This window comes from Paramisgurnus dabryanus, chromosome 4 (genome assembly GCF_030506205.2).
Source record: "Paramisgurnus dabryanus chromosome 4, PD_genome_1.1, whole genome shotgun sequence".
Taxonomy (NCBI): domain Eukaryota; kingdom Metazoa; phylum Chordata; class Actinopteri; order Cypriniformes; family Cobitidae; genus Paramisgurnus; species Paramisgurnus dabryanus.
The window spans coordinates 22,222,678-22,366,856 of record NC_133340.1 but is presented as its reverse complement, the minus strand read 5'-3'; the positions used below and the strand labels follow the sequence as shown (position 1 = coordinate 22,366,856).

The following is a 144,179-nucleotide window of genomic DNA, read 5'->3' as shown; positions in this document are numbered from 1 at the left end:
TTAAAAAAAACTCCATTGGAAACAATTGAAAACATACGCCAACGACCAGCGTATAAGCTTTGGTGTGCATGCCCCTTATGGCGCTTTTCCATTGCCTAGTACTGTCGACGCACGCCGCTGAGCCAAGTTGAAATAATGCCGTGCATGCGGACGTTCGCTTCACGAATGTGCCACCACAAACACTGGTATGGTGTTCCTGATTCTGAACCTGTGGATGTTTTTCATCGCTAAAAGGTAGTTTGGGAACTTACAACAAAGCACAGATGACAACAGGTTTGCTCGAGACAGCGCAAGCACGAAGGTAAAGCTAATCTTGCGTTTAGCATGACGCTGGTAGTGACGATTCTCTCAGACCAAATAGTAATCTACAATGTTTTCACGACACGTTTTAGTATCAGCTCAGCTCGCTTAGAACCTCAACCAAGGTGGTACTAAATAAAGTACAGGGTACTCCCCAGTGGAAAACCCCCCAAAAGTAAGCTGAGCTGACCTAACCTGTTGTGTACTGTGCAATGAAAAAACGCCATAAGTTTACTTTTAGGGTAGATTTAATGTCAGTAATGATACTGATGAAGCACTTACATTTGTTCAATTGTAATATATTTGGTCACACTTCAAAATCAAAATCAGACTTGTTCAATGGCAAAACACATCACCAAATCTGAATCTGCAAATCGAATCTGCAAATCTCTATCAAATCTAAAAACCTATTTTAATTTACCAGACCACCCACAGTTTTTTGTTAATATGAGCATCTTGATTAAATAGACCATGCGTTGCTCCTTCAGAATATTAATATGTGTCTTGCATCGTGCAAATAAATGATGTTGACTGGCAGGAGAAACCAGACCAAAGCAATTTTCACATTTGATTTGATTTAAAACTACTTTTGTGAACTAAATTTGTCTGCTAATCTTCTTCAGAATTGCTTATGCACGTGTTTGCTGTTTATCTCTGAGCTCCGTCTGTCAGTCTGTACTTGCATGGCAAACAATCAAGCCATCAAAGAAGCCTGTTACCATGACGATGGGTGATGATCAGAGATATCGTCGAGGTACCAAAGAACGCAAACATGATGCCTGAACACTTAAGACCTTTTAAAAGGACAGGTCACTGAAAATTAAAACTCTCATTATTTACTCTACTTGAATCTTGTGTATGACTTCAGAAAACTTGAAATATACAACAGTTTTAGAGTTTGACAGTCGCTGGGCATGGTTTTCTTACACGTGTGGTGAACAGCTATATTAAGAATCATCAAAATACTGTGTTATACATTTTGTGCTTCTAGTTTTTGGGTGAACAACTTGTTTAAAGTCTCTGTCGACATGTGCAATTACAAGAACAGCAAAAAAGCAGGCAGAAAGGCAGCAGGTAACCGTGAGACAGAAATACACAGACAAATCAAAACTTCATGTTATGGTTGAGGGAACATTTGGGTATACTGGACCCAATTTTAATCATCTGGAGATTTTTAATAAGAAAACTGATGGGATGTGAGATAAATTTCCCACAGTCTCAAGATCCATAACTGGTGTTATTAATAATCTCCATACTTACATCCTTTCATTGACCTTCATAATATCTAAGCCACAAACACACAGATTGTATTATGTTGAGTTATCCCACATAAATCTATCTCTTTTTTCCTTTCTGTTGGAGAGAATGCTCCTCTTCTCTGTGTTTAATCGATCGCTCTCTCATTCTTCTATCTATGGTCATGTTGTTATCTATCAACAGGATGCCGCAGAGGACTACGGGTAACGGCTCAGAAGGGAAAGCGGTCACGCACTTGAAAGCCACCTCACGGTCTCTATCTCTTCGTGTTGTTATCCAAGTCAACAGAGCATTCTTCTGCTCTGTTTTGAGCTATTCCTGGACATTCTCCAGAATAATAACACTTTAAACTAAGCAACGTGTCTGTTGTGAATCCCTCTGTTTGTGTGTTACCTGGCAGCAGGGGGCGTGATGTGAATCTGTGGCACTGCGGTCGATACACCTGAAAGCGCAGCTGTGTATGTGAGGTCAGAGTCTGAGTGATCATCTCTAAAGACGACAGCCGACCACCATAGACGAAACTCAGGCCGGGGAACAGCAACAGCTATAACAAACACACACACGGGTAAATGGGTAATCGCTATTAAACCATCACTGAGTACAGTCTGTTTATATATTAATCAGTATATTTGCACAAAGTTTGTTCAGAGTTTCTGTTTGTTTCTATGTGTAGGCACACATATAAAACTATAATGGAAAGAGATGCACCGATATTACATTTTTTTATATTGATACCGATTATTCAGACTGATATCTGCCGATACCAATGCGGATAGTTTAGTGGTTATATTAACTTGCATTCATTTAATTCTGAAGATGAAATGTTATTCATTAATATAATGACTAATAATATTGAACATTAAACTAGTGATGTTTCTTTACATTTTCATATACACAAGCTCAAATTCATAGCATTTTGCTTTTCTCTTTTTATTGACAGGATATATCGGCAATTACTATCTGCTGTTTTTTCTCTCATTTGTAATTTAAATTTTTCCCAACATTTTATCGGCTGTTTTTAAACTATTTGTCGATAGATATAATGCCGATAGTGTGAAAAAATGCATTTACTGTATCGATACCGATTATTGGTCGATATATCGGTGCATCTCTAAGCAATACTACACTGTATACCTTTGCTACACTGCAAAAAATGTTTTAAGAAAAAAATCTTAGTATTTGTGTCTTGTTTTCAGTAAAAATATGCTTTTTCTTGATGAGAAAGAAAATAAGTCTAGTTTTTAGACCAAAAATATAAATGGTTTTGTGCAAAAACAAGCAAAAAAAATCTTGAATTTAGTGTTTAAGAAAAAAAATTCAAGATCTTTTTGCTTACCCCATTGGCAGATTTTTTTTGCTTGTTTTATGCACAAAATCACTTAAATTTTTGGTCTAAAAACTAGACTTATTTTCTTGGGTCGTTTTGCTCATCAAGAAAAAAGCATCTTAATTTCAGAATGTTTAGATATTTTTACTGAAAACAAGACAAAAACACAAATTTTTTTTTTTTCTTGAAAATCATTTTTTGCAGTGTATATGTCACTGAATTGTCTAGCAATTATTTTAATGTATTTTTTATCTATATTGCTGTAAATGTGTATATTTTGTGTTCTGAGCATAGCTTTTGTATTGTATTTTGTGTTGTTTATAATCTGTTTTCTGTAATGTTTACAAATACAATGGTGCTTGTGGATATGACAATAAATGACTTTGAAAAACACCAGAACTACAGCATATTTGTTAAAAATAAACTGCAATGTATCATACAATACATTAAAGTACAATAACAAAAACTTTTTTTTATTTCTTATTAAACATTGATACATTAAAAGCATTGATACATCTGTGTTTCTATTCATTTTACCCATTAAATGTCTAGCTTTAGTGTGTGTGTGTGTGTTTACCTCGACCCTCCTGGCTGGTGCGTTGGGTACAGATGTGTGTAATGCAGTAGGGCTGCTCAAAGGATTCTGGGTATTAAACGCAGCTGTGCCCACCATATAAACACCTGCGTCAGGGATTCGCACTGCAGATAGAATAAGACGTGCGTTATCTTTGACTCTCATCAGCTTCAGGTGCATGCACACTATTTAAATGAGTGCGTTTGTATGCATGATATGTGTGCGTGTGCACGTCTAGCCTAAATTCAGAGTCTAAACACGGCCTTCATATCGGCAAAGTCCATTACCAATCTTATCAAGCAAATCAGTTTTCTCAATAAGGCAAAGCTAAGGACGTGCTCAGACCCACACATTACTAAGTATATCAGTTTAAATAATATGATTTGTGTGTAGCTTGGATTTGTGAAGGACAAATTTTGTGAAGTGCAAATAAAGTGAAATGTCAAAAGCTTACTTGTGAAGATTTTAGATGGTGTTTAGTAGCAAAAAGGCTCAAAAATTAGATAATTTTTTTTACTATAAATCTTAGAATGTCTACAGGTTTGTGTTGGAGTTGGTTAAATAATTAAAAACATCATTAACCTGGTATGAAACCAATCCACCAAATACCATGCCGGCAACTTTAGCACCATATTTTACAGCAAACAAATCTTAGTTTGACAAACACATATTACGCAAATACAGATGCTGTGTGTATACCTTGGCGGGTAAACTGGCAGATGAAAGCTCTTTGGGCGGTGCAGGAGTGAGTGCTGGGCTGGCCGGCACTGTCCAGTGACACACAAACGTTTCCGGGCAGAAGACTGGCCCTGTCTTTCGCCCCCTCGTCACCCGACTGGACCTCCGAATTGTCCACCCAGCGCAGAACACGAGGGGAGTTTTTATCACTCAAACCCAACCACACGCCACGCTCCCTTCAAAAAACAATATCATCAAAAATGAAAAGATGACGCCAACCTGCATGGTTTACCAACAACAGCTGAGTTTCCTCTGTCACATTAATGCCCACAAAATGATCAAATGTATACAGTACCTAGTAATGCACTTTGGATTAAATAATTTGGCAAATGCATTGTTGTAAATGCAATTATGGCCAACTTCAGAGTGAAGTCAGTCTATAGTTTGTCAAGTGAGTAACATGAGCTTTAAGTTTTCAGATTGCACATGCTCGGTTAATAAAGCCACACATTTTTGTGCCTGTGCCCGTATTAATAGATTGCAGTCTTTGTTTACTCATTTTCATGTCATTCCAAACCCATATGCTGTTATTTTTCTGTGGATCACTTGTTTTTTTTTTTTTAAAGGGCACATATTACGCAAAATCCACTTTTACAAGATGTTTGGACATAAATGTGTGTTGGCAGTGTGTGAACACAACAACCCTAAAATGAAAAAAATCTCTTTTTTAAACCCCATTAAGCCTCATTAGATTATGCTGTTTTGATTCTCTTGTTAATGTGACATCACACTGATAAAGCCCTGCCCACAGCCACTGACTGACTGGTTAATTTGACCCAAAAGTTTTTCTAAATGTGTTTATTAGCACATTGTAATGCTGATGCGGCTAAAGACAAATAATATAAATTATTTTTCTTCTGCATTTGTACTTTATGGTCCAATGAATAGCTCAAAATCTGAATCCCGAATTCCAATTTTCCTAAATTTAGAGTTTCTACTGACTTTCCACTTTATTATTTCAATTGTATCTACTTGATGGCAATACCAAACACCTTCTTTTCCAAAATATTTCGACTTGGAATGAAACACAAAATTGCATCAAACAGGCTGTAAATCAATGAAATGACTTCAATACAATGTCCCAATGGAACTGAAGCCAAGCCGATGGAAGCATATCTTAATGTTGTGTTATTGAATCTGACAGGACTCTGATCAGCCATAGTTTCATTTGCTTTCAGACGAAACTGAAAACACACCAAACATAAACAGCTCTAATGTGGTGGAGCCAAAATCTCACATCTGCGACAGCTACAAACGAAAAAAAAAGGAAAGGAAAGCAAGGGAAGAAACAAATCCTTCTGCCACAAAAGAAACAATAAAAAGTATTAGTTTTTTTGTGTGTTCTTACATAAGAAAAAGTGGGTGGGACGTGGGTGTATTCGGGGTATGCGGCCCATCTGTTGCAGGTTAAAGAGCTAAAAAACACACACGTACTCAACACTCATCCAGTCTGTCTGCCGACCCGTCGTCCTCACGCTCGCTCTGGTCAGTGGAAGTTCTACCCTTAAATTAATGATGGGTGTGGAATGAAGTACAGGAAACACACCCTCACATACACACTTATACTCCTATAGCTAAACACACATATCTGGTGTCTCCGCCCTCTTGGAGTGTTACATATTTCCACAGCTGTGCTTCAGCAGATGTATAACACCAGACTGAATGTGTGTGTGTGACGAACGCAAAGTGTGTGTTCCACCTGTAAACATTACTTTATATCACTGAAGTGCATTGCCGTGGTGCACATATAGACCAGCAGTCAAAAGTTTGGACACACCTGCTCATTCTTTATTATTTTACTATTTACAATAAGCATCATTTTAAACCCTAAAGTAACACAACGGTCTGTATGTGAAGTTAAAGGGTATCTCGACTATGAATACTTGTATGCTTTTTAATACTGAATTTTACCCTATGGAGGTCGCAACTATCTTTCGCACATAGTGCACTGTGGTTCTCACGAGAATTTGTATGTATTCGTACAGCTAATTCGTATGAATTGGTACAAAGTGAATCATACAAAAAAAAACATACAATTATCATAATAAACAATATTAAAACCCAGACCCTAACACCACCATCACAGGGACAAAATCCTAAAATATGTACAAATTGCCATGAGATAGCGATGTTCACAGATGGTTTTATCAGAGGCACATGTAGTGACGCGAATACACGTCTGAGTGGAACTTAAAGGAATAGTCAATCCATTTTCCATATTAAACTATGTTATTACCTTAACTAAGAATTGTTGATACATCCCTCTATCATCTGTGTGCGTGCACGTAAAGCTGGAGCGCGCTGCGACACTTCAATAGCATTTAGCTTAGCCCCATTCATTCAATGGTACCACTCAGAGATAAAGTTAGAAGTGACCAAACACATCAACGTTTTTCCTATTTAAGACGAGTAGTTATACAAGCAAGTTTGGTGGTACAAAATAAAACGTAGCGCTTTTCTAAGCGGATTTAAAAGAGGAACTATATTTTATGGGGGAATAGCACTTTTGGGAGTACTTCGACTCACCTGAAAAATCCGCTCCCCTTCTACCTCTCATAATGGGAGGGTGTTACTCCGCCGAGTCGAAGTACTCCCAAAAGTGCTGTTCCGCCATACAATATAGTTCCTCTATTAAATCCGCTTAGAAAAGGGCTACGTTTTATTGTGTACCACCAAACTTGCTTGTATAACTACTCGTCTTAAATAGGAAAAACATTGATGTGTTTGGTCACTTCTAACTTTATCTCTGTTTGGTACCATTGAATGAATGGGGCTAAGCTAAATGCTATCGAAGTGTCGCAGCGCGACCCAGCGCTTACGTGCACGCACTAAGATGATAGAGGGATGTATCAACTCTTCTTAGTTAAGGTAATAACATAGTTTAATATGGAAAATGGGTAGAATATTCCTTTACCTTGTGGTCTCTGTTTGTTTAATGGTCTGACTAGTTGCTTAATGAACTCTTGAACAAATACCTTGCCAAAAATAATAAATGTTTTGGTTTCTTAAAGACGAGGGAAAATGGCGATCATGGATTACCGCTTTTTGACAAGAGGTTTGGCAGCCGATCTGTAGTTAAGATTGCATATATTATAAAGTACACATTTTACACAGTAACGTTAGCTAAGTGTAGTTTTTGATACGCTTTAGTTATGATTTTAAGGTAATCTACATGCTGTTTATTTTGCTTGTTATCAGAAATAAACTACTATAAAAAGGACTTCTTTTTATTGATTCTTAGCGGAGTTTACCGGAAATTACTTGTGTTTTTAATTTTTTATTATTTGTTTATGTTGCTACTGCTAAAACATCTATAACGTGTAAAGGTTGTCGCGAAATATTAATAAAAACTATAGGAAATATAAGAGCCGCACCGATATATCGGCAAATAATTAGTATCGGTCGATATTTTTCACACTATGGGGGTTATTTGCCAATAGTTTTAAAACAGCCAATAGTCAATAACATTCACAAAATGTAATCTTAAGAATTTAATTAATATAACAACAAAACTATCAGTATCTGTATCAATATCGGTAACTGCAGATATTAGTCTGAATAATCGGCTATCGGTAATAAAATGTAATATCAGTGCATCTCTAATAAATACTATGGTATCTACTATAGTTTTTCATGCAAGAATGTTTTCCTCGCCACTCCCACCTTCTTACCCCTCAGATCATCTTTATTTTGATTGTCTTTCATTTGTAAGTGTATATATCATTTATATTAATCTCTGATTTGTATTGTTATGGCTGAACAGAAAATGTTAATGTTCTTGTATTTTTTTAAAGTCATGCAGGTTTCAAGACCACATGCCGCCACCTACTGTGTGCATTTATAACTCTCATCTTCGTTTCAAATAATTTTACAATCTTCTGATTGAAGACTTGTTTACCTCGCTGTAGCGGGTTGATTGCATCCATTTGACGTCATGTATTGTGATGTAAACAAAATGGCGGCCTCCAAGTGAAAGTTTAGTAAAACGATGACATCTGTACCATTTTAAATTTCACATTCTTATAGCAAATCCCAGTCTTGATCTATTAGACCATACATGTGTTTATAGTCGAGGTACCCTTTAAACCTTTGACTGAAAGTCTGGGGAATCAAAAACTGTTCAATTGCATCACTGAGAAAAATCTCATAGGTGCTTTATTTAGTGTAGGCAAGAAATTGCTATCTGGTGGATTGACAAAAACGTGCACTCCTTGACAATGACATTAAATAATGGAAGCCAATCAGATCGAACCTTGCTGTTTCTTACAAATATGTTATGTACGGTGAAAAGTATGTTGCAGTATGTTAATGGTCCAGTGTTTCTGTAGCTCAATGGCAGAGTATTGCATTAGGAGTGCAAAGGTCATGGGTTCGATTCCCGGGGAACACTGTATGCTGATAAATAAAAGTACAGTATGAACTGATGGCACTGTAAGTCAAAAGTATCAACCAAATGCACACAGATGAATCGATACATAGAATTCCATCTACGCCAAGACTGGTTCATCCATAACTGTGCTTTTTCTTCATTTGGCAATCAGGTCATAAAATCTCCAGAGAGGTTACACACTCTTTATCTCATGTCTGAATAATCGCACACAGGTTGGATGAACATCACACCTCTCTTTCTCTCTCTCTCTCTATCATATTCTCAGCCTCCCTCGCTACATTATTCCAAGATCGGTTTCTGAATAGATTACAGAAAACAAAAGCAGCCAAAAGCACAGAGCACTTTCCAGCTCCTGGTGGCGAGATGTGCGATCAGAAGCCAAAGCAAAACACAGATGTAAACAAAATAAAAAAGACGAAAGAGTTTTTATGATGTGCTTAAATGATCTAAAAGCTGGTTGTGAGAGCTGAAAGCCCACCTGCTACAGAGCAAATATTATATGAAATGTGAATAAGCGGCTGCTAACCAGGGATGCAGATTGGTTTGGTGTTAGAAACCGGGTGCCCACATTTTGGTTAACTTCAAATTCAAGGACCTTTCAAAGACTTTCCAGGTCCAATACCCTCAAATTCAAGGACTTAATGTGGGGACACATTTCAAGTGAGAGCAAGGTTACATTGTGTTACATTGTAAGATACATTGTTACAGTTCCCATGTGCCAAACACAACTTTGCAGAAAAGCAATTTATACAGAAGATATAAGGATTAAAAACTACAAGTTGAGCATGTGTGCAAAAAAAAACCATTTTTTTTCCAGATTCACAAATTTTCAAGGATTTCAAAGACCCGTGGGAAGAAAACTGATACTTTTATCTATAATCAACCTCTTTTATTTATATTAAGCAATTGGCAGGTATGTGTGTATACCCATGAACCTGATATACTGCCCTGATAAGTACAGACGATTTAAGAGCGTGTGGGGCAGGTACACGTTGTAACCACTTTGTGCGCCAGGTTCACGTTGTGACACTTCACACTATCAAAGTCTTTAGTCTGCTTGTGAACTTTTGAGAGTCTGTGTTTTATATTTGGTTCTGAATGTTCCGGCTTTTGAATATTTTTAACTCTTTTGTTTATAGTCTATTCCTGTGACTCACCGAGACTCAGTTTAATCTATTTATCGCAATTATTCAACAGGACAGAACTGACAGTGACTTTTTTCCAAACTGCCTTTGTGAAACTCTGGAGACCACTGTGAAGCAGCACAAATCTCACAATGGAAATCGTTTATTGTAGTCTAGCAACAAGAATGCTTTACTTTAGTGCCTTTAATGGCACAAACTGATTTTGATGTAACAAACAGATGTTTCTAAAGATTTGAGACAACAAAAGCAGTCATCCAATAGCCAACAATAGATCCTATAGATTTTCTTTTGTGCCAAAAATCATTAGGATATTAAGCACAGATAATATTCCAAGAAGATATTTTGTATTTCCTACCATAAATATAAAAAAATGTATTCATCATTAGTAAACTCGTCAATGGCGGGGAAAGAGTTAAGGTTGTATAAATGTCCTTAGCAACACATATTAACTCGTTAACTCGTCAATTAAGAGAAAACGCTTCCTGCCAATGACGAGTATTTCCGGCAATTCGAAATATCGCTATTATCTACAAGGTGGTGCTTTTCCGCAACTTATACGGGAAAGAGATCAGATTCAGAGCGATCCTCAAAACATACACAGAGTTCTTAGTCTATCAAAAGTCCTTCACAAAAATTGTATTATCTCAGCTTTTTGCTCAAAATTTTATGTTTTTAAAGAAACCTACCCATATTTGAGAGGTCATAAGAAGAGAACTAATCAAAGTAGGATGAAAGTTTTTTTTTTTTGAAGCAGAGAGTCTGATCTTTCATTTATTATATATATCTAAAGAGAAACATCTTCTGGGAGGCATTAAACTTTTGTGAAAATCATGAAAAATGCTACCGCTGGCTGGCAACTTTTATGATTTTATTAAAAGTTGCTGACAGGGAAAGAGTTGAAGGCGATTTTCTCACTATTTACAGTTTTTGCACATTTAAACAAATATTGACCTATCCTTACAAAACATAGATCAATAGAAAGTTGAAATTCCAAAATTCTGGAAAAGGGTGGCTGTAGAAAAGGACATTTCAAGAAACTGTCGACTCACTGTGTGATTCGAGGGGCCAAAAGGTCTCGGACGGTTTGGGAATGCACCACGGCGAGTTCTCCCCCGCGAGCTGAACAATTTCGACGTGCCTCCGACCAGCTGACTTCTTCCGACACCAACAGGAAACAGCGGGATGAATCAGCATGACGTATCGCATCTGGTACACAAAGAGGCTCGGCTGTAGAAAGAAAGATATTGATCATTTACAGTATATCTGTTTCTCCCTCCATATCACTAAGCTTTCTCTATACAATTTTATGTACAACTGTGATTCTCCTCTGGCCAACAATACAGTCCTCAAAATCCATTGCTGGGTTAAATATAACACATTTTCAACCATTATGCTGTGTACACACCAAATATGAAGCATCGTGCTTCTCGTTCTAGATTACTAGATTACTTCATTCGCGTTTTTCGCACCGTTCAATATCCAGTCTATTTGCATCTTTGCATTTTTTGCACCATGCAATATACAGTCCATTCGCATCTCTGCATTGACATTGTATGTAATCTATTCGTGCAAATCGTTTATTTTGCCTCTGGTGTGTATGCCCCATTACTCGCAGGATTTAACTTTGCATCATGCAAATTTTTCGCTTGAGTTGAGAAGTGGGGTGTACATACCAAACGCGAATGAAACAGTTTGTGTGAGTAAATTACATACAAAGTCAATTCAAAGATGATAATAGACGCAAATTTGCGTGGGGAGATGCGAATTACGCACATTGGGCGCCGCGATTGCAGCAAACATGTGAAAAAAATCAACTTGACTGAAAAATTCACCTGATCCAACGTTAAATCCAGTGAGCAATGGGGCATACACACAAAACGCGAATTTAACGCTTTGCACCACTAGATTACATACAAAGTCAATGCAAAGATGCGAATAGACTGGACCTTGCATGGTGCAAAAAAAACGCAAATTGAGTGGCATGATTGCCACAAAAACACATGCTTTTCAACCCAAACACGGATTGTGCAATGTATGGTTAGTTGCATTTGAGATCCCGGACCACAATATCAGCCATAAGAGTTAATTTTTTAATTTTGGGATTTATACATCATCCGAATGTTTAAAAAAATGAGCTTTCCATTGATGTATGGTTTGTTAAGGACAATATTTGAAAATCTGAGGATGATAAAAATAAAAAAAAAATCCAAAAAAGTTGTCCAAATGAAGTCCTTAGCAACACATATTACTCCTGATAAATAATTTTTTATATATGGTAGGAAATTTTAAAATAATCGTAATATCCTAATGATTTTTGGCATAAATCTATAATGTTGACACATAAAATCTATCGCTGGCTATTGCTATCCATGCGACTTATGACTGGTTTGTGGTCCAGGGGCACATTTTATTATTTTTAGCATTGTTTTTTATCAGAAAAGTCCTGCGACCCAATTTTGGGTCACGACCAAGCATTTGCAAAAGTCTAAAGCAAGTGCACGAAACAGTGCACGAATCCATCAAGATTTCCTTTTCTAGGTCCCTACACTCTCCGTTTTTTGTTGTTCTCCTCTTGGGAGTAGTGTCGTGTCCTCTTATCTGTTCTCTCAAATCAAAACAATGATGGACAGTTCTCTGCGGGGCACAAAAATAAACCACACAATCTTCACATACCATCGTTTCAAAGGGACATAAATGCGAACTCAGCCTTTGTTATAAAAGATGAGATGTTTATGGTTTGATAGATCATAAAAGGAATAAAAAATCTAAGGGAGCCACATGGTTATGTCGTAGTCAGATTAGGAACTTGGTACAGAAGAGTGTTCTAACAGAGCCTGTCCTGATATCACAGCAAGATCAAATGATAAATTATATGAATTAAAAAGTAAGTATCAGTATCTCATAAAGCATCCCAGAATGCATTACAGCAGGGTTCCCCAAATCTTACCCTGGAGGGCCGGAGCACTGCATAGTTTAGCTCCAACCCTGATCAAACACACCTGAGCAAGCTAATCAATGATCACTAGAAAATCACAGGTGGGTAAGCTTGATTAGGGTTGGACCTAAACTCTGTAGTGCTCCGGCCCTCCAGGGTAAGATTTGGGGAACCCTGCATTACAGTATAGGGAAACGTTGATTGTAAAAACATTTTTTAAGTCTCACCTCTTGCAATTTCTCTCTCATCCTTTGTGATTCTCCAGTCCACAGTTATGCCAACTCCGCCCCAGTTCACCACAGAGACCGCCTCCTCTAAGCTCTGATTGGCTACTATCAGTGATGGGCAATGGAGCTCCAATCGAGGGGGAAGTTCCACGCTGACGTTTCCATGCGCGACGATCTCTTGATGTCCAGCCGCTAAACTCACCTGGGCCAGGTATCTTCCTGGGAGGCCGTACTTATGCCTCATGGTCGTATTTGGTGTGGAACTGTTGACTCGGGGTGAAAAGTCACCAAAGTCCCAGGAGATAGAGACAGGGTGGACGGAGGAGGTGACGGACAAGACTGCCTCCGAGTGGATGGATACGCGACGAGATGGAAGCAATGCAGAGAAGTTTACCTGCAGGAGGAAAGTTGGAAATATTTCACGCTTCCCAAGCGTTTACCCATATCTTTGCGTTTTTGCAAAGTATTGCATATAGATGACAACGTTGTCCAAACAATCGCATTTAACGAAGATACACTAAAAGACCAAAAACGGGGTAATACCCGTGTAATATCTAAACACGTAATATACATGCATGATAAGTTTATTGTAGTTTATACCGAGATGATAATGGTTTTAATTTCAAAAACATTGCACCTGAAAGACGTCATGCGCCACAGTCCAGCCACACTCCTTCATGACCAGCGGGTTAGAGCATGCCGCTGAACACTGAGACTCGCTGATGTGGTTGGGTTCAGAGTTGGTGCTACAAAGACACTCGTTCTGTTGACCCAGACCACCGTAACGCTGGCTCTCATGAAAGCATTTGGAATTGCATTCTTCACGAGAGAAATAGCCTGGATTGGATGAGGAGAAGATGACCAACTCAACACCTCCGGCGTGCTCCTTATCCTGCAGACAGCCGGCGTATGTCAGGGCTGACAGGGAGACCAATTAAAAGCTCTGAATTAACAAGGTTCTGAAGGATCTGTCAAACCATATGCCAGTCTTTCTTTTGATAACTTTGTAGGAACATGCATGAACTTTTAATATATATATTCAGATTCTTGGAAAGTGGGGTCCAAAAGTTTGAGACCACACAATGAAAATATGAAATTAAAAAACTATAAGATTTTGAGTAATTAAGACATAAACCGAAAACATTGCTGTAATTGGATTGGCCATGTGACACTCTAGGTTAATAGTTATTGGCCAGCCGTCCCGTCACTTACCACAGGTGTGTTCACTGACGTTGAGCAGTGGTTGGTTCTTCACCTCTGGTGGGTGGTCACAGAGCATGGAGTTGGGTCGCTTCACCTTTACACCCTGTTCCTGCAACCAGCTAACCAACCGTACTAATTTACAGTCACAGACGAATGGATTAGAACTCAGATCTCTGAGAGACAGAAAGATAGAGAAAGACAGATAGATAGATAGATAGAGAGAGAGAGAGAGAGAGAGAGAGAGAGAGAGAGAGAGAGAGAGAGAAGGAAAAAGAGAGACAGAGAGGGAAAGAGAGGTGGGAAGTTAAGGGTAAATAAGGATGTGGAGTGACGCAAGGGTTTATCTTAAGCCCGGTTTTGTTTTACATGTACCAATGAAACAGCAAATCACTTTATCCATATAAGACTTTTTCTCTATGCACAAAATCCTAATCTAGAATTGTCATATGTGGCATATGTACAGTAACTATTAGCTGACTGTCTAACTGTATATTTATATTTTCAGTTTTACAGGAATATGTGTGAGAATTAACCTGTGATTTCTGGGTAATAGACGTGTTTCTCATGTCTACTGACATCAGGATTCAACAGGATATACATATATAAATTAATGTTGCATGGGTATGCATTAATTTTGATAACTCGCACCTAAAATGTCTTAAAATAACCACCAGAGCAATGTCTGTGGTAACCGTGGTATAAGTGCAATTCGGATGCTTTGAATTATTTGAAAGTAATGCACACGCAAAGTGGTAACAAGTGAAGCGGAGTGCCGGTACACCATGAAAGTGAATTATTTAACAGTATTTTTACAGGGTCCTGTATGTGAGTGTTTGTGCGCTAGTGTGTTTATGTGTGAGTCAGAAGGTTATGCTCCGGATGCTGGACTCCAGCCTAAGGGTGTGTCAGTTACTAGATCTCATACACACTGATGCCAACAGAACATTTGATGCAACATCTTCAAAACAGATGTCTTAAATCCCAATGCAACACCTTCATTAGCACAAATTTACATAAAACAAAATTAAGTTGGATGCACTCCACAGTTCACAACCTCAAATATGCTAATACTGCTAAACCCTAACAGATGATCAGATCTCCACACATGATCACAGATGATGATCTCTACAGATGAGCAAATCCTTTAATGATTTAGAAACACCTCTGGTTTTAACGATTCAATATTTGAATTGAATAATTGAAAAATACTCAACTCTTGATTAATCTTGCAATTTACATTAATCTAGATTAGTTCCCTAGACTGCTGTTAAGGTTTAAAATAGCTTCACAGAATAGATGAGTATTAAAATCTAGATATGTTTTAAGGTTTACTATTGGTATTCAGCCAAGACTATGACACATTAGGATCTGGATTAAAATTAAATTTAGAGGAGCACCAAAATCTGGATTGCAGATTTGGTTTTAAGCTACCATTACATTATAAATGGGTATCATTTATTTAAGAAATAATTGATAACCGTTAAATTATTTGAAATAATGCACACCCAAAGTGCCAAGCTGTTAATGCGGCACGACGAAGTGCCAGTAAATACGGAGTGTGCATTACTTTAAATTATACCATGGGTCTGTTGAATGCTGTATTCTGATTGGTTGAGAAATGTTCCAGGGGTATGCTTTATTTTTCTATAACCACACACCTAACTTGTCAAACGTCTTAAAAATAGGCATCAGAGCAATGTTTGTGGTAAACATTGTTTATAAGCGGAATATTTGACTCTGGTCCTTTGAATTATTTGAAAATAATGCACACCTACGTTGTACGTGAGCATTACTTTCTTATAATACAATGGCCCGTCGTCAATTGTTATGTAATGTATTTAAAACACATGATTTAACAATACCATTGTAAATAATTTGCTGTGTGTGTGTGTGTGTGTGTGTGTGTACTTACATTGTAGTTAAATTAAATAAACGATCACATATTCTTTTATCAATGGTGGTGATCTGATTGTTGCTCAAATCTCTGCAACACAGAAAAGAAAAACATTTTGGGGAAATATTTATTTCTCTTCTTTCTTTCATGTCAGCCTCTCATTCTCTCCTCCAATATTTCTTTCATTTATCCAGTTAAACGAGTCACATCTCTTTACTATGCATTTTTTCTTCACTTCTGTCAATCGTTCCCTTGTTCAAGCGTTTTGGAGCAGCATATGGGAATGTTCTGGAGTGATTTTGGTCAAGCAGACAGCGATGTGTGTGTGTGCAGGAAATGGTTTAGTCGAGGCCTGAAGCGATGACGTTTAATTGGTCGTAATGGGTATGTGATTGCACTTACAGTGTGTGTGAGTGTGTGTGGGTGTGTGTTTATACACCCTGTACGTCTGTTACTGTTCAGAAACGTTCAGAATACTAAACAACAAAAGATTCAACAAATATTGAGACACATCTCTTTTAAACTGACTTTTTAAATTACTATTTGCTAAAATACTAACTTTCACTGGTTTGGTTTGAGCCGAAAGAGTCGCTTTCGGTGGATTTGTGTTCAGCGTTTGACTGTGTGCTTCAACAAAGACTGCAAAAAAGATCCGCCTACAGTTTCTCACCATATGAGCTCGAAAAAGTCTGGGAACTAAACCATACACACACACACACACACACACACACACACACACTTACAGCACAGCTAATGAGCCACAGCCATATATCCCATAAGGAACAGCGACAAGACGATTATTCTGGAGATACCTGTGAAAACAAATGAAGATTGCAGGTTACAAAGAGAAAGTTATTTCCTTATAAACAAAGAAACAAAACAACATTTATACAAGACACATCATTACAGACACATGCAAATGACCATGCACTTACAGCTCCTTAAGGGTGGTGAGGTGATCAAACAGACTTTTATCCACAGAGAGAATGAGGTTTCTGGACAGATCTCTACAAGAGAAGTCAGACAGACACAGTTAGAGCTCTCATGCTGATTTATATACCATCTGAAATACAAGAGCTGAGTAATATCTCTATTTTTTACATTTTGCTGAGATACAATACAGCTGAGATACAATACAGCTGAGATACAATACATACACAATCAGCTCCATATTTATGAATTTGCTCTGGAGCGTCTTAACAGATCATGGGCCAGATTTACTACCATCTTGCGCCAGCACAAACCATCATTTTGGCATTACATAACGACTGTTAGAATTGGCAAAAGACGCGCAGTTGATAATTAGCGCTGAAAAGGTGCGGCCTAGTTATTTTTGCGACTGACCTTTTTGCATATGCATTTCTAAGATTCCCTATCAGAGGATAAATTTATAGGAAATTATTAAATAATTCACCCAACGCAATTTAGTAATGTTTGCGCGTGTGATATGACTGGTATTTGCACCAGTATTTAACATAGAAAAAATGTTGCGCTTAAAATGGCTGCAATTGTTGCTGATAGGAAAAGGCATCAAAGAGATCATAGAGCGCGTGGTACATGGCAGAGGATTTTTTAACTCGTAACAGTTTATTTGGAATGCCAGAAGAAACATATTATTCAAAAATATTTGTGAAAAGGTTGCCAAGCCGCGTTTTTTTATTTGCTGGAGGAAATAAAAGGGGAGTCCCTTGAAGTCACACAATACCAGTTGTTTCAAAACTTCTTGTAAAAATTTTGCCAGCGTACTATGGCTTCATTAGCTGGGATTTTACACAGCAGATTTTCAGATGGGATGTCCGTGGTGCTTCAGGCGTTCGTAGAACACCCACACCCGCAAATGCATCAGCTCTGCTTATTTGCGACCCTGAACTAATTTGCGCTGCTCTTAGTAGATTGTTGGTCATTATGGAAATCAGCTGTTGCACCTGTGTTATTTCATTTGTGCATTTTTAGTAAATAACACATAGGTATTACCACTCCTATATGTGGTTTTTCTGAATTGCACTCTCACGCTAATTTGCCCCCTTTAATAAATCTGTCCCCATATTTGTTTAGTCAAAGAACCTTTATTTTGAGCGGCCAGACATATGTGCTAGATTAAAAGTAAATTTAAAATATTAAAAATAAAATAAATATTTAGCTTTAAACAACCAAGGGATATCCACCCTTTTAAGAAAGGCAGAACATTTTAAGTGACCAAATAAAAAATATTTACTTTTTCAATGTTTTTGTTCTCTCCATTCATGTTTTATAAGTGAATAAAAAAAATCTAAACAAAATCTTTACTTAAACTTTTATGAAAACATATACTTCACCAAATATAAATGCACTTTTGTCAATGCAATAATGACCAGCTAACTTTACATCACCTATATTATCTACATACCTACTTTCCAAATGAATACATAAATCCATACAACATATTATTGTGAGAGGAGCTATTATCTGCAAGAGATTGCAGACCGACTATAACACACGTAACCTAGTTGCTCTTATAGACGGTTTCATCGGACGCAGGTGCGGTGACGCGATATGCGTCTGGTCCGAACTGTACTTCCGGTTTCAGTTTTTTTAATTGTCTTACTATTTGCTAAACTGAACTCTTAAACAAATACCTCGTCGTTTTTGTTTCCTATGTAATCTATGTGTTGTTTATTTTGTTTGCTATATAAATAAACTACATTTAAAGTACTTTGTTGTTATTTATTCTTAGCGGCATAAGTTTGTCATACAATGAAAAAATGCATTATAAACACCCAGCCAAATTTGAATGATGAAAAAACGGCAAGTAAATAAATAAGTTCAAAAGATAAAAAGATAAAATAAAATCAAAATCTTGGATATGCTGGAAGTTTGTCCGCTGTCGGCGCTGAAACCATACCTACTCGCAGGAAAGCTGCTATCTCTCTTAACTTTCAAATGCTACAACCTGAATGGATGCTCATGTCGTGATCTGTTAGGGGTGGGGCCATGCTCGGTGGCTCCAGTACATCATCGAGTCATGATTTTAGTCCCGCCCCCCAAAAAATCCTGAACTCAGAAACTGTAAAAACGGTTAAGATTAACTCCACAATTCAGTACTACATAGTCTTTGTGGTGTGTTTAAGCAATACATTTATAATGTTTAGAAATTATTTACAAAGACTTTAATCATTTTCCTGCTTTCTGTGTTAAAGCTGCTTTGAAACAATTCAACAATGTAAAAAAGTACTGTAGAAATAAATCTGGATTGAATTGATTAGACATGACACTAGCATATAGCTATGTATGAAATTATACAGATTAGCAGTCATTATTCAAATAGCAGTGATTGACAAATTACATTCAAGGAGTTCAGACACCCATGTATAACATGTGTGTAGATACATTATCTGTTGCATACACTGTAAAACATTTGCTGTAATTATGCAGCTGGTTGCCAGTAACTTACTGTAGAAGATGAAGACTGAAAATATTTCATGTTCATTTAACTTTGAATAAACTGTTGCCAGTAAGTAACATAAATGTAAAATCTTAAGTAAGTTACTGGCAGCTAGTTGCCAGTAATGCCCAGTTATACTGTAATTTCTACAGATTTTTTTTACAGTGTACAAATGAAGGCATGATCGAAATCTCAACATTCACATAAACAAGCACACATTTTGAGAGATAATTACTCCTCTTTAAAGCTTTTCCTTAAGAAACACTTTGAATAATTGTCCTATTTCTAAATGCAAATATAATTCTGTACAAATCGGAAAAATGTGCACCTGTCCCTGATTTACACACCAATCAATAACGCCCGTAACGTAACCTGCATTAGCATCCCATTCAGAACCAACCACTGCAATTCACATAATATCCGTGTGTGTGTGTGTGTGTGTGTGTGTGTGTGTGTGTGTGTGTAAGATCCCAAAAGAAAACATCTGTCCATTCCAGACAGACTGCATAAGAAAGAGGGCGGAGACTTGCGCAACTGTGTGTGTACTGCTGAAAAGCTTCTGCTAAACTCATTATTTGATCAGTTTCTCCTCAACTGTTCACAAAAAAGAGTCACACTTACACAACATCACGTGACATCAGTGTGCAACAAAGTTAGTCTGTGTTTTTATTTAGAATCAGATAAATTTGGCATCTTTAGAAGGTTTAGAAATCTTTGTCTAAGCAATCTCTAAGTAATATCCGCAGCTCATACAGTTCCATTCATGTATGAAGCAGGTTTGAAGATGGGTCGACAAGAGCAACCAGAGAACAGTCTTGAAACTTCACCTTCAGTTATTTTAAGTCCTGTGTTGGTTAAAAACATTTCCACCTGGATCAGAGCTGATGTTATTTTTTGCTACTGTACCTTTAAGATGTACTGTTATGATCGTCTAATCACTATGCAAGTGTATGCATATGTATATAAGGGCTGATATATGCTAATGAGCTGATGGTTGTGACATAATAACCACAACGATTTCTAAATCTGCATTTTTTTGTAGTTTAGTTTTATTAAATGTTACGAATAGCCATCAAGAATATTCTGTTTGAATTTTTTCCCCTGATTTTTTCTTTGAAAATCTTTGTTTTTCATACGACACCTTATCATTAATTCATTAATTTAACTATTTGGTTTATGTATTATTTATTGATTGCATAAGAAAGCAGCATTCTGAATCAGATGATTTCCATACTGGCTGACTGTGGATAAATGAGAAAGTTGAACTGACAGACGTGGACTTGCTGTAATACGAAGTAGGCTACAGCTCACGTGCGGCTCAAATTTTCCATGCAGCGCCTGCAAGGCTTGATTTAGCATCCAGATGTACTTCGACAAATAAGACTCCATTGTGTTTTTTTTTCTGAGACTGCCTACAAGTTTAATAACTACAGCTGGAATGAGATGGTTTCTGATGATCTTTCCTTAGAAGGCAGCGGCCTATGAAGACAGCAAACAGCAAGACAGCTCACTTAGTTTTGGAACAGAGCCGGAGATAAAAGAGCAGTTTGTGGGAAGCGAACATTCCTTCCTGTTTAAGGGAGTTCCCACAATGCAGTGAGTCAATGCAATACGAATCTTTGACATCATGTTTCTAAACTGAGGCTACCAATGATGTCACATAGAAGACCCTTACAGATGACATCACAGAGTACCCTGACTAATAGCTGGCATAGGGCTGAAAGTGAAAACTATATTAAATGAATAGGAAAATGTGAGCTAATGCTTTCAGATGATGATTTATTATGTTTTTTCAGTTGAACCAGCAAAACAACAAAACCAGTTTAGACCGGGTAAAGCTGGTTTTTGCCAGGGCAAGCACACACCTTCCACCGAGAATGCAGCTCTAGTTTCTCTCTAACATAAAGCGCCAGTGTGTGGTCATATAATGTGACCTCTTCAGTTTATATTAGCAGAAGTTAAGCTCCTGTGTGCAGCTCCGCGCCAGAGCCTGAGCCCCTCGGCAGAGCTGCGCGAGGAAGCCACAGTGGGACATATGGTTCTGTTTAACTCTACCAGACATGCGGATTTCACCTTATAAGGGCAGAGGGGCCGTCTGGTGCCACTTCTTGTAGAAAAGAGAGAGAGTGAAACAGATATGAAGAAAGATGGCAGCTTGTTTTATCTCTGCCTTTCAACCCTAGAGAAAGATTGGAATATAGAGGGAATACGAAAAAAGAGGCTGTCACTTTCTTATACAGTGTTATTATACACAGGAGGAACTTTTATACAATAGTAAAAAAGATAACAAAACTAGCTGATAAATAAATACAGGTTTATTTTTTAACAGTATGCAATCTGCATGAACATGCACGTCCAGTTCAATACAATTCCACACATATTGATGGAAGAAGATGATAGCGATGAAGATGATAGTGATGAAGATGACGACACGCATGGTCACCATGAAAAAGCAAAAGAGAGCTGTAATCGCCACGGCAAAACGGCCAAGCCACAATTGACTGTAACCACGGTTACACACAAACCCACTAAACAGCAGTCTGTCTGTTGTGGCTGTGTCGGAAAAAGAGAGAGAGAGAGAGAGAGGGGTAGAGGAAAGAAAACAAGGAAGAAAAAAGCAAAGGATTTTATGGCGTGCTCAGTTTTGTTTATATTTGAAACTTTGGGAGGAGGGGCCACACAATGTCGCCAGCGCATGTGTGTATAAAAGCGTGCGATTAAGTATCTCATTTATTTAAATGCGCGTATAAATAAAAACCAAATGTATGCGTGTTTGTGTAAATATTGAGTCTGAACAATCGTGTTTATGCGCTCAACACAACTGTACGCATATGTGTGTACTCTGCTCCTGATAAGTACCAGAGTAGTGTAGCACCTCAGGGGCTTTTTGCGAACAATTGCCCACTGTGAGCTGCTCCGCTCTGGGTTTATTCCTCAGCTGTGTTTTCTGGATGTGCCGAACCCAGGCAGGGTGCCTCATTTGGGGCCACGTGTGGCACAGTCGGCCCCCCCTTCCTACAGTAAGCCGGTCCCTGGAGTATGATTTACTTTCCAATTCCAGCTCTGTACTAAAACTAAGCGAGCTGTCTTGCTGTGTACCGCCTACATGGGCAGCTGCCTTGTAAAGCCTGGTTTGTACTTAATGCTTCTGTAAAATCGCCAAAAATGATGTCATTGTGGTCAATGCCTCCACTTCGATCTTACTAGATGATTCGGAGGAAGGCTGGAAGAGCAAATTAATTGAGATCTACATCAAATAAAGTTAAAGGGGTCATTTCACTAAACTTATTTAAGATGTAAAATAAAACTTTGATGTCCCCAGATTGCGAATGTGAAGTTTTAGCTCAAAATACCCCACAGATCATTTATAATAACATTGCCACTTTGTAGGTGTGAGCATAAATGTGCAGTTTCTGGGTCTGTCCCTTTAAATGCATATGAGCTGATTTTATGCAAACACTGATCGCCATAATGGTGGTTTGTTGAAATTAAAACTCAATTGTGCTGTCAATTATCTCTTTCTCTCTCCCCCACTCTCTCTCTCTATAACAAGATCCCCTTCTGAGGACCCAAATATTGCACGTAAACAGGGAAAAAATACATTTTCATGATATGTCCCCTTTAATGTTATGAAATAAATGTAATTGAAAAAAAAATAGGACAACAAGATATATTGAAAGCAGCAAGAAAACCCCCCCAAGTAAGTGTGTATAACGCAATACCTAAGTCGCCAATGATTTGCAATAACGAAATTATTTTAATACTTCAAAAAGTAATGCAGAGTCAAGAATTAAGGTCGATGAATACCGCAGAGAGACCGGTGACACAGAGAAAGTGATGATTACTTTGCCCAGAAACAATGTTGTTTTTAATTTTTTAGTTTTTAAATATATTGTATTATTATTCAAACTGATTTTAAAACTTAACGCATTTTGTAAAAGTTAGCAACATTGAAAAAAATCAGCATAAATTCAATTCAACCTACTATTTTAGGTTTTTGTCTGTGATAAGTTGACATAACTTATAAAAACAAGTTGAAATTGTTTAACTTAATTTGTTAAAGATACAATTTGTAGAATCCACCCCTAGAGGGTGCACAATCAAAACCATAACAATGATGTAGATTAATGACGCTCTAAAGCAGCACGAAATGATGGGATTTGTTATCTTTAACTCAACCGCTGATGGCCATCAATCAGACGCGAAGAAGATGTCATGTTAACGGATGAGGTAAAGTTATCAAGTTTTATAAATGTTGCATTTGATGACAATGTTTTATTTCATTATGTAAGGTTTCATGTAATGTTCAAAACTAAAATGTTACAGTATTAGTCCAATACGATGGTGTGTTAACACAGCACAGAATTAAGTGTTTAGACAACAAACTTACCATAAACAAGTAATAGCCTGACAGACGCTATACACTAACGCATACTTTCACATTTGTTCATGACACTGTTTTCATGTGGTTTCTATGTCAGTAAAGGCGGTAACAAAGGGTACCGTGGATATTATCGTCATTGACATATGACTGCACTCCCCCGTGTCACTGTTTAGTATGACAATTTTTTTTTTTTTACAAAAAAGCCTAGTGGTTTTTTGAATACTTTACTGCAAATATCTGACAAATTTTTCCTTTAAGTTAAAGTAACAAAAAAATTTATGTTGATTGACAATACCGCAGTTTTTTTTTTTTTTTTACAATAAAGTTATTGCATATTGCCTTTCCTCCTGGATATCATGCAGTCCTAGAATAAACTATTACAATAATAAGAATCACTATTGAAAATAACGAGGCAAATAATCAAAAAGTAAAATGTTCAAGCACGTCAAAATCATGATTTGTTTAAATGGCTCTATTAAAGTGAACAAACATCACTATAAACTGTACATTCCTGTACTGCTAGATGGTTCAATACAGAATGGGTTTTTAAATAATACAAAAAACAGCTTCTCCATCACTTACACTAGATCTGTATAAACACAGTAGGCAAAAATATTTTAGCATCAACTGTATTTATAAAGTGCGATTACATAACATGTTATCTGCTCTTGCACGACCCCTTTAAATACTCGCAGTAGGAGAAGACCAGCTGTCTTGAGAAAAAGCGAGAGAGAGGATAATGACGCTCAAGGACCTGACACATGGAGAAAGTCAGAGTGAAAGCAGAAAATTAGTTTGAGATTAGGCATGGGCCGATTACCGGTTTCAAGGTATACCGAGGTTTAAAACAGTCAAGGTTTCAAAACCACTAAAATGTTCTGTGATACCGTCTCCAAGGTATGAGCTGTGTTTATACAAAATTCATTAAATCATGAAGTCATGTGATTGATTTGATGTTAACATTTAATATATATTACGAAAATATTATATATGTTTTGAAAGCATATTATAATTTAAAGGCTTTATTGTACCTGGCATTTGAAAATAACACATTTTAGTGTTGCAATGGCAATACCGCAACACCGTGAAACCGTGGTATTTTTGCTAAAGGTTATCATACCGCCAGAATCTTATACCGGCCCATGCCTATTTGAGATAAAGAAATTTAGATGACTAGAGAAAGAATGAGTGTGTGTTTATTGCAGTTGTAAAAGGATGTTTAGATCTGCAGTAAGGAACGTAAATGCCCCATGACTGATCACTCTATATTAGCTCCATGCAGCACACAAGGAAAAATTCAATCTCAGTCCATTTCACACAAATAAGAGCCCTTCGGAAACATAAGACACCTTCATCTACTGCAGATAGAGGTGACCTGAAGAAGAAAAAACATGGGTGCAGGTTCGGATTGGCTAATTGGTCTGTTTTTTGGCCGCGAGGGCTGGTGTCGTTATGCCACTGGGTTGAAATATGGATGTTGTCTCTAGGCTGCCTGTACTCACAGAAGCCCCAATTTTTTTTCTCACAGAGTGCAGCCTGCAGGTTCATGTTGACGTAATTATATCTTTTGACCCCCCCCCCCCCCACATAGGCACCTTTCTAACAAAAGTCAGTTGTTGGAGATAAAAAATAGATAATAAAGTGCAAAGTTGGTGCTAAAGCCAGAATAAATCCAAGAAAGCCCTAGAAAACGACGCGGCCACATGTACTAAGCTTTTAAGTGCCTTTTCCTTAAAACCAGCAGGAGTACAACAAATTAAGACAAATGACTGTATAACCAAAGTTTGCCGGTCTAAGGCATAAACTCCAGGGCTGAAAATTAGTTCCACTCCGGCCCTGCATAGATGTCTGATTACACATGAGGCTTGTTCGACTTCATGCAGCACTGCAAGAACCGACATTCGCATGATGTCAAAGTACCGTGAGAACGATTCGAGAAATCATATGAAGTCAAATTTCGTCTCGCTCTCGCTGTACTTTGACGTCATACGCCTGTAAGTTCTAACGGCACTGCATGAAGTACAACAAGCCTACATTAAGGTCAGCCCAAAAATTATGAAAATATGGCCTTTACTGTTTAATGTCATTTCACTACACTGTAAAAAGTGTAAAGTTGGACCAACTTAAAACATTTCTTCAATTGGTAACACCTACAAAAATTAAGTTTATTAAACTTAAAATTTCACTTTAGGTGAAAAAATTATTTTAATTAGTTGAATAAACTTTAATTTTTTAGCTGTTACCAACTGAAGTAACTTTCTAAGTTGAACCAACTTTTCACTTTTTACAGTGGCACATTATTCACAATAAATACTTTTCTATTTTAAATATAAAAAATCATTATTGTAATTTTTTTCTCATCACAAGGTAAAAACAGGGTTAACAAATATCTAACAACTACATTTTTCATGTAAAACGATTGAGAAAAGAAACATGGAAATAAAAGTTATTTTTTCTTGCATGGGAATGAACAGATTATAGATAAATACAGAAGTGAAGTAGATGGAGGGACTAACACGATCACAAACCTTTAAAAATATAATCAACCAGACAAACACAGCACTTAGTCACAAGTTAATAATGAACCAGTGTTCTTCAAAATTAACTACAGCCCTGCTATGATTGTCTTACATAACTCCTGCTGTGGTCGGCTGAAACTTTCCAAAGGTTCTTGGTCAAAACTAAAGGTTTAACCTTGCTGTCTTAATCTGGTCGAGTATGATATTACCCAAAACACAACAAAAACACAGTGGCCACCACCGGACATAAACTCATAACAACACCATAGCATCATTACACTAAAAAATGTTGGGTAAATTATAATCCAGTATTGGGTCAAAACTGGATGGACCCTGTCATTGTGTTAAATTAATCCAGAAAAAGTTAAACTAGAGATGTACCAATGTAAACTTTTCTACCGATACCAATAGCCAAATATTCAGAATGATATCTGCAATGCTAATAGTTTGGTGGTTATATTAACTTGCATTAACTCAATTCTCAAGATTAGATTTTCTGAATGTTATTCATTCATATAATGACCATTAACATTGAACATCAAACTAGTGATGTTCTTTACATTTTCTATACATAGAGCTCAAATACAATGTATATTCCCGTTTACTGTTTCCTGTTTAGTTAAAACAACACATCATTTTTGATTGAATTAGCCCTGCATAGGTTAAATTACAACCCAATGGGTTGGGTTCGTCCCTATTTGACCCAAAGCTGGTTTAATTCTAGTCACTCCGACAACACTAATATAAACTCTTGAACTGTGTAATTAAAACATTCTTTTACTAATAAAGATATTCTGACATGTTATTTTTCTCAAATATCCATTTTTCATTTGATGACTTTCTGCTCCTGTGCTTCTGTGTATGGGTGATGTCATAATGTGTCGTCATGGCAACAAAATAAACCTCCCAGTGCATATGGTCAGCGAGTTTATCCAGGTTTGGAAAACAGACACACTCAAGACATTGCGGACCAGCACAGTCCCCAATAAGGACCTCTATACTCGCTTAAGACCACAAATGTACAGTAAAGCCCACCACAGACAAGTGAAGACCACTGTAGACCTCCCCAGACCAGTAAAGACCACTGCAAACCAACACAGAGAAGTGGAGACCAACCAAAAACAAACCAGTATAGTTTCAAAGCATAAAAGTGCTACACAATGCCACAGAAGAACCTTTCTTGGCTGTTTGGTTCCATAAAGAACCTTTAACATCTGGTGAACCAAACATGGTTCTTCTGCGACATCGCTGTGTAGGAGCAAAAGCAGAATGTTTTTTTTTTCATTACAGCAAAGTTCTGAAAGAAGCCAATGAGCCACCTGATCAACTTCACAAATCATATTACGTATGTTTGTTTTTTGTTTTGCGAGAAAAATTTCAGTGTGTTTATGTGAAAACCAAAGAGGTAGATCCACTCAAACTGGCTCACTCCATTGTGAAGTCAGCGTAGTGGGCTTCTGGTTCCTCTGTCATATCGATTAGCAAGAACCAGAAGTGCTGGGGAGAAGATCTATACGAAGTGAATGCAAATTTAAAAAAAAAATCTAGCAGCATAAAGCCAAAATCACAGACATTCGGAAGGTAAAAGCATAAATGACACAATAGCAAATGTCTATATATGAAGAGCTCAGATGCAAAACCACACATCTGAGTGCTGCTAGTTCAAAGCCAGACCCTATAATTTCAAATCAATTTTTTCTTTTTCGACACCCAAAGCACCGGCTCTGAACAAGGAAAGTGATTCTTAAGTAGCACCAAAGCATTGCTGGTCTAGATTTGTTTTGCATGTACAGTCATTTTTCGATTGCAACCTCCGTTTATATACATTACGTCGAGCTGCACATACACGTTAGATTTGCCGCGTTTGCATGCCAATGTGGGTATGCAAAGCCATTGACCATTAAAAATAATGCAACACCCGACATGTTTGTGTTTGGCACTGCCGCGCTTACATTGCTGGGAAAGATGAGACATATTTAGTGACGTAAAACTTGGCTCTGTGGTGGCTCTCTAGCCCATGAAAAGGCAAAGCGGTTCTTAAAAGGATCACCAGTCGAACCACCTTTGAACTAAGAAAAGGACTAGCTCTAAACTTGGAAAGCTCTGGTGGAAAGGGGGCATTTTGACATGTTTTTTGTAAATTAGTATTTATTTCAGGTTCTTAATAGATGTAGCAAACAAACCGGTACTTCTGAATGACCCGAGGCCAGGATTATGCGGATTTGAAGGGAAAGTATTTGATGTACATTCAATACGTGGCGAGAGCATTCAGTGAATATCATTCTCATTTTTGACAGAAGTGGCATTTAGCGGCTTTTGAATCGGAGTTCCTCACATACAGTAGATCCATTTCCGAAACAATATTTTAACTATTATTTTAAGACAGATGTGAGAACGGAAAATAGAATCGAAATTTTTCCATCACTTTAAAAAAAAAAAATTTAATTTCACAAGTTCCCTGTACAATTTCCAGATATTTTCTTTGTCTTTGAATGTTTCAAACATTATCAGTTCAGTGCTTAATTAAAATTTGTATTCCATAATGCAACAGCACGAGGGAAAATAGTGGAGTAAGAAAACTCCAGGAAATGGGAAGTACTAAAGCCCGAGCTGCCTTTTTCCATAAGGATGGAATGAAAGAGAGTTTGGAAGTACGAAAAGCAGTGATCCTGCGTGCAGCAGCTGTGAACTTGAGAGGCGAGGCGCACTGCCAAATAACGCTCCGTCTAAATATTCGGTGTTTGAGTGAAGTTTCTCAGAAGTGCATGTTTGTCACTGCTGTGCGGTTGCCATGGCAACTTTTTTTAAATGTTACATATTTTAGCAGGACACCATACAAATATACGCTTTAACAACAACAACACAGAAAAGGTTATCATCTACTCGTCTTAAAGAGAGATTTAAATATGCGAAATGGCTGCCCTATGTTGGCGCACCAACAGTGAAGGAAGTGAGGTCATGAAATTATAATTCAGTAAGCCTTAAAGCTCTTACATCTGTGTGAGTGTGTTTTGCTGGTTACTATGACTCTATGCTGACTATCTCTATAGATCTCCATCTTATCGGGTCGTCAGATATACTGTATGCAATTTCCACAACAAGTTTCCACAACCCAGTTTTCCTGGGTAATTAGTGATCAAAAACACTTTATCCTTACATTATAATAATAGATCACACAGGGTCTACAAGACACTAGTGGTGGACCACTTCAAAATATTACAAAACATTTCTGTACACTTTTAAAAATTAACGTCTTTGACGAGGAAACAAAAAATGGTTCCTCTTTCCTGGCATCACTGCAAAGAGCCCATTTCGAACTTAAGGAGAAGGAAAAAGGTGAATTTCTGTAAGGCTTTTTACTTACCACACAAAAAATTTTAATAAACTGTTAAGTTATGTAATTATTGAAAAGCTAACTTCATAAAAGGAAGATTTATGGCTTCATTTTTTTAAAGAATTTATGTAAAAAGTTCAATGTAAAGAAATGTTGTAGTTATGCAGCAGTTTGCCAGTAACTTACTGTATATTTAAATGTATATTATTTACTGGCAAAAGTTTGTTAAATGTTAAAAGAACATTAAACATTAACAAGTCTTTATATTTACAGAATAAAACTATAAAATAACAGCCTCATGCAAAGCATTGTGGCACCAGAAATCCTCATCAGCCTTTTTGGTTTCCAGAATGCTTTGCATGAGGCTGTTATTTTAGTTGTATTCTGTAAATATAAAGACTTGTCAATGTTTAATGTTCATTTAACTTTGAACAAACTGTTGCCAGTAAATAACATACATTTAAATCTACAGTAAGTTACTGGCAAATAGCTGCATAACTACAGCAAATTTTTTACATTGAACTTTTTACATAAATTCTTTAAAAAAATGAAGCCATAAATCTTCTTTTTATGAAGTTTTCTTTTCAGTAATTACAAATATTGCGTTATTTCATCACCGTTTTGCGTGTGTATGTCCAGAAAGCTGTTTTCGTAAATTCTTAAAGCGGTATTTTTTCTTATAACGCATTATATTTCTCATTTCATGTGTTACAATACTGATCAATCTACAGGTTATTTAGTGCTGTAACACATCCTGAAGTTTTAGTTTTTCAAAATAAAAGTAAATCGGGTTTAAATGTTCCTGTTGGGACGAAAGTAACACTTGTAACTTTTGTCCCGCTGCTAATACTGTTGCATTATGTTGAACATTTATATTATTCTAATTTGATTTAATTTTATTTTCATAGTGTTCATACTGCTAAAAAACATATTCTCAACAATTCAATTTTATACTGTCAAGTTGCTTTAGAAACATTTGAAGAAACTAAAATTTAAAATGAAAATGTATATACAAAAAAATATGTTTGCAGTTACTAATAAGGCCATAGTCATGCATATACTAAAAACAAGTGGAACACAAAAATCTATCTTGTTCTGTTGTGTTACTTTTGACCCACCTGTGTGTTACTTTCATCCCAGCTGACAGGGTCGAAACTAACAATGCGCCACTTATGTTCAAAGTGAAAGTATACTGAAGTCGTTTTAAAGTTGTTCAAAATTCCACCTGGTATCCACTTATGAGTTATTGACCAGAGAAAAGATATCTCTGTCTAAAACATTATCTTCTAAAATGACGTTTTTCTGCCGTACTTTCTTTTTTTTTTTTTTTTTTTTTTTTTTTTTTTTTTTTTTTTTTTTATTTTTTTTTTTTTTTTTTCTGCCGTACTTTCGCTCCTGCTCTGCAAGTGTGCAAGTTAATGCGGCCTCACTTCTGAGCTTGAGCCATAGAGAACACAGTGTTCTCAGCGCGAGGATGCTGGCGCGCGACGCGACTCTACCTGCGCGCATTATTACATGCAGAAACTATTATACTGTATTTCCCCTAAAACCAATACAATTCCCATTATACCCATTAAATCCCTCAGAATCTCTCTTATGGTTCTATCGTTTCTTTTCAACAGGGACTGACTGGTTTATTCTGGATGGGATGACAGATGGAGTAGCCCATATGTAACGGTAGGATTTCATAACACACAGTCAACTAATATAAACAGTGGTAGTCTGCTGTACCACACCAGTCATCATGAGAACCTCCACGCATGCATCCACTAGATCACAAAAGACACCCGCATATTAGAACCCGGGTGTTTTCGGGCGACTCAATGAAATGGTAACTTACAGTGTGTGTGTATAGCTGGGTAGATCGGACGCCGCTGGGGCCTGATCCAGTCCGATGTTTGAACAATTAACCACGCACAAGTTTTGGGGTCCCACCGCCGTGCATGAGCAGTTACCCGGACACGGGCTACACTCTCGCCCGTCCGCCGCGACGCCCGAGAGCGCCGCGATGCAGCCGAGCGCAAAGAACAGACTGGAAAATAATCCGAAGTTTGGCAGACAGACGCCATGTTTTCGCTTAAATACAGTCTGTCCATTTCCACAAGGCATAGCTCACTCGCATCTCATCGCCCCTGTTCTGTTGGTGAAGTTTTCCTCGGGACGCGCGAGAGGAAAGTTCACTCTTTATCCAGTTTTTCCATAAGAGAAACAATGCGGAATGTAGAAAACTCCGGAAAAGTCGCGTTTTGCCCCGTGTTTGATGACGTCCCCCCTCTATTCCTCTGCTAACGGAACTCGATTCACTTCTTCTCAAGAGGAGGAAAAAAACTCTGAAGTCCAAAAGTTCCTCAAGAACTTCCTCTCATGATCCCATCCTGTAGTACCTCTGCTCACCACTGGATGATGCTTTACATGCATACACAAACAATCAATCATTACAACTAAATGTTACATTATTTTGTGTTAAAGGGATAGTTTACCTTAAAATCAAAATTTCTGTCATCATTTTCTTATCCCTATGTTCTAAACCTGTGTGAATTAATTTTTTCTGATGAACACAAAGGTGGTATTTTGATAAACGATGGTTGAAAGTTCCCTAGCAATGTTCTACCAACATAAGTGTCCAGTTTTCTTGACGTTCTAAGAACGTTTCATGGTTGTCTGAACGTTAAATGAATGTTACATTCTAACATTTTCAAACGTTATGACAATGTCATGTTTTAATGTTCACACAATGTTTAAAACAACAACTGTTTTTATATTGACTTTTTTGCTTGTTATGTAAGTAATATAGAAACATTGCATTTTATTATTTTAAAACTGTTATAAAACATTATTTCTGAATATGAATATATCTGTATAAAACACAAATCACTTATTAAATTTAGAGGTTGATGTTTCGTTTCATTTTAGTTCACAATTATGGTGATCAGTGTTTGTTTTAGTTGGACTTTAATATTCAGAAATATTGTTTTATAACAGTTTTAAAATAATAAAATACTATGTTTCTTTATCATCTATGTAACAAGAAAAAAGTAAATATAGAAAACGGTTTATGGAAACATTGTGTGAACATTAAAACATGACATTGTCATAACGTTTGAAAATGGTAGAATGTAACATTCCTCTAACGTTCAGACATCCCAGAAATGTTCTTAGAAAGTAAAAGAAAGGAATTCAATGGGTAATGTGTGCTTTCCATCATTTATCAACATATCTTCTTCATCATTTATCACAATAATTTCATTATATTTGTTTTCCTACTATAAAAGTCAATGGTTATCATCAGCTGTGTGCTAACCATCATTTATCAAAATATCTTCTTTTGTGTTCATCAAAAAAAAAAAAAACATTCATACAGGTTTAAAACAACATGAGGATGAGAAAATGATGACAGAATTTTCATTTTTGGGTCAACTATCCCTTTAAATAGTTAGAAGTACAAACAGTGGCCACATCTGGACACATGACATGAATTATGAATTTATATGATTGCATCAGATGGATTCATTGGAATTCTTTTTTTAATAATATAAAATAAACATAAAACATTGGGATATAAATAATAGGATATATTTAAGTAATATGATGTATTTTTATATAAAGTACACTATGTTTTTGATAGCCACTTTTATTAAAAGTGACTTACAGTGCATTCATTCATTATGTTTCTTGGAAATCAAAACCACCAAGCTTGTGCACCTAACCCAATGGTCTACCATCTGAGCTACAACACTGTATTAAGACTCTCTGTAGTAACACAAAGTTGTGGACACTTGAAACATAATAAAAAAATGTTTGAATGTCATTGCATTGAATAACAAAATGGTAAAGCCTGTGCAAACAAAGCCAGAGCTCATACTGTAGCTATATAGTCGCTTCTCAAATGACACAGAAAAGTGAAGTCAGCTCTGAGAGAGGCTCAGACTTTTTGTGTATTTTAATTGTGTCATGTGGTTTTTAAATATTTAAATTCTTAGCATACTACTGTGCTATTTAGTTTGTACAATCACTCTTTAATTGACTTCATCCATTAATCTCTGTCTTCTGCACTATTTATTAATATAAACCTGCGCAACTTTTCAAAACTTTAGGGTCACTTGACTGAAATGTTTTTCATTCAAGACATTTATCAGAGAGCATATGTTTAAATATTTGAAATTAGTTTTTTCACACAAAAATATAATTGTGCCAAAAATACTGAGTAAAAAGCTGCCAAAAAGAGGCCAGAATAGATATTAACTCCTTAAATAAGCTACCCCAAAACCATCTAAAAAATTAGACCTCCAGAACATGCATGATAAAATGAAACGATTTTAATTTCTATGCAAAGTGTGAAAACATTGTGCCTAAAATGCTAATATCTATCAGTTTTTGTTTATTTTGTATGAGGATATAAATAAGATATTAATTTTGTTTACCTAAAATCTCGATATACATTGTTTTGCACTTACCAGAAAACAAAACTGATCTGTCACAGATCGTATATGAATTATTCAGAAACGAAGGGGTAAATTGTGTTTTTAAACTCCAGGGGGAGCTCTAAATATAAAGTTCAGAATTCAGTCCATTTGGAACCCTTTTTATGCCTGTTTAAGTGACATAACGCAATAATTTTGTCAAATTATTGAATGTTAAGCTTTAAGGTAAAAATGGAGTTAACATTAGGTTCCTGTAGCTCATTGTATTAGCAACACAAAGGTCATGGCTTCCTAATGTACAGACTGAATGCACTCTGTTGCTTTGAGTAAAATAATCTACCATATGTATAAGTGTAGTTTTGGAATTAAGATCAGATGTAGCTCTCAAGAAACAAGAAATTTACCACCCAGACAACCTGTTGCCAAGATTTTCGATTCCACAGCATGGGTTTCAGTCAGAAATCTGACCAACCAGCATGAGTGAGTCATACCCAGAGGATGCCATTAAAACAGCACAGATAGCTTTATCTTTCTGCCTCAAGATAAATTAACAGAAGAGGGAAGAGACAGGGAACCCATGTGGCAAAGATGCTCAGAACAGAGAGATCTAAGAAAGTGAAATAGGAAACATGCGAGGTGATATGAGGAGAAAGATTGCAGTTGAAACGAGTGTACTCATTGTAAATTACATTTTTCACTTCAGACGAAGACATACTGTAGTTCAGCTGAAGAACCCGACAAGTTGACCCAGATAAATACAATGTGTACAATTAAATCTTTACATTGTCTGCAGCAGGGCCGTGCACGAGGGGGGGGGGCAGTGGCTAGAGCCACTGCATTTCTGCCTTCATTGGCTGAGGTGCCCTTTTCATCAACCGCCAACCCCCCCTTAAAGTGTTCTGTTATTCCTCTGCTAAATATCCACTGATTCCAATAATCCACTTAGTTTTTTCCCGGCCGTTCCAGTGCATCTCTAACAATCTGTGTCCGGTCTTTGGAGAGTGGAGACGACAGTTCCCTAAGTTTGTTGCATTCACAGGTAGATTCATTCCATTACCTCAGTTGCTGATTAGATGAATTAGTTAATTGGTAAGTTTGTTTTTGTATTTCGGTCGGTAATGATTTGCTCTCTGTCTTCTAAAATTGCTAACACAAGTGGATGCAGCAATCTGACAACATACATTTTTTTTTTCCAGTATAAGCCTGTGGACATTTATTATGAAATAATAAAGATGCTGAGAGATTGCTGGGGGTTGCTACCTGGCCCACAGTCAATCTCTATAGCATTCTGGTTGACTGATGTTGTTTCCTTTCTTCTACGGGATCTGTTTATCTGTTTTTTTATTAACTTCCAAAACTGCAATTCCTATCACTTCTGCAAGTTTGCTCAGTTTACAAACCAAATTTAAGCAATAATAATGCTCCATAGAAACACCACTTTGTAACAATAACATATGTGCCAATATAATATACATATATAATAAGGATAGTATTGTCCAATGGAAATATACGAGGTTCAATGTTTGCTCATATTTGACTTCATCTTACCGGTGCCCAGCATTAAATCTGACAGAGGATTCATAATTGAAACAAAATGCTTCTATCCAATGATCTGTCTATTCATGCACCCATACTGTTTATTAGGTTTACCTTTAAGATCATACTGATTCATTTATTATAGCAACTGTATGCTTCAAGTCAACTTCAAGTCTATTTGAATATATTTGTTTATATACAGTGGATATAAAAAGTCTACACACCCCTGTTAAAATTGCAGGTTTTTGTGATTAAAAAAATGAAACCAAGATGAATAATTTTGGAACCTGTTCCAACTTAATTTTATACTTCCAACCTATATATTAAAGTAGATAACAATAAGAATAATTTTGTGGTGAAAAAATGGCAAGTAAAGTTGTACAATAACCAGGTTGCATAAGTGTGCACACCCTTAAAATACAATTTAGTTAAAGCACCTTTAGATTTTATCACAGCATTCAATCTTAATGGGTATGTGTTAATCAATTTCACACATCTTGAATTTGCAATATTTCTCCTTGCAAAAGCATTTTAACTCTGTCAAATTGGTTGGGTGTCTCCTGTGCACAGCCCTCTTCAGATAACCCCATAGATTTTGGATGGGATTAGATCCGGACTCTGGCTGGGTAATTCCAAAACCTTGATCTTGTTTTGGTGAAGTAATTCCTTTGTTGATTAGAGGTGTGCTTTGTGTCATTCTCATGCTGCAAGGTGAAATTTCTCTTTATTTTTAATGTGTTTTGGCAGAAGCCTTAAGGTTTTGGGCCAAAATGTATGGGTATTTGGAGCTATTCATTATTTCATCCACCCTTATTAAAAACCCCAGTTCCAGCTGAAGAAAAGCAGCCACAAAGTATGACGCTATCACCTTCATGCTTTACTGTGGGCATGGTGTTCATTTAGTTATGTGCTGTGGTTTTATTGCACCAAATATATCTTTTGGTATAACGGCCCAAGTTCAACTTTGGTCTCAATGGACTATAATACATTATTCCACATGGATTTGGGATATAGAAATATTTGTTTTTACAAACTTTAGATGGACTTGATGATATTTTTGGTTAAAACATGCTAATAGCCCAACCATGAAGAATTCAGGAGATTTTTGTCCCATGTAGGGAGCAACCAGTACTTGTCAGATATTGTTACAATTCTTTTAATGTTGCTGTGGGCCTCTTGGCAGCATCCCTTGCCATTTTTTTCCTGGTTTTCTCATCAATTTTATATTCAGTGTCTTGAAAAATGTTTTGTAACCCTCTGTTGATTGATATTTTTCAACAATGGGATCATGTACCTGCTGAGTAAGCTCTATACAGCCAATGGCTTTTTAAGTTGGATGATACTCAGAAAAAATCCTTTAGGACCAGGCACACTTTATTAATAGTTAAAAAGTCATTTAAATTGATGACAGGTAAGTACTACTTCATATTTAACTTAAGTCTAAATGTGATTGGTTGCTTCTGAACACAGCCACATTCACTATTGTAAAAGGGTGTGCACACTTATGCAACAATGATTTTTCATTTTATCATTTAAATTATTCCTATTGTTATTCACTTTAATAAATAGGTTACAATTTACAATTAAGATGGAACAGGTTCTGACATGATTCATCTTGGTTTTATTTAATAAATCACAAAAACTTGCAATTTTAACAGGGGTGTGTAGACTTTTTATATCCACTGTATGTATGAATTATATTTGCCTGTTTGTGAGTATGAACCGTATTAATGGGGATGCTTTCCAAAACCTAGTGCATTATCTACATGTGTCGTCTGTACAGGCAACACTTAAGGTTTTTGCAGCATTTGAAAATCTTTACACACAGGGCAATTTCAAAATTCATAGCAACAACGTTCAAAGGTTTAACTTCGGTCAGTGATGTTGTCGCAGATGGCCACACAAATCAATGACAGAAATCTATTATCTAATTTGATAGCATTACTATCTGATTGTTATTGATGTTGTAAATTGCATGACATTTCAGAAGAAGACCATGATAAGGTTGCATCTAAATTGCACAGGCATGCATGCACGAACACACAAATTGCTATACTGTGGACCTTTGAAAAGGAATAGTAACTATGGTACTGTGAGACAAATTAGTTTAGCATGTATCTCATGCTTGCATGCTTTTACTATTGCACTGCATGCTTTAAGTATTCTTACAAAAATATAAAACCATGATAAAAAAACACAAAAGACCTATCACTCATCTTTAATAACTCATGGCAATTTAGATACAAGTAAGTTTGGTAATGAGGCAGAAGTTAAAGTCAGTCAGAATGTCATATGTAATGTATATACAATTCACATTAACTTTGCACATCACGTTTACTGTTCAGTTTAAATAAAGAAGCACCAAACATAAACTTTTTCTGATATTCTACACACTGGACTTCAAAAATGAAAATATGACAAGCAAAATTTCTGATGTAACACGAGTGTTCCTGTCAGAGAGAGAGAGAGAGACTGCATGATGATGCAAAACAATGACGTGGTTTCTGCATTTACACAACAATACTGTCATTGGTAGATAAACGTCTATTTTATCTATTTTATCCCAAAACCATACAATAAAATAAACATGTGTAAGACAAGCCACATAAGTCCTTTAGATAAAGGTTTCTCTGTGAGGGTTATATAGTCTGATTTACACATATGTTTATTGTTTAGTATAAATTGTTGAGGTTATACGTGGGTTTCAACGTTTCTTCCTTATCTAATAAATATAACTTTTGGCTGCTCACTTGGACATTTGCTAGGTACTATTATTTTTTTATCTTGCTGCTTCTGAACAGCATGAATTGTAAACAGCATTATACAAATACAATTGAATTGAACTGAATTGATGCAGACTGCAATCATGACAAATGGATACAAGCCTGCCCTAACACAAGTAAACCGTATTAACCCTCTACAAACTCTAATCACATTGTGTAAATAAATCACTACAGCGAAAGTAACAAACCATAATGCGCCTGAAACGCAATGACACTTGGTCAATTTAAACATTTCAGCTGTGTCTCCCAAAGCCTGCCTGAATGTCAACTGAACAACTATTAATCACTATTAAAAATGCACTTTTATTTGAACAAAATAAAAATTATTTTCTCCCTAATTTCTAATATTTAGATCAAGTGGTATTATTGTTATATACTGTATACAATTTATCTTGTGAAATTGTGTTATTATTCATATACAATGTCTGAAAAAAGGTACAAAACTGTACATTTCTGTCACTGGGGTGGCACCCTCAAAGGTTCATTTTTGTACCCTAAGGACCTATTGTGTAACTAAGCGACATCTAGATTACGAATTGCACCCAACTCACCCCTCAATTTCAAAACGCATACGGTAGCAGCCACAGGACAACAATGTCGTTGCCTAAGTCAACGTAAGGATTAAACGCTCTCTATAGAACAGTTTGTCCGTTTAGGGCTACTGTAGAAACATGACGACAGCTTCCATGTAAGGGGACATGTGGTGTATATAGATAAAACAATACAGTTCAAGGTAAGGTCTTTCTACACCACTGATAATATAGTTATATATAATACATTGTATTTCTGTCAAGAGATTCTTATAAAAGTTACACAATGCACCTTTAAGGACCATTTTTTTACCAGTTAGGTGTACAAAACATTTAACTGTACCTTTAAAGGTACACAATAGGTCCTTACCCAGACAGCAAGCATCCATTGAAACAATGTAAAATTGATTTGAATTGATGTTAATCCCATTCAAGTGCTTAACTAAAGCAAACACTGACCACCATAATGGCGATTTATTGGAATTTTTTAATATTTTCTCAATATTATTGAAGCGTGCAAATGTGATATTTATTTAATGGGATTAACATTGACAAATCAATCATTTTTAACATTGTTTCAATGGTTGCTTGCTATCTGGGTATGGTAATGATGGATGGTTGTATGATGTGTCTTGTCATTTACTCAATTTGTACTAAATAGGCAACTAATAGTGAACATTTGACAAAATTAGTTTGGAAATAAAATTGTAAGATTATAAGATTATATTACATTATACTATATTGTATTATGTTTTGTTTATCTGGTCCCTGGTAAACCTGTTATTCTCCCTTCGTGTGCAGCTGGGTGAAATTTCCATGCTTGTAATTTTAACCAAATTACACTGGCAGAGAAGCGGAGAGAGATGGACACTAATGTTGTGGAAGACACCACCTGCCTTTTCTGTCACGCAATGAAGCCAATATAATTTTCTTCACAAAGGTCAATGTTCAGCCTGATTCACAACAACATGAAATGAGTTAAAACCCTGATTCTCTAAGAACTTATCACTAACAATTTCTCTACTGACACTCGGTCTTCAGAGCATAATTTCATTTTAAAACACAGCTTGAAGAACATTTTACATTATTTATAATTATGCACAGGAAGAAAAACTCTTTCAGACAACATGGGAGTGTGTAGTTTGTGTTGCAGCCAATAGAGGACGCTCTTAGCGGTTTAAATGGAGAGCACTGGTGATGCTGCAAAGTAATTATTGAAAACTTTCATAGTCATAAAAGTGAGCTGTTTAAAATATGGGAAAATGCAAATCATAGGCCTATACTTTACTATAGTAATCGTTTCAGTTTCAAATTTCCAAAAACATGACAAAACTGCTATCAACAGAATCGCAGGTCATGTGTTTAATGAGGTTAATCAATATCTGTTTCCAATCAATACTTAACCCACTGTGTGCCTGTCAGACCAAAACTGCTTTACAGATAAATGAACTTCACTTTTATTGATCTCTGTGTTCTTGTGGATCCTGTCTTCTCTCTGCTACCATCATGACCGCTGTCTTAACAGGGTGTGTGTTGACTAAGACAGATTGAATTGACCGTTTCTTTTCCCCTTTCGCCATAGGCAATACTTCTGCTGCTTATGACATATAAATTTTTTTAAATTCATTATTTTAAATTCATTATTTCATAGTGTTTCTGTTATTTTGGGGTATAGACATAAAAGGTTCCTATGACTCTTGTGGTTGTTTACAGAGTTTCGGGACATCACAGACCAGATCGGCATCTAAGAAGACACCTATGGTATGTCAGTGATATGTATCAGGTAATACAGATAAAAAATCTTAGCACCTTCAATTCCCCTCAGTTTATGATGTTGTAAAATAACCATCTGCTGTCGTGACATTAATTGGTTACAGCAGGAGACCATTTGCTATATCGGTTTGTCACATAATCACAATTATTCAACCAGACAGGTGAGATATGAGTACACGAACCCTGCTTCCCACTGAGAGGTAAATTGAAACGGCCCTTGTCGTAATATTAAAAATGCAATGTGCGCTTTTGCATATGAATTGAGCTCTGTCACGTGCTAAAGTATGTTTCATGGCTTAGGTCTTTGTAATTGTCACAACCCCATTCTCTGTGCCCTCATGTTTTTCCCCTTTATCACCATCTGGACTCCATTCCCCATGATTCCCCACTCGCCCTCACCTGATCTCCATTTGTTATCATCACACCTGCCAGCAATCCTCATCAGTCACCTTATTTATACTCTGTTTGTTCATCCTCACCTTGTTGGGTCATTACTTACTGTTTGTTGATTTTATCGTTATGTTCCTGTTTAAGTTCCAGTCGTTGTCAACAATAAAAGTATCATTTCATTTATTACCTCAGTCTTCATCTCGCCTTCATCCTCCACCACACCCTGACAGAATGACTAACCAAAACTGGATTACCAGCACCCATTCTCCAGAGGACCTCAAAATATTCACCATTTTCCAGGAGGGTCGGCCTCTGGAGGACTATGTGCTGGAATTTATGGACAATGCCCATCAGGTGAGCTGTAGGGATTCAGCCCTTAACAACTGCTTTCGTTTGGGACTGGATCAGGATCTTCAAATTATGGTTTCCTCCGATCTTTGTGAAATGTCCTTTTATTGATTTCTTAAATTATGTTATCTGATTATACGGCTCTTATTTTGAGATTGATATTGTTCCTGAGAACAAATTTAACGTTAATGATCCAGTCCCAAACCAGAATCACCCTCCAGTTCACCATAACCATCACCCAGTGCCTTCAACCTCCTCCTACCTTCACCAGTGCCTAGTTCTTACCTCTGAGATCTGCAAACCCCTTCACCAGTTGACCATCACCATTCCTACTTCTGTTGACTGCAAGCCGCAGACTCGCTTTTCTGTTCCCAGCAAGCTGGAGACTCGCTCCACTGATCCCCGAATGCCGACGACTCGATTTTCTGTTCCCCGCGAGCTGGAGACTTGCTCCTCTGATCCCCGCGAGATGAAGACTAGCTTATCTGTTCCCCGCGAGCTGGAGACTCTCCTGTTCCCAGCGTGCCAAAGATTCGTTTAGCTCTGCCCCGCGAGCTGATGACTCGCTCCTCTGTTCCCAACGAGCTGAAGACTTGCTCCTCTATTCCCCACGAGATGAAGAAGCAAGGAATGATGTCTAGTCTGGAGCATGCTCCGATGATGTCTGTGCGGATGGCCGGAGTCCCGAGTTCTGTGCTCCCTCTTGCTTCGGAGGTGTATCTTTTAGGTTCCATGTTTTCCGTGTTTGCCATACCCCTTTGGTGTACGTGGTCTACTTGCTGCTCTTCAGTTTCCTGTGGGTACACTCAAGCCAACGAAACCTGAATCGCCTGCCTTGCCTAATTCACCTAAATCACCTGACCTCCCTGGATCGCCTGGTTCACCTGACCTCTCTGGATCGCCTGGTTCACCTGACCTCCCTGGGTCGCCGGTTTCGCCTGATTCGCACAAACACCCTGAACTCTCTGCCCGGCCCAAGATTGCGGTTTTCGGGCTCCTTGAACTTTCTGCCCAGCCCAAGATGGCCATTCCCAAATACCCTGAACACTCGGTCTGACCCAAAGAATTTTTGGGGGAATGCCACCGCGGTCGCAGTGACCGTTAGCTCTTCATGCTCACCTGTCCTCAGAGTCATGGTCACTGTGACTGCGGTGCCCTGCCGGCACCTCCAGTGCCTCCTGTCCTGCTGGCGCCTCCGACGCCTCCCGTCATGCTGGCGCCTCCTGTCCTGCCCGCACCTCCGTGGCCATGGAGGCCTGGGCAGTTCGGGTGGCCACGGAGGCGCAAGCTATTGCAAGCTGCAATGGGCTAAACCCAGTCCACTTGTAACATTCTGGAGGTTTATATATCCTGTCCCAGCCTCCAGGATGACCACCCCCCCCCCTCCCAGGTAGTACTCTGTTCCTTTTGTAGGCGCGAGGATGCGCCTTTCGGGAGGGGGGAGTATTGTCACAACCCCATTTTATGTACCCTCATGTTTTCCCCTTTATCCCATCTGGATCTATTCCCCATTCTCCCTCACCTGATCTCCATTTGTTATCATCACACCTGCCAGCAATTCTCATCAGTCACCTTATTTATACTATGTTTGTTCATCCTTACCTTGTTGGTCATTATTCGCTGTTTGTTGATGTTATCGTTATGTTCCTGTTTAAGTTCCAGTAGTTGTTAAAATAATAAAAGTATCATTTCATTTATTACCTCAGTCTTCATCTCGCCTTCATCCTCCACCACACCCTGACAGTAATACGTTTATCATAATTTACAGGAGATGACAGTGTACACACAATTGTTTAGTAGGTGTTCAAATGTATTTTGTGACCCATGGCTTTGTTCATTTAGCTGGGTGCAAGGACCTCGACCACACTTCTCTAGACACTTGTGGTAAACAGCTATACTGTATGAATTTAAATAATGCAAACAGATCACATGTTGCAGTTATAAAATGTAGTGTCAAGTTAAAGAAGTTTAAATTGTACTATAATTTTCACAGTCCTGTCTTGTATTTTGAAGTTATGTCTTTTGTTTGCCATGTTTGTAGTTCTTTTGTTAGCGGATTCTTGACTGATTGTCTTCACAGGTGTTATCTTGTCAACCTGCGAGTAAGCCCCACTGTAAAAAAAAATGCAGCATTTTTGTCAAATCAACATACATTTTTATGTTACTTTAACTTAGAAAAACAAGTTGAAATTGTTTAACTATTTTTAAGATATGTCAACTGTATTCTTGCCTTGTTACTTGTGGTTTAGTTATTTTTATTGTTTTAAAAAATGTGTTGTGTTTGGATCCACTGCCCTTGTCTGCCGCCTTATCCTCCAAATGTTACAAATATTGTCTGCTGCATTGCAAAACCCTCCTGCTTGAGCGCCTCCTTGTTAGCAGGTTCAATCATCCGTGCTACCATTTGATAAAGTCAACTTTTTAAAATAACTTTCTCTGTCTGTGTTGCTTAATCCGCTCATGTAACTTGACACACTGCTGATTCTCGCCATACTTACATTGCCAAAATGCGCACGTATAAGTTGCTATGTCATCATTGTGTTCAAACATTAAAAGGGCCTATAGTACCGTCTTTAGGCATACACGAGGGTTCGCTGTATGTGCACCGCTGGGTTTTTGCAACTGTGCATACTTTGTATGTATAAAGTTGTGCATGCGCGTACAGGAGAATGTAGTATGTAGCCCAGGAGATGCACTACATTTTGGCGCAATGCGCATGCGTCGAACACCTGTGTAAACGTACAAATCAAATAAACTGTGGTGAAATGCACAGCCTTGCAAAGCATTCGTGTACGTTTGCATACACATAGAAAAACAGAATAAAAAACAGATAGCCACTGGACGCTGTAACGGAACAGGACCAAAACAGCAAAATGATAGAGCTGGACTCGTTCCTGAGTCCAAACGCACATCGGACCGAAGCCATTTCTGGTCTGTTTTTAGGAGTTTTTGCAGATATATGCCAGCGCCAATCCAGCACCGCCTGATCATCAGTATCGGCTCAGATTCATATTGCAGATCTGGACCAAATCAGTGTCAGACACAGCTAATGTCTTTCGGTTACCTATGGGAAAAGTGATCTGGGCCAGATCTGTAAAATGATATAAATACTCAACTTATGGCAGTTAGATGTTTAATCTGAAACCTCCATCTGGCACGGATCTGGTTCACAACCAGAAAACCTCTCTAAGACAGAAACGGAAGCAAGGGGCTTAAAACGGATCGGGGCCAAATGTAATTGGTACCTGGGGAGGCTTTAATTGTTGCCTGCATACGAATTCGCCTACTTAAACTATGTCCTAAACGTTTTTGTTATGGGAAAGTTTTGACATTTGAGTGCTTTTAAAGAGACATCCATTAAATCTAATTTTGAGTTTTTAGTACTGATAGCAAATTGGGATGCAGGGATAGTTCATTTGATGTCTGTGACGTCATCTTTCTGCGCACTAAGGTTAAAAATTCTCAAAAGATTTTTTCAAGACTTGAAAAAAATGTTATTAAAGGAAAAATGCAGTAACAATGTTTTTCCAGATAGATTACCATTTGTATTACCATAGATTAAATAAGATGGTTAAACAATAGCAACTGAAACAAACAAACAAAAAACTATATGGTTAATAGTTAATTTTCTCAAGTTTGTTATGAATAAAAAATGTAGTTTGCTAAGGCAAAGTTCACTTGTTCGATCCCATTGAACACACATACGGATAAATGCACCTACGTCACTTTTTGTAAACTGGCAAATGCAATAAATGTAAATGAAAAGACCACCACCCAGACAACTGCGCACTGAAGGTCGGACTTAACTTGTGTTAAAGTATTTTAGTCTTGAAAGCCTTAATCCGACGATAATTGTTTCTGTCTGGGTTAGTTTCTCTGTTCGTTATGTTATGGTTAAATATGATTCAAGGAGGAGGAACAGTTGTGACTGGTGCACGCTCTCTCTCTCTCTCTCTCTCTCTCTTTCTCTCTCTCGGTTTAACATGATTGTGTAGTGCGGGTATCAGACTGAATCAGTGAGCAGATGCCTTCACCTGCCGGGATGCTTAATAGGTGCCGTAGAGTGAGAGCGCGCGCGTAAAGAGGTTGGTGTATATTGTTGCATGCTTTTACAAACTCTTTCCATACAGTTAAGTGTTTTTCTGCTCATTTCTGTCAAGGGCTGTTTCACCCCTGCTTGCGCAATTTCATATATTCAGGTAAGCGCACAAGAATTTAAACTATCGTTTGACGTTTAGTACCTATATGAAAGCTTAACGGGGAAACTGTTTTGTCAGTATATTAAAGTTATTTTTTAGCACTGACAAATTAGCCAATATACAGTATATGCATTAGGATTGTTTTTTTTTTACGCGGTTTTTAAAGTCTGTATTTATTTTTCCAAAATGTACAAATATGCAGACGTATAAAAAAATCTACAGCACGATTTCCTAACGCTGTCTTTGACACCCTTTCATCGTGATTTTATGATGGTAAAAGCAACCTGATTTGAAGACACATTGGAGATTTTTTGACATCATTGCCGTTGCGGTATGTGGCATCGGGTACGTGCGCACGATTCTTGCGTTTGTTTGTTTTTTGCTTGTTCTGCCGGAAAATGAATTTATTATTATCAATAGTGTTATTAGGGAAAAGTCTAACCCTAAATAACACAGCGAAAGAGATCGACGAATCTTGAATGATTAAAAACATTTTTCAAAGCTTATGTGGTTGAGAAGGTAATAAGATGCGAACCATGCCCAATATAGAAATCTGATATTTATGTAACACACGTTTATATTTAACCGTGCTTTTTGTATGGGTGTTTTTGAAAAAGAAAACGAAAGAGTTTTAATGTCTTTATTGTTTCTCATAGACACTCTTGAGTTAAAGGTCAAATAGAGTCCACAACTAAAGTATCCTCTTGAGAAAAGACCCCATTGGTCTCAAACTGTCAATCAAACGTCAAACTTTTAAATATAAGCAAACATTTCTCATCAAAATCTATCAAGACCACATGAACCATACATTTTATAGCTCTGTTATCTTATTGTTTAAAAATTGTCTCATGTGTCTTTTAAATATTAGTTTTTTAAGGATCGCAGAAGTGTCAAAAACAAAAAGAAGTGCTGTCCAATTGGAGAGAGAGAGAGAGAGAGAGAGAGAGAGAGAGAGAGAGAGAGAGAGAGAGAGAGAGAGAGAGAGAGAGAGAGAGAGAGAGAGAGAGAGAGAGAGAGAGAGAGAGAGAGAGAGAGAGAGAGAGAGAGAGAGAGAGACATGCATGTATGCTTTGTGTCTTGTCATTCACAGACAGGTTTACAGTTTTGGCTCTGGTCTGTACAGTTAAGGTGATCTTCTTTTGGTCTTGTACAAATTTAGCATCTTTGATCTCATACTGTAAATGAAACAGACTCAAGGACATTAATGAAAACAAACCATATTTTGTAACAAACATGAACACATAAAAAGTAGCTATGCAGACCTTCACTGAGACATGACAAATACGGTCAAATCTGCAGAACAGCTTCATGCTTTCTTTATTTCTTCATCCATGTTTTCTTTCACACGAGTCACTCATCTCTTTCCCACCTCTAACTAGATTTGACCTTTTTTTTAATCTCTGTTGCAGATCCAGCATGGAGTCACTCAACCGTTCTGGGTGGACGGGGCCCATCTCAGGGGATTGCAACTCCACCACCGGATTGGGATTTTCAGGAATTTCATCCTCATTCGGGAATTACACTAGCAATGTGTCTGATCAAAGCATGCCGTTCCAAGGAAGCAGCACCATGGTGACCGCCGTGATATCATTTACCGTGTTTATTGTTGGACTTACCGGCAACACGTTAGCCATTTATGTGGTTTTACGTTATGCCAAGATGAAAACCGTTACTAACATCTACATCTTGAACTTGGCCGTCGCTGATGAGCTCTATATTTTGGGTTTACCCTTTCTTACGACTCAAAACGTACTTTCGTACTGGCCCTTCGGCTCCTTCCTGTGTCGCGTCGTCATGACGGCAGATTCGCTAAACCAGTTCACAAGCATCTTCTGTTTGACAGTCATGAGCATTGACCGCTATTTAGCAGTTGTGCATCCTATTCGCTCCACTAAATGGCGCAGACCAAAAGTAGCTAAAGTTGTTAGCGCTGCGGTGTGGGCATTTTCGTTCATTGTCGTTCTTCCTGTGGTGATATTCTCTGACGTCCAGGACACTTTTTACTCGTGTAACATGAGTTGGCCCGAGCCACAAAATGTTTGGTCCACGGCGTTTATCCTGTACACCGCAACGCTCGGGTTTTTCGGCCCACTGCTGGTCATCTGCATGTGTTACCTTCTCATTGTGGTCAAGGTGAAGTCATCCGGCGCTCGGGCCGGATTCACAAAGCGCAGACGTTCGGAACGGAAGGTGACGCGTATGGTGGTGGTGATCGTGGTGGTGTTTGTTTTCTGCTGGCTGCCATTCTACATCATCAACATCGTAAACCTGGTCTTCATCGTTCCGGAGAACAGTGTGATGGCGGGGGTGTATTTTTTCTCTGTGCTCATGTCGTACGCCAACAGCTGCGCCAATCCCCTTCTCTACGGGTTTTTGTCCGACAACTTCAAGCAGAGTTTCAGAAAGGTCCTGTGCTTTCGGAAAGCGAATGGCGTAGAGGACGGCGACCCCAGTGTTCCGCGGACTGAGAAAACCACAACTCACGACACCACGTTCCTGGCACCGCGGAACAATGACTTTAATGGACACGTACAGAGCAGCCAGGTAAATCCTCGCCGGCACTCACTTTTCACTTTTTATACAGTTAACACTTTTGTATGTTTTTCGTGAATGTGATGAGTGTTAAGCCTGGAGTATAGTCTTTTTTTACGTGTACACGAACGTATCTGCACGGCTGAACGCACAGCCTCGCAAATAAAATAAAAGTTTATTTGACTCATACATGCACACAGATGTTTGACACATGCGCATTGTGACAAAATGCTATTTATTGAGGGCCGTACAATGTACGCAGGGTTTAAAAAATCTGGCTGTGCCTGTAAAGTACACATGCACTCTTCTGCCTACATGTCAGAAATGGACCACATTTTGGCCTTTAAGCTTATTGCTCACTACCTGACATCGGCTTATTGCCAATGGCTATTCAATTGACACATTTTACAAAAAAATGTACACAGAAAATGTGCACTACTGCATATATTGAAAACGTTGACTGATGCTATGCACTTCTAGTTATTAGCAAAATAGGCACAGTGATTGACTATGCAATGCTAATAATCTCAAAATGGGCAAATATTGGTTATACGGGTAGAATGACATAATAATAGGAATAATTTGTTACATTTTATGTAGCGCTTTTCTGCAGCACTTAAAGCGCTTTTAATATGAAAGGTGGATTTTTCTCAACAACCACCAATGGCCACCACCGACATGAGGATGAGTAAATGGTGAACTATTCCTTTAAGATGTTTTCAGGATTGTCCACAATGTTTTGTAACCTAGTATTACTCAATTCAAAAAGCTCAATCACTCAAAAAGAAAGAAAGAAAGAAAGACATAAGGAAAGAAAGTTTTCATGATGCTGTTAGTTCACTGTTGTACTGAGTTAATTCCCTGTAGGTTACAAACATGTCAAGAATTTCACATTGGATACAGCTGCCAACATGTTAATCCTTACACACTCCCCACTGAAACTGATTTACAGAGTATAAAATAGACAGACATGTGTGTATGTGTGTGTGTGTGTGTGTCTTCCTGTCCATCAGTCAGACCCTCTTATATGCCCTTAGGGAAAAAAGCCCTCATATGTTCCCAATAAACATTCCCAATGTCCCCATATATGACCATCTGTGTGTGTGAAAGAGAGAGAAAGAGTTGTGCAATAGGTTTGACCAAATTCGTTTATCATGCTATGATGAATGTTATGTCATTGTATTGGTATATATCACAACATGTGTGTGTGTGTGTGTGTGTGTGTGTGTGTACAGTACATGTACAATGTTGAATGTATGATTATGAGCAGCAGCGTTGCTTTTGGAGTGATAGGCAGTACACATTCTAGGGGCCCTCAACCCCCAACAAAGATCACTTGCACGCTTTGCTCGGTCCGATGGAGACCAAACTAAATCACTCTCACATGCATGAATGGATTCCTACATGTTGTATTACTTATAGATTTGAACAACTTGTGTTGGACTAAACACATTTAGTTGAATGATCTGAGTCCATAGATTCTGTGTCCCAAAACAGCACCATTTCACTGGAATCTGTCTCTTTCTTTTAGAGGCTGTTTAAACCTTAATAAGATGCATTTTAGTTGAACAGATCACAAGTGGACGACACTAAATACAGGTGTATACGGGTTGTAAAACGTTTTGAGTTTGTCTACTTTAGACCACATTCAAAGGTAGTCAAAAACGCATTCGACCGGATTGCTTTTGTGGCTGCCTGTGATTTACAGAGCGCAATGTTTTTACATCGGTCCTGACTTCTAGCGCAAACCCATAATGTTCAGTGCGATCTTTATGCTTTCATTTATAAAACTGAAACGGCTCTCCACCTCTTACATTTTTGTTTCATTTTGCGAACGTGTGAAAGTTGTGCGACCTTTTTCATCAATTGCTCGGAAATATCTTAGAAAGCCATTACATATACATGTAGAAAATGTTGTGCACCATGTGTACTAAAAACCCAAGCCGCGGACATAATATTAGTGCGCGTCAATTTGAACCTGTCATTTCTCCAGCTCGCATTTTAGTAAAAGCAGAGGGACCCCTTCAAAATAATTAGTTTATTTAATAAAACACCTGGAGCGAACATAAATGTGTCTCTTTCGTCCACTTATTTATCCGATCGACCAAAGTGCATCTTAAAGCAACACTGTAGTTTCCATGTAAAAATGACTTACAGCTCCCCCATGTGGTTAAAAAGCGCAACAGTGCCTGGTATCAGACACTCTTCTGCAGGCAGGGGAAGGGGCGGGGCTGTGTGCTCTACCCTCCACCACCACTTTCAGAGTGTGCTTGTAGCAGCTAGGAGGCTGCTCAGGTTGCAGCAACAGTACAATTTGTCCAGTTAAAAGTTGTTCTATCACTGTAATATTTTTAGAGACATTATTTAAAGGTAAAAAAACTACATAGTGTTGCTTTAATACCAGATATACTTTAAACAGCCCTATTAGTTTTGTTGCAGTAACAGTGAGAACAAAATGTAAAAGAGAGAGAAAAGACATTTGAGAGGGAATTTGTAAAAAACACAGGTGTGAAAAAGGAAAGGTTGTGTGCGTGTGTGTCTATTTTTGTTCAGTTTTTCAACAAACAGCTCAACAAATCTGTCATTGTTACTCACCCTCATGTCGCTCCAAACTTGTGAACAGTTTTTATCTGAGGAAGCATTGTGAACAGTCATGCAGCTCTTTTATGTACAACAAAACATTTCACTTTCTAGAACAGTTTCAGATTATTTTTACAATGGCATATTAACTGTAACTCAATCAATTATTATACACTTCTTTGCACTTTCCATTGATTTCATGTTTTAATACCGAGCATAGATATATTTTATCCACTAACCGTAACCTAACCCCCTCAAACCTTTTTACAGTTTTACATTTTCATTTTGTATATTTAATAATTCATTTGAATTACAAAGGCGGTTTACAATGTAGCAAATGCCAGGTCATTATGAGTTCATACTGTGCAAATGTCTTAGGCCACCATTAGATTTATTGTTTTTGCCATGGCATAATGACCGATATGATATGATATAATTATTTCTCAGTCTCTTTGTTTAGAATACAACCAGAAAATACAGGACATTTGTATGCCTTCCTAAAAAAACTGAATAAAATTATACGCTTTTTAATGTGAGCTTCTCGAGCAATAGCAGGAAGCTGCAGGATCTCTTAAACCTAAATGAAATGAAATTATAATTTGAATGAAATAATTACTTCAGCTCTTTAGTCTCTTTAAAAGAGTTCAATATGTGTTTAGTGCCAAGAGAAGTACTGAATTTTGCATTAATAAGCCATTCTGTTCTGACAATTGTGGGCTTAATGGTTGTGGCTAGAAGGGATAGAGCAAATGCAGAAATCCTGTGAAATCTCGTTGGATTAGTGCTGTTTTTATCCTAATCCTACACCCAAACCTAACCCTACACCCAACATTTCACGGGATTTAGGCCATAGCTGTATCCCATCTAGCCCGAATTGCTGTTTTAGTCTTAATCCTCCCCCCAACCTAACCTTAAACCCAACATTTCGGCTGTAGCTGCATCCCATCTATCAAGAACCACTGTTTAATCCTAACCCTAAACCCAGTTTTTCATGAGATTTAGGTCGTAGCTGTTTCCGATTTTTTTTTTGTATTTTGTATACATATTTCCTGAGAGTAAAAAAATAAATATGGATGTCAGTAAAACCTTTCTAAAACAACAAAGCTGATGGTGGCTTAAGACTTATTGTACACATCTGTATGTCCCCAAAATGTGGGTAAAACATCCAACACACACACTCGCTGGTTTCCATGTTTTGTGGAGACGTAATGCATTATATAATGTACAAACTGTATATTCTATTCCTTCCCCAAACACTAACCCCAACCATCACAGAAAACATTCTTCTATCTTAGATTTTCAATAAACATCATTCTGTTTAATTTATAAGCTTGTTTCCTCATGGGGATCTCAAAATGTCCCCACAAGGTCACAAATTTACTGGTATTCCTATCTTTGTGGGGACAAATGGTCCCAGGTACACACAAACCAGGTACACACACACACACACATCAGTACAGAGGTGCCACTGTCTGTCCTGTTTTGTGTTTCTGCAGGAACTGCAGTTAGAATCTTGCATGAGCTCATCTGAGAAGCCACAGACCGCAAAACCACAGATCATTGGACAGTCCACTCTTTAAACTCACCTTCTCTCTCTCTCTCTCTCTCTCTCTCTCTCTCTCTCTGTCATCTTTATTTCTTCTACTTTTCTGTGGTCTGTTCTCTTTTTCTCAAACTGTCATCATTGGATTCCTGTGGAAGGTGTGGCCTGAGCCCCAAGCCTCGTACCAGAATGTGCCAGTGACCACGCCCTCCCGAACAGCAGAGCTCAGCCTCCACCCGGTGTCCACTGCAGTCACACCAAGTCCCAGCCATGACCTGTGACCCTGCCGGGCCGCGAGAGCCGATCTGAACAATACCAGGATACTCGGACACAATGTGTGAAATCCTAACAGCAAGTCAAACGATGAAAAAACAGAGAGAAGAAGGAAATATAAACACAGAATGATGAAGACACAAGGGGATTTAGAGATTTATATTGCTGTCATAACACACCTGCAAACCTTATGAAATATCCAGATCACATTTCACTCAACAAATCAGAATGAAAAAACTGGACATTTCTTTCAGTAATGCACATTTTATCAACATTTCAGGAGCCCAGAAGCAAAAGCAGCTGAACGCCACCTTCAATATTGATCGAAAGCACTTGGCATGTTCATTAAATACTTTGGCTTCAAATCTTCTTAATCCCGGCCTCCGGACAGTCGGCCACCACAAAGTCCATGGAATTGGATGAAAAATGACAAGTTTTTTACCCAATTAAAGGAGGTTTAACATATATATTAGGATATTAAAAATAATTTTTGAGCATTTTACTTTTAATCAGAAGAACAGCGAAGAGTGACTTTTTAAGAAGTGGAGATTTTTGCATGTACTTAAAGGATTTTGCTGTGAAAGACGGCATATTTGTCTTAAATACCAATGAAATGACTAAAGTGACTTTTGTAAAATAATTACTGACTAATAACCTTTAAATTGGCATTTAAGTGAAATTACTCAAACTAAAATAAGAGCCTGATAAGAGCACTTGGTTTGCAGGGTTTTGCATCTGAACTCTTCATTTATTTGTATTAGATTCTCAATATAAGACATATTTACATAAACATATCTATTTAGTGTTTTGAAATACATACATTCTTCTTTAACTCAGCTTTTATCAAAGAGAACAACAGCATATTTTAACTTTTAAATACTAAAGTTTAAATACTAAATCAATATTTTATGTAACAGTAGTGAGGATAAGAAACGGTGAAGGACGAGCTTTATGGTAAAATTCACAACGGTTCTTAACATCCGTCCATTTCTCTTGAATATGACCTGCACATATCTGTAAAAATGTTCCCAGGACTGTACTGTTTACACGATCGCCATGATCTCGCTCTTCTATGTGCAACCTTCTGTGATGTCAAGTGGAAAACAAATGCGCATGCATGCACGCACATACATACCCACAAAGAACTGAACTGCCAGATCTTACAGGACGATAACGGAAATCTCATGGAGCATTTCAGTCTCCTAGCATCCTATACGTACAATCACACACAAAATATGCCGTGGCATGCATCACGTGTCAGAATTTTAAATGTACTTGCAATGGAAAGACACCTAATGTTGGACATATACGGAAATCAACAATCCACTTCAGATTTGCTGGGCTGGTAAGCATTAGCTTTTAGACAAAAAAATATTAAATTAAGTACATTTGTGTATTAAGTACATTAGTAAACAAGCAAAAATAAAAATATGCCAAAGGGGTAAGATTTTATTTTTTCTTGAATTAAGTGTTTGAGATTTTTTTACTTGTTTTAACTCTTCCCCCCAGCATTTGTTTTAAATAGTTGCCAGCCAGCGCCAACATTTTTCAAGATTTTCACAAAAGTTTAATGCCTTCCAGAAAATGTTATTTTTAAAATATATAAACATACAATATATCAAATGAAAGAACAGACACTCTACTTTAAAACAAACAAACAAACAAACAAACAAATTTCATCTTACCTTCATTTGTTCTCTTTTTATTACCATATGGCTAGGTTTCTTCAAAAACACCCAATTTTGAGCAAAAACCTGAGATAATTCAATTTTTTTGAAGGATGTTTGATAGAGATCAGATGAGAGCGATCCTCAAAACTTACATGGACATATAGCTGTTTGCCGGGTTTTATAAGTTGCGGAAGAGCACGTCAATTAAGACGAGATAACTCGTCAATGGCGGGGAAAAAGGTGAACACAAATTCAGTTAAATTAAGTTTTTCTTTGTCTAAAAACTACAATTATTTTCTTTTATTCATCAATAAAAATTAAGCATTTCAATTATGCATTAAGATTTTTTTATGTTTGTACTGAAAACAAGACAAAAATACTAAGTAAGATCAATGATCTTATAATAATACTAGCTTTGTTTTGTGTCATTTATCCTATAATTTTGGATGTACAGTAGTATGGCAAGAAGCTTCTTTGTTGCGTCGCCTGGAATAGCAAACAGTAGCATTGCAGTTTTTCCTCTGCGGTCAGATGTTCAAGATGTCCACATTTGACTTTGAATGGAGTTGTCTTAAAAAAGAAAAATTTTGACCTATGACATACTGGTGTTGCTTTATTCTTCTGTGAATACTCAGCTCTTCTTACTTGGGGACTTTCATGTTAAACAAGATTGTGGAACTATGACATTGCTTCTGAATGGTCTGAGATTTCTGCATGGTATTGAGAATCTTGAAATTCTTGCCAGTGTGGTAAGGGTTTTCGTGTATAAGGGTCAAGAATCCATTTTCTGATCTGTATTGATGTGCCAAATGTAGCAAAGTGCCTTTTCATGTCTTGGATGACGCTATCAGCACACAAGACTGACCTAGAATTGTGCGTCTTTGCTTGCATTTGTTTTTTAGTTACTGTCTGGAACTTGTTGCGTAAGTGTGCTTCGTTGTTAAATGTTAATGATTACGTGTATGCAGTATATATATAACATTCTTTTTAAATATATTATTACACTAAATATATAAAAAACTTTGTGCTTTATAAGAATTTTGACACTGTCTTGAAATTTTTGTTATCACCACCAATTTTAACCACATCACCACATTTCTAAGCTCACATTTGTAGTGAGATTTGATGTGCAAAATGTCTTAAGACAAAAGAGGTTTGCGTTAAATATGTTAAGCACACAAACTTGGTTGACATCTCTGATTGGCTGCTTTTAGAAACAGCTTTAATATCTTATAGTTTGGTGACCCTGCTTGTGTGAGAACTACAGTGTTTGTTTGTTCTATGTGTGTATTTATAAAAGCTATTGAGAATGTGCATCCTGTTTTTAATACTAATTGTGCCTCAAAAATATACTTTAATGACACTTGTATTTCAGCAGTATCATCATGTTGTTCAGAAAGCTTTACAAACCACAGTAAAGTCTTGATTTTTTATTAATCATTATCCAAAAGATGAATTTGATTCTAGAACAGATGCTTAAAAAACTGTCTTTTTTTGCACAGTTATAATCAATATTATTTTGTTTACTCACTGTTTATCATATCTAGATCATTTTTGGGGAAACAGTGCCATTTGTGCTTGAGCTTTAAAGAGTTTATATTTTATTTTATTAATTTCAGAATGTATTTTCCCACCTTATGACCAAAATTACCTTGACTGCAACTGTAACACATTATAAAATAAAGTGATGAGGTCTATATAGTTCACAAACTGCAAAGTTTTTTTGAAAATGAGCCTTTTTATATATATGTATATTGCACAAAATATTAAAACTAGTACTATAGGTTGAAAGCATCTTGAATTGTTGAAATGTTTTAGGGAGTATGTGTAAAGAACAGACCCTCATGAGAAGCGTACAGATATAGCTGCTGTCATACATGTCACCAGTGAAATCAAGCGCCAGAACTTGTGAAAATTGCAAATGAAAATCAAATATTTGACTTGTATATAAACAATGCTGTTATCTGAATAAAATATGTATTCATTAGCCATCTGATTTCAACATCTGTTTTGTTGTCTGATTATTTTATTAAACCTCTTAAGGGTCTCCACTGTCACTTGTACACCAATTTACCTCCAATTTACAAAAAAGTAAAAAATATGATCCACTGCATTAGATTATTTTCATTTGGGAAAAATGTTCACTTTTATTAAAATGAAATACCTATAACTATTTATGTTATATAAGTATTATGCAGAATTGCATTTATAAGCATAATTATTAGGTTATTATTCCAGATGCATCTGTACAATGTGTTTTGCAGACATCAACTGAATTGAATATAATTTAGTAAAATGTCTTTCTTTCTTACATTTTTATCTTAATTTAAATGTTCAGAATATAATCTGTAGTAGTATTGATTTATGGTGTATACTCTCTCTCTGGTGTAATATGCTGGTGTTGGGTCAAATTGACACGGTAGTTTTCCATCTGTCTTTTCCTCTGTTTTACTCACTCCATCACACGCTTTCCTTTTCTATCTCAGTGAGGTTTCCACCCGGTGTTTCTAATACCTCCTCTCTATACTTTCAATTGTCAAATCCCACCATCGCTGTTATGAAACATTTCACCACCCTTCAGACCTACTTACTGAACAACATCTTCTTATCTCATTTTGTGTCGAGATCATCAATGCAGTTGAAAACAAAGGTCGAGGAAATTAAGCATTGTTCCTACCAGACAGTCCACCCACTTTCCAGCGTGATGGCACTAAATCTTCAATCTAAGCCAGAAAAGCAATAACAAACAAACACAGGAGGCCCGTTGTCAGATACAATTCATGAGAAATAGTTCAGCCTAATGACCAAACAGAATTCAGATCCATGTCTCAGACAAAACATTCATTCTAAAAAAAAGTTTAGTGGTTTTAACCCATTGTTGGGTAAATATTGAACAGAAACAATTGTTGGGTGATAAATAAACCTATCATGGGCTGTTTCAGCCCAAATGCCCAAAACCCAGAGGTTTATTTATAACCCAGCAGTTGGTTCTGTCCAATATTTATCAAAACAACTCAACATTTTAAGTAAAGCGTGATGAGCAGGTGTTCTAGCACTCCAATCACTTAAGGAACAGAAATAAACATTAATACAATTTTACGGTCATACCAGCCTGATCTCGCGAGAAATCGTACATATTTTACGAGTTGGCTATTCGCATCAATTCATACGAAGTTAATGGTATGATTCTCATGAAAAAAAACGAACCCCTAACCCCGTACCTAACCCCAACGTCACAGGAGGCAAGGCAAATCATACCAAAACTTACGTATGTGGTCGTATGAATTAATACGAATTCTCGTGAGATAGCACACTAAAGAAATTCAGGATGAGGAACATTTTAATTTTTAATAAGATTTCTAATGTGGCCTTTGTTGAGTTTCTAGCCACTTTGTGAACTCTCATGTTCTGTATCATTGGTTCCAGTGAGTATGGGTTTCGATGCTGTGACCTTCACAACGGCCACAAAGTGAAAGGTGTAAATAATATCTTCCAAAAGTGCTTCTTCTGGGGTGTAAGAGGTGAATCAGGGAGAATGTCCACTATCAATGACAGCAAGATAGTTGCCGAAAGGAGTCCAAACAGAAGCAGACAGTGACTTATCAGTCATTGCTGTTGGCAGATTAAAGGTCTATCGTTGGCAGATTAAAGGTCTATCGGGGCATGAATTCATCAGACCGAAGGGCTAGTGAGAACGGCCTTCATTTATTCCAGAACATGGTAGATATCAGTACACCACTGCTGGCTTATCACAAATGCTAGAAATCTGTTTTCTCTGTAGATTTGCTTGAGGACCGTGTGCAAAGCAGTTCCGCAAAATCTGTGAGATTTCTCTAGAAAGCCAACACAACGATCTCATGGCTGTAAATCATATCGACGGGGATTTTCTGAATTACGTGCACTTGTAAAACAACATCCCTCAGAGGTCGGTTTCCTCGTACGTTACCTCAGTTCTCATCACTCACGGGGTCGTCTGGGGTGTTGGAGGACTTCTTGTTCCAGAAACACATCCAACATCATTTAATGATCCTCATCAAAGTGTGAAGGAAAATGCCAGATATTACTCAAGAGTGTGTTAAGATAAAGTCTCAAAATTACTGCCAATTTGAAAAATCATCTGAAGTGCAGAAAGTATGTGCATATGTATGTACAGTTTTTATTTATGTAAATTTGCGAATATATAAATATGTGCATTTGTACAGACTCATACAATAGCATATGAAATATAATAATAACCAACTTGTGAGGACATTTTAATAGAAAAGGGCACATAAATCAGCCAAAGCATGTTTTTCTTGTTTTTGTGAGGTTTAGCTTTAAGCCCGTAGTATAGTTTTTTGTACTTTGTATGTATTGCTGCAAAATGCGATTCATTTCCGGGGTTGCATATACTACATTCTCTGGTACGCGCATGGGCGACCTACTTGTACAAAGTATGCACGGTTACAAAAATCAAGCGATGCAGGTACAGTTCGTGTACTAATCTGAGGAGGAAATTTGTGGCCCGTGTACAGCATGCGGACACTCGCGTGCGTAAAAACAGAATTATACATCTATCTTAAGGGTAAAGAAATCAGTGGAGAAGTATGAAATGACCTTACTAATATTGTGATACAAACGTGTGTGTGTGATATTGTGAAACAAATGTGTGTATGTACTAGTATGTGTGTATGGGGTGCTTATCCTAGTCCCAGACTAAGAGGCATGTTTGAGCTGCCTTATTTTTAAAAACCTTGTACTGACATATATTAACAAATATCATTATCATTGTTTTGTCTCAAGATGCACACCAGTGTTGTTTTTTGTAAGGATTGTTTGAAAAAACGAATTAAATGTCCTTATATAACTAAGGCCTAGTCCTGGATTAATCTAAACCCTGTCTGGTAAACCACCCCATAGTTATCTTCATCCATAAACAAATTTATATAATATAATATACTGTACTATACATGTCAACATTGGACATTTCCCTCCTTTAAATTAACCCAATGTTTTGCATTTAAACATCCCAGCATTTTTCCTTGAAGGAAGATAATAGGAAATCTACACAGTTGAATCTTTCAGAAGCAAAAACAAAAAATATTCTTCGAGAAGTGGGACAAAAGGCATTGTTTTCAAAATAAAAGCAACTCTAACCCATACACAGAAGATTCTGTGTTTTTCCCAAACTAAAATTTAGCAACAAGTTACTTTGCCAACATCAACTTGCGCAACTCGAGTAGCTACAGTGGATGTTTTACAGTCCCCAGTAGGTATTTTTTGGCATGTTTTTCATGTGTGTGTGGGTGTTTACTGTGGCTCCTGTCGCCAGACACAAAATAACATAATATCCCATAATAAAATAAAGGAGAGTAATAAGCTATGAGACATAGCTTAAACAAACAACAAGAAACACTGTTTTGTGTGTCAGACAGATCATCATTCTTCCTAATGTGGCTCTGATCGTGTAGCCCATCCTGGTGATGTTAAAAGGCACTTGATCAGAGACCCTCACTGCGTGACCTTTGAAAGCACCGCAGGAGAGCGGCTTCATTTTTCCTCTGATCCGGGAGCAGTATTTAAACCAGAGGCTTGACCTAGACCATCATTAGAGAAACCTGATCTGAAAATAAACTTAGATCTTAAGGTCTCCATTAGCACACAATTTCTGGACACCCTGTCAGGTTGCATTCGGAGGCAACGTCGAATGTGTCCGACTGGAGCTGCAGGAGATTCATTATACACTCCTCAAAACACACGGACACATCCAACTGTGATGTTACACAACTATATGTTTGTCTATGTGACTATGTGTCAACCTGTCTGGCTTCATGATCTTTATTTTTCTGATATTTTAAAGGGTAAAGGCCAAAGCAAGGTTTAGATAACATCATCTCGAGTCGCCTGTCCAAACATTTAGATTTGATTGTAGTGAGAAAAATAGTGCAGAGACTTTGTGGGTCATACAGATCTTTAACTATTTTTTAATGGTATTGATGTAAATTTATTTACATGCATATCTAAATATTCTATATAATTTATTTAAACTTGTTCAGAATTGTTTTATCTGCAAAGTCCCTTTATGGAAGTTGTGGCACTAGGTGGCCATGTTTGCAATGTCTCCAGGCAGTTATTTCAGTCATGCAACACTATCCTATCTATTTGAATGGAGAAGGATGGATATCTCTAAAATTGCGTGCTAAAAGCACAATTAAAGGACATATTTCTGACTAACAATTAAAGATGACATCAAGTGTTTCATAACTTTAATTTCTAAAGCTCAAACTGCACTAAAAATAATTTTTTCAAAAAGGCATATCCTGCCAAAAAGAATCGTTAGTCTTTAACAATTGATGATTAGTTATTTTAAATGCCAGAGCGGCCATATTAGGCATTGCATTTTCAACAATTCTTAGTAATAGTGGTACTCTATCTTGTTATATCCAATATCTTTGTCATCTGTTTGATTTGTTTTTGCTTAATTCAAGGCATTCTCGGATTTTATGCGATGCTGCTCTAGCTTCCAGGTATTTTGCACGGCAATAAAATAAGGCAGCCGCAGTTCATAATGTTTGGGGCAGAGGAAATATTACCTCATTGATCTATTTGACAATATTTCCATGGTGGCCTAAAATAAACAAAGTTTCAGTCCTTTCTCTCTCTTTTTGGCACTTTCCTCTATTTTTTCCTATAGCTAACGAACAAGTGTACAATTCTCTGCATGACCTGGAATTCTCACACATGCCGGGTCAAATTGACTCCAGTGATCAAACTGACATCTCCCATGTTTTTCCATGTGTACCTCCTTTAAGCCTGTAGGGAAGATAACAGTCCCTCACATTTGGCCAAAAATTCAGATTATTTCAACGTTTGCAGTTCTGACTTGAGGGCAAATCTTACCTAGTTAAAGGGATATTTCAAACAAAAATGAAAATTCTGTCATCATTTACTCTTACTCTGTAAATGATGACAGAATTTTAATTTTTGGGTGAACATTCATCTTGTTTTCTGAAAAAAAAAAATCTGGTAAGTTTATGCTTAAAACAAGTAAAAACATCTGCCAATGTGGTAATAAATATTTAATTGAATTAAGTTTATTGAATTAAGTTTATTAAATAAAGTTGACTTATTTTTCTTACACTGGCAGACATTTTACCTGTTTCAGGCATAAATTTACATTTCATGATTTATTTAAAAAAAAAAAAACAGCCGCCACTGGTCATTATGGAAATGAGATTTTTGTGCCTGTGTTCTTGAACTTGCGCCTTGTCAGCAAATCACTTTCCACTCCCATCTGTGCTTTAATGAAATTGTGCTCTTACGCTAATTTGCCCTATCTGGCCTAAAATCTCTTAGGTCATTTTATATCTCAAATAAATATATCTTAATTTAAGAATTTTTATAAGATTTTTACTTGAAAACAAGACAAAACTACTAAGACACACATTTTTTTAAGTATAAACACTGCAAAAATGACTTTCAAGAAAAATTTTACTTAATATTTTTGTCTTGTTTTCAGTAAAATATCTAAAAATCCTTAAATTATGATGTATTTTCTTGATGAGCAAAACGACCCAAGAAAATAAGTCTAGTTTTTAGATCAAAAATATAAAATTTAAGTGATTTTGTGCATAAAACAAGCAAAAAAATATGCCAATGGGGTAAGCAAAAAATCTTGAAAATTTTTATTAAACATTAAATTCAAGAAAAATTTGCTTACCCCATTGGCAGATATTTTTGCTTGTTTTATGCACAAAATCACTTTTTGGTCTAAAAACTTAAGCCTGTAGGGAAGATAACAGTCCATCACATCTCACATTTGGCCAAAAGTTCAGATTATTTCAACGTTTGCAGTTCTGACTTAAGGGCAAATCTTACCTAGTTAAAGGGATATTTCACCCAGACTTATTTTCTTGGGTCGTTTTGCTCATCAAGAAAAAGCATCTCAATTTAAGAATTTTTTGATATTTTTACTGAAAACAAGACAAAAATACTAATTAAAATCTTTATTAAAAGTCATTTTTTTTGCAGTGAATATGAGATTTTTTTTACTAATACTCATAAGATTTTTTTTTCCAATTATTCATAATTTTGGCTTATCATTTTTATAGTGACACAATTATAATTTCTCAACTCATCCAAATGATAAACAAAATGCGCTGGGACTTTTTTTACAACCTGTAGTAACACTAGATATAACTGTCAATATTTTGTCAATAAGATTATGCAGTACTCAAGTATCAATTCACCAATTCAAAACACGTTCAGGGGTCATACGCAATAACCATAAAAATCTGATGTTTTCTCCATTATAAGCTACATAACATGGACAGAGAAAATAAAATTAAGATCCTTCCTGATACTTCAGGCTCTCTCTCTCTCTCCTTTTTGTTTTTCTCTGCACTATTCTTCGGTAAAAAAGACATCCGGCATTTAGATTAGATTTACTGAGGTAGATTAGAAGCAGACACAGCAGTAACCCAGCAGCTGGAATCCTGCATAATGAATGAAAATCCACTCAACATTTGGTGAATGCAAACCATACATTCACAATAAGCTATACACAAAATCATCCTAAATAATGTAAGAACATTCTGTGAAAATATAATCTTCATATCTTTAATACTGTCTGAGTAAGATCATGAGTCAATTAGTGAGATCAAACTTTGATGCTCCTAATTTCATAATAAGAATATTAGACTTTAACCTGGATTTCACCCACAGGATCATTTTCTCTTAATTGATTTTAGAGAAACATCTAAGACAAAATGAATATACATACACAACTGAGAGCTCCATTGACTCTTCTGAGCTACTGTACTGTATGAAGGAGAAACCTCTTAGCAAAAATGCTTCCTCTATATTTAGAATTCCCTTGTAAAGATTTCTGACCTTATATCAAACCTTGTAAATGACATAAGCTATAAAAAGAATGTATTTCTAAGAAAAGTGTATATAAGTGGGTCTAAATATCTCTTTTCACGCTTTATGAAAGACCACCTGATCTGCACCGCAATCAACATCACCCCAAAACAAGAACACTTTCATTTAAACCAAGCTTTCACGTCCCTACAATTGCAGTGCTGACTGCAATTCTCCACTGATTATAATCACTGTATGGCAGCCATCTAGCTTGATCCAGTAGCTTGGACCTTACATTAACTAAACTCTCAATGAAGAGAAATCACATAAAATTCCCGCACCCTAAAGACCGAATACAGACCATAATCACACGTATTTATCACAGGAAAAATCGCTACACATATACTGTAGGTCCATATAGAATATAAATGGAGCAGTGGGCCAAATTGGTTGTGAGGCCACGGGGTTTCTTTCTGTTTTACTGGTGAGTGCAGGGCTGCAGACCTCACACAAGTCTGTGCCATTTACATTGGGTCGGGTCGGACTTGGGTCTGATTTTCTCTATACTTATTTGCTGCAGTGCTATATCACACAAATAAATAGTTAAAAAAATCATACATTGTGATTTCTGGATTTTTTTAGATTATGTCTCTCACAGTGGACATGCACCTATGACAATTTCAGACCCCTCCATGATTATATAAAACATTTATATATTTCAGATTTTTCAAATGGTTATATTTTATATTATTTTAATAATTTGGTACTTATTGATCACAAAAGGTTACAGGCCATAACAATATAATACGATGAGAAGTTCGTCACAACATGTATGTAGCCTGTCATGTGTGTGGTTCCTTTTTTGTAGAGAGAACCCATCATGTGCATCACGTGTCTTGTCAAAATAAGTGCCTGCTGCAGATGCTTCTAAAGGGTTTATGATAAAAGAGACGCTCGCGTTTGCCAGATACTCGCATAATCTCATGCGTAATCAGAGTTTACTGTTAAGGGAGTGTCTTGCTTGTATTTTGTGAACGTGAGCGTCTCTTTTATCATAAACGATTTTGACGCGTGTACAGCAGGCACTAATTTTGACAAGAAAACGTGATGCACATAGTTTACATGACGCAACAAACACACATTTTGAAAATGCAAGCAACACACATGACACTCCCAACACTTATTTTGAATTAGCGCCCCTCGGATGAGCAGTCACATGCCGCCACTGGTTTTCATATATATTTCTGCGTCAGTGTCCACACGTGTAACCACAGTAGCAGCTCAACCGCCAAAGCAGCAGCAGCTTGGCCAGAAAACCAGAAACGAAAAAGAAGCTTGTTGTGTATGTTTTGAGAAGACCAGCAGTGATGGAATAGCCAGCGACTTTTGTTGCAGTTTTATGTTACGTACACACCAAATGCGGGGCATTGCGTTACTTGCTCTAGATTACTTCGTGTCAGTATTTTCACTAGGCGAGGATGCGTTTGAGGCGAATAGCGCGTTTTTGAGGCGATATGGGTGGCGCATTTGCCACGTTCGCATCGCCCCGCGCAAATCTACTCGCGCAAATCATTGAACCCGCATCTGGTGTGAACCCACCTTATCTTACACTTTCATTTAATATAAATTTTATAATTTTATTTTTATCCACCTTTAATATTAAACATGCTACTGATCCTTTAAGATTTCTGTATTAAAACCTGATTTCCATATTTTGACCACTTTAAGGAAAAAGCCCATGTCCTTATAGACCTCTGATAAATAGAGAATATCAGTACGACCATGAAGGACAGACAAATCGTTCTTATTGACGGATGTCCTTTGATTTCACTGCAGCTTATCTGTTCTCCTTCTCCAACACATCTCATTCAGTCTCAGCTTTTCCATAAGTCTCTCTCTCTCTCTCTCTCTCTCTCTCTGCACCTGCAGTATTAACCCTGATTAGTGAAGTTTAACAACACACCTTACTGAGTGTGTGTTTGTGTAAAGGTTTGTCCACGTCCACTTGAGCTAAGCTTCCTCGGGTTGTCGGTGCACTGTCTCGTTTTTTTCACACTATAATTAAGATGTTATTTCCATTTATTTAAGCATTTTTATATCGCTCTGTTATGATGGACGGATACTACAAATAGCAGTCCATTTCTTGCACTGTCCTTCATTAACCGCCCGCGTTTATCTGTCTGCATCTGATAACGGCGCGATGCTAAAGCCGCATGCCGCGCACGTCACCGCAGCCCTCCAGACGCAATTACTGCGGCCGCGAACGACATGCTGCTTTAATCATGTTGACATTTCTGGAAAATATTTTATGCTGGCTGGATATTTTCACAGTAAACCCTTTCAGCAAGTGATGTCCAAAATTGTCATCTCCTTTTACCTACTAATAAACTTTAAAGCTCTTTAATTAAAAAAACTTAAAACTTCAGCCAAATATCAAAATGACCCGATGATTTACTCACCCTTAAGCAATCCGGGATACACATGTCCATAATCTTTCAGACGAGCACATTTGGAGTTATTTTTGTTAATGTGTCTTCCAATCGAAGAAAACAGAGATCAGGCAACTTCTGACTCTAAACCCCCAAAAGTGCATTTATTCTTCACAGAGATAATCCACACGGCTCCAAATGGTTAACAAAGGTCCTCTGCGGGTAATGCGGGATAAACTTTAATAACTAGCTTCCGGAAACGACGCCATCTTGGACACACGCGATGCATGAGAGAACGTAGTGAGCTCTCGTTTCCATAGCTACGTTGCGCAGTGAATCGCGAGTCCAAGATGGCGTTGTTTCCGGAAGCTTCACTTTTAACTCTTTCCCCGCCATTGACGAGATATCTCCAATGACGAGATTTTCCGTCTTTCCGCAATACCGCTATTATCCACCAGGTGGCGCCCTTCCGCAACTTTTTAAACCCGGAAGTATTGCCCTATGGCAAGCTGCTGCATGTCCGTGTCTGTTTTAAAGATCGCTCTGAATGGGATCTCTATGAAAAGTCCGTCACAAAAATGGAATTATTTCTGCTTTTTGCTCAAAATATGCTGTTTTTGCAAAAACCTACCCATATTCAAAAGCTGATTGCAAAAGAACCACTAAAGGTAGGATGAAACGTTTTTTTTTTGTTTGAAAGCAGAGGGTCTGTTCTTTCATTTGGTATATTGTATGTTTATTTATTTAAAAAAGAACATTTTCTGGAAGGCATTAAACTTTGGTGAAAATCATGAAAAACGCTGGCACTGGCTGGCAACTTTTTTTAATAACGCTGGCGGTGAAAGAGTTAAAACGAATGTGTTAAAATAACACATCTTGTGTCTAGTTAAGGACAACACATCTAGTGAAAATTAAAAAAAGAAGAAAAAAGAAAATTCAGCAGTAACTGTTTTAAATGAAACTATTAATATAAATGCTGAATAAATATACTTTTTTAAATAAAATTAGCGTAAATTGTTTTTTGGACCCAATGTTCTTGTACCCCAACAAGTATTTTTTTGTTTGACGAAGTTCAAGCCTTAAAGTAAAGATTTAAAGGAAACTGATTGGTGGTAAATTGAGTGGGTTTTCTGTTCCATCTCATAAAGTGTTGTTCAGATTTACAAAAGCACAGTGAACCTGCTGTGAAGTGACTTTGACATATACAAATATCAAATTAGTAATAACACTTCTTTTGTGAATTTTTCTTTGAAGTTGTGTGGTTTGTTTAGCTAGCAGGGGTAGGTTGAGGACAGCTTACCCTGGAAGTTCTGAAAATGTCAAACCTTTTAAGCTGGTCTTTCTGTTAATACCTGCCACCATGTCAACCAATTAATTTTCTCTTTTCTTCGGCAATTGGTTTCAGGAGCTGCATTGCTTATGATCAAAAGAAATACAGATTTTTACAGGGCCTTTTTTGATGGTTGCATATAAGTTATCAGACAGTTGAGTGATGTGGATTAATATCCATTCATTATTTATTCCATGCATTATACTGTACTGTATGTATATATTGTATACAGTATATACTGTATATATTATAATGTTCTGTATTTTTTCAAACATTACTTCCAGTAGGTTTAAGTAAATAAGAGACAAAAATTAATGTGACCAACGTTTTCCTTATTCAGGAGGCATTTTTAAATAAGTCAACAAATTTGACCTTACAGATTAAAGCTTTTAATATGCACAATATTAGATTTCAGATTTCATTTAAATGCATCGGTTATTTCCCAGTTAGGTTTTGGTTGAAATATTACATTTGGCATTTATTAAAGAGTCCCTGTTTCCAGATTTTCTAATATAAAAATTGATTAAATATTCAACTGATTTATAAATTGGATTCCGCTGTTATCTGTAATAAGGTGAAGATAAGCTTAAAAAACCAACCCTGAATTATTAACCTTCCATTTTGTATTTTCAGTTGAATGATTTTCAATTTAATCCTTTCATTGTAAAAGCTTTGCTGGTCTAAATCTCAGTCTTATTATTTCAACCTGATACGCTTTCTGAATGACCTGGAAATGTGCAGACAGCTCCCGGCCGGCCACTTGAAAACCGCTGTGAAAATTGTCATTATGAAGGCTAATGGGGCCTGTTTAAAGCTATGCTGTGTCAAATATTGCTATTGTATAAGTCAATTTTAAAAGATGATGTCAAACCAGTAGAGAGAGACCAAGCAATGAGATGTGGTTACATGAGAACTAAAATGATTGTATGTGTTCTGCATCAACATTGCACAATGAGTATGCGTGCATCCGAGCCAAGTCGTTAAAAATAAAGCAACAATTTGGTTTCTGTCTAGGCTTGAGCACTAATTTTGATGTTTTATTTAGTGGCAGAGTTTTGTAATAAGTATAAACTTTAGTGATGTAAAAGAAAAAATTGGCAAAAAATGGTCCTTAGCACTGGTGTGGTACCCTTACTAAAAGTACACCTTTGCACCTAAAGATTTCATACAAGTACCATACTGATACCAAAGAATGCATATAAAGAATGCATATTATGGGACAGTGCTTATAATGCAAAAAATTAAAAATGCTTTCTTAATTAGTATTTTTGTCTTGTTTTTTTTAGTACAAATATCTACACATTTTTAAATCAAGAAGCATTCCCTTGATAAGCAAAAAACCCAAGAAAATCTGCAAAAGGCGTAAGAAAAAAGTCTTGATTCAAACACATGAAACACATGATTAAAAACAATTCAAGAAAAAATGTCACCCTATTGTCAGATTGTTTGCTTGTTTTAAGCACAAATTCACTTAAATTGTATATTTTTTGTTTAAAAACTAGACTTATTTTCTCAGATAAAAATAGATCTTGATTTAAGATTTGTTTATATTTGTACTGAAAACAAAATAAAAATACTAAGTAAGAAAGTCATTTTTTTGCAGTGTAGGGTGCTTTGTAACTGCAGACGCTACAGGAGCGCCCAATCGCTTTGGAAAGAAGGAGCAAAGTGGGAGATTGTTTTTTCCACATGGCTCCCTTATTCAGATTATTCATCAAATCATTGTAGATATTACATCTCGCGAGATCCACCAATAAGAGAGACTAAAAATTATTTGAGAGATTAAAATTATTTGAGCATATCTTGCGTTTTTCCGTGGGTGCTTGGCCATTTCAGGGATTGGCGCCTATGGCCCCAGTGACAGCTTGGGTCCGTTTTTGACCATATGAATGTAAATTTCTAGTCTGTGAAATGATGCCTGGATTTTAAAACTCTGCTAGTAAGTGATAAAAATGCATGACAAGCAGGAACTGACAGACCAAATAATAAAAAGCATTTAGGGGCGGTTTCCCGGACAGGGATTAGACTAGTCCTAGACTTAAACACTTTTAAGAGCTCTCCAAATTGAAAACAACTTGCACTGACATATCTTAAAATACATCAGTGCCCTTTGTTTTACCTCAAAATGCACACAGGTAATGTTTTTAGTTAGGCATGTTTGTTAAAACTAGTTGTATTTCCTAATTAAACTAAGGCCTAGTCCTGGATTAAGCTAATCCTGGTCCGGGAAACCGCCCCTTAGTGTTTGAATGTCATTTAATCTACTACCATGACAGTCCTCACAGTGGCTTACCACCAGTAATGTGGACATCAGAAATAGTTAATCATTTGGAGTCCAAACACCATCAAAATGACCCTAAAATTATTCAGTCAATGCAGATGTCGTGTAAGTCACCAGACGGTGTGCTTTTAAAATGACAATAATCATGAAGCCGTCAACCTATGGTACACTCTAAAAAAACAAACAGTGCTATATAGCACCAAAACTGTTGCTTTGGATCGTAACCATAGAAGAACAATTTTTAGTGCCATATAGCACCGGTGAAGCACCTGTGTAGAACCATATAGGGGCCATATAGCACCACTATAGCACCACATATGGTTCTACAAAGCACTATACAGTATGGTTCTACACAGGTGCTTCACTGGTGCTTCACCGGTGCTATATGGCACTAAAAACCGTTCTTCTATGATTACGAGCAAAGAACCACTTTTGGTGCTATATAGCACCATTTGTTTTTAGAGTGTATTGTTAGATAATGGCAGCTAATTTGAGAACATCTCAATTCTTTTCAATAGCAGTAGTGTTTAGTTGTCACAGCTTTGAACAATGACGTGCTACTTGTTATTAGTTGCAAGTCTTTATAGAAAGGGACATTTTCTTAACAGTTTTGTTTGCAGCTCTGCAAACAAGATGGGTCAATAATATTTTTTGTCTGCCTGGAATAGATAAATCTGTATGAAGTTAATTTGAACTTTTAGGAGCAGCACATGGATGGCCTCAAAGGTTACAGGAATACACTAAAAGTTAAAACAATATAAATTTTATTTCATGAGGTCTCTAGATGATACAAAGTACATCTTTTGAATGAATAGGATATTTGCTCCATTTTCTGATGTAGACGCTTCATCTTCAACATTCAGCAAAGTATTTAGTAGGAGTGATAGAGCGACACTCTTTTACTGACAGCATTGCCATCCTGTAACACATATAACACAGTACAAGAGCTCAGTGATGTGGGTGTAAAAACGTTTGCAAAAAATGACAGTTTCATAAGTGTTTGTACTCACATCTTAGCAACAAATTTCTTTTTGGGACCAAAGCCATTGCTGAAAAGAAGATGAGAGATGAATTATATGGAAGTGATATGCATGCACATTTGCACATTTAGGTTTGTGTGCATGTGAACTTACAAAGTGCCAGCAATTTCTCCCAAAGTCTTCAAGCAGACGACATCATTAGTGATGTCATCATCAACAAGAGCTTGTAAGAAAAAGACATGAAAACCATCAATTGTTTGAACTGAACATCAATTTATAAATGCAATCTCAGATTCTTACCACTGCACTCCAAACCACAGAGGTTCAGGGTTCTGTTGGATCCGGAATCGCAGGCCATGTGATCGCTCAGCTGGAAGATGCCGAACAGGTTATGTGTTATGACGTCATCAAGCTTCTCCTCCGAGCTGTCTCCGGATCCGCTCTCTTCGGACGACTCCTCTGAATGACTTCCAGATGAGTCAACGGGGGACTTTTTTGGATACAGACCACGGTGCCACATCAACAGGAGATTCTTTTCTGCTTGTGTAACATTGGGAATGATCGTTCCCTCAGGAAGAGATCTTTCCGGTCGTCCCTTGGGATTTCTTTGCGGTTGGACAGGAATTATGTGTTCCTTTTCCATTTTCTTTTCATCTTTTTCTTTAGGTTCTTCGGCTTTTGGATGGGAAGAGGTTTGGAACGGGGGTCTGACAGGAGGTCTGACCTCCTCTGGGTTGATCCGAATGCTGGTGATAAGGCTGGTGTTAAATCCTGAAAGGTTTTCCACATTACAAACCACTGCAATAGAAAGTAAATGCATTTGGTTAAGATTCAATAGCTGTCATTTCATCTAGATTAACTATAGACCCGATATAGTTATGAGTAACCCACTTCTAAAATAAACTTGAATTTGGTTACATGTTGTTTTTTCCTAAATAACTTACCAGAAGATATTTCATCATGCAAGGAAAGTCAACAGTGTTTTAGATATTTTTTTATTTCATGTTTGGGGTACGGTTAGACGTGTATTACATTTTCACTGACAGCCCAAATTTGTCCTTTTTTCAGCTTAGACATTTTGTCTGTGTTTGGATGGCTATTGGACATCTTTAAAACACAAAATTGATTTCTGGGATTTCTTGCTGTTTCAGTTTCAGACACAAGGCTATTGTATAGCTTTGAAGAGTTGTGACAAGTCAAAAGGACACTTATCATGCTATTTAATGGTTATTTTTGGTCGCCAGTCCTGTCAATCTTTCACTTTTACTGTATGAAAAGTCTGTAAGCATTATTGGATTTCACAGAAAAAAGGAAGCGATACATGCAATGACATGAATGTGAACAAATGAGTAAATCATATTATAAAATTGATAAAAGTTTTTGTTTTCACTTAAATATTAATGTAAAGGGTAACCAAAGTTACACTACAATCATTGAATTAGCTAGAAAAAGAGCAAATGAAACATTCAGATGCAAAATGCTCTAAGTGCATCTCACAAGTTTTCTTGTAAATTAGCATTTTTTATCATGCTCTTATGTTAAGTTTCAGTAACTTCCCTTTAATGCCATTGAAAATGTTATCAGTTTAGTATTTTAAATGCATTTTTTTCACAGATGTCACTTTTGTAATATCATTGTTAATTACCATATTTAGAGGGTTTTAGCTGCAGGCTTATTTGACTAAAACTTCTACTTCTGAAAAAAAAGTCAGAAATCTTTAGATATGCAACTATAAACATGGCAAATAATAGGCTTGTTCGACTTCATGTGACGCTGCAAGAACCGATAGGCGGATGTGGTACTTTGAAGTCGTCCGCCTGTCAGTTTTTGCAGGGCTGCATGAAGTCGAACACACCTAATGAGTCAGAACGTAAAAATAAACTGAACGACACATTAGGGGGAGCTGTGATCCACGTGACAGCCACATAAAATTCAGGAAGTATTTGCAGGGGACTTAAAGGGGTCATAGCGTGAAAATCTGTGGTTTTCCATGTATAAGTGCTATAATTTGGTCCCCAGTTCCTAGAAAATGCAAATAAATGAACAACCCAGTAACTTTTGTTTTGGTAAACCATTCTCTGCAAGCATGTGGTCATTATTAGGTCATTCAGATTTCGCCTGAGAAAAAAAATTATGGTATATATAAACCAACATTATGGTGATCAGTGTTTGCATAATCTAATTTGCATTTAAAAGACACACCCAAAAACGACACATTTTTGACCGCACCTACAAAGTGGCAATTTTAACATGATATAATAAATTATCGGTGGGCTATTGTGGGCTACAACTTCACATATGTTGGTTTAGCTGGTGTTCACAAGCATAGCGTATTTGAAGCGTAAGGTATTTGATGAACATTTATTACATGTCGAGATCATTTGGTCAATATTTCATTTTTGACAAAGGTGGCGTTTATCAGGTTTTGCATCTGAGCTCTTTAAATATACTCACATTTGGCAATGAGATCTTCCACAGTCTTATCTTTTCCCATGGTCTTAACAATCTGAAACTGAGCGGCTTCCAGCTGAGCCTTTAATTCACATTTAGTCAGAATGCGTCCTTCATTCACACTGGAGACCAGCAAAACCAAAGCCAAAACTGCCAACATCTTTAGTGAGGAAACGCTTTCCATTTCTCTGATACCTGTAGATCAAACACAATGAATAAATCCAGAGAACATTTTCAGTAAGAGATCACCTCTTAATCTTTCTCTGACAGGACAAAAATCAATCAAATCAGGTCCTGAATCAAATCAAACTTTTAAAGTTTGCGGTTCAGAGTCAAACAACTGGAAAAAAATGCCCATATAAATTGAAATGCCCTGGACTGACTCAAATTGATGCAATATTCACAAAAAATTGCTTTTAAACACATCCAGAAATAACCACAATTGTCCTAAATGTGCACCTAATAAGAGAGAACATTGAATAATTCTGGAATAACTGGACACATGTTAGTACAATGATAAAAGCTAAACACACTATAGACATGAGACACGTTTATAAGAAGACAGTGAAACATGACAGCTGTTTCACACAGACTCAAGTGGTGTGTAAAATGATACTGACAGTTATGACTACCAAAACCAACATGACAAATCTGTTAGATGCCATCTGAATTAATGTGTGGAAAAAAACGAAAGGTCATTTTGAAAGAACCAATGGTCATACAAAGTGTACTTGCAAGATTGAAGATACTTCAAAACCGATTCAAATGTGTTTGCTATAGTAATAAAATAATATATTTTAATCGAAAGGTCTTACCTGAGGATCTACTGAGAAGATGCTTGTCGGAGATACAGATGAGAGTGTTATGTTGCTCTTTACGGCTCTGTTATATATGTAACGGTGACCTGTAATCATATCAGTAATGTACAGCAGTCCCACCAAAACCAATATTGAAGACAAAAGCTTCATTCTTTTATTGTTTTATATCTTTGTTTGTTCTTTCAGTTTTGAAACTGTGTCACAGTGTATTTAAAGGGTGTTGGAATGCTTTATGTTTTTAAACTCTATCAGCTGATATCAGATAAGAAATGCAAAGTTTCACAGTGAATAGGTTATGCAAATAAAGGATTATTTTAAAACACAGCGCATGTATGGATTACCACGATAATATACATCTGATAACGTAAATGTAAACTTCATATAGAAACCGTATAACTGAGTATGTGTGGCGCTTTGCTGGAATGCTTGGTTTACTGTAAAAGCAAACTATAGAACTGAAGAATTAAATATTTGGTTTAATTACCTTTAACGTTTACAAAGCTCTCCTTACGACAACAGTCGAACCCTAAAAAGCCTTTTAAAAGATTTTATTTTTGACTAACATCAATAAACTTGGCCAAGTGATGTGTACCAGGGAATTCTTTAAAAGCTACTTAAAAAAAACTTTCAGCAGATGAGTCACAATGATAAAAACAGCTCATATTTTAATTTGCTATTTTTGGTATGTTCACATAATAAATGATTGCAAAATCAGAACATGGATACAATCATACAAAACATTTCAGTGAATTACTGGGAGTTTATTGAAACAGTTTAAACAGCATTGAAGGCTCTTGGGGATTTGAAGTGTTTCAAAGACATTATTCCTAAAAACTATATGATTACATTTCCTATAGAGAAGTTGAAAATGTATAATATTTAGATTGCATGAAAAATTTAATGTTTAAAAACATTAAATTTAAAGATGCACTGTATAGATTTTAGCCAAAGGCTCAGTCCGCTGCTCACCCCTTCATTTCGAAATGCATAGATAAACTACGGTAACACCACAAGACAACATGTTGTCATCTGAGACAACATATAATGATGAAATGTGCTCTGTAGAGCAGTTTGTCCATTTAGGGCTACGGTAGAAACTTGGTGGCGCAAAATGCCGACTTCCAAATAAGTGTCCATGGTGTACAGTATATAGATAAAAACGGCTCATTCTTAGGTAAAAAAAACAATAGAGTTCATTATGTAAAGTTTTTATACACCACTGATAATATAGTTTTGTATATTATATTGCATTTCTGTTAAGAAATCCTTCTAAAAGTTACACAGTGCACCTTTAACTGAATTCAAGCTATACATATCTTTTATCAGTATGTGTTTTTTCTGGAACACAAACCTATAACCTGTATCATTGTGAGCTACAGGAACACAAACATACATATAAGGTAACACTTATGCCTGTGGCTAAAATAGTGTGGCACAAACTAACAAATAACCTTAGGCATAAGCCAATGCTATGCTATTTTGTTTCAACTCATATGTTATCTAGTTCTTTAGGACATCGTTTAAGATCCAAATCTTACAATGAAAACATCATAATCACATATTGAAAAAACTCTGAAAAACCAAATAGCTCAGCTGAAAAGCCTCCGTACAGATAAAAATAAAGATCCAATGTGTTATTATCTGCACCTTAAGGTTCTTCAAGGACCATTAAGAGCATATGCACCATTGCACAAGAAATGGTCCTCAGAAACATCCAATCACATGCAAGATTTCTAATGTTCTCATCGTCCTGCATGGGCAAATACGCTTACGCGAATGTCTTAACAGACCTTTATAAGTGAAGGATGGGGTAAAAGTCTTTTAGGATGATTTGAAATGTTAAGAAACTGAGAGATTCCAACAAGTCTATCAGATGTGTGATTGCTGGAGCTGAACAGTGATGACTGTCATTAAATAGGTGATAGTTCACTCAAAAATATAACTGTACCACGATCACTTCCTAACCCTCACATCCTTCCTAAAACACACTGTGAAACAGATGTTTACAAGATATTTTGGACATCTCTTCTAGAAAAAAAATATTTACTAAACAATGCCGCTAACTCTGGACAATGTTTACTGTAATGTAGATACTCATGTATCAAAATTAATTTTAAGTACAATTTCCAAAGGATGTGTTTAAAAGTGACACCCCAGGATCCTCATATAATAATAAATTATTAAAATTCTCAAACACATGACCTCATGATAAGAGGTCACATAAAAGTAAAATATTATCTGAATGTATTTCAACATAATGCTAAGCTTTAAAAACCTATAGTTGATCTTTATAAACCTGTCAAAGTCACAACACCATACATTTTTGTGGACACATTGTGTTTGTGTCCTTGCAAATATTGTGTATATGGTCTGTGAATGCATCATTGCTTCACCATTAACGTCAAATCTGATGAAAGCGGATCATTTTCCTTCATTCAGTGTCTTTGCAGATGCTAGTTAACAGACTGCAGACTTTGTAGGCAAATCTCACATTTAACAACCTTCACATGCTTAAATATCACCACCCTGTTCTTTCATAAATGATCGAAAGGGCAAAAACATCAGAAGATGAAGTGCTTTTAAACTCTGACCCGTCCAAAGTTGTAGAAGGAAAGTGTTAACATTAAGTGCATTTATAAGCATTAAATTGTAAAAGTATTTCTTAATATGTTTTTTATTACAAAGATGATGACTGATAATTGCTTGTACACTCCAAGAAAAGATGTGTTCATTTTTTACACATTTTTTTGTGTCATGTTATTAAACACATTATGTGTCATTTTGTTTTGTATTAAAATATATAAAAGTGACAACACAAGTTGTGTTAAAAGTTACACAACTTTTGGGACAACACATTTAGAGTGTATGTGGTTTCTGAGTGCTCATAAATAACTCACTATTTTATCAAACTTTGTTTTTTTACTTCAGAGACCCTCCTGTATGTTGATTTCTGTTGAATTGAAGGATTCGTAAAGGGGTTCGTATATGAGAAATCCAAATTTTGCTTCATCTTTTAAAGCTGAACATGTTGATAAAGTATTAAAAAGTGTAAAAGTTTTGATTTATGATATCGTTTTTATAAAGCTGTGTGTTCAGGATTTCTTTGGCCATATCATCAAGATTCTTTTCTCTCTCTGTTTGTGTGCGCGTGTGTGTAAAGGTTTTTGTAATTGTACTTTACTGAGGTTGACAGAGAGCAATGCTAACTCCTCACACACAACAGAACAGTGAAAGACTTGACATTTTCAACCAGCAGCATTACTCACCTATTCAATTCTCTTTCTTGATGTATTTTTTACACTCTCATATGACTAACAAACAGCCTTGATGTAGAAACAGTCTGTGTATCTCTCAGTGCTGCAATATAAAAATATCCAAAACAAAGTTTTAATATGGCTATGAGAACTATACTCTCATTTGCGTAATAATCAGTGACTTTGCTGATGTAACATGGCTGCAGCAGGCATAGTGATATTACGCACTGCCCGAAAATAGTCCCCTTGGTTACTTTCAATAGGGGACTATTTTCAGGCAGTGCGTAATATCACTACGCCTGCTACAGTCATGTTACATAAGCAAAGTCCTTGATTATTACGCCAGTTTGAGAGTATAGTTCCTAGCCATATCTGCCTAGAAAATAGCAACTTTTAATTTTCCGTCGGTCTTGATGTAACAACAAAAGAGTCAAGTTTTAAATAGAAAACTATTGAAACTCTTTGGTTATTTTTAGCACAATGCTAAGTGTCTAATCAGAGGCTGCGTCTGAAAACTCTTAATTGCTGCCTTTCCAAGGCAGGAAGGCATCAAGGCATGTCCGAATTCAATGTTAGGTTTACTTCCTATCTCCTGAGATACCTATGCGTGGGCGTACTATAAGAATGTGATTGGTCGAGCCCGGTCGAGTTCGAAAAAATATAATGGCGGCCAAGGACGCGACTGGAGCACAAATTTAGTGTAAATAAAGGTAGATTTTCACTTTTACACCTTTTAATTGCATTTCTAGCGAGAAATTTGTATTGTAGTTTTCAAATATGTGATTAGTTATCACAAAGGGGCTCTCTGTTTATATTTCAAACATGCTGCCTTTGAAGTGTGTCCAAAAGTCTTTCTCTGAGCTGCCTTCATGCCTCCGAAGTCATTTCCTCATGAGGCAGCGAGGCAACGAGTCACTGCCTTGAGTTTTCAGATGCAGCCAGAGTCAACTGACTGTGCTAAGCTATGTCAAAAGTGCGAGGGCCAGACTCCGAGATCGGCTGAATGGATTCCAAAATGGTAAGAATCAAAAGTTTATCTCTAGGGGAGCTGGAAAATGAGCATATTTTAAAAAAGTGGAATATCCCTTTAAGAGTTTTAAGGAAGGGGTTTTGTTTGAAGCATAAGGTGAGTCAGGTTCGAGTCCCTCCTTCAGGGACAACAGACAAAACTCATTTTTTATATATGGAATAACCTAAAGCTTTCTAAAACATACTGTAAATTAACTTTAAGCTGTTCCCATTTCCAATACACAACGTACCTTTAATTTTTTGTGTTTATGACTGATAACAAACTCATGAATGACTGTATTCAGTAAGGCAAACAAAATATCTGCACACATGTAACAATGTCCGAAGGACCTTGAATTAGATACCAAAATATCAAACAGAGTAACATACGAAAAAATGCTAGCCTCAGTTCTGTTCAAGTTCAGTCATGTGTCTAAGCACAGGTGTATTTCATTACATTAGATGTTTAAATCCCTTTTGTCTTCATTTTGGCATTTTAAACTAATACATTCTTTTACTTGTTGTGACATATTTTGCTTTAAAATAGATTTTTTTTATTTCTGTTAAAAATGTCTCCATGACATTAATGTCAGTATTCATCTGGCTTTTTGCAGGTTTCTTTTCAGTAAGTGATTCTCTCAGCTTGACGTTCAGGTAAAGCACTGTGATTTTAATGTCCTGTGACTGAACCTATAAATCATGTAGATGCTTACGATTACAGTACGTATATGCATGATTATTGTGATTATGTTGAATATAAAGGTTATAATTGCGATGTCCTCAGGAGATGACGCACCTGTTTTAAACACCTCGAACCCCTGTGTCCCTCCACTCTATGAGTAATCGACCCTCATCCCTTTCTTTTATGAGCTTATTGCAGAAATGCACCTGTAGTCAGACACACAAACCAATAAATTACAGTGACTTTAGCTAAGCACAAGCTTTTGCTTTGTTCAAACCGTTTACAAGAGTGTGGAGGTTACATAGTGTCTGAGTGTGCATTATTAATTTAACTGCCACGATGTGTAAACAGTTAACCCCACATAAGTTTGTAACCTGTTCACCTTAGTTAAAAAAAAAATGTATGGATGTGAGACTGCGGTTCAGGCATGCATTAAATTTCATAATTTACATAATTATTCTTACAGAAGAAATACAAAAACACATCACCCCTCCCTTTATGTCTCATTTGAATAGCCCAGAACTGATTTATCATTCTAATTTTATTCCTGTTATGTTTTATCGTCATGTTGCAGTCTGCTGGGGTTTGTTCTGATGGTTTCTGTGCGTCACAGATGTTCAAGCCCAAATATTTAACGTTTTTACAATCACTTTGATAAAGCAGTTAAAATGAAGTTTGATTGAGCTTAAAATATTCTGTCAGCAACTTGGACGATCCTCTTAAAAATTATTTATCTTTAAAAATACATGCCGTGTTTTGGGATGTAATGTAGAAACAAACCCATGACTTCAGACATAATAAATATACATAATTTATATTTATGTCATGTTGAATTAAAACAGACATTTAAATGGCCTGCAGCTTTAATCACATGCCTTTATTTGGGCTTTAAGCTTTGACGTTTTTTATTCCAAGTAATATGATATAAAAATGTTGTTGAAGAGAGCTGTTTACCTTCTGTTAACAAAGGCGGTTGATCTTACTAATTTAGATACAAAATGTGAATAATAATGTCATGACCTGGGTTAAATTTTGTCGATTCAACCTACTATTTTAGGTTTTGACAATATTTAAGTTGACATAACTTATAAAAACAAGTTGAAATTGTTAGTTTTCAAAAGTAAAAAATATATGTTTATTTGATATAATTTTTACAGTGCGGATGATCTGTTAAACCCACTAAACTTGTGTCACCATGCATCAAGAAAAATTCACAAATGCTTGAAATAACGTTTTTAATTCAGTTATAATAGAAAAAGATTTCCTTGTATTATAAATACTGCAATTTCCTGAACTCAAAATGCCATTCCCAGTCCAAAATAAGCACTTAAACCTCCGAAAAATTTATTTACAAATCCCTTAAAACAGTTTTTTCATTATGTTTTCAGTCAGACAGCATGTGCTAAATAAGTGGCATGGTTGCTATAAAAGAGTTTTATTGGGCTACAAAGTCCCTGGTCTGTGTATGAGAAAGGGCACTGTTTTCCAACATCTCACAAACCACCATATAGGTTAATTAATTTCTTGAAACCTAAAACACGATGTGATAAATGAGGGCTAGTTTCACCATCCGTGTGTCCCTTACACTGTATATAGTTTTACTTAAAATATAGTTTATTCTTAACATATACAAAATTTCCGTTTTAAACATTGTGAAAACATTAAAACACGACATTGTCATAATGTTTGAAAATTATATAATGTACCTTTAAATGTATTAAAACATTAAAGAAACTGGACACTTTTTGTGTTGGCATTACATTTTCGGTAACGTTGGGAACTTTCAAGGAAAATAATCAGGTCAATAATAATTGAGGACCCAAACTAGCAGTTTTATAAATTGTTTGTGGAGATAAGGACATCCCCAGATGTAATAGACTCACTTAAAGGGATAGTTTACTCCCAAAAGAAAATTCTGTCATCATTTTATCTCTTCTATTGTTACAAACCTATATACATTTCTTTGTATTGATGAATAGAAGGAAGATATTTTTTAGGAATGTTTGCAAGCAATAATCGGTTTGGTTACAAACATTTCTTCCTTTGTGTTCATCAGATAAAATAAATTTAACATCATGAGAGTAAATATTATTGTTTACTATCATTTGTTGGATAAACTTTTCCTTTAAGAATGAGTTCTTTATTTATTAATTCTTCATGCCATTCCAGCATCTATGGCTATATCCATGGCGAGAGCTGGTTAATCCATACACAGGTTGGGGGAGGGGCAATTTGGTATATCAATTCACCCAACATGCATGTTTTTGGCCTGTGGGAGAAAATCAGAGAACCCGGAGTAAACCCACACTGACACAGGGAGAACATGCAAACTCCACATAGAAAGGCCACCTGACCTAGCCGTGGCTTGAACCGAGGACCTTCTTGCTGTGAGGCAACAATGCTATCCACTGAGCCACACTGTCTACCCAGATTTACAGACTACCCTCCAGCCCAGTGAGTCTTGTTCCGTGCCGGCTCCTCTGTTCACTTGACGGAACGGACCAAAGATTTGGTCACTTGCTCACATAGCTACAACTATTCTAAAATCTAGTGCTGCCACCATGTGTTGACATTGTGAAATTGCATGTTTTGCAACTTTTGTCGGGCAAGCCACATAGGCCTACAGTTGCGATAAAAAGTTTACATAGTTAAATGCAGACAATTTCCATCCTGAACAAATTATTTCACATGAGAAATGTGAAAGTCTTTCAAAATCTTTGCTGTACAGTATGATGTTGAGATAAATCCTTTTTACAATTGTTGAGGACAATCAAGAGACTCACACATTCTATAAGTTGACTGTTCATCTCATCAATTCAATTATGAAATGATCAGCAGGTGGCTTCAAAGGCTTTCTTTTGGTGGTAAAGTTTTTTAAAGACTTAATAGAACCACAAAAATCATCCCAGATTGCAAGCAACCATTGAAACAATGTTAAAAATGGCTGATTTGTCAATGTTAATTCCACTGAATCAATATCAGGTTTGCACCCTCCATTAATGTAAAAAAAAAATATTGAAATTTCAATAAACCACCATTATGGTGATCAGCGTTTGCTTTTGTTAAACCCTTGAATCTTGACTTTCACCAAGTTTAATATTTTTTTGTGTGTTTGTATGTGTTTAAGTAGAACAGCATTGGAAAAGTTAAGACTAAGTTAAAACTACAACAATTTAATTACTTGATCACATTAGATCTTAGTTTTTTTTTGTAACAGCAGATGTATTTTATTGTAAACAATGCTTCAACAGCCAAAGAAAACTTAACATTAACATAAGAGTCAAGGGCCCAACTAAAGCAAACACTGATCACCATAATGGCAGTTTGTTGTAATGTTGATATTTTTCAATATTAATGAAGGGTGCAGATGTGATATTGATTCAATGGGATTAACAAATCAACAATTTTTAACATGGTTTCAATGGTGGCTTACTATCTGGGATAGATCCAACTATTGGCTGGCAGATCTTATAGATCCAATTACAGTCCAGTTTCACTTGATCTCTCTCCCCATCAAGAAATTTAGTAAATTACTAAATCTGCATTGAAATATCACCTCTGTTGTGAGTTAACACTTCAAATAAACTATAAGGCCAATACATAGACAAAGTGTTATTGTTAAATAAAAATTATTTACTAAAAAAAAATCAGTTGAGCTTCAATACTCAGTTGAGCTTCAATGCTCAGTCTAGCTTCGTCAATAGTTAGATGAAGTCAGTCAGACCAAAAACAGATTCAATAAATATTATACAATGCAAGATATGTTTTCAAAACATTGTCTGGTGTTATTATGAACCTTGAGATGGAGACCATTGGAGACAATACAGCGACAAAATAGGAGTAAACACCCAAGAAAGTTATGTAGAATAGAATAACTAGATTTAACAAAATTTACTGTAAAACAAGCAAAGAAATCTGCCAATGGGGTATTTAAAAAAAAAAATCTAGATTTTTTGCTTACCCCATTTGCTTACCCCAACAAGACAATAATACCAATACATTTTTTTTTTCTTGAAATTTTTTTGCAGTGTACTAACACAATTATATACACATTTTTGTTATACATATTTTTATGTTATGACCACATCACCATGACCACATGATCCATGCATTGCTCTTTTGTTAAACTGAATAATAAATGACAATACCCAAGGACCAGGCTTAGTCATTAGAAGTTCAGTATCCTCACATGCCAGGGCCATTTAATCAACATTTAACAGGAGTTTCTCCAGTCTGCAGTTTGGATCTTCCAGTACATCAGAGAGCAGCTTCACTTCAGAGACTTCTGGGTCATTGTAGCTCAGATCCAGCTCTCTTAGGTGTGATGGGTTTGACCTCAGAGCTGAAGCCAGATAAGAATAGCCTTCTTCTGTCACATTACAACGAGATAATCTACAAACACATGAATGGTGAAGTTGAGATGATCTGTGACTTCTGAATGAATAACACGCTTTCAACACTCAAACACATTAAAAAAAACCTCTATGGGGCCAATCACACCAAACGTGTTTTAAACGCTTGGAAATGCAAGGCAGACACTGTCTTTTTTTGGTCATATAAAAAGCTGCACCGCACTGCTCTTTTGTTAAACTGACCAAAAAAGGCAGTGCGTCCACCTTGGCAACCACCGAGGCAGCTGTCCTGTCAATCAAATATTAAAGCGCAAGCGCTCTTTTGCTGTTAACTGTCATATTAGCAGACGCTTGCTCTGACTTTAATCGAGGGTGAGAGGTGCAACAAACATGCAGAAGACAGTGAGTGACTGCTGTCCAGTTGTTCCAAGCAACAGTAAACTTTGCCACCACAACGGAAGGCCGTCTCTTCCCTCTTTCAATTGGACAATAGAAAAACATTAATGACGTCAAGCGATTTTACGGTCTGAGCACTCCTTCAAAAACGCATGGTGCGGCAGGCGACAAAAAAGCGCAAGGTGTTCGGTGTGCGCGTTTGATGTGATCTGCCCCTTGTAGTGCACTAAATGAGAAAGATTTGGCTGCTATAATTTGGTATTTTTTTAGCAGCTCTTGGAAATCAACAGTGAAGTTTTACTTAAAACTGTTGATGTACGCTAGCATCTCAAAAGAAACATCGACAGAAATACTGACTTATAATATAATGACCTCTTTTCTGGTGCAGTTGGAGAAGTAAATAGTATGTCTGTCACAGATCTGTTACCTCAGTATCTCTAGTTTACAGTTTGGGCTCTTCAGTCCATCAGAGATCAGCTTCACTCCTGAATCCTGAATCAGTTCATTGTGAATCAGGTCGAGCTCCATCAGATGACAGTTTGATGATTGTAGAGCTGATGATAAACTTTCACAGCCCTCAGAAGTGACATCACAGCCTTTCATTCTAAACAGAAAACAAAAGAAGGGCGTCTGTGTCAGATTTTCCCTTTTTGTATGTGATTCACATTTTTTGTTGTTTGTTTTTCATTTGTAAAAGAATATTATGAGAGAAAAGCTATTAAAAACACAGATCAGACTATTTTAATAGATGTGGTTACAATTGAGGTCATTTGGGAACAGTTTGTTTAAAAGACTAACCTTTATAAATCTGTAATTGACTTTGATTTAGAGTTTGCTATTACAATACTTGTTGTTTTGCTGTCTCCTTGTGGTGAGTTACAGGGAATGCACCTGTACTCTTATTTCATATTATGTCCTTCACTATACAAATGGCGTATGAAAGCTTGTGGCACTTCTGTCTTGATATGTCAGTCACTCCTGTTAAACGTCACACTGTTTATTATCTTGTTTCCTGTTCCAGTTCTGTCCTGGTCTTGTCTTTGAGTCGATTAAGCCAGTAATTTTGTCCTTTGGTACTATAAACTGACCAGGTTTCCCTGGTTTCTGAACTCTGTCTTACTATCGGTTCAGGTCTCTCTCTCTCTACACAGCTATTTGTCTGTCTTTGAATTTCTAACTGCCTTTCTGTCTTGTCAATCTGGTACTGTTTCTGACTTGTACTAAGTTTCTGTACAAGACAGAAACAATGTTAATTGCATTGAGTCAATATCGCTTTTGCAACCACCATTGATGTTGTACAAATAATGAAATTTCTACAAACCATCAATTATGGTGATCAGTGTTTGCTTAAGCATTAAACGTAAATGTGAAAACTGAACTTAGCTGCAGTGTGTACAAGGTCTTAGTGACCTGAATGACATACAGTAAGAAAGATTTAGATGAATGTTTTTACTTATTCTTTGTGTGTTCGGTGTCATTTATATACAGTCTCAAAATATAGAAATACTATCCTCTAATTTTGTGCACTTGGATACCCAGGTGCAAAAAAAGTAGAATTTAATGTATTAAAAATATACTTAAAATTTATTGTGTATTAAAATATGTTAAATAGTTTTTTAATGTATTTCAAAAAAGTGTACTAGAAGTAAGCTGGTAATAAATATATGTTTAATTACACTTTTTAAAAGTATGCTAAACTTAAGCATACTTTTTAATGTATTTCTAAAAAGAGCACTAGAGGTACGCTGGTAAAAAATATATGTTTAATTACAACATTTTTTTTTAAGTATGTTAAACACAAGCATACTTTTACTGAAGTTTTAGTGTATTTAGAAAAAACATACTTTTTTAAAACATGTACATTAATTTTAATAGGCTAACACTGAAATTTCAACATCATATCATTGAAAGTGCATTATATATTAATTTTACAAAGTTAATCCACATGAATTTGCTAGTGTTTATATTCAAACAACACACGTGACAGACGTGACTAAACCTCATTGGTTCTTGGGATTCAGTACGTCACATTGGTTTCCTGATTCTGTTGTTCAATACACAACGTGCATGATCGTTGGTAAATGTGAATTATATATAGTGATCATCAGAGAACTTGGCTGAAACAACGCGATTCACATGGATTACTTTGGCGATGTTTTTTGTTGTTGTTGCGATTAACTTTTTGAAATGTGAGGAGTTTTTAGTTCAAGTGAATCTGACATCAAGGGGAAATATACGTTTCTTGGATTTAATTAAAGTACCTTGGTTTTAGTTTGAAGATGAATGAGAGAACAAGAGGGTAAGTTAAGTGATGACAGAATTTTGTTTTTTTATTTGTAGTTAACTATTAAATAAGTAGAACATTTAGTATTACAGTATGTCTTAATTTTAACCCAGCTTCTTCAAGCGTGTATGTTGTGTGGCTTTTGGAACATAATTTTTTGTGAGTAAAGTCAGGCATTTTTTTTATTTCTCTTGTTATATTTCAGAAATCATAACAGCCTGTCTTTTTTAGCACGGTGGCATTCAAATTGACCAATCAGAGCCAAGATTTTCTAATAAGTCAAAGTAGAGACGAACAGGTGAAGATACAGCCCATAAAAATACTTATTCTTGGTGGTAAGTTTTTAGTTCTACAGCATTCGTATAACATTTAGATCACTTTTACGTTTTTCTAATGCTAATGTTTAATGCAATTCTAGCACTAGACAAAAAGGTATGTTTGAGCTGTCTTCTCTGAAAATAACATCTGTGGTTATGGATTTTACATAGTCTTTTTTGATTTGTTTTTTTTCATTCTCTAATGTTTCAAGATACTAACTCAAAAATAACCAAGTAAAAATGTTTTGACAGTCGGCATGAATATACCAAAATAAAACAGTAAAAGTTCAGAATAGAACTCTGAATGTCACATTTTACACTATCAGTCCTGATGCAGTTCATTTTGCTTTTTCCTCATGTACTGTAGCAGTAACAGTGAGATCTCACTTGTGTCTCTTATTTTACCTGAAACTTTTAGACAACATTACAAAGACATTAATATATTACTAACATGATTAGCCTGCTGGACAAATCGTAAAAAACAGCACAATGTAAGCACTTCTAGTACAGGCTAGCTGAATATATCTTAATGAATACAGAGATAAGACAACACATAAAACTTGTAACCTTTCTCAGTTTGCACACTGGACAATTCTTCACACATCATAGGTTGTAAATGTGGAAAATTTTAGCGATTCTGCTGTCACTCTGCTTTAAATCTCCCGCATCGGAAACTAAAGAGCAGCCTAGAGTCAAACGTGGAAGTTAAGCGTGCATAGAGTCCTTTGGCATGACTTCTGATTTCCTTAAATCTCCTTAAACAGAGGTGAACTTTTCTTGTAAGTAAGACCACAATAGACATGTCAATGAAAAATGCCCTTGGTTAAAATAAAACACAATTATCAAAGTAAGCATATCCTGTAATACACACAGGTTGCATTATATCAGTGTCAGTGAGTTAAGCCTCCTTTAACCCTATGTTCAATGAAACTTGTAGAGTGCCATGAACTTTTTTCACCTGGGAATAAATTTGGTATATTATTTTAACATCCTACTAATATATTTTCAAGTAGATTTGTAAATGTTTAAAGGTGGGTTCAAGTTGTAATTAAATATATATTTTTTTTAAATACAGACCTAGTACGTTAAAATGACATTTTAGTTCAACTTCATGGTGTCTCAAAAAAGCACAGTTGAGTACACTAAGATTGTATTAAGTTCATCTAGAGCACTTTTAGTATATTGTGAAAAAGTGTACTTAAATAAAGTGTATTTTAGTGCACTTTTTTTTCACCTGGGTAGGTACATTATATTTTGGCAAACATACTGTAGATAAGTTAAATACCTTAGTATCAGCAGTTTACACTTTGGGCTCTTCAGTCCATCAGAGATCAGCTTCATTCCTGAATCCTGCAGGTTATTGCCATTCAGGATCAGCTCTATCAGATGAGAGTTTGATGATTGTAAAGCTGATGATAAACTTTTACAGCCCTCAGCAGAGAAAGAACAGCCTGTCAATCTAAACAGAAAACTCTTCAGAGATATAAAGAATGTGATACTGCTCTATAGGTACTTCAGATTAACATCAGAAATGCAGAAACAGCGTGTGTTATGGGAGCTTTAAAAAAAATTCAGTTGAAACAACTACAGCCCATTTTTTTTTTACAGTGTCCAATTTTACATTTCACTTTTAAATACCTCAATATCTCCAGTTTACAGTTTGGGCTCTTCAGTCCATCAGAGATCAGCTTCACTCCTGAATCCCGAATCAGTGTATTGTTACTAAGGTCCAACTCTACCAGATGAGAGTTTGATGACTGTAGAGCTGATGCTAAACTTTCACAGCCCTCAGAAGTGATCTCACAGTTTGTCAATCTAAACAGAGAACAGAAGTTATTTATTAACTTAGGTTTAAATGGTGGTTTTATTTAAAGTAACACTTGTGGTGATCAGTGTTTGTTTTAGTTGGATCTTGATTCTTGATTTTTATATATCCTAAACTCGTTATATTTCATAATTACACTAAGGCCTAGTCCTGGTTTAAGCTAATCCCTGCTCGGGAAACCAACAGAAGTACCTATCTCAGTAATGTGATACTAAAGTATGAGATCCAGAACTCTCATAAAACATAAAATTTAGAACAGAGCCATAGGGCCACATATAAAATTTTGCACACATTTGAATTAGCCAAACTTTAAAGTTGTCTTGAGTATTTTTCTATTGACTTAAAAGGCCCTGACTGAAGTAAAACTTCCTCTTTCTGCACATGCCCACATTACACATCCAAAACATCCTATCAGTACAGTTTTAACTAAATGTTTCTTAAAATGTACCAAAACCTGACAGCTCAATGCCATGTATGTATCCTCACTAGTAAGAAAGTATCAGCTAAATAAGTTTATATTCTGATTTTAATTACCTCAATCTCTTCAGTTTACAGTTTGGACTGTTCAGTCCATCAGAGATCAGCTTCACTCCTGAATCCCGAATCAGGTTATTGTAACTGAGGTTCAGATCTCTCAGATGAGAGTTTGATGATTTTAGAGCTGATGATAAACTTTCACAGCACTCAGCAGAGAGATTACAGGCTATTAATCTAAACAGAGAACAGAAGCAGAGCGTCTGTGTCAGATGGTCAGCAGCACAGAGATGAGTGAACATAAGATTAATTTCATTTATTTAAATTGTATCATTTACTTTTATGGAAATAATTGCAACTCTAAAAAAAAAAAACAATCTATATACTTTTTGTGTTTTTAATTGCGGGTGTCTTTGTTTCTGTTTTTAAGGGGTCATATTATGATATTTCCCAGAGTGTATAGGTAAAGTTTTAGCTCATAATACCCCACTGATAATTTATTATAACATGTTAAAATTGCCAATTTGTAGGTGCGAGCAAAAATGTGCTGTCAATTAACCTCTCTCTCTCCGGCAGTGATGTGGTTGGATAGTTCGGATTAAGGGGCTGTATTATTGTAATAAGACTCACTACCTATGTCACAAAACAGGCAAAATCTGAACAACCTAATTTTGTACATGCTTGCAGAAACTGGTTTACCAAAACAAAGTTACTGGGTTGTCCCTTTAATGTTTTCTAGGTTGATATAAGCACTAGGGACCCAATTATAGCACTTAATCATGGAAAAAGTCAGATTTCCATGCTACGACCCCTTTAAACCTTTCATTGGCTTTGTTTTTTTGTTAAATAAAGCTGTTTTTGTTACTACCATTGTCTGCAACTTGGGGCTGTCTGCACCAAATCTTGACAGATCAATGCCATGTTTTTATCCTCACTAGTAATAACATAAAAAACTCGTAGCTACATACATTTACATTACGCTTTTAAATACCTGAGTATCTCCAGTTTACAGTTTGGGCTCTTCAGTACATCAGAGATCAACTTCACTCCTGAATCCCGAATCAGGTTATTGTAACTGAGGTCCAGGTCTTTCAGATGAGAGTTTGATGATTGTAGAGCTAATGATAAACTTTCACAGCACTCAGCAGAGATTTTACAGTCCATCAATCTAAACAAAGAACAGAAGTTTTTGTGTCAGATGGTCAGCAGCACAGAGATGAGTAAACATAAGGTTCATATTCAGTGATTCTTAGGAATTTGGATAAAACAGGTTTAAATTTTGAAAAAAAAGTTAGTTAAATTACAAAATCTGATGGTATATCAATATAGACCAAGGTCTTGGCTGTTCAGCAATGTACTGGTGCAAACTCCCCTGTTTGTATTTTTTCATAGGTGTTTTTCCAGTTATTACTCACACAACATTTACTTTAAGCCTAAATAGAAAAAGTAATGATTTTTTTATTTAATAAACATATTTTTGTATTAAAAGAGACTATTAATTTAATAACTCAACAGCACTGAAGAAACATATTGTAAGCATATTCATTCAAAATAGAGCTGCAACTATCGACTATTTTTTCAACCGATTAATCTATCGATTATTTTTTCGATTAATCGAATAGTCTAATGATTTTTTTATACATATAATTCCCCAACAAATAATAAATGGAACATCTGCCATTAACGCTAACATTTTATTTAAGCATTTTCTTAATTAAACAAACACACAAACCAAAATTTCCAACATGAAAAATAAAGTGGCAGTGCCACTTTAAAAGAGGCATTATTCACCTTAAACAATAAAATAGGCATATATTAATATTTTAAACATTAGTTTATGATTAGTACATGCATTAACTCAGCATTAGTTCAGACTGAAGTAAAAATAAGTTCATTGTGATTCATGAACCCTTATATAAGATGTAATGGTTATATTATTACTGTTAATATTATTACTATTAGTAGCACTGCATTCTCATTTAACTTTAACATTTAACTTTTCTTAAGTTCCGGGTAAAAAACAAGTTCAGTTAGTATGATCTTCTAATATTTTATAAACAGCGTTTACGCCGCTGTTACTTTAAATAAACGCATGTCAGGAATACCTTACAAGACGAGCTTCTGTAATATCTGCGCACATATTCGCAAAAAAGACGTTCATTGGGAACTCCGCACTGCCAGCTGGCTTTCAGTGCACGCGGGCACATGCCTATCAGTTCTCAATGTGACAGTAACTTATTATTTCATAACTTCTTAATATAAAAACATGTCCTGCTCTTTATTTACTGTTTCAACATACTTCCCAGAAGCGATGCAATGTCACGTCTGTCAGGCGTCTCGCAGCTCGTATTAAACGAAGATGTAAACGCAGCTGTATTAAGCACAATATGTATTGATTCTATTGTTTATAGAGTAAGTATAAAAACTTACTGTAATAGTTCAAATTCTTACGCTGACGTCTCGTCATTTTGAGGTCGGAGAGCTCCAGGTTTTCTTCTTTTAAGATGATCATACACAGGTGTTGCGCTGCTGTGGTATGCCATTTCAGTTTTACACAGTATGTGTTTTATTTGGTCTCTGCTTAAAGTATTCCCACACTTTTGATCGCGTTCTGTCTGTTTGGTATAACACTTGTATCACCCGGTCGGAGCTGAAGCCGCCTTCATTTCAAAATGTAAACAGTGCGACGCATCGACGCATTTCCGGCAAATCGACGTAATTACGTAATCGACGTAATCGACTACGTCGACGCGTCGTTCCAGCCCTAATTCAAAACGAATAAAACTACGTCTGACGGTGGTGACACTAATCTGACGGTGGTGACATTGGCCTCATTATTCCAAAATGTATACCACTCAAGTCAATGGCTTCTTGCTTAAAGGAATAGTCAATTTTCTTAAAAGAAAATCCAGATAATTTATACTCACTACCATGTCATGCAAAATGTTGATGTCTTTCTTTGTTCAGTCGAGAAGAAATTATGTTTTTTGAGGAAAATATTGCAGGATTTTTCTCATTTTAATGGACTTTAATGGACACCAACACTTAACACTTAACTCAACACGTAACAGTTTTTTTTCAACGGAGTTTCAAAGGACTATAAAGGATCCCAAATGAGGCATTAGGGTCTTATCTAGCGAAATGATTTTCAAGAAAAATAACAAATATACACTTTTAAACCACAATTTCTCGTCTAGATCCAGTCCTGAAAGCGTCAGCGTGACCCCACGCAATACGTCATGACGTCAAGAGGTCAAAGTGGACGAACGCGAAACTCCGCCCCAGTGTTTACAAAAGTGTTGGAAGAGGACCGTTCCGACGTTGTTGTATGTCAACTGATACTAATTAATGTCTTTGTGTCAGTTTATTGTTTACAATGGTCCGCAAATTTACGTTTTATATATGTAACACGTGACCTCCCTACGTCACTACGCATTTACGTTAGGTCGCGCTGGACCGGATCTAGGCGAGAAATTGTGATTTAAAAGTGTATATTTGTTATTTTTCTTGTCAAAAATGAAAATCGTTTCGCTAGATGAGACCCTTATGCCTCGTTTGGGATCATTTATAGTCCTTTGAAACTCCGTTGAAAAAAACTGTTACATGTTGAGTTAAGTGTTAAGTGTTGGTGTCCATTAAAGTCCATTAAAATCCTGAAATGTTTTTTTCTCAAAAAACATAATTTCTTCTCGACTGAACAAAGAAAGACATCAACATTTTGGATGACATGGTGGTGAGTAAATTATCTGGATTTTTCTTTTAAGAAAATTGACTACTCCTTTAAACTTTATGTAAATATTTGGTCCAAAAAATAACAATCCTGAGCACCATGATGAACAAATATACTATCATAATTTCCTAAAATACAGAAAACCTGACAGAAAACCTGATGGTGGTGACATCTGACGGTGGTGACAAAAACCTAATATGGATTAAAAAAAATAGATGAGTTGTTTACATTAGCCATCTTGTTTTCCCTCTGTTGCTAGCTACTTCAGACTTCTTCTTAAAAATGATACATTTATTTCATAATCTAATCTAATATTTTTTTACAAAGATGACGATGTTGACATGTTATGGTTGTCACAGTAGCAGTGTCCAAAAATATGAAGAAGTTTAAGAGAAAATAGCAAACATACAGGAGCTTGAGTGATCTTGAAGCAGAGCTGAAGGTTTGAAAATGGGGTCCTCAGGAATGCAGTTGACCCTGTAGTTGTCTGATTTTATTGCTTTTTATAAATATCTGAAGCTGGTGACGAATATGTGGGACACATTTTGAGCAATCACAAAATAATAGTAAATATTGTTCAAAACTCACTGTTTGTAGTTTTTAATACATATTACAATGTACCCTTTCATGTGGTAAATATATTATTCAACTCAATTATTACTTTTGGCTTTTTTAATCAAGTTGAAATGATTATCTCTTATCTGAGGACAGCTGATTTTGTAGGCAATGGGCTAGCATATAATCATTAAATTAATAACAAATAAAAATAAACCTATAAAAGAACCTTACATATGTGCAAAGGACCCCCTGATTATAACATTGATTCTTTTTCTTCATGAAAATGTTATTCATTTCCAACAGAATTAGCACTTTTCTTAGTGGGACATGTTTTTGCCAAAGTTTCAAGAATCAGTGTATTAATTGTGTAACGCTTTTGTTGTTTACTGTCATGTAAATAATTTCAACTCTCTGCAAATCTATAAAGTGCTAGTAGGGAACAAACAAAAAAACTGAAAATATATCCAATGTTGTTTTTTAATCACTGGTGTCTTTGTTCCTGTTTTAAACATGTTGTGAGCTTTGTTTTCATGTACTGCAAGTTCTGTACTGTGTTGATTTTTGTTAAATAAAGCTGTATTTGTTAACAACATTTTCTGCCACAGGGGGCTGCCTAGACTTAATCCTGACAGATCAATGTCATGTTTATATCATCACTATTGCTAACATAAGTAACTCTCAGCTACATGTGTTTACATTATGCTTTTAAATACCTCAATATCTTCAGTTTACAGTTTGGGCTCTGCAGTCCATCAAAGATCAGATTCACCCCTGAATCATGCAGTTTATTGTAACTCAGGTCCAGCTCTTTCAGATGAGAGTTTGATGATGATAGAGCTGATGTTAAACTTTCACAGCACTCAGCAGTGAGATCACAGTGTTCCAATCTAAACAGAAAACAGAAGCAGAATGTCTGTGTCAGATGGTCAGCAACACAGAGATGAGTGAACATAAGATTTAAAAAAAAATTATTTAAAATTTTTGTTATTTACCTTTATGTAAATAATTGAAACTCTGGGGATTTTTTTAAATTGTTAAAAAGTAACACTGAAGCAGAATTAAAATCTGTAACCTTTGCCTCTCAATCACCATCGCTGATTGAAACATAAAAGTACAACTTGATTGCAGGGTTATTTTCTAAACATGGATGATAAGTTTAACTTCTTAACTGCTGTCAGAACAGATACAAGTGATCAACTACTCCAGCATCCACACAAGTTGTTATCTGACGTGAATCAGACAACTGATAAAATACAAACACTGATCACAATGATGGTGGTTTGTTGAAATTGAAACTCAATTGTGCTGTCAATTATCTTTACTCTTTCTCTCTGCACTAAAAGGAGTGCTGTGGTTGGGTAGTGCAGGGTAATAATTGGTCTTGCTATCTACATCACAGAAAAGGCTAAATCTAAACAGCCTAAATTTTTAACATGCTTACAGAGAATGGTTTACCAAAACAAAGTTACTGGGTTGTTCTTTTTCACGTTTTCTGGGTTGATAGAAACCCTGGGGAACCAAATATAACACTTAAACATGAAAAAAGTCAGATTTTCATGCTATGTCCCCTTTAAACAAACATCCTGCAAGTTTCAGAACTGAAAACGTCCTTGTCACTGAAATATAACAGTTTTGGCACCTGTAATGTTTGTTACTACTGTTGCATATTGAACCGGATTACCCAAGTGTTAGGGGAACCGGAAGTAAGGTATTAATAAAGATGGATGTCGAGCTGATGATCGACACGCACTGCACATTATGCTGGAGTTGTGTTTATTCGTATATATTAATCACAAAAGAGTGAAATACAAATAGTACAGCACCTAGCCCAGAAAACGTAAGGTTCAGGAATGTGCCTTTATGTTACGTTGTAAAAAATATAAACATCGCCTTCAAAGGAGAATTGCAACAACACTTTTGTAGCCCCGCCCACAGATTCGTGGGTAGGGAAATAACACATGTTTCTATGAAGGAGACATGTCACAATGTTTTTTTAAAATTTAAAATAAATCTGTAGTGTCCCCAGAGTACGTATGTGACGTTTTAGCTCAAAATACCATCTAGATTTTTTATTAGATTATTTATTATACAAACACGGATCACCATAAACACTAACCTAATTTTTCACGTGTTTGCAGAGAACGGTTTACAAGAAGTTACTGGGTTGATCACTGGGTACCCAATTTTAGCACTTAAACATGGAAAAAGTCAGATTTTCATGCCATGCCCCCCCCCCAATATTATTGTGGTATATTTAAAAACTAAATCACTTGATCCCATTAGATCCAAGTTTTCTTTGCAGTAGCAGATGTGTTTTAAAACTCTGCTTCAACAGCCAAAGAAACCTTAACATTAAAACACAAGAGTCAAGGGCCCAACTAAATATTTTCAATATTCTTTCAATATTAATGGAGCGTGCAAACATGATATTAGGTGTGTTCGACCTTATGCGGTGCTGCGCAGACCGATCGGTGGCTGACTTGTTGCAGTGCATGCCGATTAGTAATTTTGTCCGACTTGAGCTGGCGCTGAAGGCACGTGACTGTGTCAAATGGTTTTAAAGTATCGCAAGAGCATTTCGAGAGTAGCCGGCTAGCTCAGCCGGTGCAGCCTCTACAGAGCGGCTGCACTGAGTTCTGATGATGACACAGCTCTTCATGATTGGTCACTTCACTGTTGACAATGATCATGTGGGTTTCATGTTTAATTAGGGGTGTAACAATTAACCCTGCAAATGCGCGTTTTCTCAATGAATGAATTTGAATGGTTTACGGTGAAATCCCGGCACATCCAAATGCACGAGGCGCTCTCATGCAGAAACTCCCTTTGTGCTAAAGAAGAATTAGCATTACAAACGATATTTCAGAAAATGTCTACAAGAATAGTTATATCGCTGTTCTTCAAATTGTTTCAGGTATTTTTAAGATAATAAAGAATATTTTGAATGATTTTTATTTAACGAGTGTTGCTTTTTTAATTTCACGTTATAAACGACTCCGACTCATAATGATTTTAGATTGATAAGGACTTCCTACTGACCAAATGCCATAGTATACACACAAGCTGTGCATGAAACAAAGAATCACAGCCTTGTGATTCAGAATAGATTTCAGTTACAATCGTTACATCCCACTGTTTAATTAATGTGTTATAACCGGTAAAACACGTTAATAGGCATAAATGTTATATTGTGTCATGTAAAAAAAATGCCAAACGCTATTGGTATTTTAATAATATAAACAGCAATTCAAATATTCGATATAAAATGTTTCTGGTTGCAATTATTTATTAAAAGTTTTGTTTTTTATCAAATTCATCTAATTCACTTCATTCGCGATAAAAAAAAGAAAAAATGGCATGCGTCACTAAGGCAAGCATCATGTGTCTGGCTTGACGGCTCCATCTTCAGCTCATCCCTCGACTGCAAGCAGCAAACCTCGCCAATCGGTCTGCGCAGCGCCGGATTATATCGAAACACACCTACAGAGGGTATGCGCGTGATGTCACCTTCGGCGAAAGTGCCTGCGGTTACGCCCACTGAGTTGCAGAAGACAGAGCGGCAGCATTTGAGTACAGTGTGAAATCAGCGGAAACACGGGAAAAACGCGTCTAAATGAGAATCAGCTGTTGTGCGATAGACTGTACTAACAGATTAACAAGATTTCGGAGCTATCGTTTTACAGACTGCCAAAAAACACCGAAAGGAGAAGTAAATAGATTGTTCGTGCCAACGTCCACAGACAACAGGTGGGTTGATATGTTGCTAGAGTAGAAGTTTTACTTTCTATTTAAAGTATTTTTCAAGTATTTCTATTTTATCCGTGTTTTTCTTTGGAAAACATACATTCCAAAGCATATTATCATAATTTTTACTCTATTACAAACCATAAATACGCATGTTTGTTTTACATTTAATATTTAAGTACATTAACATTCTTTTAATTAAGTAAAAGTCAGGGTTCCAACACCTTAGTTAACTTCAAATTCAAGGACCTTCAAGGACTTTCCAGGTCCAATACCCTCAAATTCAAAGACTAAATGTGGGGACAAATTTCAAGTGAGAGCACGGTTACATTGTGTTACCTTTTAAGATACATTGTTACAGTTCCCTTTCGTGGGAACTCATTCTCTGCGTCACTGCGGTGAAACTTTGGGGACGCCTCCAGGGGTAAGTGCGTCTGAATGTGTATATCAAATTCAACCAATGGTGAGGCTTAACGACACCATACCAGGAAGTATAACGCTATCTGAAAAATTGCCAAAGATGGCATTACAGGGACGCAAGAAGTATGGCAAGGGAGACGCAGTGTCTCGTTCCCTTCTCATAACCTGAGACGTTTTCCCTTGTAAAACACAACCATGCAAAAAGAATTTTGGTATGAATCAACATTCGCATACAGAAGATATAAACATTTAAAGCGAACAGTTTAGCACGTGTGCTTAAAAAAAACTAAGATTTTATGATATTATCCTACACTACACAGGAAATAATATGGATTTTTGTCCAGAAAAAAAGACAGATTCTAGCACTTTCAATGACCTGTATCTATGTATGTATATTTTTTAAAATTTCCCAGGGCCTTGAATTCCCCCCCCCAGATTCACAATCTTTCAAGGATATCAAGGACCTGTGGGAACCCTGAAAAGTACACAATTTTATAATTTAATGTAATTAGGTATTAAATACATTTTATATGCAATATTAAAGAATACACAGTATGATTCTATGCTTTAGAATGTAGTGAAGTAAAAGTTTTCCAAATACAAACATCCTAATAAAGCAAAGATGCATGGAAAATGTAACTAAGTAACTAAGTATTGTCCACCCCTGCTATGAAGTCCAACTAAATTTAATTTAGGCTGATCATAGCCAGTTTTACTGGCATTTTCGCAGCAGCCCCTGTGAAAACCAGCCATTTTGTTGAACGTTTGCCACTCAACAGGGCGAGTTCTGGCGTGATCACGTGGAAAAGTGATGTCAATACATACTCTCTATTGATTCAATGGTAGGCCTGGGGCGGTAAGCGGATTACCGCCATACCAGTGGGACACATTTCAAAAAGTTTTGTTTTTGCGTCTTCTTTTTCTGTTTGTGGAAAAAGAAAGACGTTTATGGTCAGGGTCTAGGACAGAGGTGGTCTTCCCGGACGCATGCGAGACAGAGATGGACCATGTCATCTTGCGCACACACGCATCTCCATGCAGCTTTCAAACTATACTCAAGCACGGACACATATGCAGTACAAATCATTTCTAATACAAATGCTTGCTTTACCAGACCATCAGGGCATCAATAACTTGCATCATTTCCAGGCCATTCACAAATTAAGGATAGAAAAGTGGCAAAATGTCTGTAGGCACATGTGGACATGCATGTTGTCTTGCCAATAAACCGCAAAATCGCAGGAATTTGTTGATTACCGACTGCGGTAAGAAAAAAAATCCAAACTAGCTCAGCCCTATTTGTTGGTATTCAATGGTTGATTTGTCAATGGTACATTGACAAATCAACGATTTTTAACATTGTTTCAATGGTTGCTTGCTATCTGGGTACGTTTACATTACTTTTAAATACCTCAGTATCTCCAGTTTACAGTTTAGGCTCTTCAGTCCATCAGAGATCAGCTTCACTCCTGAATCCCGAATCAGGTTATTGTAACTGAGGTTTAGCTCCATCAGATGAGAGTTTGATGATAGGGCTGATGATAAACTTTCACAGCACTCAGCAGAGAGATCACAGCCTATTAATCTAAACAGAGAACAGAAGCAGAGTGTATGTGTCAGATGGTCAGCAGCACAGAGATGAGTGAACATAAGATTAATTTAATTTATTTAACATTTTTGTTATTTCCCTTTATGTAAATAAGTTCAACTGTAGCAAAGAATCAAAAAATCTATAAAGTGCTAGTATTGAACAAAAAACTGTGAAAATATATTCAATGTTGTTGTTTTTTTAACTGTGAGCGTCTTTTTCTTAGTTTAAACTTTCGTGGGCTTTGTTTTCATGTACTTGTGTTAATTTTTGTTAAATAATTTTTTAAATAAAAATTTTCAGCCACAGGGGGCCGTCTGCACCAAATCCTGGCAGATCAATGTCATGTTTATATCCTCACTAGTGATAACATAAGAACCTCTGAGCTACATATGTCTACATTATGCTTTTAAATACCTCAATATCTTCAGTTTGCAGTTTGGGCTCTTCAGTCCATCAGAGATCAGATTCACTCCTGAATCTTGAATCAGTTTATTGTCACTCAGGTCCAGCTCTATCAGATGACAGCTTGATGATAGTGCTGATGATAAACTTTCACAGCACTCAGCAGTGAGATCACAGGCTATCAATCTAAACAGAGAACAGAAGCAGAGCGTCTGAGATACTGTAAGTTAACATAAGAGTGTAAATATTTTGTTATTTACCTCCATGTAAATAATTGCAAACTTTAAGAACCGAAAAATCTATAACGTGCAAACTTAGTCCTGCTTGTGGGTTTAATGTTCGTACGTCAGAATTTATTCGGCAAATATGTTTCCATGCCCCATTTTTGCATTCTCTCTTATCGCATGATTTAAAAACCACCACAAGTGAGCATGATTTTTATTCAAAATTTGGCGTTTCCATCACTTGTTTCTTTCTAATTAATAAGATTTATGTATGTTGATTTCATGAAACAGTATCAGTTATTTGAAACCAGTATGAATGAACAAAAAGTATGGAATATTTAAATTTGTTTAAATCAGTTTGACTTTATGTCAGATGTTGGTTTTACAGAAAATGTTTGGTTACCATTATGGTGAACAGTGTTGGGCTACTGACCATTAATTTCTTATCCTTAAGTTTAAAAAAAAGCCAAACTAAAACAAACACTGATCACCATAATGGCAACTTAAAATGAAACAAAACATCAACAACTAAGCATAATAGGTGAATTGTGTTTTCTACTGCAATATATACCGAACATTCAGAAATAATGTTTTATTACCGTTATAAAAAATAAATTCAATATTTCTCTTGTTGTTTTAAACATTGTGTGAACATTAAAACATGACATTGTCATAACGTTTGAAAATTGAAGCAACCAAGAAACATTCTAAAAACATAAAAAAACTGGAAACTTTTCATGTTGCCAGAATGTTTTTGGGAACATTGGAAACATTAAATGAACATTAAAGAGGGAGGGGGGCCTTAGGACTGGATTTGGAAACTATTGGCCTATGGCACTGTTATGTAAATTTTTAGAGATTAAATGAGTCTACCATACCTTGGTCTTAGGTGAATAGATGTCACTGTAATGATTAACATTGGAATGCAGTGACTGGCCAATCAAAATAAAGCATTCCAGAGCACTGTGTAATAAACTAAAAAAATACTATAAGAATAAGAAAATCACTCACTTAGCTTTTCTGCAGCATCTCACAGCTGGGATCAGTCTCATGTAGTTTGCAGGTGATGTTTTGTACATCTTCATGCCAAACTCATCCATCACCTCATCTGACATCAGCAGTATGTAGGTCAACACTGAACACATTGAAGCTGAAAGTTCTGTTCCTGAAAGTTTAACTGAACTCCGGTATCGCTGGATTTCCTCATATAATGATTTGTCTTTTAGCTCAAGTAGGCAGTAATATAGATTAACTGAAGCTTCAGCTGGGATGTTGTGGTTTTGTAATTGTTTAATGTGCTCTTTAACTTTTGTGATGCTCTCTGTGCTGTTCACAGTGACATTAAACAAACCATTCAGCAGTTTCTGATTGGATTCCAATGAAATGCCCAACAAAAACCTCAAGAAAAGGTCAAAATGACCTTTTTCACTCTCTATTGCTTTATCGACAGCTTTCTTCAGTAAGCCATGTAGAGAAACTATTTTGAAAAGCTTTTTAAAGAAGTAGTTAATTTCATGATTGGAGAAAAACTGAAGCTCCTCCAGGTTCTTGTTCAGGTAGCTCATGAACACATGTAGTGCAGCGAGGAACTCTTGAACACTCAGATGTACAAAGCAGAAGACCTTCATCTCATGAAGTCCAGTTTCTTTCTTAAAGATCTCAGTGAGCATTCCTGTGGACTCAGGTGTGTCTTCACTCACATTAATATCACACTTTTTCAGCTCTTCCTCATAAAACATTGTGTTTCCCTTCTTTAGCTGTTCAAAAGCTAGCTTGGCCAACTTTAATATATTTGTTTTATTTGAATCCAACAACTTTGCATAGTTTCTTTCAAGGTCTTTGTCATGTTTCCTGTTCTTCATGGTCATCTGTATTATAAGGAAGTGAATGTACATTTCAGTGAGTGTTGTGGGAATCTCCTCAGTCTTGTTTTCGGTGAGAGTTTCCAGAAGAACAACAGCTGTAATCCAACAGAAGACAGGAATGTGGCACATGATGTAAAGACTACGAGATGTTTTGATGTGTGAGATAATTCTGGAGGCCTGAGACTCATCTGATATTCTCTTTCTGAAGTACTCTTCCTTCTGTTGATCAGTGAATCCTCGCACCTCTGTGAACAAACCTACAAACTCTGAAGGGATTTGATTGGCTGCTGCTGGTCGGGAGGTCACCCAGACAAGAGCTGAGGGAAGCAGATCACCTCTGACCAGATTTGTAATCAATTCATTTATAGATGATTTTTCTTCAACATCATCCAGCATTTCGCTTCCAAAATTTAAAGGAAATCGACTCTCATCAAGTCCATCAAAAATAAATGCAAGATTACACATCTTACAGAGATTTGTTATATCAATATCTTTCAGATCAGGATAAAATTTACTCAGAAACTGGTGAAGACTGAACTTATCATCTTTAATCAAATTAATCTTTCGAAATGGAAGCAGAAACATGGCGTCTATATCTTGATTTGATTTTTCTTCAGCCCAGTCCAGGATGAACTTGTGTACAGAGACAGTTTTTCCAATACCAGCGATGCCTTTGGTCAATACAACCTTTTTACTTGTCGTTCTTTGTCTCAGTGAACTGAATATATCATTGCAGTTGATTGGTCTGTTCTGTTGTTTTTTACCCATTAAAGCTTCATCAATCTGCCGAATCTCATGTTCTTTATTGACTTCTTTAATATCACCTTCTGTGATAAAGAGCTCTGTGTAAACATCATTCAGACATGTTTCTTCTTCCTTTCTGACATCAAAAATATGCTGTACCTCGTCTTTCATGATGGCTTTGTGACTTTTTGATAAAAAAGGCTTTAAATTCACTGTTATTTGAAAAAAAAAATCAATACAAAAATGTGAGATAATACAACAGAAGAAATACAATAGCAGAAGAGCACAAAATTGAAGAGAGATCAAATGAAAGAGAAAATGTAAAATAGAATAGGCTACTATAGGTAGTTTCATAGTATTTCATTCCATGTACCTGCAGAGTTTGAGCCATAGTTGATGTTAAGTGATGTTATGTTGCTGTTGTGAAGTACAGGACTAATTACTGTTCCACTTCTGTCAGCTTTCATCTCAACATTAACTCCTGGAAAACTTGTGTCGATCTGAACTGCAGCATCTTGTACTGAAACATTGACAAAGAGACATGACATGCACAAAGATTCATCAATACCAACATTAGTGATAATGTTTCTTGTGATTGTTTTTAACAGTTCAAACTGAAAAGGGTTCATGTGGTCTTATATGACACTTAACATTTCTTTGTGATTTGTGCTCTTTAAACTCACCCTGTGTTTCCTGAGTCGATGCCATCTTTCACTCACTGCTAGACACGAAAAGAATTTTTAAAAAGTTTGTTTGGCAGTAAGATGGCTGTCATATTTTAAGTCTGTCAGCGAGACATTGATTTACATGTGCTGTTAAATTAAATCGGCTCCACCTTCAAAAATCTTCTCGTTCCGTGTTTAGTTTTTGAATGTCGCTGATCGTGGGCAGTTCTAACTTTAAAAAAGTCTCAAGATACTTTCAGCATTCTGTAAAAATATAATCAATATATAATAAATAAACTTAAATATGTCAATGATGACAACTTACCTTAAACAATGACGATGTTTGTAGATGTTTTCCTATCTTGTTCAACAGAAGAAAGGACATCCGTTTTTCTCACATAAAGTAAACAGACTGGTTTTGCAAGCAATAACTAAAGTTAGTTTTAAAACGAAAACCTTTTTTGCAGGTCCTTATCCTATTTTCACCTTGTCAGCAGAGAAGGAGCAACGTTGATGTACATTTAATGCAAAAACTAGTGATGGTCGCTTTCGAAGAACTGCTTCAAGGCTTCGAAACTTTTACGAATCTTTTGTTTCGAATCATTGGTTCGGAGCGTGTTTCAAACTGGCCAAGTCACGTGATTTTAGCAAACGAGACTTCATTACATCATAACTGTTTCGAAAATCTGATGATTTACCTCTGGGGGAGTTGAAAAAAAGTGTAAAATGTATGGACAGAACTGCTTTACAATATTTTGACCAGCAGGTGTCGCCAGCGTGTGTGGTGTTTCGAACGTTTCGAAAAGGTTTGTTTCTCGCAAAAACACCATAGCTATTCATTTCATATCTTCAGTGTATTTCCTGATTGCAGTTTCATCACGTTAACACCAAAAAATATCCAAGATGGTTCACCATTTGGGGCAGTTGATCACAAATGATACGTTTAGGTAAACTTATGTAAAAAGTTATTATGCAAGTTCATAAAACATTTATCCTCCTGACTGATAACTCTGTTGCCGACTTTTTGTTTGTAGATGGATTTAATTAAACATCTGCATAAATAAATAAAAATTGAATGGCTTAATTAAAATTTTTATTAAAACCTTTGCAATTATTTTGTAAAAGTGTCAAATGTTTTTGACTGAGATCTTTTTGCTTTTACAGTGTTTTTACCAGCAGGTAGCGCCAATATTTAGGGGTTTCGAACGCTTCGAAACAGTGAATCATTTTTTGAAGCAATTGGTTCAGTTGAATCAAAGCTTCGAAAAGATTCATTTCTCCCATCACTAGCTGACTGTTTGCTAATGCAGGTCTGTGTTATAAGTTTTAAAGTTGTCAGAAACTGTGTTTTTATTATTGTATGTTACCCGTGTCATTATAAAATTACTAAAGTGCATACCTTCATTATGGATTCATGTACAAAAAATTAAAAGCAGTGTAAGATTAGCCCATGAATCACAACAAGTGTGACATTCATGTCGCAATGCAACCATCTCCTACAAAATGGCAACATGCTTTAATAAGTGATCTGTGGGGTATTTTAAGCTAAAACTTCACATACACAATCTGGGAACAAACACATTCACATCTTAAAGGAGTCATATTAGGAGATATTTTTAAGATGTAAAGTAAGTCTAAGTTATAGCTCAAAATCTTCAATAGCCTACATAAACTTTAATACATCTTACAATTTCATATATATAAAAAAACATTGTGAATTCTAATTAAGTATCAACATTCAAAGCAAAATAGCGATTTTCTAGCTATTAATAATCTGCCTATTAATTTTTTTATTGAAAATATCAACTTATACACATACAGCTAGATATAAATAAAAATATAAAAAGGAACTAAATTAACTGTTGATTTAATAAATGTATGCTTAGCTCAAACATACATGAATGTACAAAAAGTTAATTTCATATGAATGAAGAACAGGTTACATTTATTGCACAGCATAAAGCTAAATTTCCACCCAGAAATATGTATTAAAAACATAAAGGAGGAAGCAGCAGTTGTTATTGCCTTTCCTTCTTGCAAATATAAAACAAGATATTTGCCATTTTTATTCAGCAGAGAGCACAAATTAAAAGATGCATTTCTCGTACGTCAGAACATCTGCTGTGTGATTTAACTTTCGAAAGGCAATCTAAAGGAAACATGCTACAACACATTGAATGCTAATATCCATGACAGATGTATTGGCATTGAGATTGGCAAACAAAAAAGTATTGCAAATTGAGTAGCATTTAGTTTACCTTTATCTTTTCAGCCATGTTTTCGGCCTATTTACCTTGATCCTTCATGGATTTGGAAATTTCATCTCAGATGTTCCTCCATGTCACCCTTTTTTACAATTTCTTTAAAGGAATGAAATGCCATTTCTAAATCTCTGCTCTCAAACTCGAGGCTCCTGGCATTTACGTTGCTCGATTCATGTTGTTGTTTTAGATATTGTTCCATGTCTGAACTGTTTGAGATTGTTTCACATTGTTGTCTTGTATTGTTGTCTTAATACTGGTTCTTAGGAAATACTGATTCCATTGGACAATCTCACAAAATCCAATCTTTAAACACAGAGACAAACATGTCACATTTTGCACACATATTTGTATAACACAAACTGTGGTCCCTATTTACTCTCCAACTTACTCAATATTCTCCAGTCTGCAGTTTGGTTCCTTCACAAGTTCAGAGAACAGCTCGTTTCCGGAGGCTCCTGGGTTATTGAAGCTCAGATCCAGATTAATTAGGTGTGATGGGTTTGACCTCAGAGCTGAAGCCAGATAAAAATATCCTTGTTCTGTCACTTTACAGCCAGATAATCTACAAACACATAAATCAACGGTAAATTTAAGATGATGAGATTGAATGAAATCAAAGTTCTCCACAGTCAAAAATGTGACACAATATATCAATGCCCTGAATGAGATAAAAAAAAAGATTTGATTGCTTTTTAAATTGTTTTCTGTGTGTAATTACGATGTGTATGTGTATGAAAGCAGCTCAGAATAAATAAACAATGACCTTTTTATATACCTCAGTGTCTGCAGTTTACAGTTTGGGCTTTTCAGTCCATCAGAGATCAGCTTCCCTCCTGAATCCTGAATCAGTTTATTGTTACTCAGGTTCAGATCTATCAGATGATAGTTTAATGATTGTAAAGCAGATGATAAACTTTCACAGCACTCAGCAGAGAGATTACAGCTTTCCAATCTAAACAAAGAATAAAGGCAGCAGGTCAAGTTTTAACATTTCAAGTTTGTACATTTAAATGTGTGATGTGAGGTAGTCTATGGCAGTACAGTACAAAATGTTAAGTAAGACCTAGAGTTAGGATTATGGCTGTAGAATATTAATATTAAAGTCCTTGCTAAAAACATTAAAAGAAAAATAGTGTTATATGCTTATGACTTGTAAACGGAATGCTCAGTTAACTTAAAGGCGGAGTCCATGATGTTTGAAAGCCAGTGTTGATATTTGAAATCGCCTAAACAAACACGCCCCTACCCCAATAGAATCTGGACCTTCTGTTGATAGACCCGCCCCACACATACGCAACCCGGCATTTGATTTGATTTGATTGGCTATAAGTGTGTTTTGGTAGTCGGCCGTCTCCTTTTCCAAACCATTTTTCAAACATCGTGGACTCCGCCTTTAAATAAAACTGGCTTGATGACATACGAAGACTTCAGATTGAGAAATGGCCCTCGTGAAATGAAATAAGGGCTGCGGCCACCATCTTGTGTCAAGACAAGGAAGTTCATTTGCAATGCATCTTACAGTAAAGGGGTTGCAGCTAGCCGTTGAAGGCATAGACATTACGTAGGCGCCTCATAGACTGATGCGGAAAATATGTGAAAATACATATGTGACAAAGTGACAGTTAAAAAGAACACACCAGTTACTTATTTTTGATAAACTATTCTTTGCAAGCATGTGAAAAAGTTGGTAATTGAAGTTTGGCTCTCTTTGTGATGTCAGAAGGGGATATTTATTATGATAATAACGCCCTTTTATCGTCACTATCCATTATCCATTTATTTTACATTTTTAAAAGGTCTTGTAAAATGTTCCATTTAAAGTCACCATTATGGTGATCAGTGTTTGTTTTAGCCAGACTCTTGACTTTTTGCTCTTTTTACTTTTTTCCCTGCATGACTGCTATAACTTTGTGAAACACACAAATAAGCTTCAATCTACAGTTAGAGAAACACAACATATATTACAAAATATAAACAAAATATTTAATATGTATAGTGCACACACAGGACTTGTATTGCTCAGTGTACCCGAGTGTCTCCAGTCTACAGTTTGGATCTTCCAGTAGATCAGAGAGCAGCTTCATTCCTGAGACTCCTGGGTCATTGTAGCTCAGATCCAGATCTCTTATGTGTGATGGGTTTGACCTCAGAGCTGAAGCCAAATAAGAAACGCCTTCCTGTGTCAATTTACAATAACATAATCTACAAACACAAACAGTAAAGTTTACCTGCAACATCTAGAGATTATTGTATCAGTCTGACGAGTGTTTACCACAGGCCAATCACTTTTCAAACCAATCTGTTATGCAGAACACCTTGCTCTGGACTGACCATCTATCTAGGGTCGCTTTTCTCATATCCAGTCCTCGCAACCCCCTCCCAGAATGTTTTAGATGTCGCTCTATATAAAACACCTGATTCAACTCATCAGCTTGTTAGCGTGGTAATTAGGGACACAGGTTTGTTCTACTTCGGCGGCACTGCTGCTGTACAGACCAATCAGCAAGTGAAATCACAGTAATGTGGGACAGATGATGAGAGTAGAACACTCTCATGGTACTGCGATGCCACATACTGATCATTCTGTGCAGTTCCGCATGAAGTTGAGCAGGCCTTTTATGGAAGCTAATTAATTGAATTTGACATTATTTAATATAGAGAGACAATGAAAACGTTCTAGAAGGGGGTTCACAAGGACCAAGTTGTTGTTCCAGCAGCATTGGTCTGGTTTCTCGCTAGATTCAATCAAACCCTGATTCACTTGTGTCATCTCACGTCATCATCAACGAGCACATACAAGAGGATGTAAAACACAACACGACATAATTTTTGTTTTCTATTGTTGGTGTTGTCATGGATTACCCTAAAAACTCGTCATTGGCATGGAAGCGTTTTCTCTTAGTTGATGGGAAAATAGTTAAATACCTCAGTAACTTCAGTTTACAGTTTGGGCTCTTCAGTCCATCAGAGAGCAGCTTCACTCCTGAATCCTGCAGATTATTGTAGCTCAGGTTCAGCTCCAAAAGATGATTTGGTGAATGTAGAGCATTTGATAAACTTTCACAGCACTCAACAGTGAGATTACAGTCTGTCAATCTGAACCAGAAGCAGAGTGTTTGTGTCAGTGTGAGTAGCATTTATTTTCTGCGTGTGGTTTACAGCTTTAGTTGTTTGTTCACTTGTCACTAATATAATCATATGAAAACTCTCATCAAGTCCATCAAAAATTAAAGCGAGATTACACTTCTTATATAGATTTGTTTTACTCATATCTTTTTAGATCAGGATAAAATTTACTTAGAAGCTGTTGGAGATTGATCTTTTCATCTTTAATCAAATTAATTTCTCGAAATGGAAGCAGGAACATGGCATCCTGATTGGCTTTTCCTTCAGCCCAGTCAAGGATGAACTTGTGTACAGAGACAGTTTTTCCGATGCCAGCGATGCCTTTGGTCAATACAATCTTTTTATTTGTCGTTCTTTGTCTTAGTGAACTGAATATATCATTGCAGTGGATTGGTCTGTCCTGTTGTTTTTTACTCTTGAAAGCTTCATCAATCTGTAAAATCTCATGTTCTTCATTGACTCCTTTAATATCACCTTCTGTGATAAAGAGCTCTGTTTAAACATCCTTCAGATATGTTTCTTCTTCCTTTTTGACATAAAAATGCGCTGTACTTTGTCTTTCATGTTGGCTTTGTGACTTTGTGACAAAAATGCTCTAAATCCACTGTTATTTAAAAATCAATACAAAAAGGTGAGATAATGAAGCAAAAAACACAATTTGTTTTACACTGACATAACGATCCGTAAAATGTTGTATGGTTTTCAAATGTTAAGTGTATTTTCAACTAATTAAATATTAAACAATTCATGAAAGTGCTGTAATAAAGTCTACTGCACCTTGTTTTACAGTATGTTTTGCTGCTGTCTTTGAGGACTCTTGTTGCTCTGTGAAGAAATACAATAGCAGAATAGCACAGAATTAAAAAAAGGTCCAATTAAATGAGAAAATGTAAACTAAAGAAAATGTATTTTTACAGTATTTCTTTCCATGTACCTGCACAGTTTGCACATTGTTGATGTATAATGATCCTATGTAGCTGTTGTTAAGTACAGGGACAAGTACAGTTGCACTTCTGTCAGCTTTCATCTTAACATTGACTCCTGTGTGAGGAGAAGAGCTGTTGATTTGGTCTGGAGCATCTTGTACTGACACAATGACAGAGCGATGACAATGAAATGCACAAAGCAGTGTTTCCCACACATTGACTTTACTTGGGCGGGCCCCAAAGTACATTTACCACAGCCATTTACCAAGTATATCTGGCAAAAATGTGTCTTTTTTGTTCTTCTGTGATAACTAACAGAGAAGTTCTAATAACGTTCCTTGAACTTTTCCAAATTTCTCAAAAACATTCTGCCGACATGAAAAGTGTCCATTTTTTTTTCAATGTTTTGAGAAGTTTCTTGGTTGTCTGAACATTACAGGAATGTAACACCGGACATATTTATAATCTCTAGACCAGTTTATTATAGACCTACATTGTCTATCATTACTATACATATTGTATTCAATAGAGTTTGATAGTCCTTGCAATCTACACCTCTCACAATGTTAATAAATCCTCTTAAAATGTGTCGTCATCATTAAGTATTGCTTCATATTAGTACAAAAAATGTGCATAAAACATATGTAAGTACATAAAGTGGTTTTATTGTGGTAAAAGTGTAGTAACCATGTGTGTGTGTGTGTGTGTGTGTGTGTGTGTGTGTGTGTGTGTGTGTGTGTGTGTGTGTGTGTGTGTGTGTGTGTGTGTGTGTGTGTGTGTGTGTGTGTATGTATATTGATTACTATCAGCAAAACTATGGTTTTACTACAGTGAACACCCCTGACCACTCGGTGAGTTTCACGTCTTTGTAAACGAAAGTTTAATGCATTTTAGGAAGGATTGTTCCTGTGCACCTATGCAGCCGTTGTAGAGGTGGTGGGTGATACAACAAACACCCGAAAATTCTCGGGCAAGAATCATATGTCCAAATTTCAGTCAAAACCGTTCTATTTCATCATAAACAATCTGAAAACAGGGTAAGTGTACCTTTTAGTGTAAAATACTGAATTTGTCCTTTAACTTTGGCAGCACATAAACCAAGGAGCAACAATGATGTTTAATAAATGCAAAAAAACACCCTAGCTATTAATTTCATATCTTGAAATGTTTGTAGTTTCACCACCTTAACACCATAAAATATATGCAAACAAATAACTTGAAACTGACTAATTATAGCAGAGATACTGATCAGCCGTTATGACTCATCGCCCTGATGGCCCACATGTAAATGCAACTGTATAACAACTTAGTTAGAGACAGAACTTAATTAGCATGAATTAACCCGGATCATAGATTTAAGGTGACAAAGGATATCGTAATACTTTATAGTAACTTAGAAGAGTCAATAATACAGAGCAAATTAGAATGAATACCAACGTAACAATTTATTAACCAAGTAGGAAAAACATCATTCAGAAGCCACTTTACAATCCGATTCAAATATGAAACAATCACACGAAAAACCATTGCATACCTGATAAGGATGAAGATCTGGTTACAGATTCCTCAAAAAGAAAAAAAAATACATGTGCCAGGACAGCATCATTTTTTACCATTTTCCTTAAATATCCAGAGAACAAAGCATTGTGATAATGATATACTGATTGGTTCTTGTAAACCCAGGGGTGTTGCATTATATACATACACTGGGGGATTGGTTAATATGTCTAAGGTAGGAGGTGTCCCCTAACATTAGGTGAACTTTGCTTTCTGTTATTGTTACAGATTAACATTGGATCCTGTTGTCATATTAATAAACCCAATGTACCACTTACATTAAAACACTTCATAGGACACCAAACAAGACCAGATTCAGATACTTTGTATATGCAGAGTGTAGCATTCCATATACAGTTTGTCCTGAGAGAATGTGAAGAGGGGAGATGGGGAGGAAGTGAGGTAGGATATGACCTCACACCATGGAGTGGTTTTCTCAGGTGTAGATGTGAATTCTTTGAGATGTTATTTTGACAGGAATTAGAAAATGGTTCCCTGTGGATTCAGCCATTTGGTGCTGGCTTACAAATATCTTTTGTCAGGGTTTGGCACCACCTTACAAAACATGCTACAAACACATCAGATGCTGATTTCAATGATAGATGTATTGGCATTGAGATTGGCAAACAAAAAAGTATTGCAAGTTGAGTAGCATTTAGTTTACCTTTTCAGCCATATCTGCACTCTTTCCCTTGATCATTTTTATGGATTTGGAAATCTTATCTCAGATGTTTCTCCATGTCACTTTCACAGCACCTTTTACACTTTCTTTAAAGGAATGAAATGCTGTCTCCGAATCTCTGCTCTGAAACTCGATGCTCCAGTGCGTTTATGTTGCTCGCTTCGTGTTGTTGTTAGGAAAAAATGATGTTCCCAATTTGTTTCCCGATTGGTGGAAAACCTACGCTTGTGAACAATCTCACAAAATCCAATCTTTAAACACAGAGATAAACACGTCACATTTTGCACACATATTTGTATCTGCATAACACACAATGTAGTCAGTCGTCTTACTCCCCAACTTACTCAAGATTCTCGAGTTTGCAGTTTGGATCCTTCACAAGTTCAGAGAACAGCTCGTTTCCTGAGGCTCCTGGGTTATTGAAGCTCAGATCCAGATTAATTAGGTGTGATGGGTTTGACCTCAGAGCTGAAGCCAGATAACAAAAGCCTTGCTCTGTCACTTTACAGCCAGATAATCTACAAACACATAAATCAACAGTAAATTTAAGATAAACGAGAATGAATGAAATCAAAGTTGTCAACACTCAAAAACGTGACACAATATATTGATGCCCTGAATGAGATAAAAACTATTTGGTTGCCTTTGAAATTGGTTTTCTGTGTATAATAATTACAATGTGTATGTTTATGACGGCAGCTCAAAATAAATAAGCAATGAACTTTTTATATACCTCAGTGTCTGCAGTTTACAGTTTGGGCTCTTCAGTCCATCAGAGATCAGCTTCACTCCTGAATCCTGAATCAGTTTATTGTTAGTCAGGTTCAGATCTATCAGATGAGAGTTTGATGATTGTAGTGCAGATGATAAACTTTCACAGCACTCAGCAGTAAGATCACAGCTTTCCAATCTAAAAAAAGAATAAAGGTAGCATGTCAAGTTTTTAAATTTCAAGTTTATTTGTCATATGTACAGATGTCAGTTCCAGTTTGTACATTTAAGTGCGATGTGAGGCAGTCTACGGCAGTACTATATAAAATGTTAAGCAAGACAGAGTTAGGATATAGTATTAAAATAAAGGTCCTTGCAACAAACATTGAAAGAAAAATATGTATGTGCTTTTGACTTGCGAATGTAATGCTCAGTTAAATAAACCAGGCATGATGACGTATGCATTTTCGTAAACTGCACAAAATACGGGCATAGTTGCTCACTCTCCGTTGACTCTGATTGACTCTGGTGCTAGCATAGAGTAAGCAGACCCAACCAATAAAGCGGTGATGCTGGATTACATTTCAGCACGTCATGAGCCATATACGTATATAATGTCTATGGTTGAAGGTACATCGGTTGTACACTCATTACTGTGGTGCATTATGGGATTGAATGAGACACATGAAAATGTCTACTATAATTTCGGACACCACTACAATCCCTGCTAACAGAGAAAAATTCCAAACATTCACCAAAACATAAGTATCCTGGTTTTTAAATGTTTTAAAAACTTTTTGTGGTTGTGTGAATGTTAGAGGTTTATTACATTCTATCATTTTCAAATGTTATGACAATGTCATGTTTTCATTTTCTAACAATGTTCAAAACACATATTTTCTATATTTTAAGTACTTTTATACTTAAAATATAGAAAATATGTATATTTCTATACTTTAAGAGAGAGAGAGAGAGAGAGAGAGAGAATAATTGACAGTACAATTGAGTTTCAATTTCAACAAACCCCCATCACGGTGATCAGTATTTGCGTTTCATCAACTTGTTAGCATTAAAAAGACACCCAAAAACAACACATTTTTGCTCACACCTACAACGTGGCAATTTTAACATGTTATAATAAATAATTTATATGGTATTTTAAACTCAAACTTAACATATGTACTCTGGGGACAGCAAAGATTTATTTTACATCTTTAAAAATTCTTGTGAAATGTCCCCTTTAAAGTCACCATTATGGTGAACAGTGTTTGGTTAAGAGTTGGACTTTTGACTTTTATCTTGCTTATTTTTTCCTGCATGGCTGCTATAACTTTGTATGTTAAAACATGCAAAGAAGCTTCGATCTACAGTTGGAGAAACACAACATCCATTAAAAAATATAAACGTGTACCTGAGTGTCTCCAGTCTACAGTTTGGATCTTCCAGTAGATCAGAGAGCAGCTTCATTCCTGAGACTCCTGGGTTATTGTTGCTCAGATCCAGTTCTCTTATGTGTGATGGGTTTGACCTCAGAGCTGAAGCCAAATTAGAAACGCCTTCCTGTGTCAACTTACAGTAACATAATCTACAAACACACACATAAACAGTAAAGTTTACCTGCAACATCTAGAGATTATCGTATCAGTCTGATGAGTGTTTACTAAGCACTGGCCAATCACTTTTCAAACAAATCTGTAATGCAGAACACCTTGCTGTGGACTGACCATCTATCTAGGCAACGTTTTCAACTCCAGTCCTCGCAACCCTCTCCCAAAATGTTTTAGACGTCTCTCTCTATTCAACTCATCAGCTTGTTAGTGTGGTAATTAGGTAAACAGGTTTGTTCTACTTCAGCGGCACTGCTGCTTTACAGACCAATCAGCGAGTGACATCACAGTAACGCGAGACAGATAATGAGAGTAGAACGTTCTGACGGTACTGCGATGCAACATACTGGTCATTCTGCGCAGCTCCGCATGAAGTTGAGCAGGCCTTTTATGGAAGCTAATTAATTGAATTTGACATTATTTAATATAGAGACAACCAAAACAGTGTGGAAGGGGGGTCACGGGGATCAAGTTGTTGTTACGGCAGCATTGGTCTGGTTTCTCAATTGATTCTATCAAACCCCGATTCACTTGCATAATCTTACATCATCATCAACGAGCACATACAAGAGGATGTAAAACACAACATGACATATTCTTTCTTTCTAATGTTGGTGTTGTCATGGAGTGCCCTAAACACTCGTCATTGGCATGGAAGCGTTTTCTCTTAGTTGATGGGAAAAGAGTTAAATACCTCAGTAACTTCAGTTTACAATTTGGGCTCTTCAGTCCATCAAAGAGCAGCTTCACTCCTGAATCCTGCAGATTATTGTAGCTCAGGTTCAGCTCCAAAAGATGATTTGGTGAATGTAGAGCATTTGATAAACTTTCACAGCACTCAACAGTGAGATTACAGTCTGTCAATCTGAACCAGAAACAGAATGTTTGTGTCAGTGTAAGTAGCATTTATTTACTGCATGTGGTTTACAACTTTAGTTGTTTGTTCTTCATTTGACACTTGTCACTAATATAAATATGAAAATAGCCGGTTGGAATCACAAATAAATCCCTTTAGGGTAATAAAAGATCAGGGGCCAGTTGCACCATCTGGCCGTACACTCGGTTGTCAGACTAGTCTGGACATACTGTATACTGTGCTTTAAGATTTTATGCTATACATAAAGCTCTTCCTGGGCACAGGCCCCCTATTACTTTTTAAAGTGTTAATAAAAAATCACTCACTTAGCTTTTCTGCAGCATCTCACAGCTGGGATCAGTCTCATGTAGTTTGCAGGTGATGTTTTGTACATCTTCATGTCGAACTCATCCATCACCTCATCTGACATCAGCAGTATGTAGGTCAACACTGAACACATTGAAGCTGAGAGTTCTCTTCCTGAATTATCTAAACTCAAGTATCGCTGGATTTCCTCATGTAATGATTTGTCTTTTAGCTCAAGTAGGCAGTAATATAGATTGACTGAAGCTTCAGCTGGGATGTTGTGGTTTTGTAATTGTTTAATGTGCTCTTTAACTATTGTGATGCTCTCTGTGCTGTTCACAGTGACATTAAACAAACCATTCAGCAGTTTCTGATTGGATTCCAATGAAATACCTAACAAAAACCTCAAGAAAAGGTCAAAATGCCCTGTTTCACTCTCTATTGCTTTATCAACAGCATTCTTCAGTAAGCCATTTAGAGAAACTATTTTGAGAAGCTTTTTAAAGAAGAAGTTAATTTCATGATTGAAGAAAAACTGAAGCTCCTCCAGGTTCTTGTTCAGGTAGCTCATGAACACATGTAGTGCAGCGAGGAACTCTTGAACACTCAGATGTACAAAGCAAAAGACCTTCATCTCATGAAGTCCAGCTTCTTTCTTAAAGATCTCGGTGAGCATTCCTGTGGACTCAGGTGTGTCTTCACTCACATTAATATCACACTTTTTCAGCTCTTCCTCATAAAACATTGTGTTTCCATTCTTTAGTTGTTCAAAAGCTAGCTTGGCCAATTTTAAAATGTTTGTTTTATTTGAATCCAACAGCTTTGCATAGTTTCTTTCAACATCTTCATCATGTTTCCTGTTTTTCATGTTCATCTGTATTATAAGGAAGTGAATGTACATTTCAGTGAGTGTTGTGGGAATCTCCTCAGTCTTGTTTTCAGTGAGAGTTTCCAGAAGAACAATAGCTGTAATCCAACAGAAGACAGGAATGTGGCACATGATGTAAAGACTACGAGATGTTTTGATGTGTGAGATAATTCTGGAGGCCTGAGACTCATCTGATATTCTCTTTCTGAAGTACTCTTCCTTCTGTTGATCAGTGAATCCTCGCACCTCTGTGAACAAACCTACAAACTCTGAAGGGATTTGATTGGCTGCTGCTGGTCGGGAGGTCACCCAGACAAGAGCTGAGGGAAGCAGATGACCTCTGACCAGATTTGTAATCAATTCATCTACAGATGATCTTTCCTTAACATCATTCATTTTTTTGTTTTTAAAATTTAAAGGCAATCGACTCTCATCAAGTCCATCAAAAATAAATGCAAGATTACACTTCTTATATAGATTTGTTTTACTCGTATCTTTCAGAGCAGGATAAAATTTACTTAGAAGCTGTTGGAGATTGATCTTTTCATCTTTAATCAAATTAATTTCTCGAAATGGAAGCAGGAACATGGCGTCTATATCCTGATTGGCTTTTCCTTCAGCCCAGTCCAGGATGAACTTGTGTACAGAGACAGTTTTTCCGATGCCAGCGATGCCTTTGGTCAATGCAATCTTTTTATTTGTCGTTCTTTGTCTCAGTGAACTGAATATATCATTGCAGTGGATTGGTCTCTCCTGTTGTTTTTTACTCTTGAAAGCTTCATCAATCTGTAAAATCTCATGTTCTTCATTGACTCCTTTAATATCACCTTCTGTGATAAAGAGCTCTGTGTAAACATCCTTCAGATATGTTTCTTTTTCCTTTTTGACATCAAAAATACGTTCAGCCTTGTCTTTCAAGTTGGCTTTGTGACTTTTCAAAAAATGCTTTAAGTCCTCTGTGGTTAAAAAAGCGATACAAAAAGGTTTTAATCTTCATTTTCATCATAATTTTCATCAGCTAATTTATAGTCAATATTAACTAGTGCAGAAATGTTTTTATCAATCCCAGCAAAAAAAAATGATGCATACCCAGATAGCATGCAACCATTGAAACAATGGTAAAAATCGTTGATTTGTCAACGTTAATACCATTGAATCAATATCACGTTTGCACCCTCCATTAATATTGAAAAAATATTGAAATTTCAACAAATCATCATTATCGTGATCAGTGTTCGCTTTAGTTGGGCCCTTTACTCTTGTGTTTTAATGGTAAGTTTTCATTGGCTGCTAAAGCAGTGTTTTAAAATACATCTGCTATTGCAAAGAAAACAAAGATCTTATGTTATCAAGTAGTTTAATTCTTGTAGATATACCTAAATTATATTAATGAAATATTGTTAAAGTTATGCAAAAAAATCATTTTACAGTACTAGTTGGAAACTGTGTCATGTCTGTTATTTTGAGGATTACAAAAACACATTTAAAAAGTTAAACTACTGAATCTATCTCTGACATCATGAATCGGTCTATGAATCTCATCAATGGTGACGATTAACAAAAGAAAGCTTCATGCTGCAATGCATGCTGGGTATCATCGTACTACTAAACTGATTTATAACTCCCAGCATGCATTGCAGTTGATTGTTTTATCTAAATTTGTTTGATGATTGTCACCATTGTCGAGATTTGTAGGATGAGTAAGGATGTCTGAATGTGTCAGCTATTTTTCTGTTTGTCTTGTCACAGTGTATTTACAAACCAAAACAATTATAAATGTCAAAAACGGATCAACATAATCATGTAAAGCAGCTTAATTTGATATAATCTTGACTTCTTTACAAAAAGCAATCAGTTTCAACTTAACTTTGAAACACATCTTTCTTTTCCAATGCACATGTGTTTCTACATAAACACAAACAAACACTAATAAAAAGAAAAGAAAGATTTAACTTAGTGAATAACAAGAGTCAAGGACCCAACTAAAGCAAACACTGATCACAATAATGGTGATTTGTTGAAATCTCAATATTTTTTTCAATATTAATGGAGGGTGCAAACCTGATATTGATTCAATGAAGTTAACATTGACAAATCAACTTTTTAACATTGTTTCAATGGTTTGCATGCTATCTGGGTAGTCTTTTAATGCAAAGTATATTTTTATCTAAATAAATGTTAAAATAATTAACAAGAGTGCTGAAGTCTGGTGCACCTTGTTTTACTGTATGTTTTCCTGCTGTCTCTGAGGACTCTTGTTGCCCTGTGAAGAATAACAGAAGAGAACAGAATTAAAAAGAGACCTAATGAATGAGAAAATGTTAAATAATGAAGATGTGGATATATTGTAACGAAAGATGCAGAAATTCTATTTGGTTAAGGTTTGTGGCTTTAAATTGTTAGCTTTAATGTCATCATACAGATGTTATCTTACTCCTAAATTGATAAAATTTCCTTTAAACAGAGATAAACATTTAAAGTCTCTCTCTTCCAGAAATACAAACCAAGAGTCACTGAACTGTCCCTAAATGTCTATTGACTCATCTTTACTGTTTATTTAGCAACCACAAAAGCAAATCTTCACATTACCTGCAGAGCTTGAGCCATAGATGTTTACTGGGCCTGATATGATGTTTCCAGTAAGTACAGGAGCATTTACTGCTGCACTTCTGTCAGCTTTCATCTCAACATTGACTCCTGTCAATCTTCTGTCAATCTGAACTTCAGCATCTGGTACTGAAACATTGAAGGAGAGATTTAAAATGTTGTGATACAATTGTTCTCTTCCCGATACCAATTCCGTTACCTGGGCTCGGGGTATTGGCCGATACAGAGTACCGATCCAATACCTGGGTGTGTATCTGTATAATATACAGCTGTACATACTACTAGCCCTGTATGAATGGATATAACTGTTATGGTGTGTTCAGACTTAGTCCTGTATAAAACATGAACAAATACATACAGTGAACTTAAGTATTTTTATTATCTAAGAGACATTTGACAGTAATATTTATTTTTCCTATGTGAAAAAGAGCCACAAAGTTAACACTGTAAATGGAAAGGGTATTTTAGTTTTAGAATATAACTGTATAAAACAATGCAACAAATAAGGAATAAAAAATTATATGAATAATATAACAAAATAATCTATTTAAAACTTTAAAAGTCCAAAAAACAATTTTGTTACAAAGGGCATTTCATTTTTTTAAATACAAAAGTAAAATAAAGCTCCTAAGTGTAGCCACAATGTGGTGAAATACGAGACTTGTTTTTTCGGGTTGAAGAAGGGTCTTCAAATGCTATAAGTTACTCGTTTTAAAGTTATTAAAACTTGTGCAAATCATGTCAACGTTTAATTAGTCTGAAATACTACAGCGGACATGCGGCTGCATGCTTTCATTTCTTCGCCGCTCTAGTAAACAGTGGTTGCGTCACGCCTGTGGTAACTCCTGTTTGCATTCAGAGCAGCAAAGAAGAAATTAGTTTCGCTTTGAAGCGGTAGCTTTAGCATTAGCTAAAACGCGCAATTACTAGGTTTTATTAAGAAAATGGTATCGGATCGGTACATGGGTTCAAATACTCGCCGATTCCGATGCCAGAATTTTTTATCGGACGCATTTCCGATACTGGAACAACTCAAAAAAAAAAAAAAAAACTGTAAATATCTCCAAAACTGATTATTAGAAAAGTCAGATTTTTATGTATCATCTTTAAATTAAAATGATCATTTCTTGTGTTTGTCATTTCTTGTGTTTCTAACAATTCAAACTAAAATGGGTTGATGTGGTCTTAAATGTGTGCTTTTCAAACTCACCCTGTGTTGATGCCATCTTCCTTCATTCGCTCACTGCTGGATAAGAGCAATCAGATTTTAAATGGTAGTTAAAATATTTTTAGTCAGTTAGACAGTTTTCACACTTTTTGTGCTGTTGTAATAGATCAGCTCCACTTTAAGACATCATGTCTGTGTTCATCAGTTGAATGTCGCTCTTTGCCCTGTGTGTGGTTGTTTCCTGTAATTTTGTTTTTCATTCCGTTTAATTTTTTTACATTTAGGGGTGGTTTCCTAAACAGGGCTTATCCTAGTCCCAGACTAAAATGCATTTTTGAGCTGCTTGATTAAAAAACATCTGTTTGCATTTGTGCTTTAAAAACCGCTGTTTGTACATTTTTTTCAAAGCAGGTAATTATGTGAAGATTTGGTCTTAAGTCTCAATATTCTGTAAAACTCTGAAGTCTACAGTCAATGTGAAGCAAACATACGTCAACATTTGCTTACTTACCTTAAATGATGATACCTTTCGCAAATCTTTTTCCTGTCTTATTGAAAAAGGAACTAAAGATCTCTAACTCTCCATATTCATATACACTGTGGGAGTGTGCAGTAAAGCAATAAGCAAAGTTAGTAAATCAACAACTAAAACTAACTGAGTTTCTTCTTATCTTCACTCCATAGGCGAGACAGAGGTGCAATGTCAAAGTTCATTTTCATATAATAAAAGCCAGTTATATTTATATTTCATGTCTTTAAAATATACAAAGCAAAAATTAAAGAGTTTAAATTTCAGTGTTAAAGGGGACATTTCACAAGACTTTTTTAAGGTGTCAAATAAATCATTGGTGTCCCCAGAGTACCAATGACGTTATAGCTCAAAATACCCCATAGATAATTTATGATAACATGTTAAAATGGCCGCTTTGTAGGTTTTTGCAAAAAATGTGCCATTTAGAGTGTGTCCTTTTAAATGCAAATGAGCTGATCTCTGCACTAAATGGCAGTGACCTGGTTGGATAGTGTACTTTAAGGGGCAGTACTTCCATGAATGTGTATGTTTATATTCCATGACTAAGTTTGAAGGCAAAAAATCCTATTAAAATCCTTGATTTCCCGCGGCATACAAATCCGGCAGCTGTACACATTGTCACGTTTGGCAGTGATTATCCCTGTGTCCACTGCTTCAGTCGAACAGAGCTTTCCTGTTTATGACTTCTGGTGAGCCACTATAGCTAATGGTAGTCTATTGCGAAGGACACAAGTGTGCCGTTTTGACTGGCTGTTTAGTGTTTATTATGAAATCCAGGAAGACCGACATCATTTGTGCAGTTAGGGGTTGCCATAATAGCTAATACAAACACAGTGAATCTCTACAAAACATTTGTTTCATAGTGACAATTAAATGAAGAACTTTGGTATCAACAATCTCATTCAGGACTCCCAGCATGCACTACAGCATGCTCTGATTCTTGATGTTTGGGCGTCCCAATTATACAGCGGATATTTTTTGTCAAAGGTTTCTAAAACTCCTTAATGACAAACTGTTGTGAAAGTGCTGGATCTCATTTACATTATTGAAAGAAAACAAACTTTTGATTAGTAAATTAATTAGGTGATGATCTTTACCAATATGTACCAACCACCACAAAATTACACTATTAACTTTACATGTTCATAACAAATGTGGTGAATTAACACAAAGTTAACACAACCAGGGAAAAAATAGCAAACATTAAGTCAAGGGTCAAGAATCCAACTAAAACAAACACTAATCACAATAATGGTGACTTAAAATGAAACAAAACATCAACATCTAAACCTAATAAGTGGATTGTGTTTTCGACAGCAATATACTTACTGAACATTCAGAAATAATGTTTTATAAAATAATAAAATGCAATGTTTCTTTATTATTTACATAACAATCAAACAAGTCAATATAATAAACAGTTGTTGTTTTAAACATTGTGTGAACATTAAAACATAACATTGTCATAACATTTGAAAATGGTAAAATGTAACATTCCTCCAGCGTTCACACAACACAAAAACGTTCATAGAACGTCAAGAAAACTGGACACTTTTTACATTGGCGGAATGTTGGGAACTTTCAGGGAACGTTCTTAGAACTTTTGTCTGTAAGCTGGGAATACTCAATATATGGAGTAGTTTAATATGTAATTATGGTTTGTTCAAATAACTGACAAAATTTCACAACGCCAGCATGTGAAATATTCTTCCAAAAACACTCTGGTCTTGTTTCTTTCTTCAGAGGCCTTTCTCTTCTTGTCATGCAATTTGTAGACACTTTTTCTCTTGCGACCCTCAGACACTTTGAAAAAACACGGTGAGAATGCAAGCTTCAATGAATGGCTGAAGCCGTAGCCCACCACACATATACACCTCAAAGTGCGCATGTGCAGAAAGCGAACCTAGGGACGAGCACGTACCCAGATAGCATGCAAACCATTGAAACAATGTTAAAAACAGTTGATTTGTCAATGTTAACTGCATTGAATCAATATCAGGTTTGCACCCTCCATTTATATTGAAAAAATATTGAGATTTCAACAAATCACCATTATTGTGATCAGTGTTTGCTTTAGTTGGGTCCTTGACTCTTGTTATTCACTAAGTTAAATCTTTCTTTTCTTTTTAGTAGTGTTTGTTTGTGTTTATGTAGAAACACATCTGCATTAGAAAAGAAAGATGTGTTTCAAAGTTAAGTTGAAATTGATTGCTTTTTGTGAAGAAGTCAAGATTATATAAAATTAAGCTGCTTTATATGATTATGTTGATCCGTTTTTGACATTTATAATTGTTTTGGTTTGTAAATACACTGTGACAAGACAAACAGAAAAATTGCTGACACATTCAGACATCATTACTCATCCTACAAATCTCGACAATGGTGACAATCATCAAACAAATTCATATAAAACAATCAACTGCAATTCATGCTGGGAGTTATAAATCAGTTTAGTACTACAATGATACCCAGCATGCATTGCAGCATGAAGCTTTCTTTTGTTGATCGTCACCATTGATGAGATTCATAGACCGATTCATGATATCAGAGATAGATTCAGTAGTTTAACTTTTTAACGGTGTTTTTGTAATCCTCAAAATAACAGTCCTGACACAGTTTCCAACTAGTACTGTAAAATCATTTTTTTTTTGCATAACTTTAACAGTATTTCATTCATATTATTTGGGTATATCTACAAGAATTAAACTACTTGATAACATTAGATCTTTGTTTTCTTTGCAATAGCAGCCAAAGAAAACTTACCATTAAAACACAAGAGTAAAGGGCCCAACTAAAGCAAATACTGATCACGATAATGGTGATTTGTTGAAATTTCAATATTTTTTCAATATTAATAGAGGGTGCAAACGTGATATTGATTCAATGGTATTAACATTGACAAATCAACGGTTTTTAACATTGTTTCAATGGTTGCATGCTATCTGGGGTACCTTCATGTTGACCTTACGTCAACATATCATCTGAATGATTGACAACTGGGATGACCAATAATCTTGATGAGCCACCCGGAAAAAGAAAATCTTCTGCTATACCTTTAATAAATAGGTGTAAATGTGAAGTAATTTGAAGTAATAAGTCTTTATCGTCTTACTCAGTGTATTTCCTCTTTGAAAGGAATATGTGGGGAAAGCATATAACTGTGCCAGAAACCAAACCAAGTCAGAGCAGCTCAGACTCTAGGACTTGAAGTCAATACTCCATCTTTTTGCAGATTCTTCAATCCACTTCATTCAGTTTCCCAGTAACAGTGTTGAGATAGCGTCTCTCTACACAAAACCTGAACACACACATTCAATCTCTTATAGCTTCTCATTATGTGCTGCGCTTGAATCCAGTGTGAGATCACAGGTCTCTGTACACAAGGCAGAAGACAATATTTATAACAGGACAAAACAACAGAAGCAGAAGACGCATGTCTAAATGTACATTTTCCAACCGATCCTACTCAAGATTCTCCAGTCTGTAGTTTGGATCTTTCACAAGATCAAAAAGCAGCTTCAATCCTGACACTCCTGAGAGATTATGGCTCAAATCCAACTCTCTTAGGTGTGAGGGGTTTGACTTTAGAGCTGATGCCAGATAAGAAAAGCCATGCTCGGTTAATTTACAGCCATATAATCTGTACAAACATAAATACAGAGCAAATTTGAGACAATGAGAATTAAAAAGCCATCAACACCCAAACACATAAAAACATCAGTACCCTGAGTGAGAGAAAGATTTGGCTCGTGTGTGTTCTCACATTGTCAAGTCAACACTTGTCATACTGAGTTGTGCGGTTTTATCTAAACACAATGACCTCAACTTCGGTGCTGTTAGAGATGTACATTATATTTTTGGGATGCATAGATCAATTCAATACCTCAATTTCTCCAGTATACATTGTGGGCTTCTCAGTCCATCAGAGATCAGCTTCACTCCTAAATCCTGTAAGTGATTTAAACTCAGGTCCAGCAATTTCAGATGAGAGTTTGATGATTGTAGAGCTGATGATAAAATTGCACAGCACTCAGTAGTGAGATCACAGCCTGTCAATCTAAACAGAGAACAAAAGAAGAGCGTCTTTGTCAGTGATGGACAGCATTCACTTTTATTATTGGTTCACATTTGTTGAGATGCCAGAGCGTTGTGTAATGTAAATTAAAGCACAACGCACTGAACATGAATGACATGTGACTTGTAAGCTTATAAAATAGGCTATGTACACGCTGCAGATAATTTCAATGATAAAATCACAGGAAGCGCGCCATTGGCTGTATATTCCCAGGTGGCTAGTTTTACCCTATTTCCTCATTCAGACCACCAGCGACTAACAGTCCCAGATTGCAAGCAACCATTGATACAATATTAAAATCGTTGATTTGTCAATGTTAATCCTATTGAATCAATATCAAGTTTGCACCCTCCATTAATATTGAAAAAATATAGAATTTTTCACAAACCAGAATTATGGTGATCCGTGTTTGCTTTAGTTGGGCCATTGACTCTTGTGTTTTAATGTTAAGATTATTGGCAGTTGAAGCAGTGTTTTATAATACATCTGTTGTTGCAAAGAAAACTAAGATCTAATGTGATCAGCAGAGTAACATGATGTCATTCATTTTAATAGAAGCTTGGCGACTATCGGCGAGTGACAGTGACCACTGGCAATCGGATGGGGTGTGTCCAGCGATGCAACAATGTTGAGAAAAGTTTAACTTCATGCATATGATGAGCGACTTATGGGAACGACTACTAATAAGAGTAAAGCAGTCTCATTTACGTCTCTCGTTAGTTACTGGAGAGGACAATACTCATTTGTTTATGGCAACCAGAATTAGGAACACCTCCTAATGATCTCTCTGAAAGAGACAGGCGAAACACTCGGAAAAAGTCGCTGGTGTTCTGAACGGGGCATTAGAGTCAGTGGAATGACAGAGAGAGGTCTATTATGGAGCAACCAAGTCAATTTTTTATTTCAGCAAGGTTACAAAAAGAAATGTTTTTTAAAGCAATAGCCAAAAAATGTGTCATGAAGAAGTCTTCTTGACAATGACTTTGTCGCTTTTAAAACTTTGTAGTGTAGGTTGCCCTGACATCAACAGGTGTATTTAAAAAATGTTGGTGCTGCGCTTGTCCAATTTGCCCCTAAAGTGCCAGACAGATCCAATTTCGAAAATTACATGTATTGGTGTGTCATGTAGCTGTTCGTCAATGTAAACAATGTGCAAAGTAGTTAAACCAAAAAGTGCACAATGAATAAAGTTATTGGCTTATAAAGTAGTCGACTCTTAATCGGGTTTTCGAGTCAAAATATTTTTCTAATCTCCTGCCTGTTGTCTGTCTACTATGAAGGCAACACTTTGCATAATCTCCGCCTACAGTCTTGCCCATAAGAAACGAAAACCCTGACCTGCCCACAGACACTTCCCCTAGTTAGTCTGTTAACATCATGTCGATAAGACCCTGTGTTTTTAGCTGTAAAGGCAAGTTTGTGTTGTTTTTACTACAAAAAGATTAAATGATGTCGTTAAAATGAAATTTTTAGTGTGGGATTTGCTAAACATGCGTCTATTTACCATAACCGGCAAGTATGATTATGTGTTTATCCCCCCCCCAAGTCTTTTGAATGTCTAGTTTACTGTAATGTCTTATCATTTGCACTTCTTGTTTCCTGTTTAGCTGTGGCGCGGTTAACTTAATGATGAATGATGTGTATTGATGTCAGATTTCACACTCTCAATTTCTTGTCAGTTAAGTCATGTTAGCACTAGGTCAATGCATGTTGCACTGTTGTTGAATTTTGCGGAGACTGTGTCAGTTGACCAATCAGAGCAGAGTAGGCTACCGAAAGATGAGGTTAAGGCAGACTTAATCTTTGAATGTTGTTGGGGACTCTTTAACAATATTAGGAAGCTTAGAAATTGGACCTGACTGGCACTTTAACATAAAAAATGTCACATTCTACAAAATCTCTTTGTCTCTGACACATGCATAAAATATGTATGTATTACTATGCATTACTAAGGTCATTTTGCGCATCAAGAAAATGCATCTTAATTGAACCTCTTACACTCTGAGGTTTTTTTGGGGATTTCCGCCTGGATTTGGCCTACCCAATTTCAAAAGCTTCTCATACCCACAAGCAGAGATGCACATACAAAAGTTTGGTATCATTTTACAGGAAACCCTTTGAAATTACATAAAACACTGTTAAAAGTGCTCAACATGGTTGTATGTGTTGTCAGTCCTCTAATAAACACAAAAAATAAATAGGCGCTTTTTGATGTTTTTTTTCTAAAGTCTGTATTTAAAAGTGTATAGCTCTGGCCCTGAGTGGTAACGAAACCTGCAGACAGTTTTGTTTGATGCCAGCTTACAGAGGAAAAAGGAATTTTTTCTCTATCATAATAAATGCAAAAGTTATTTTACTCCAACTGATGGGAGGAATAATACCCTTTTTGTATACAATTTCTGCCTAAAAACATTTGAAGGGCTCCCAAAACCACATACAGTGGAATAAATGCAATATCTTTATATCATTTTGCAGAAAACCCTTTGAAGTTACATAAAAAGCTGCTGTTTGTGACAAATATTGTTATTTATGTTGTTTTTCATATGATAAAACACCAAATTTTCTTTTTTATGTTGTAAATACTGTCTTTGATAGTGTATAACTCTGGTTCTGGGTGCTCTAGCAGACTGCAGACAGTTCTGGTTGTTACCAGCAGCAGACAGTAAACACCCAAAAAAGAATGAACTCTTTAGCATGTCGCATTCAAAAGTTATTGTTATTTTACTGAAGGGTGCGAAAATACATTTTTCATATAAATATAAATTTTTTGTTTGGCACATATAATAAATAGCAAGGGATTATATATGCACACAACCAAAGAAAATGCTGTGAATGGACTCATTGTTTAGAGTAGGACCTAAGATAAAAGATGGTTTATCGTTTGTGGCTATCTGTGCTATCTGAGGCAGTTCACACTCAAATTTCCCATATGTTTACAAAAGACCATTTTTTACCTCATTATTCATTCGAGGATTGTTGGATATGTGATAATAATAGAACAAAAATAACGATCTAGCCTTATTCCTGAGAGTGAGAGCTTTCATTTGATATAAGACTTGCCCATGTTTGTCATACTTGAAAAATATGAAATATGTGAATATTAAATCATATAATAAATTGTCGGGGGGGGGGTGATAGTGTAAATTAAGTGTAAATAACTTTCTTACAGTAAAACATATCTCAAAGTGATGCATATCAGAAAGTAGAGAGTCTAATGGCACTTTTCCATTGCATAGTACCCCACGGTTTAGTTTAGTTTGGGTCGGGTCAGCTTACTTTTGGGAGCTTTTCCATTGGGTGCAGTACGTACTAACCAATACTTTTTTTCGTACCACCTCGGTTGGGGTTCCAAGTGACCCGAGCTGATACCAAACGTGACGCGAAAACACTGTAGATCACTAATTGGTCTGAGAGAATCGTCACGTTATCGCTATAATGTAAATATTAGCTTTAGCTTACTGCTAGCTTGCGCTGTCTCAAGCAAACATGTTGTTATCTGTGTTCTTCTATAAGTTTCCAAACACCCTTTTAGCGATGAAAAACATCCGCAGGTTGAGAATCCGGGACACCCTCACAGTTTTTTCCAGACTTGCAGTTTGTGGCGGCACATTCGCGACGTGCACGTCCGCATTATATATGCTTAAATGCAACTTGAATGAGGCTCAGCGGAGCGCCGTCGACTGACGCCACGGGTCGGGTGTTTGAACAGAAACTGTCATGTGAGACTGAAGTAACGTTAGTGATAAACGCGATGTGCAAACATCTATTTTTGGTGGCCAATTTCAATTTTGTGGCAGACTGAGAAATAAATGAATGTATGGGAATGTACAACAACACTCTCACGTGTATGATGTCACAGCAGTAGGCAGCGTAAATATAACGACACGCCTATAATCCCTCCCACTCCGAAGTGATACTGAACTCATTGGAAAAGCTAACCATGCCAAAGTGAGGTGAGCTGACCCGACCCAAACTAAACTAAACCGTGGGGTACTATGCAATGGAAAAGCGCCATAAGCTTTCGAACAGTATCTCATATGTGGTACTGGGTCCATGACAGACCATAAAAAATTAAAGGAATATTTTATATTAAGTCAAAATAAGATAATTCTGGACCCGGTACAGGGTCCACAGAGTCAAACAAGTTAATAACTTTTAGATTTTTGTACTGAAATAAGACAACAAATTTGTCTTTTGTTGCAATGTGTAGTTATGAATATATGTCGTTTTGTGAATTTCAATTTCAATACAAAGAAATATTTTGTCTGTATTATACACGCAGGACTCTTACTACACAACATACTTGAGTTTTTCCAGTCTACACCATGGATCTTCCAGTAGTGCAGAAAGCAGCTTTACTCCTGAGACATCTGGGTGACTGAAGCTCAGATCCAGATCCCTTATGTGAGAGGGGTTTGACCTCAGAGCTGAAGCCAGATAAGAAAAGCCTACTTCTGTCACCCTGCAGTCACATAATCTAAAAACACACAAATGAGAATCAGGCTGGACATCTGGAAATTACTTTATTAGTCTAACTCCATGAATCCGTGCATGTCACAAACTATCTTTTGCAAAGTGAAGCCCACAAACCCTCTCATGCGAGGAAAAGCACACAATGCGCATGTAATGTGAAACTATGATGATAATAACAATAACTATTGTCATGAAATACCACTATCGGCCCTATGCTTGATGATCGTCGATACACGATACTATCGTATATCGGCAGAACCCTAGCGATCACACCAGCAAAAAAGTACCTGGGTACACATAATGTGAGTAAACCTCAAGGATTGCCCACTAGGGGCTGACTAATTCAAATAAGACAAAACAAGTTGTAAAATAAGCTAAAACAATTAAAACTTGTTCCTGTCTGTCTTTGTGTTTGTACTCTGCCATAGCCTTGCTTTCAATCTCTTATTATTACTCTTTGTGGTCTAAATCACTAAATAAATGTTATTTGTAGTTTTACTACATTATACTAATTAGGTCACCCAGATAGCATGCAACCATTGAAACAATGTTAAAATCGTTGATTTGTCAATGTTAATACCATTGAATCAACATCAGGTTTGCACCCTCCATTAATATTGAAAAAATATTGAAATGTCAACAAATCACCATTATCGTGATTCGTGTTTGCTTTAGTTGGGCCCTTTACTCTTGTGTTTTAATGGTAAGTTTTCTTTGGCTGCTGAAGCAGTGTTTTAAAATACATCTGCTATTGCAAAGAAAGCAAAGATCTAATGATATCAAGTAGTTTAGTTCTTGTAGATATACCTAAATGATATTAATGAAATACTGTTAAAGTTATGTAAAAAATTTATTTTACAGTACTAGTTGGAAACAGTGTCAGGTCTGTTATTTTGAGGATTACAAAAACACATTTAAAAAGTTAACTACTGAATCTATCTCTGACATCATGAATTGGTCTATGAATCTCATCAATGGTGACAATCAACAAAAGAAAGGTTCATGCTGCAATGCATGCTGGGTATTATTGTAGTACTAAACTAATTTATAACTCCCAGCATGCATTGCAGTTGATCGTTTTATATGAATTTGTTTGATGATTGTCACCATTGTTGAGATTTGTAGGATGAGTTATGATGTCTGAATGTGTCAGCAATTTTTATTTTTGTCTTTTCACAGTGTATTTACAAACCAAAACAATTATAAATGTCAAAAATGGATCAACATAATCATGTAAAACAGCTTAATTTTATATAATCTTGACTTCACAAAAAGCAACCAGTTTCAACTTAACTTTGAAACACAGCTTTCTTTTCCATTGCACATGTGTTTTTACATAAACACATACAAACACTTAAAAAAAAGAAAAGAAAGATTTAACTTAGTGAATAACAAGAGTCAAGGACCCAACTAAAGCAAACACTGATCACAATAATGGTGCTTTGTTGAAATCTCAATATTTTTTCAATATTAATGGAGGGTGCAAACCTGATATTGATTCAATGCAGTTAACATTGACAAATCAACTGTTTTTAACATTGTGTAACCGAGCGTTTAACTTCGGGGTCGCCTAAACTGAAATATAAGAAAATAAGAAATGGAGGCTTGTCGTCTGATCATTAACTCTTTGACTTTTATTATTATTATTGCACCCCATCCAACGTGGTGCTCAACCCGGAACTCACATTGTACACACACACCGTCCTCCAGTGCGCATGCCCACCCGCCATCTACGGCGAGCCCCGAGGGGAAAATGTATTGCACACAGATCACAATGCAAATGCACTCAGTCTCATGTAAAACTCAATCAACTCCAACTTACTGGTTCAATCTGTTACAATTGTTTCAATGGTTTGCATGCTATCTGGGCAGATACTGCTACATTGCCATTTGGTGAAGCTGAAGATGTATATTTAATTTTCATGCATAGATCAGTTAAATACCTCAGTATCTCCAGTTTACATTGTGGACTCTTTAGCCCATCAGAGATCAACTTCACTCCTGAATCCTGCAGGTTATTGTAACTGAGGTCCAGCTCTATCAGAGGAGAGTTTGATGATTGTAGAGCTGATGATAAACTTTCACAGCACTCCACAGAGAGAGTACAGTCTGTCAATCTGAACAGAAAACAGAAGCAAAGTGTTTGTGTCAGTGTAAATAAAATTCATTTTCTTTGCCTAGGTTGCATTTCAGGTAATAATCAGTCATGAGTCATGACCTAATGTATAGTTGGGTTTATAACCCAAAGGGCGCAGGTTCAGGGAGAAAGCGACTAAGGGGTTAAGTGGTACAGCAGTGGTATACTATCTTTAAGGAAAATGTGCATGAATTCCACTGATTTGATATTGAAATAAGGGGGCTCACCTTCACTCTTGAGGGAGGGCCAACCCATTTTGCAGTACACCACTGGTTGGTATATATTAAGCATCAGTTACTAAAATTCTACTATGTGGGAAATAAAATGAAAAATAGCTGTTAACTAAACTACTCACTCAGCTTTTCTGCAGCATCTCACAGCTGGGATCAGTCTCATGTAGTTTGCAGGTGATGTGTTGTACATCTTCATGTCAAACTTATCCATCACCTCTTCTGACATCAGCAGTATGTAGGTCAACACTGAACACATTGAAGCTGAGAGTTCTCTTCCTGAATTATCTAAACTCAAGTATCGCTGTATTTCCTCATGTAATGATTTGTCTTTTAGCTCAAGTAGGCAGTAATATAGATTAACCGAAGTTTCAGCTGGGATGTTGTTGTTTTGTAATTGTTTAATGTGCTCTTTAACTTTTGTGATGCTCTCTGTGCTGTTCACAGTGACATTAAACAGACCATTCAGCAGTTTCTGATTGGATTCCAACGAAATGCCCAACAAAAACCTCAAGAAAAGGTCAAAATGACCTCTTTCACTATTTATTGCTTTATCAACAGATTTTTTCAGTATGGAATGCAAAGTAACTTTCTTGAGGATCTTTCTAAAAAAGAATAAATTATTGTAGAAAAACTGAAGCTCCTCCAGGTTCTTGTTCAGGTAGCTCATGAACACATGTAGTGCAGCGAGGAACTCTTGAACACTCAGATGTACAAAGCAGAAGACCTTCATCTCATGAAGTCCAGCTTCTTTCTTAAAGATCTCAGTGAGCATTCCTGTGGACTCAGGTGTGTCTTCACTCACATTAATATCACACTTTTTTAGCTCTTTCTCATAAAACATTGTGTTTCCCTTCTTTAGCTGTTCAAAAGCTAACTTGGCCAATTTTAAAATCTTTGTTTTATTTGAATTCAACAACTTTACATAGTTTCTTTCAAGGTCTTTGTCATGTTTCCTGTTCTTCATGGTCATCTGTATTATAAGGAAGTGAATGTACATTTCAGTGAGTGTTGTGGGAATCTCCTCAGTCTTGTTTTCGGTGAGAGTTTCAAGAAGAACAATAGCTGTAATCCAACAGAAGACAGGAATGTGGCACATGATGTAAAGACTACGAGATGTTTTGATGTGTGAGATAATTCTGGAGGCCTGAGACTCATCTGATATTCTCTTTCTGAAGTACTCTTCCTTCTGTTGATCAGTGAATCCTCGCACCTCTGTGAACAAACCTACAAACTCTGAAGGGATTTGATTGGCTGCTGCTGGTCGGGAGGTCACCCAGACAAGAGCTGAAGGAAGCAGATGACCTTTCACCAGATTTGTGAACAATTCATCTACAGATGATCTTTCTTTAACATCATCCAGTATTGTGCTTTTAAAATTTAAAGGCAATCGACTCTCATCAAGTCCATCAAAGATAAATGCAAGATTACACTTTTTATATAGATTCGTTTTACTCGTATCTTTCAGATCAGGATAAAATTTACTTAGAAGCTGTTGGAGATTGATCTTTTCATCTTTAATCAAATTAATCGCCCGGAATGGAACCAGGAACATGGCGTCTATATCCTGATTGGCTTTTCCTTCAGCCCAGTCCAGGATGAACTTGTGTACAGAGACAGTTTTTCCAATGCCAGCGATGCCTTTGGTCAATACAATCTTTTTATTTGTCGTTCTTTGTCTTAGTGAACTGAATATATCATTGCAGTGGATTGGTCTGTCCTGTTGTTTTTTACTCTTGAAAGCTTCATCAATCTGTAAAATCTCATGTTCTTCATTTACTGCTTTAATATCACCTTCTGTGATAAAGAGCTCTGTGTAAACATCCTTCAGATATGTTTCTTCTTCCTTTTTGACATCAAATATACGCTGTGCCTTGTCTTTCATGTTGGCTTTGTGGCTTTTCAAAAAATGCATTATGTCCACTGTGATAGAAAATGAATACACAGATGAGGTAATTAAAGGGGACATATTATGAGATTTTTTTTAAGATGTAAACTAAGTCTAAAATAGGTCTGAGCAAAAGTGTGCCGTTTTGGGTGTGTCATTTAAAATGCAAATGAGCGGCTGAAGTGCAACCACTGATCACAATGATGGTGGTTTGTTGCAATTGAAACTCAATTGTGCTGTGAAATATTTTATCTCTCTCTTTCTCTCCATACTAAATGGTTGTGCTGTGGTTGGATAGTGCAGATAAAGGGGGCGGTATTACCTTATTCTGACATCACAATAAGGGCCAAATTACAATGACCTATTTTTCACATGCTTGCAGAAAATGGTTTACCAAAACTAAGTTATTGGGTTGATCTTTTTAAAATTTTCTAGGTTGATAGAAGCACTGGAGACACAATTATAGCACTTAAACATGGAAAAAGTCAGATTTTCATAATATGTCCCCTTTAAACAAAAAGCACAAATAATTCTCAAATTGCCTTAATAACTATCATCCTTATTATGCTAAAGTACTGTATAGTATGTATAGTAGTATAATTCTGCATGTTAAAATTATTTGCGAGAGCGAATAATGAATTCTGGTGTACCTTGTTTTACTGTGTGTTTTCCATCCGTCTCTAGGGACTCTTGTCGCTCTGTAAAACATACAATATGAAAGAGCACAGAATTATAAAGAATATGTAAGATACAATAATGGAAATATGGGATATATAGCCCATTAGGTTTACAGTTTGTAGCTTTAAATCCTATCATACAGTTTTTGTGTCAATCCTAAATTGTAAAAAAAACTTTTAGCAGATAAAAAGTTCAAATTCTCTTTCTTTCAAGAATACAGATCTGTTGACTCATCTTAAGGTAATCACTTTTTCCACATGTACCTTTACTTGAAGGGTTTGAGTTATAGCTGATATTTATTACACCCGATATCATGTTTCCAGAAAGTACAGGAGCAAGTACAGTTGCACTTCTGTCAGCTTTCATCTCAACATTGACTCCTGTGTGAGGAGAAGAGCTGCTGTCGATGTGATCTGGAGCATCTTTAACTGAAACAAAGACAGAAAAACTAAATTAAATTTCGAAGAGATGTATTTACCTGAGATTTTTTCATTATTACTTTCTTTGTGCTTGTTTTCTAACCGTTGTAAATATGTCCACTTAAATCTCCTCAGATTGTTATTTTTAAAACTCACCTGTTTCCTGAAGCTGAGTCGATGCCATCGTCCTTCATTCACCCACTGCTGGGTAAAATAATCCGATTTTTAATAGTTAATGGTTCTTGTAGATATGACCTTTAAGGTGGCTGTAATATTTTCATTTTAGTCTCAGCACTGCTGTTTGTGTCGTTGTATTAGATCAACTCCACCTTACGACATCACGTGACATAAGTCTTGGTCGCTTGAATATCGCTCTTTGCCCTGGGTGTGGTTGTTAACTGTGATTTTATTTCTAACTTTGGATTTGATTTTATAACTTTAGATTCTTAATTACCTGTAGTCGAATATTTATAGGTCAGCGACAAAAACCTGACCCCGGCTTTTATTGGCTGTGCGTCTCAGTCAGTCAGTGTCTACTTAATTATTTAAACTGTATCTGCATATTACATTATTAAACAGCTATATTTATTGGATGACTACTTCCTTGTTTCACAAATGCAAGTTATCTAAGAAAACTCCTTACTTTTTATCTTTAAGAAAGATCTTGATATATATTTAATTTCCTTAAGGAACTCAAAAAATACTGTTGCTTGTAAGTCTCTACAATGGTGTCAATCCTTTAAGCTAGCTTAACTCTCTTTATATTTATGTTTATGTAGCTTAATGTAACCCAAAAAAGACTACTTCGTTGTTTACTTTATAATGTTCAGTGCAAGATTAACCACTTTTTACTACAGTTAAAAAACATGGTTACTCAATAAAACTAGTAATCAATACACCAAAAAACTATAATAACTACTTTTATCACAAAAATGTATAATTTTGTAAGATCAGTATTTTTTGGCGCTATTATTCAATAATTATGACGTTTTACAGATCGTTTTCTCGATCTTGTTGAGCGGAGGAAGTGAAAATATCTACTCTGCATTTTCTCACATATCCGTTGGGGGTTAAGTGATGTAAGAAACAAATTGTGTGTAAAAAAAAAAAAACGTTTTTATCATAACTTAATTTCACTCGCCGGATGAAACGGGTGCAACGTTGAAGTCTCATTTGATTTAAACGTTTGTTTGACATTTTATGCTATCTGTACATTTCTTGTTTGTAGTTTTATCATCTTAACAAGAAGTCTGAAGCAAAGAGCTTGTGCATAATATAGATCTATTTTTGTGTGTTCTGATAAATTTAAAGAAACAGTTATATTTTAAAGGCAGACTGATTAGTGTAATTTTTTTCAGTGAGGCTGCTGGCACTGAAATTATGCACTATAATAGCAGATAAAATATTAGCAATGACACACTTCATTCCAGCACACATTCATTTTTGAGTATATTTTTACAGAAAATCTTTCTCGTTATTAAATATTTACAAAGTCCTTATCTGAGCAAGCAACAGCCATCATTTTACCATCTAGGTATACACCCGATATAGTCCGGTTATACGTAACCAACTTCTAACCAAAATATCATTAAAGGCCCACTGAAGTGCCTTGAAATGTGCAGCATTATCTGATGTGGTGACGTCGGTTTAACTGAAACAACGGAATTATCGAGACGACCGTCCCCCTTTTTTTAAATAACCAATAGTGTTTCATTTATGGCACAGTCAAGCAAAGACGTACTGTAACAAAACGTAGAGGACTGGACGCTTCAGCATATAAACAGCATTTGATTGGACAAGAAATTTGATGAGAAATTAAAATATAGGGTGATGTCATAAACTTTTTTAGCACATGTGGCAAACTATTTTGAATGCTTATATCATCTGTATGAGAATTTTGTCAGTGTTTTGGACCATATCAGTTTATATTTATTCTTAAAGATAACTTATTTATACTAAAAGGAAAAAAGTTAACCTTTAATTTCATGAGGGCTTTAAATTTGGTTTCATGTCGTTTTTTGCCAAAATAACTTGTAAGATGTATAGCCTAATATTTCATCATGTCAGCAAAGTCAGCAGTGATCACAAGATGTTTAGTTTCATTAAATTGTTTTATTTATTTTGGGGCTATATGGTTAGCAGTGGGGGCTCGTGACTGCTCTTCTGAGGGGCGCAAATTCAAAATACTGTATGTGTTCGGAGTGTCATGTGTGTTGCTCGTGTTTTCAAAAGTGTTTGTTGCGTCATGTGAAACGTGCATCACGTGTTTTGTCAAAATAATTATCTGCTGCACACGCGTCAAAACCGTTTATGATAAAAGAGACGCTCACGTTCACAAAATACACGCGAGACACTCCCTTAACAGTAAACTCTGATTATGCATGAGATTATGCGAGTATCTGGCAAACGCGAGCAGTTCTTTAATCATAAACCCTTTACACGCATCTGCAGCAGGCACTTATTATTACAAGACACATGATGCACATAGGTTCACTCAACGCGCTGAACACATATTTTGAAATTACGAACCACACACATGACGGGCCACATACATGTTGTGACCAACTTCGCATCATGCGTCCTCGAATAAAGATGTCACTGGCTGCCACTGATGGTTAGACAGCTAATACATTTTCACTGACAGCTCAAACTTTACTTTGTTTTAGCTTAGACGCTAAGGCAGTGTTTAGACACTATATTGCTTGCTTGGGCAAACAAGTGGGATGAATTTTAGCAAAAAGACAGTTTGCTTATGTATGTGATATAAAGAGAATTTATTAGTTTTTCTTCTGTCATCACATTCACATGAAAACACAAACTCAAAACTACAGCAAATACACTGAAAAAGCAAACACACACAAACAAACAAACAAATAGAAGTGTCTGTGTGAAACTGATCCAAAGGTTTCATCAAGTAGTGAATGTGTGTCAGTATCCAGACAGCACTGTGACTGTAGGGTAACGCGTGCGGTGTGTCATACACTTCTCACGGTCAATAAGGAGGGAGTTGGTTTTGCAGGCGATGTCTTTCTCCAGGACGAGTCTGATCTCCTCCAGGTCTGATAAAGATCTGCGTGCTTGATACAGCTGCTGCTGCAGGGCTGACACTGTACTGCTGATCTCTGATACTTCACCTAACAGACTGCACACACACACATCAGATGCATTTGTGTGTTTAGGTTAAGCGTGTGTCAAGTTACTATTGACTTTCAGTACCGACCACTAGGCGTCACTAAAAGATCTTAGGTACTAGGTCTAGGTACGCTTTCCCATTCATCTGATAGCATTCAAGCCCTAACTAATCTATGCTGTGACATCAAACACAGAAGACACCCATAATTTATAAGTTTATTTCATGCCATCAAAAATGTGAGTACTGTTAAAGATATATTATAATAGGATATTTTATGGTGTGTGTACCTAAACTGTGGCTGATCTCTGCAGAGCTCCATGTTGGGTCTGAAGGTCCTGTAATGCAGTCTGGATTGAGCCACTCTCATTGGAGCTTCTTTATCATGCACAGCTTGCTGCAGGAATTGAATATTCCTCTCCTGTTCTCCAATCTGCTCCAAGATCTACAATAAACACACCTCAGTATAAACTAAAAAGGCCAACAGTTTCTACAAGTGTGTACATTTGTACGTTGGAATATTCATAATAACAAAGCCTTGTCTGAAGTTTCAATTACAAAAGTCTGAAGATTATACAGGTAGGACAGGGAGGTCCATTATGGGGAATAAACACTTGGTTAAATGCATCTCGCAGAGCTCTAATTGCAATATCCTACAAAAAACTGCAAACTCTTCCAATATAGTGTTACAATATAAGAGATTTAGTGTAAATGCAATGTGATTTGTGTTGCCTGTGCCAGCTGCAGCTCCAGTTGTGTTTTGGCCTGATTCTGCTCCATGCAGCGCTGGTTAAAAGCCAGATCCACAGCGGCACACTGCGCCCGCAGGTCCTCGGAGATGTCCTGCAGCACTTGATCACACAGCTGCCGCAGGGCCTGACTCGCCCCTTCCTCTCTTTCCGCCAGCAGCAGGTTATCATGTGTAAACTTACTCCATACCCCCTGATCACAAACTCTAATCATTTAAATAAAAGAAAAGCAGAAACACATTCATGTGAACCTTAGTATTTGGTAAAAGTCCATCTTTTGATTTAATAACAGCAATGTCGAAAGATAATCTAAGAAATTGGTTTATTAAAGGTACAATTTGTAGATTCTGCCACTAGAGGGTGCACGATCAAAAAAATAACACTGACATAGATTAATGATGCTCTGAAGCAACGTGGAATTATGGGATTTGTGGTCTTTAACTCAACCGCTGATGGCCATCAATCAGACGGAACGAGAAATCATGTTAGCACATGAGGTAAAGTAATCAAGTTTTATAAATGTTGGGTTTGATTCGTTTTATTTCATTATGTAGGGTTTTCAAAACTAAATTGTTTGTCATAGATGTTACAGTATTAGTCCAAGTGTTCAGATCAACAAAATTACCATAAACAAGCCAGTATAGCCCGACAGACGCATACTTCTGCATTTGGCCACGACACTGTTGTCATGTGGGTTCTACGTAAATAAAGGCGGTAACAAAGGGTAACGCGGACATTAATGTCATCGACTGCTCTGCCCCATGTCATAATTTACAAGTAGTTGAAAACATTAGTCCTATTGTTAGTAATCAGCTGGACAAAATATATAACACTGGCCTAGTAGTTTTTGGATATTTTGCTGCAAATATCTTACAAATTGTACCTTTAAAAGCAAGAAATCATGGCCAATGTTACAGATTTTTTATTTGATCAGAGGCTCAAAGACTGTAAGTTGTGTTGATACAGCGTTTGTGTAATGTAATACATACTGATCCTGCAGAACAGCTGAACTCGGGTGCCGTTGTGTGTCCATGCTGTTGTTGTTATAACGTCCACATTGGTCGTCTAAACGGTAGGCCTGGTGTTTATCGGACCAGTCTAATTCAAGAGTCTGCTTAGCCTCCTGGTTAAGCCTGTCACAGACAGACAGCTAGCTTAGTATCTAATCATTTTGCAGTCGCAATAAATTATGTGCTGTACTTTAAACGCAAAGATTAACACTTATTTATTTATCTGTAATGCTGTCAAAGTGGGTTGTTTAGTTGTTTTAATTCAACAGTTTAAAAGATAGTCAACACAACAGAGTATTGATCATGTTAAAAAATATATTATGATTAGTACAATACTTTATCTGTTTGATGGTTTGGTCCACAGTTTTTTGTAGCAGTGCCTGAATGCTTCTGATCAGCTCCACTTCCTGTTAGAAATATTCAGCAATGTTAAATAGAAAGTAGACACATCACATTTTTGATAAAATACTGTATGATAAAATACTACAATACTGTATAAGGCTTTCCTGAAAAATCCAATGTGCTTTACAAAAAACTTTGTTTTCTTTTGTTTTTACAAACCATATAGCTTTCAAACTGCAACTCCCCCTTCAAATGACGTCACTTTAGCATATTGCTACTCTACAAGTTTTGACAAAGACTTCATTATTGTCTCTTTGTTTTAAATAGAGATTCAAAGTACTTAATAAATATTCATTGTCACACTTAAATTTAATGTTTAAATAACTTAATATAATTAACTTTATTTTTATATATTTAAATATTTTAATTTACATAGCAGCTCCTCACTCACACTAGTGTTAATTTAAGTTGATTAAACTTAAAACGTTAAGTGCAACAATGAATCTTGCAGTGTATATATGGTTTAGACGTTTTAAAAACTTTTAAATAAAGCTTTGCCAAGCTTGTATTCAATGTTTGTCTAAAGATGTTAACGTTATTGTTTGAGTTCTTGGTTTAAAGCATATAAAAAGCTTCACTACCTTCAGAAGTTCATCTTCCACCTGGTCCTTCACCAAATCCGGACCGAAGCGTCTCTCGCGGCAGGTGAGGTTATCAGTAGCGATGGCAAAGGGAATCTCCGTGGCGTCCAGCGCTTTCTCCAGCCGTCGCCTGGTGCCAATGAGTAGCTCTGTTTCTGCAGCCAGCCTCTCGATAAAACGCTCCAGCTCGGATCTCCATCGGTGGATGTCCTGCAGGCGTTCGCCCAGGTGTTTGGTTCCCGCGGTCTGAGTGCGCAAAGTCCCGGCGTCGGTTTGCGCTTTCAGGGCTTTGGTCTCCTGACGGATCCTCTCCGCGTGGTTCCGGTTCGCGACGGCTCGGTTTAACAGCGCGGAGTTATTGGCAAACCACTCCTCGGGTGTGTATTTAGCACTTCGGTAGCCTGCTGTGGCCAAACCGGCGGATGTACCGGCGTAGAGGTTTTCCTTGACGGTGGTCTCCGGTTCTGTGAGTGGCGGCTGCGAGCCGTTCTGCGCCACGGCACGGGTGTCAAAATAGGGCCGGGACACGAGAACTTGGGATGACATTATTGTTTGGATTATTAATTTAATTTTACATATATTGAAATTGAATCAAATGTTAACAGCTGTTCCTCCGGGATGTAAAGTGAATGTTTGCGTTCGTTGCGTACGTTGCTTGGATACCGGTCTACGGTTGCTAAGTACGCGTTCTGTTATACCAGCACACACAAGTGGAAATTCAATCTGTCAAGTGATGGCAGCCATTTAAATAATGCTCATTTAATTAAACAGCATTCCTCGTGTTTGCTTTTGATATCTAAACGCAAGGATTATACTGTGCCCATACAGTATTTCTATGGGTCAAATACGGGATACAATTTATCTTAAATGTTTTTTAAATCTAAATCATGTTACGTTTTTTTTACTGTTTTACTACCGCAAAATTTTTCTTTTTTATTTGTTTGTTACTTATTCTATTACTTCATAGGAGTTTCCCAAGTGTCCTTAACATTGCTACATCATATAAACCTGTTTTGTAATATCCCTTTACAAAAACAAAAGGCAGCTCCCGAATAACGTAATCCTACAGATAGTTTTGGTGAATAAATACCAACAAATATTATAGATTTCATGAACACTGTAATTTTTGTAGTGTTGGTACACAGGAAAATCCCCAGTGTTAAATTAACTCTACCAGTGTTAAATCAACACTATTTGGTGTTTATATAATCCACACCAAGATCGGTGTTAAAAAAGACTGGTGTTAAAAATATAACTCTGAATCAGTGTTAAAGTTAATGAGATAATGAAGTGATGATTAAGACATTAATGGTGAACACCTGCTGGTCATTCAAATCAATTACATTTTGGACATTTTCCTGTCTCTAAATTTTTATTTTGATGACTCGTTTTCTGGAGAAAATACTAAAATAATAAAGATAGACAAATTATTAAATGCAATAGATGAATACGGTTGGGTGTATGCCTCCAAAAGCTGCAATCTTTCACGTTTGCCTCTCTATCAGCATCTCTGTTTGAAAAATAAAAAGATAACTTGCAGAGTTATTTTCTAAATGGATAAGTTTAACTTCTAAACAGCTGTCAGAACAAAATACAAAAAAAAGTGCTCAACTATTCCAGCATCCACACGCGTGATTTAGTAGACAAATCTTCTTTCTGACGTGATGTCTCACAAGTCAAATAGACATTTGCCACAAAATATATCATATTAAAGGGGACATATTATGAAAATCTGACTTTTTCCATGTTTAAGTGCTATAATTGTGTCCCCAGTGCTTCTATCAACCTAGAAAATGTTAAAAAGATCAACCCAATAACTTAGTTTTGGTAAACCATTTTCTGCAAGCATGTGAAAAATAGGTCATTGTAATTTGGCCCTTATTGTGATGTCAGAATAAGGTAATACCGCCCCCTTTATCTGCACTATCCAACCACAGCACAACCATTTAGTATGGAGAGAAAGAGAGAGATAAAATATTTCACAGCACAATTGAGTTTCAATTGCAACAAACCACCATCATTGTGATCAGTGGTTGCACTTCATCCACTCATTTGCATTTTAAATGACACACCCAAAACGGCACACTTTTGCTCAGACCTATTTTAGACTTAGTTTACATCTTAAAAAAAATCTCATAATATGTCCCCTTTAAATCATAAGTTTGTGTTTGTTATGAGGTCATTTGAAGTCACCATTACTGTGATTAGTGTTTCCTTTAGTTAGGCATTTGTCCCTTAACCTTCATTAATCTAACTCTCCTCTTTTAGCAATAGCAACAATGTTTTAGTAAAACCACTTGTTCATTGCTTCATGTAGAGGGAAGCCCTTCCAGATCTTCTCAGTTTATTTTTATTATTTTCTACTCTACAAATTATTGAAACATTTGGTCACAAATTTATTATGAAGAAACAGACATATAAAAAGCTCTATGCAAATGACAGTGTATTGAATGAGACTGCTGTAACGCTTTAGTGTGTTTTTTGTTGTTGTTGTTTTTTGCTTAAGAGAGACTTTATGATTTCTGATACAAATCTCAACGATGGTGACAGTTAATGGTAAGAAAGTTGCTAAATTTTTGTCATGTTGCAATGCATGATGGGATTTATGAATGAGTTTTCTACAATCCTGGTTCCCAGCATGCATTGCGGCATGAAGCTTTGTTGTTAATTGTCACCATGATTGTGTTTTATAGGCTGATTGTTGATGTCTCAGTGTGTCTGGCTTGCACCACAGATTAGATTTGGGTAAACAATATTTAACTCTTCAGGGTATGTGGACTTTTACAGCACTGTTGGATTTCATGGGAGCTTCATAGGTTTGGCAGAACATAAATTAGACACTTACATTCAGTGATAATTTTTTTTACGATATCATTGACTCCCAAGTTTTATACTAATTAACATAGTGTTAGTTATAGACTTCACTTCTCTCATCTTCCTCTGCTTTAACAGATGTGTTTTATAAACACACTGCCACAATTAGCAGAAGAAATCTAACACTAAATTTCAAGACCCAAGTACCCAACTAAAGGAAACACTAATCGGAGCAATGGTGACTTACTTTATTAACCAGATTAACAGCAGTTCTTTAGAAGTTAAACCTATCATCCATGTAACTCTGCAAGCAAGTTGTAATTTTAGTTTTCAAACAGAGATGATGTTAGTGTTCATTTAACTATGGTGATTTCATCTATTGCATTTAATAATTTGGCTTTCTTCCTCATTTTAGTATTACTTTCTCCAGAAAAAGAGTCAACAAAATAAAATTTTTAAGACAGGAACAATTCCAAAATTCAGTTGATTTGACACAAAATGACCAGCAGGTGTTCACTATTAATGACTCAATCACTTCATTATCTTATTCACTTTAACACTGATTTAGTGTTTTTTTAACACCAATCTTGGTGTGGATTATATAAACACCGAGCAGTGTTAATTTAACACTGGGGATTTTACTGTGTATTTAACTCTCAAAACATGCTCCCACAGTTTAACATGATGGTTAAAACATTAACTTTACAGTTTAACACCCTCAGCTAACTCTTAAACTCTTGTTGAGTCATGGTTAGAGCTCTTTATTTTCATAATGTTCATTTTCTTAAATCATCAGATTATAATCAATAAGGTTTAAGTACCTCCCCATAGCATGTCTGAAAGTATACTGTAAACTTTAACTTACTTGAATTACACAACCATATTCATTATTTTAAAGTTACTGAAAGGTCCTGCACTAACAGAAATTAGCTGTTAGTGCTGTTAAATTAGTTGTCACTGGGGCAGAGCCCTTTAAAAAGGTCCCAATATTTACCTGTGCATATGTAATATGTATGTAATATATGTAATATGCAACTGTGTACTTTTTGAAACGGTACAGACCCAGGGACAACCACACAGTAAAATCCCCAGTGTTAAATTAACACTGCTCGGTGTTTATATAATCCACACAAGATTGGTGTTAAAAAAACACTAAATCAGTGTTAAAGTTAATAAGATAATGAAGTGATTGAGTCATTAATAGTGAACACCTGCTGGTCATTTTGTGTCAAATCAACTCAATTTTGGAATTGTTCCTGTCTTAAAAATTTTATTTTGTTGACTCTTTTTCTGGAGAAAGTAATACTAAAATGAGGAAGAAAGCCAAATTATTAAATGCAATAGATGAAATCACCATAGTTAAATGAACACTAACATCATCTCTGTTTGAAAACTAAAATTACAACTTGCTTGCAGAGTTACATGGATGATAGGTTTAACTTCTAAAGAACTGCTGTTAATCTGGTTAATAAAGTAAGTCACCATTGCTCCGATTAGTGTTTCCTTTAGTTGGGTACTTGGGTCTTGAAATTTAGTGTTAGATTTCTTCTGCTAATTGTGGCAGTGTGTTTATAAAACACATCTGTTAAAGCAGAGGAAGATGAGAGAAGTGAAGTCTATAACTAACACTATGTTAATTAGTATAAAACTTGGGAGTCAATGATATCGTAAAAAAAAATTATCACTGAATGTAAGTGTCTAATTTATGTTCTGCCAAACCTGTGAAGCTCCCATGAAATCCAACAGTGCTGTAAAAGTCCACATACCCTGAAGAGTTAAATATTGTTTACCCAAATCTAATCTGTGGTGCAAGACAGACACACTGAGACATCAACAATCAGCCTATAAAACACAATCATGGTGACAATTAACAACAAAGCTTCATGCCGCAATGCATGCTGGGAACCAGGATTGTAGAAAACTCATTCATAAATCCCATCATGCATTGCAACATGACAAAAATTTAGCAACTTTCTTACCATTAACTGTCACCATTGTTGAGATTTGTATCAGAAATCATGAAGTCTCTCTTAAGCAAAAAACAACAACAAAAAACACACTAAAGCGTTACAGCAGTCTCATTCAATACACTGTCATTTGCATAGAGCTTTTTATATGTCTGTTTCTTCATAATAAATTTGTGACCAAATGTTTCAATAATTTGTAGAGTAGAAAATAATAAAAATAAACAATCTGAGAAGGTCTGGAAGGGCTTCCCTCTACATGAAGCAATGAACAAGTGGTTTTACTAAAACATTGTTGCTATTGCTAAAAGAGGAGAGTTAGATTAATGAGGTCAAGGGACAAATGCCTAACTAAAGGAAACACTAATCACAGTAATGGTGACTTCAAATGACCTCATAACAAACACAAACTTATGATTTAATATGATATATTTTGTGGCAAATGTCTATTTGACTTGTGAGACATCACGTCAGAAAGAAGATTTGTCTACTAAATCACGCGTGTGGATGCTGGAATAGTTGAGCACT

The 144,179-nt window shown here is 36.3% G+C and overlaps 7 protein-coding genes across 12 annotated transcripts in view; 1 reads left to right on the top strand and 6 right to left on the bottom strand.

Annotated features, from left to right (window-relative positions):
* pkd1a (polycystic kidney disease 1a) overlaps window positions 1–32,134 on the bottom strand; it is a 76,216-nt gene extending 44,082 nt beyond the window's left edge. Inside the window, exons 1-11 of one of the 2 annotated variants that reach the window (XM_065295118.2) lie at window positions 31,489–32,134; window positions 16,926–16,997; window positions 16,734–16,802; window positions 16,009–16,080; window positions 14,106–14,269; window positions 13,531–13,811; window positions 12,894–13,287; window positions 10,781–10,958; window positions 4,158–4,372; window positions 3,462–3,583; window positions 1,951–2,101 (exon numbers count right to left, since the gene is read on the bottom strand). In XM_065295118.2, coding sequence (XP_065151190.2) covers window positions 1,951–2,101; window positions 3,462–3,583; window positions 4,158–4,372; window positions 10,781–10,958; window positions 12,894–13,287; window positions 13,531–13,811; window positions 14,106–14,269; window positions 16,009–16,080; window positions 16,734–16,802; window positions 16,926–16,997; window positions 31,489–31,757 — 1,987 coding nt within the window. In that variant the 5' untranslated portion in view covers window positions 31,758–32,134. The remainder of the gene's footprint in view (window positions 1–1,950; window positions 2,102–3,461; window positions 3,584–4,157; window positions 4,373–10,780; window positions 10,959–12,893; window positions 13,288–13,530; window positions 13,812–14,105; window positions 14,270–16,008; window positions 16,081–16,733; window positions 16,803–16,925; window positions 16,998–31,488) is intronic. The other variant, XM_065295117.2, reaches the window with a different exon arrangement.
* Window positions 32,135–45,383: 13,249 nt separating this feature from the next.
* On the top strand, window positions 45,384–54,192 carry LOC135785679 (somatostatin receptor type 5). 2 transcript variants are annotated; one of them, XM_065295141.2, is made up of 3 exons: window positions 45,384–45,514; window positions 47,038–48,172; window positions 52,442–54,192. In XM_065295141.2, the coding sequence occupies exons 2-3, from the start codon at window positions 47,045–47,047 to the stop codon at window positions 52,562–52,564; spliced, it is 1,251 nt and encodes a 416-aa protein (XP_065151213.1). In that variant the 5' UTR covers window positions 45,384–45,514; window positions 47,038–47,044; the 3' UTR covers window positions 52,565–54,192. The 2 variants fall into 2 exon arrangements, with proteins under 2 accessions (XP_065151213.1, XP_065151214.1); XM_065295142.2 differs by having other exon boundaries at window positions 52,237–54,192.
* A 15,437-nt stretch (window positions 54,193–69,629) lies between these two features.
* Window positions 69,630–73,470, bottom strand: LOC135785683 (uncharacterized). Its single transcript, XM_065295151.2, has 6 exons — window positions 73,354–73,470; window positions 72,542–72,733; window positions 70,388–70,885; window positions 70,241–70,310; window positions 70,118–70,156; window positions 69,630–70,026 (listed from the first exon to the last, which is right to left on the bottom strand). Exons 2-6 carry the CDS (start codon window positions 72,720–72,722, stop codon window positions 69,960–69,962), a joined length of 855 nt encoding a protein of 284 aa, XP_065151223.2. The 5' UTR covers window positions 72,723–72,733; window positions 73,354–73,470; the 3' UTR covers window positions 69,630–69,959.
* A 7,972-nt stretch (window positions 73,471–81,442) lies between these two features.
* Window positions 81,443–102,490, bottom strand: LOC135785668 (NACHT, LRR and PYD domains-containing protein 3-like). Of its 4 annotated transcripts, XM_073814315.1 has the most exons (14): window positions 102,348–102,475; window positions 102,217–102,252; window positions 101,910–101,947; window positions 101,600–101,746; window positions 99,629–101,438; window positions 98,406–98,579; window positions 97,812–97,985; window positions 92,950–93,123; window positions 88,940–89,116; window positions 88,009–88,185; window positions 87,288–87,464; window positions 86,935–87,108; window positions 83,476–83,652; window positions 81,443–82,692 (listed from the first exon to the last, which is right to left on the bottom strand). In XM_073814315.1, the coding sequence occupies exons 3-14, from the start codon at window positions 101,932–101,934 to the stop codon at window positions 82,503–82,505; spliced, it is 3,576 nt and encodes a 1,191-aa protein (XP_073670416.1). In that variant the 5' UTR covers window positions 101,935–101,947; window positions 102,217–102,252; window positions 102,348–102,475; the 3' UTR covers window positions 81,443–82,502. The 4 variants fall into 4 exon arrangements, 3 of the variants coding, with proteins under 3 accessions (XP_073670416.1, XP_065151195.2, XP_073670415.1); XM_065295123.2 differs by having other exon boundaries at window positions 102,217–102,489; XM_073814314.1 differs by having other exon boundaries at window positions 101,910–101,944; window positions 102,217–102,489.
* A 1,419-nt stretch (window positions 102,491–103,909) lies between these two features.
* Window positions 103,910–107,292, bottom strand: LOC135785692 (NACHT, LRR and PYD domains-containing protein 12-like). Its single transcript, XM_073814590.1, has 5 exons — window positions 107,081–107,292; window positions 106,184–106,357; window positions 104,931–105,107; window positions 104,544–104,717; window positions 103,910–104,458 (listed from the first exon to the last, which is right to left on the bottom strand). The coding sequence occupies exons 1-5, from the start codon at window positions 107,290–107,292 to the stop codon at window positions 104,416–104,418; spliced, it is 780 nt and encodes a 259-aa protein (XP_073670691.1). The 3' UTR covers window positions 103,910–104,415.
* A 2,335-nt stretch (window positions 107,293–109,627) lies between these two features.
* On the bottom strand, window positions 109,628–133,218 carry LOC135786256 (uncharacterized). The gene is made up of 18 exons (XM_073814589.1): window positions 133,158–133,218; window positions 132,846–133,010; window positions 132,555–132,602; window positions 130,142–131,939; window positions 129,593–129,766; window positions 127,480–127,653; window positions 122,985–123,158; window positions 122,568–122,741; window positions 118,612–118,647; window positions 117,633–117,688; window positions 117,384–117,530; window positions 117,010–117,057; window positions 113,947–115,750; window positions 113,459–113,629; window positions 112,569–112,742; window positions 111,180–111,356; window positions 110,791–110,964; window positions 109,628–110,697 (listed from the first exon to the last, which is right to left on the bottom strand). The coding sequence occupies exons 1-18, from the start codon at window positions 133,183–133,185 to the stop codon at window positions 110,619–110,621; spliced, it is 5,601 nt and encodes a 1,866-aa protein (XP_073670690.1). The 5' UTR covers window positions 133,186–133,218; the 3' UTR covers window positions 109,628–110,618.
* A 2,605-nt stretch (window positions 133,219–135,823) lies between these two features.
* On the bottom strand, window positions 135,824–139,615 carry tekt4 (tektin 4). The gene is made up of 6 exons (XM_065295140.2): window positions 138,874–139,615; window positions 138,227–138,297; window positions 137,870–138,013; window positions 136,864–137,086; window positions 136,422–136,576; window positions 135,824–136,143 (listed from the first exon to the last, which is right to left on the bottom strand). Exons 1-6 carry the CDS (start codon window positions 139,417–139,419, stop codon window positions 135,930–135,932), a joined length of 1,353 nt encoding a protein of 450 aa, XP_065151212.2. The 5' UTR covers window positions 139,420–139,615; the 3' UTR covers window positions 135,824–135,929.
* Between the last annotated feature and the right edge of the window lie 4,564 nt (window positions 139,616–144,179).

Coding starts and splice junctions, on each gene's coding strand:
- LOC135785679 (XM_065295141.2), top strand. CDS start 47,045: ATGGAGTCACTCAACCGTTCTGGGTGGACGGGGCCCATCTCAGGGGAT. Junction 48,173..52,441: donor GACACGTACAGAGCAGCCAG/GTAAATCCTCGC, acceptor TTCCTGTGGAAG/GTGTGGCCTGAGCCCCAAGC.
- LOC135785683 (XM_065295151.2), bottom strand. CDS start 72,722: ATGGAAAGCGTTTCCTCACTAAAGATGTTGGCAGTTTTGGCTTTGGTT. Junction 70,311..70,387: donor CTGTGGTTTGGAGTGCAGTG/GTAAGAATCTGA, acceptor TTTTCTTACAAG/CTCTTGTTGATGATGACATC. Junction 70,157..70,240: donor GGAGAAATTGCTGGCACTTT/GTAAGTTCACAT, acceptor TCTTCTTTTCAG/CAATGGCTTTGGTCCCAAAA.
- LOC135785668 (XM_065295123.2), bottom strand. CDS start 101,934: ATGGCATCGACTCAGGAAACACAGG. Junction 101,439..101,599: donor CTATGGCTCAAACTCTGCAG/GTACATGGAATG, acceptor TTCAAATAACAG/TGAATTTAAAGCCTTTTTTA. Junction 87,109..87,287: donor TGTAAACTGGAGATATTGAG/GTATTTAAAAGT, acceptor TTTTCTGTTTAG/ATTGACAGGCTGTTCTTTCT.
- LOC135785692 (XM_073814590.1), bottom strand. CDS start 107,292: ATGCTACTCACACTGACACAAACACTCTGCTTCTGGTTCAGATTGACA. Junction 106,358..107,080: donor TGTAAACTGAAGTTACTGAG/GTATTTAACTAT, acceptor TTGTGTTTGTAG/ATTATGTTATTGTAAATTGA. Junction 105,108..106,183: donor TGTAGACTGGAGACACTCGG/GTACACTGAGCA, acceptor TTCTTTGTTTAG/ATTGGAAAGCTGTAATCTCT.
- LOC135786256 (XM_073814589.1), bottom strand. CDS start 133,185: ATGGCATCGACTCAGCTTCAGGAAACAG. Junction 132,603..132,845: donor CTCAAACCCTTCAAGTAAAG/GTACATGTGGAA, acceptor TATGTTTTACAG/AGCGACAAGAGTCCCTAGAG. Junction 127,654..129,592: donor TGTAAACTGGAGATACTGAG/GTATTTAACTGA, acceptor GTGTGTTTTTAG/ATTATGTGACTGCAGGGTGA.
- tekt4 (XM_065295140.2), bottom strand. CDS start 139,419: ATGTCATCCCAAGTTCTCGTGTCCCGGCCCTATTTTGACACCCGTGCC. Junction 138,298..138,873: donor TGGAAGATGAACTTCTGAAG/GTAGTGAAGCTT, acceptor TATTTCTAACAG/GAAGTGGAGCTGATCAGAAG. Junction 137,087..137,869: donor TCAGCTGTTCTGCAGGATCA/GTATGTATTACA, acceptor TTAAATGATTAG/AGTTTGTGATCAGGGGGTAT.